The following is a 121,896-nucleotide window of genomic DNA, read 5'->3' on the forward strand; positions in this document are numbered from 1 at the left end:
GGAACTACACAGTCCGTAGACCCCATACTACTAATAACAGCACTCCTTACTGGGACTACACAGTCCATAGACCCCATACTACTAATAACAGGACTCCATACTGGAACTACACAGTCTGTAGACCCCATACTACTAATAACAGCACTCCATACTGGGACTACACAGTCCGTAGACCCCATACTACTAATAACAGGACTCCATACTGGGACTACACAGTCCGCAGACCCCATACTACTCAGAACAGCACTCCATACTGGGACTACACAGTCCATAGACCCCATACTACTAATAACAGCACTCCATACTGGGACTACACAGTCCGTAGACCCCATACTACTAATAACAGGACTCCATACTGGGACTACACAGTCCATAGACCCCATACTACTAATAACAGCACTCCATACTGGGACTACACAGTCCGTAGACCCCATACTACTAATAACAGGACTCCATACTGGGACTACACCGTCCGTAGACCCCATACTACTAATAACAGGACTCCATACTGGGACTACACAGTCCGTAGACCCCATACTACTAATAACAGCACTCCATACTGGAACTACACAGTCCGTAGGCCCCATACTACTAATAACAGGACTCCATACTGGGACTACACAGTCCGCAGACCCCATACTACTAATAACAGGACTCCATACTGGGACTACACAGTCCGTAGACCCCATACTACTAATAACAGGACTCCATACTGGGACTACACAGTCCGTAGACCCCATACTACTAATAACAGCACTCCATACTGGAACTACACAGTCCGTAGGCCCCATACTACTAATAACAGGACTCCATACTGGGACTACACAGTCCGCAGACCCCATACTACTAATAACAGGACTCCATACTGGGACTACACAGTCCGTAGACCCCATACTGCTCAGAACAGCACTCCATACTGGAACTACACAGTCTGTAGACCCCATACTACGAATAACAGGAGTCCATACTGGGACTACACAGTCCGTAGACCCCATACTACTAATAACAGCACTCCATACTGGGACTACACCGTCCGTAGACCCCATACTACTAATAACAGGACTCCATACTGGGACTACATTGTCCGTAGACCCCATACTACTAATAACAGGACTCCATACTGGAACTACACAGTCCGTAGACCCCATACTACTAATAACAGGACTCCATACTGGAACTACACAGTCCGTAGACCCCATACTACTAATAACAGCACTCCATACTGGGACTACACCGTCCGTAGACCCCATACTACTAATAACAGGACTCCATACTGGGACTACATTGTCCGTAGACCCCATACTACTAATAACAGGACTCCATACTGGGACTACACAGTACGTAGACCCCATACTACTAATAACAGCACTCCATACTGGAACTACACAGTCCATAGACCCCATACTACTAATAACAGGACTCCATACTGGAACTACACAGTCCGTAGACCCCATACTACTAATAACAGGACTCCATACTGGAACTACACAGTCCGTAGACCCCCATACTACTCAGAACAGGACTCCATACTGGGACTACACAGTCCGTAGACCCCCATACTACTAATAACAGCACTCCATACTGGAACTACACAGTCCGTAGACCCCATACTACTAATAACTGGACTCCATACTGGGACTACACAGTCCGTAGACCCCATACTACTCAGAACAGGACTCCATACTGGGACTACACAGTCCGTAGACCCCATACTACTCAGAACAGGACTCCATTCTGGGACTACGCAGCCCATAGACCCCATACTACTAATAACAGGACTCCATACTGGGACTACACAGTCCGCAGACCCCATACTACTAATAACAGGACTCCATACTGGGACTACACAGTCCGCAGACCCCATACTACTAATAACAGGACTCCATACTGGAACTACACAGTACGTAGACCCCATACTACTCAGAACAGGACTCCATACTGGGACTACACAGTCCATATACCCCATACTACTAATAACAGGACTCCATACTGGGACTACACAGTCCATAGACCCCATACTACTCAGAACAGGACTCCATTCTGGGACTACGCAGCCCATAGACCCCATACTACTAATAACAGGACTCCATCCTGGGACTACACAGTCCGTAGACCCCATACTACTAATAACAGGACTCCATACTGGGACTACACCGTCCGTAGACCCCATACTACTCAGAACAGGTCTCCATACTGGGACTACACAGTCCGTAGATCCCATACTACTCAGAACAGGACTCCATTCTGGGACTACACAGCCCATAGACCCCATACTACTAATAACAGGACTCCATACTGGAACTACACAGTCCGTAGACCCCATACTACTAATAACAGGACTCCATACTGGGACTACACAGTCCGTAGACCCCCATACTACTAATAACAGGACTCCATACTGGAACTACACAGTCCGTAGACCCCATACTACTAATAACAGGACTCCATACTGGGACTACACAGTCCGTAGACCCCATACTACTAATAACAGGACTCCATACTGGAACTACACAGTACGTAGACCCCATACTACTCAGAACAGGACTCCATACTGGGACTACACAGTCCATAGACCCCATACTACTAATAACAGGACTCCATACTGGGACTACACAGTCCGTAGACCCCATACTACTAATAACAGGACTCCATACTGGGACTACACAGTCCATAGACCCCCATACTACTAATAACAGGACTCCATACTGGGACTACACCGTCCGTAGACCCCATACTACTCAGAACAGGACTCCATACTGGGACTACACAGTCCGTAGACCCCATACTACTAATAACAGGACTCCATACTGGGACTATACAGTCCGTAGACCCCATACTGCTAATAACAGGACTCCATACTGGGACTACACAGTCCGTAGACCCCATACTACTAATAACAGGACTCCATACTGGAACTACACAGTCCGTAGACCCCATACTACTCAGAACAGGACTCCATACTGGGACTACACAGTCCGTAGACCCCATACTATTAATAACAGGACTCCATACTGGGACTACACAGTCCGTAGACCCCATAGTACTAATAACAGGACTCCATTCTGGGACTACACAGTCCGTAGACCCCATACTGCTAATAGCAGGACTCCATACTGGGACTACACAGTCCGTAGACCCCATACTATTAATAACAGGACTCCATACTGGGACTACACAGTCCGTAGACCCCATAGTACTAATAACAGGACTCCATTCTGGGACTACACAGTCCGTAGACCCCATACTACTCAGAACAGGACTCCATACTGGGACTACACAGTCCGTAGACCCCATACTATTAATAACAGGACTCCATACTGGGACTACACAGTCCGAAGACCCCATAGTACTAATAACAGGACTCCATACTGGGACTACACAGTCCGTAGACCCCATACTACTAATAACAGGACTCCATACTGGGACTCAAAGTCCATAGACCCCATACTACTAATAACAGGACTCCATACTGGGACTACACAGTACGTAGACCCCATACTACTAATAACAGCACTCCATACTGGGACTACACAGTCCATAGACCCCATACTACTTAGAACAGGACTCCATACTGGAACTACACAGTCCGTAGACCCCATACTACTAATAACAGGACTCCATTCTGGGACTACACAGCCAATAGACCCCATACTACTAATAACAGGACTCCATACTGGGACTACACAGTCCGTAGGCCCCATACTACTAATAACAGGACTCCATACTGGGACTACACAGTCCATAGACCCCATACTACTAATAACAGGACTCCATACTGGAACTACACAGTCCGTAGACCCCATACTACTAATAACAGGACTCCATACTGGGACTACACAGTCCGTAGACCCCATACTACTAATAACAGCACTCCATACTGGGACTACACAGCCAATAGACCCCATACTACTAATAACAGGACTCCATTCTGGAACTACACAGTCCGTAGACCCCATACTACTAATAACAGGACTCCATACTGGGACTACACAGTCCGTAGGCCCCATACTACTAATAACAGGACTCCATTCTGGGACTACACAGTCCGTAGACCCCATACTACTCAGAACAGGACTCCATACTGGGACTACACAGTCCGTAGACCCCATACTATTAATAACAGGACTCTGTACTGGGACTACACAGTCCGTAGACCCCATAGTACTAATAACAGGACTCCATACTGGGACTACACAGTCCATAGACCCCATACTACTAATAACAGGACTCCATACTGGGACTACACAGTACGTAGACCCCATACTACTAATAACAGGACTCCATACTGGAACTACACAGTCCGTAGACCCCATACTACTAATAACAGCACTCCATACTGGGACTACACAGTCCGTAGACCCCATACTACTAATAACAGCACTCCATACTGGAACTACACAGTCCGTAGACCCCATACTACTCAGAACAGGACTCCATACTGGGACTACACAGTCCGTAGACCCAATACTACTAATAACAGCACTCCATACTGGGACTACACAGTCCGTAGACCCCATACTACTAATAACAGCACTCCACACTGGAACTACACAGTCCGTAGACCCCATACTACTAATAACAGGACTCCAAACTGGAACTACACAGTCCGTAGACCCCATACTACTCAGAACAGGACTCCATACTGGGACTACACAGTCCGTAGACCCCATACTACTCAGAACAGGACTCCATACTGGGACTACACAGTCCGTAGACCCCATACTACTAATAACAGGACTCCATACTGGGACTACACAGTACGTAGACCCCATACTACTAATAACAGGACTCCATACTGGGACTACACAGTCCGTAGACCCCATACTACTAATAACAGGACTCCATTCTGGGACTACACAGTCCGTAGACCCCATACTACTCAGAACAGGACTCCATACTGGGACTACACAGTCCGTAGACCCCATACTATTAATAACAGGACTCCGTACTGGGACTACACAGTCCGTAGACCCCATAGTACTAATAACAGGACTCCATACTGGGACTACACAGTCCATAGACCCCATACTACTAATAACAGCACTCCATACTGGGACTACACAGTCCGTAGACCCCATACTACTAATAACAGGACTCCGTACTGGGACTACACAGTCCGTAGACCCCATAGTACTAATAACAGGACTCCATACTGGGACTACACAGTCCGTAGACCCCATACTACTAATAACAGCACTCCATACTGGAACTACACAGTCCGTAGACCCCATACTACTCAGAACAGGACTCCATACTGGGACTACACAGTCCGTAGACCCCATACTACTAATAACAGCACTCCATACCGGGACTACACAGTCCATAGACCCCATACTACTCAGAACAGGACTCCATACTGGAACTACACAGTCCGTAGACCCCATACTACTAATAACAGGACTCCATACTGGAACTACACAGTCCGTAGACCCCATACTATTAATAACAGGACTCCGTACTGGGACTACACAGTCCGTAGACCCCATAGTACTAATAACAGGACTCCATACTGGGACTACACAGTCCATAGACCCCATACTACTAATAACAGGACTCCATACTGGGACTACACAGTACGTAGACCCCATACTACTCAGAACAGGACTCCATACTGGAACTACACAGTCCGTAGACCCCATACTACTAATAACAGGACTCCATACTGGAACTACACAGTCCGTAGACCCCATACTACTAATAACAGGACTCCATACTGGGACTACACAGTCCGTAGACCCCATACTACTAATAACAGCACTCCATACTGGAACTACACAGTCCGTAGACCCCATACTACTCAGAACAGGACTCCATACTGGGACTACACAGTCCGCAGACCCAATACTACTAATAACAGCACTCCATACTGGGACTACACAGTCCGTAGACCCCATACTACTAATAACAGCACTCCATACTGGAACTACACAGTCCGTAGACCCCATACTACTAATAACAGGACTCCAAACTGGAACTACACAGTCCGTAGACCCCATACTACTCAGAACAGGACTCCATACTGGGACTACACAGTCCGTAGACCCCATACTACTCAGAACAGGACTCCATACTGGGACTACACAGTCCGTAGACCCCATACTACTAATAACAGGACTCCATACTGGGACTACACAGTACGTAGACCCCATACTACTAATAACAGGACTCCATACTGGGACTACACAGTCCATAGACCCCATACTACTAATAACAGGACTCCATACTGGGACTAAACAGTACGTAGACCCCATACTACTCAGAACAGGACTCCATACTGGAACTACACAGTCCGTAGACCCCATACTACTAATAACAGGACTCCATACTGGGACTACACAGTCCGTAGACCCCATACTATTAATAACAGGACTCCATACTGGGACTACACAGTCCGTAGACCCCATACTACTAATAACAGGACTCCATACTGGGACTACACCGTCCGTACACCCCATACTACTAATAACAGCACTCCATACTGGGACTACACAGTCCGTAGACCCCCATACTACTAATAACAGCACTCCATACTGGGACTACACAGTCCGTAGACCCCCATACTACTAATAACAGCACTCCATACTGGGACTACACAGTCCGTAGACCCCATACTACTAATAACAGGACTCCATACTGGGACTACACAGTCCGTAGACCCCATACTACTAATAACAGGACTCCATACTGGGACTACACCGTCCGTACACCCCATACTACTAATAACAGCACTCCATACTGGGACTACACAGTCCGTAGACCCCCATACTACTAATAACAGCACTCCATACTGGGACTACACAGTCTGTAGACCCCATACTACTCAGAACAGGACTCCATACTGGAACTACACAGTCCGTAGACCCCATACTACTAATAACAGCACTCCATACTGGGACTACACAGTCCGTAGACCCCATACTACTAATAACAGGACTCCATACTGGGACTACAGAGTCCATAGACCCCATACTACTCAGAACAGCACTCCATACTGGGACTACACAGCCAATAGACCCCCATACTACTAATAACAGGACTCCATACTGGAACTACACAGTCCGTAGACCCCATACTACTAATAACAGGACTCCATACTGGAACTACACAGTCCGCAGACCCCATACTACTCAGAACAGGACTCCATACTGGAACTACACAGTCCGTAGACCCCATACTACTAATAACAGGACTCCATACTGGAACTACACAGTCCGTAGACCCCCATACTACTAATAACAGGACTCCATACTGGAACTACACAGTCCGTAGACCCCATACTACTAATAACAGGACTCCATACTGGAACTACACAGTCCGCAGACCCCATACTACTCAGAACAGGACTCCATACTGGAACTACACAGTCCGTAGACCCCATACTACTAATAACAGGACTCCATACTGGAACTACACAGTCCGTAGACCCCCATACTACTAATAACAGGACTCCATACTGGGACTACACAGTCCGTAGACCCCATACTACTAATAACAGGACTCCATACTGGGACTACACAGTCTGTAAACCCCATACTACTAATAACAGGACTCCATACTGGGACTACACAGTCCATAGACCCCCATACTATTAATAACAGGACTCCATACTGGGACTACACAGTCCGTAGACCCCCATACTACTAATAACAGGACTCCATACTGGGACTACACAGTCCGTAGGCCCCATACTACTAATAACAGCACTCCATACTGGGACTACACAGTCCATAGACCCCATACTACTAATAACAGGACTCCATACTGGGACTACACAGTCCATAGACCCCCATACTACTAATAACAGGACTCCATACTGGGACTACACAGTCCATAGACCCCATACTACTAATAACAGGACTCCTTTCTGGGACTATACAGTCCGTAGACCCCATACTACTAATAACAGGACTCCATACTGGGACTACACAGTCCGTAGACCCCCATACTACTAATAACAGGACTCCATACTGGGACTACACAGTCCGTAGGCCCCATACTACTAATAACAGCACTCCATACTGGGACTACACAGTCCGTAGACCCCATACTACTAATAACAGGACTACATACTGGGACTACACAGTCCGTAGACCCCCATACTACTAATAACAGGACTCCATACTGGGACTACACAGTCCATAGACCCCCATACTATTAATAACAGGACTCCATACTGGGACTACACAGTCCGTAGACCCCATACTACTAATAACAGGACTCCATACTGGGACTACACAGTCCGTAGGCCCCATACTACTAATAACAGGACTCCATACTGGGACTACACAGTCCATAGACCCCCATACTATTAATAACAGGACTCCATACTGGGACTACACAGTCCGTAGACCCCCATACTACTAATAACAGGACTCCATACTGGGACTACACAGTCCGTAGGCCCCATACTACTAATAACAGCACTCCATACTGGAACTACACAGTCCGTAGACCCCATACTACTAATAACAGGACTCCATACTGGAACTACACAGTCCGTAGACCCCCATACTACTAATAACAGGACTCCATACTGGGACTACACAGTCCATAGACCCCATACTACTAATAACAGGACTCCATACTGGGACTATACAGTCCGTAGACCCCATACTATTAATAACAGGACTCCATACTGGGACTACACAGTCCGTAGACCCCATAGTACTAATAACAGGACTCCATACTGGGACTACACAGTCCATAGACCCCATACTACTAATAACAGGACTCCATACTGGGACTACACAGTACGTAGACCCCATACTACTCAGAACAGGACTCCATACTGGAACTACACAGTCCGTAGACCCCATACTACTAATAACAGGACTCCATACTGGGACTACACAGTCCGTAGACCCCATACTACTAATAACAGCACTCCATACTGGGACTACACAGTACGTAGACCCCATACTACTAATAACAGGACTCCATACTGGAACTACACAGTCCGTAGACCCCATACTACTAATAACAGCACTCCATACTGGGACTACACAGTCCGTAGACCCCATACTACTAATAACAGGACTCCATACTGGGACTACAGAGTCCATAGACCCCATACTACTCAGAACAGCACTCCATACTGGGACTACACAGTCTGTAAACCCTATACTACTAATAACAGGACTCCATACTGGAACTACACAGTCCGTAGACCCCCATACTAATAACAGGACTCCATACTGGAACTACACAGTCCGTAGACCCCATACTACTAATAACAGGACTCCATACTGGAACTACACAGTCCGTAGACCCCATACTACTAATAACAGGACTCCATACTGGAACTACACAGTCCGCAGACCCCATACTACTCAGAACAGGACTCCATACTGGAACTACACAGTCCGTAGACCCCATACTACTAATAACAGGACTCCATACTGGAACTACACAGTCCGTAGACCCCCATACTACTAATAACAGGACTCCATACTGGGACTACACAGTCCGTAGACCCCATACTACTCAGAACAGGACTCCATACTGGGACTACACAGTCTGTAAACCCCATACTATTAATAACAGGACTCCATACTGGGACTACACAGTCCGTAGACCCCCATACTACTAATAACAGGACTCCATACTGGGACTACACAGTCCGTAGGCCCCATACTACTAATAACAGGACTCCATACTGGGACTATACAGTCCGTAGACCCCATACTACTAATAACAGGACTACATACTGGGACTACACAGTCCGTAGACCCCATACTACTAATAACAGGACTCCATACTGGAACTACACAGTCCGTAGACCCCATACTACTCAGAACAGGACTCCATACTGGGACTACACAGTCCGTAGACCCCATACTATTAATAACAGGACTCCATACTGGGATTACACAGTCCGTAGACCCCATAGTACTAATAACAGGACTCCATACTGGGACTACACAGTCCATAGACCCCATACTACTAATAACAGGACTCCATACTGGGACTACACAGTACGTAGACCCCATACTACTCAGAACAGGACTCCATACTGGGACTACACAGCCAATAGACCCCATACTACTAATAACAGGACTCCATTCTGGAACTACACAGTCCGTAGACCCCATACTACTAATAACAGGACTCCATACTGGGACTACACAGCCAATAGACCCCATACTACTAATAACAGGACTCCATTCTGGAACTACACAGTCCGTAGACCCCATACTACTAATAACAGGACTCCATACTGGGACTACACAGTCCGTAGGCCCCATACTACTAATAACAGGACTCCATTCTGGGACTACACAGTCCGTAGACCCCATACTACTAATAACAGGACTCCATACTGGGACTACACAGTCCGTAGACCCCATACTATTAATAACAGGACTCCATACTGGGACTACACAGTCCGTAGACCCCATAGTACTAATAACAGGACTCCATACTGGGACTACACAGTCCATAGACCCCATACTACTAATAACAGGACTCCATACTGGGACTACACAGTACGTAGACCCCATACTACTCAGAACAGGACTCCATACTGGAACTACACAGTCCGTAGACCCCATACTACTAATAACAGGACTCCATACTGGGACTACACAGTCCGTAGGCCCCATACTACTCAGAACAGGACTCCATACTGGGACTACACAGTCCGTAGACCCAATACTACTCAGAACAGGACTCCATACTGGGACTACACAGTCCGTAGACCCCATACTACTCAGGACAGGACTCCATACTGGGACTACACAGTCCGTAGACCCCATACTACTAATAACAGGACTCCATACTGGGACTACACAGTACGTAGACCCCATACTACTCAGAACAGGACTCCATACTGGGACTACACAGTCCGTAGACCCCATACTACTCAGAACAGCACTCCATACTGGGACTACACAGTCCGTAGACCCCATACTATTAATAACAGGACTCCATACTGGGACTACACAGTACGTAGACCCCATACTACTAATAATAGGACTCCATTCTGGAACTACACAGTCCGTAGACCCCATACTACTAATAACAGGACTCCATACTGGAACTACACAGTCCGTAGACCCCATACTACTAATAACAGCACTCCATACTGGGACTACACAGTCCGTAGACCCCATAGTACTAATAACAGGACTCCATACTGGGACTACACAGTCCATAGACCCCATACTACTAATAACAGGACTCCATACTGGGACTACACAGTACGTAGACCCCATACTACTAATAATAGGACTCCATTCTGGAACTACACAGTCCGTAGACCCCATACTACTAATAACAGGACTCCATTCTGGGACTACACAGTCCGTAGGCCCCATACTACTAATAACAGGACTCCATACTGGGACTACACAGTACGTAGACCCCATACTACTCAGAACAGGACTCCATTCTGGGACTACACAGTCCGTAGGCCCCATACTACTAATAACAGGACTCCATTCTGGGACTACACAGTCCGTAGACCCCATACTACTAATAACAGGACTCCATACTGGGACTACACAGTCCGTAGACCCCATACTACTAATAACAGCACTCCATACTGGGACTACACAGTACGTAGACCCCATACTACTCAGAACAGCACTCCATACTGGGACTACACAGTCCGTAGACCCCATACTACTCAGAACAGGACTCCATACTGGAACTACACAGTCCGTAGACCCCATACTACTAATAACAGGACTCCATACTGGAACTACTACTACAATTGGTGCAGAATCCAACCAGAGGAGCAGCACTTTTAGACCTAATACTATCTAATAGACCTGACAGAATAACAAATCTGCAGGTGGTTGGGCATTTAGGAAATAGCGACCACAATATTGTGCAGTTTCACCTGTCTTTCACTAGGGGGACTTGTCAGGGAGTCACAAAAACATTGAACTTTAGGAAGGCAAAGTTTGACCAGCTTAGAGATGCCCTTAATCTGGTAGACTGGGACAATATCCTAAGAAATGAGAATACAGATAATAAATGGGAAATGTTTAAGAACATCCTAAATAGGCAGTGTAAGCGGTTTATACCTTGTGGGAATAAAAGGACTAGAAATAGGAAAAACCCAATGTGGCTAAACAAAGAAGTAAGACAGGCAATTAACAGTAAAAAGAAAGCATTTGCACTACTAAAGCAGGATGGCACCATTGAAGCTCTAAAAAACTATAGGGAGAAAAATACTTTATCTAAAAAACTAATTAAAGCTGCCAAAAAGGAAACAGAGAAGCACATTGCTAAGGAGAGTAAAACTAATCCCAAACTGTTCTTCAACTATATCAATAGTAAAAGAATAAAAACTGAAAATGTAGGCCCCTTAAAAAATAGTGAGGAAAGAATGGTTGTAGATGACGAGGAAAAAGCTAACATATTAAACACCTTCTTCTCCACGGTATTCACGGTGGAAAATGAAATGCTAGGTGAAATCCCAAGAAACAATGAAAACCCTATATTAAGGGTCACCAATCTAACCCAAGAAGAGGTGCAAAACCGGCTAAATAAGATTAAAATAGATAAATCTCCGGGTCCGGATGGCATACACCCACGAGTACTAAGAGAACTAAGTAATGTAATAGATAAACCATTATTTCTTATTTTTAGGGACTCTATAGCGACAGGGTCTGTTCCGCAGGACTGGCGCATAGCAAATGTGGTGCCAATATTCAAAAAGGGCTCTAAAAGTGAACCTGGAAATTATAGGCCAGTAAGTCTAACCTCTATTGTTGGTAAAATATTTGAAGGGTTTCTGAGGGATGTTATTCTGGATTATCTCAATGAGAATAACTGTTTAACTCCATATCAGCATGGGTTTATGAGAAATCGCTCCTGTCAAACCAATCTAATCAGTTTTTATGAAGAGGTAAGCTATAGGCTGGACCACGGTGAGTCATTGGACGTGGTATATCTCGATTTTTCCAAAGCGTTTGATACCGTGCCGCACAAGAGGTTGGTACACAAAATGAGAATGCTTGGTCTGGGGGAAAATGTGTGTAAATGGGTTAGTAACTGGCTTAGTGATAGAAAGCAGAGGGTGGTTATAAATGGTATAGTCTCTAACTGGGTCGCTGTGACCAGTGGGGACCGCAGGGGTCAGTATTGGGACCTGTTCTCTTCAACATATTCATTAATGATCTGGTAAAAGGTTTACACAGTAAAATATCGATATTTGCAGATGATACAAAACTATGTAAAGCAGTTAATACAAGAGAAGATAGTATTCTGCTACAGATGGATCTGGATAAGTTGGAAACTTGGGCTGAAAGGTGGCAGATGAGGTTTAACAATGATAAATGTAAGGTTATACACATGGGAAGAAGGAATCAATATCACCATTACACACTGAATGGGAAACCACTGGGTAAATCTGACAGGGAGAAGGACTTGGGGATCCTAGTTAATGATAAACTTACCTGGAGCAGCCAGTGCCAGGCAGCAGCTGCCAAGGCAAACAGGATCATGGGGTGCATTAAAAGAGGTCTGGATACACATGATGAGAGCATTATACTGCCTCTGTACAAATCCCTAGTTAGACCGCACATGGAGTACTGTGTCCAGTTTTGGGCACCGGTGCTCAGGAAGGATATAATGGAACTAGAGAGAGTACAAAGGAGGGCAACAAAATTAATAAAGGGGATCGGAGAACTACAATACCCAGATAGATTAGCGAAATTAGGATTATTTAGTCTAGAAAAAAGACGACTGAGGGGCGATCTAATAACCATGTATAAGTATATAAGGGGACAATACAAATATCTCGCTGAGGATCTGTTTATACCAAGGAAGGTGACGGGCACAAGGGGGCATTCTTTGCGTCTGGAGGAGAGAAGGTTTTTCCACCAACATAGAAGAGGATTCTTTACTGTTAGGGCAGTGAGAATCTGGAATTGCTTGCCTGAGGAGGTGGTGATGGCGAACTCAGTCGAGGGGTTCAAGAGAGGCCTGGATGTCTTCCTGGAGCAGAACAATATTGTATCATACAATTATTAGGTTCTGTAGAAGTACGTAGATCTGGGGATTTATTATGATGGAATATAGGCTGAACTGGATGGACAAATGTCTTTTTTCGGCCTTACTAACTATGTTACTATGTTACTATGTTACACAGTCCGTAGACCCCCATACTACTAATAACAGGACTCCATACTGGGACTACACAGTCCGTAGACCCCATACTACTCAGAACAGGACTCCATACTGGGACTACACAGTCCGTAGACCCCCATACTACTAATAACAGGACTCCATACTGGGACTACACAGTCCGTAGACCCCATACTACTAATAACAGGACTCCATACTGGGACTACACAGTCCGTAGACCCCATACTACTCAGAACAGGACTCCATACTGGGACTACACAGTCCGTAGACCCCCATACTACTAATAACAGGACTCCATACTGGAACTACACAGTCCGTAGACCCCATACTACTAATAACAGGACTCCATACTGGGACTACACAGTCCATAGACCCCATACTACTAATAACAGGACTCCATACTGGGACTATACAGTCCGTAGGCCCCATACTACTAATAACAGGACTCCATACTGGGACTACACAGTCCGTAGACCCCATACTACTAATAACAGGACTCCATACTGGGACTACACAGTCCGTAGACCCCATACTACTAATAACAGGACTCCATACTGGAACTACATTGTCCGTAGACCCCATACTACTAATAACAGGACTCCATACTGGGACTACACAGTCCGTAGACCCCATACTACTAATAACAGCACTCCATACTGGGACTACACAGTCCGTAGACCCCATACTACTACTAACAGGACTCCATACTGGGACTACACAGTCCATAGACCCCATACTACTAATAACAGGACTCCATACTGGGACTACACCGTCCGTAGACCCCATACTACTCAGAACAGGACTCCATACTGGGACTACACAGTCCGTAGACCCCATACTACTAATAACAGCAATCCATACTGGGACTATACAGTCCGTAGACCCCATACTACTAATAACAGGACTCCATACTGGGACTACACAGTCCGTAGACCCCATACTACTCAGAACAGGACTCCATACTGGGACTACACAGTCCGTAGACCCCATACTATTAATAACAGGACTCCATACTGGGACTACACAGTCCGTAGACCCCATAGTACTAATAACAGGACTCCATACTGGGACTACACAGTCCATAGACCCCATACTACTAATAACAGGACTCCATACTGGGACTACACAGTACGTAGACCCCATACTACTAATAACAGGACTCCATACTGGAACTACACAGTCCGTAGACCCCATACTACTAATAACAGGACTCCATTCTGGGACTACACAGTCCGTAGACCCCATACTACTAATAACAGGACTCCATACTGGGACTACACAGCCAATAGACCCCATACTACTAATAACAGGACTCCATTCTGGAACTGCACAGTCCGTAGTCCCCATACTACTAATAACAGGACTCCATACTGGGACTACACAGTCCGTAGTCCCCATACTACTAATAACAGGACTCCATACTGGAACTACACAGTCCGTAGACCCCATACTACTAATAACAGGACTCCATTCTGGGACTACCCAGTCCGTAGGCCCCATACTACTAATAACAGGACTCCATACTGGGACTACACAGCCAATAGACCCCATACTACTAATAACAGGACTCCATTCTGGAACTGCACAGTCCGTAGTCCCCATACTACTAATAACAGGACTCCATACTGGGACTACACAGTCCGTAGTCCCCATACTACTAATAACAGGACTCCATACTGGGACTACACAGTCCGTAGGCCCCATACTACTAATAACAGGACTCCATTCTGGGACTACACAGTCCGTAGACCCCATACTACTCAGAACAGGACTCCATACTGGGACTACACAGTCTGTAGACCCCATACTACTAATAACAGGACTCCATACTGGGACTACACAGTCCGTACACCTCATAGTACTAATAACAGCACTCCATACTGGGACTACACAGTCCATAGACCCCATACTACTAATAACAGGACTCCATACTGGGACTACACAGTACGTAGACCCCATACTACTCAGAACAGGACTCCATACTGGAACTACACAGTCCGTAGACCCCATACTACTAATAACAGGACTCCATACTGGAACTACACAGTCCGTAGACCCCATACTACTAATAACAGGACTCCATACTGGGACTACACAGTCCGTAGACCCCATACTACTCAGAACAGGACTCCATACTGGGACTACACAGTCCGTAGACCCCATACTACTAATAACAGGACTCCATACTGGGACTACACAGTCCGTAGACCCCATACTACTAATAACAGGACTCCATACTGGGACTACACAGTACGTAGACCCCATACTACTAATAACAGCACTCCATACTGGGACTACACAGTCCGTAGACCCCATAGTACTAATAACAGGACTCCATACTGGGACTACACAGTACGTAGACCCCATACTATTAATAACAGGACTCCATACTGGGACTACACAGTCCGTAGACCCCATAGTACTAATAACAGGACTCCATACTGGGACTACACAGTCCATAGACCCCATACTACTAATAACAGGACTCCATACTGGGACTACACAGTACGTAGACCCCATACTACTCAGAACAGGACTCCATACTGGAACTACACAGTCCGTAGACCCCATACTACTAATAACAGGACTCCATTCTGGGACTACACAGTCCGTAGACCCCATACTACTAATAACAGGACTCCATACTGGGACTACACAGTCCGTAGGCCCCATACTACTAATAACAGGACTCCATACTGGGACTACACAGTCCGTAGACCCCCATACTACTAATAACAGGACTCCATACTGGGACTACACAGTCCGTAGACCCCATACTACTAATAATAAAAACTCCATACTGGAACTACACAGTGCGTAGACCCCATACTACTAATAACAGGACTCCATACTGGAACTACACAGTCCGTAGACCCCATACTAATAATAACGACTCCATACTGGAACTACACAGTCTATAGACCTCATACTACTAATAACAGGACTCCATACTGGAACTACACAGTGCGTAGACCCCATACTACTAATAACAGGACTCCATACTGGAACTACACAGTCCGTAGACCCCATACTAATAATAACGACTCCATACTGGAACTACACAGTCCGTAGACCCCATACTACTAATAACAGGACTCCATTCTGGGACTACACAGTCCGTAGACCCCATACTACTAATAACAGCACTCCATACTGGGACTACACAGTCCGTAGACCCCATACTACTAATAACAGGACTCCATACTGGGACTACACAGTCCGTAGACCCCATACTACTAATAACAGCACTCCATACTGGAACTACACAGTCCGTAGACCCCATACTACTAATAACAGGACTCCATTCTGGGACTACACAGTCCGTAGACCCCATACTAATAATAACGACTCCATACTGGAACTACACAGTCCGTAGACCCCATACTACTAATAACAGGACTCCATACTGGGACTACACAGTCCGTAGACCCCATACTACTAATAACAGGACTCCATTCTGGGACTACACAGTCCGTAGACCCCATACTACTAATAACAGGACTCCATTCTGGGACTACACAGTCCGTAGACCCCATACTACTAATAACAGGACTCCATACTGGAACTACACAGTCCGTAGACCCCATACTACTAATAACAGGACTCCATTCTGGGACTACACAGTCCGTAGACCCCATACTACTAATAACAGGACTCCATACTGGAACTACACAGTCCGTAGACCCCATACTACTAATAACAGGACTCCATTCTGGGACTACACAGTCCGTAGACCCCATACTACTAATAACAGGACTCCATACTGGAACTACACAGTCCGTAGACCCCATACTACTAATAACAGGACTCCATACTGGAACTACACAGTCCGTAGACCCCATACTACTAATAACAGGACTCCATTCTGGGACTACACAGTCCGTAGACCCCATACTACTAATAACAGGACTCCATACTGGAACTACACAGTCCGTAGACCCCATACTACTAATAACAGGACTCCATTCTGGGACTACACAGTCCGTAGACCCCATACTACTAATAACAGGACTCCATACTGGAACTACACAGTCCGTAGACCCCATACTACTAATAACAGGACTCCATTCTGGGACTACACAGTCCGTAGACCCCATACTAATAATAACGACTCCATACTGGAACTACACAGTCCGTAGACCCCATACTACTAATAACAGGACTCCATTCTGGAACTACACAGTCCGTAGACCCCATACTACTAATAACAGGACTCCATTCTGGGACTACACAGTCCGTAGACCCCATACTACTCAGAATAGGACCCCATATTTAGTTATCACCATTCAATGAAGTGTCATTTGCAGGGTGGTCGCGGCACTAGTCATATCAGAGGGAGGGTAGCACGTATCCAGTGTGTAGGGGAGGCAGATCCAGTGGAGGGGGATCATTACTAACAGCTGTGCACTTCAGATTATAATCTGACCACATTTGTGTTAACTTCTCTCATCATATCTGTTTCTTCCGGGTCCTGAAGAAATCATTAAGTAAGAAATCATTAGGAAATCAAAAGAAGGGGAACGAAGTGCAACTGACAAAGCTCCCTAATATGTGTCCTCTATTATGTATCATCTATCTATTAGCTATCGATTATCTTTATAGCTATCTATATATTTATCATCTATCTATATATTAGCTATTGATTATATATTTATTATCTATCTATTATTTATCTTCTATCGTCTGTCTATTATCTATCATCTATATATATTATCTATCTATTATCTATTATCCATCTGTCTATTATCTGTTTATTTTCTCTCTATCCTCTGTCTCCTGCCCCAATATATCTACAAGCACGGACTATGAAATATTATCTGCATTCCTGCCATATAGACTATACTCATATAATGAAAATTCTGAGCAGTGGCTGAACTACAGTCCAGTGGACCCCAGTGCAAGAGCTGGATCTGGGCCCCCACCTGCATGTTGGTGAGATGTATGGGCCCTTGTGTCCTAGATTTTATAAAGACACACATATTTGACCCCCCCATGAAATAATTCCTTGACCATGGGCCTCTTCCTGTAACAATGACCCTGAACATGGGCCTCTTTGTAGTAAAGTCCCCAGTTCTGGGCCCCATCCAGTAATAATGTCCCCTATCCTTGGCCCCATACAGTAATAATGTCCTCCATCCTGGCCCCATCCAGTAATAATGTCCTCCATCCTGGCCCCATTCAGTAATAATGTCCTCCGTCCTGGCCCCATCCAGTAATAATGTCCTCTAACCTGGGCCCATACAGTAATAACGTCCTCATCCTAGGCCCCATACAGTAATAACGTCCTCATCCTAGGCCCCATACAGTAATAACGTCCTCATCCTAGTCCCCATACAGTAATAACGTCCTCATCCTAGGCCCCACACAGTAATAATGTCCTCCATCCTGGCCCCATCCAGTAATAATGTCCTCCATCCTGGCCCCATCTAGTAATAATGTCCTCCGTCCTGGCCCCATCCAGTAATAATGTGCTCCATCCTGGCCCCATCCAGTAATAATGTCCTCCATCCTGGCCCATCCAGTAATAATGTCCTCCGTCCTGGCCCCATCCAGTAATAATGTGCTCCATCCTGGCCCCATCCAGTAATAATGTCCTCCATCCTGGCCCCATCCAGTAATAATGTCCTCCGTCCTGGCCCCATCCAGTAATCATGTCCTCCGTCCTGGGCCCCATCCAGTAATAATGTCCTCCATCCTGGCCCATCCAGTAATAATGTCCTCCGTCCTGGCCCATCCAGTAATAATGTCCTCCATCCTGGGCCCATCCAGTAATAATGTCCTCCGTCCTGGCCCCATCCAGTAATAATGTCCTCCATCCTGGCGCCATCTAGTAATAATGTCCTCCATCCTGGCCCCATCTAGTAATAATGTCCTCCATCCTGGCCCCATCCAGTAATAATGTCCTCCATCCTGGGCCCCATACTGTAATAATGTCCTCCATCCTGGCCCCATACAGTAATAATGTCCTCCATCCTGGCGCCATCTAGTAATAATGTCCTCCATCCTGGCCCCATCCAGTAATAATGTCCTCCATCCTGGGCCCCATACTGTAATAATGTCCTCCATCCTGGCCCCATCCAGTAATAATGTCCTCCATCCTGGCGCCATCTAGTAATAATGTCCTCCATCCTGGCCCCATCCAGTAATAATGTCCTCCATCCTGGGCCCCATCCAGTAATAATGTCCTCCATCCTGGGCCCCATACAGTAATAATGTCCTCCATCCTGGGCCCCATCTAGTAATAATGTCCTCCATCCTGGCCCCATCCAGTAATAATGTGCTCCATCCTGGCCCCATCCAGTAATAATGTCCTCCATCCTGGGCCCCATACAGTAATAATGTCCTCCATCCTGGGCCCCATCTAGTAATAATGTCCTCCGTCCTGGCCCCATCCAGTAATAATGTGCTCCATCCTGGCCCCATCCAGTAATAATGTCCTCCATCCTGGCACCATCCAGTAATAATGTCCTCCATCCTGGGCCCCATCCAGTAATAATTTCCTCCATCCTGGCCCCATCTAGTAATAATGTCCTCCATCCTGGCCCCATCTAGTAATAATGTCCTCCATCCTGGCCCCATCCAGTAATAATTTCCTCCGTCCTGGGCCCATCCAGTAATAATGTCCTCCGTCCTGGCCCCATCCAGTAATAATGTCCTCCGTTCTGGCGCCATCCAGTAATAATGTCCTCCATCCTGGCCCCATCCAGTAATAATGTCCTCCATCCTGGCCCCATCCAGTAATAATGTGCTCCACCCTGGCCCCATCCAGTAATAATGTCCTCCGTCCTGGCCCCATCCAGTAATAATGTCCTCCATCCTGGCGCCATCTAGTAATAATGTCCTCCATCCTGGCCCCATCTAGTAATAATATCCTCCATCCTGGCCCCATCCAGTAATAATGTCCTCCATCCTGGGCCCCATACTGTAATAATGTCCTCCATCCTGGGCCCCATCCAGTAATAATGTCCTCCATCCTGGCGCCATATAGTAATAATGTCCTCCATCCTGGCCCCATCCAGTAATAATGTCCTCCATCCTGGGCCCCATACAGTAATAATGTCCTCCATCCTGGGCCCCATCTAGTAATAATGTCCTCCATCCTGGCCCCATCTAGTAATAATGTCCTCCATCCTGGCCCCATCCAGTAATAATGTCCTCCATCCTGGCCCCATCCAGTAATAATGTCCTCCATCCTGGGCCCCATACTGTAATAATGTCCTCCATCCTGGGCCCCATACTGTAATAATGTCCTCCATCCTGGCCCCATCCAGTAATAATGTCCTCCATCCTGGCCCCATCTAGTAATAATGTCCTCCATCCTGGCCCCATCTAGTAATAATGTCCTCCATCCTGGCCCCATCCAGTAATAATGTCCTCCATCCTGGGCCCCATACTGTAATAATGTCCTCCATCCTGGGCCCCATACTGTAATAATGTCCTCCATCCTGGCCCCATCCAGTAATAATGTCCTCCATCCTGGCCCCATCTAGTAATAATGTCCTCCATCCTGGCACCATCCAGTAATAATGTCCCCCATCCTGGCCCCATCCAGTAATAATGTCCTCCATCCTGGGCCCCATACTATAATAATGTCCTCCATCCTGGCCCCATCCAGTAATAATGTCCTCCATCCTGGGCCCCATCCAGTAATAATGTCCTCCATCCTGGCCCCATCCAGTAATAATTTCCTCCATCCTGGCCCCATCCAGTAATAATGTCCTCCATCCTGGCCCCATCCAGTAATAATGTCCTCCATCCTGGGCCCCATACTGTAATAATGTCCTCCATCCTGGGCCATCCAGTAATAATGTCCTCCATCCTGGCCCCATCCAGTAATAATGTCCTCCATCCTGGCCCCATCCAGTAATAATGTCCTCCATCCTGGCCCCATCCAGTAATAATGTCCTCCGTCCTGGCCCCATCCAGTAATAATGTCCTCCATCCTGGCCCCATCCAGTAATAATGTCCTCCATCCTGGCCCCATCCAGTAATAATTTCCTCCATCCTGGCCCATCCAGTAATAATTTTCCTCCATCCTGGCCCCATCCAGTAATAATGTCCTCCATCCTGGGCCCCATACAGTAATAACGTCCTCCATCCTGGCCCCATCCAGTAATAATGTCCTCATCCTAGGCCCCACACAGTAATAATGTCCTCCGTCCTGGCCCCATCCAGTAATAATGTCCTCCATCCTGGCCCCATCCAGTAATAATGTCCTCCGTCCTGGCGCCATCTAGTACTAATGTCCTCCGTCCTGGCGCCGTCTAGTAATATTGTCCTCCAACCTGGGCCCATACAGTAATAACGTCCTCATCCTAGGCCCCATACAGTAATAACGTCCTCATCCTAGGCCCCATACAGTAATAACGTCCTCATCCTAGTCCCCATACAGTAATAACGTCCTCATCCTAGGCCCCACACAGTAATAATGTCCTCCATCCTGGCCCCATCCAGTAATAATGTCCTCCATCCTGGCCCATCCAGTAATAATGTCCTCCATCCTGGCCCCATCCAGTAATAATGTGCTCCACCCTGGCCCCATCCAGTAATAATGTCCTCCGTCCTGGCCCCATCCAGTAATAATGTCCTCCATCCTGGCGCCATCTAGTAATAATGTCCTCCATCCTGGCCCCATCTAGTAATAATATCCTCCATCCTGGCCCCATCCAGTAATAATGTCCTCCATCCTGGGCCCCATACTGTAATAATGTCCTCCATCCTGGGCCCCATCCAGTAATAATGTCCTCCATCCTGGCGCCATCTAGTAATAATGTCCTCCATCCTGGCCCCATCCAGTAATAATGTCCTCCATCCTGGGCCCCATACAGTAATAATGTCCTCCATCCTGGGCCCCATCTAGTAATAATGTCCTCCATCCTGGCCCCATCTAGTAATAATGTCCTCCATCCTGGCCCCATCCAGTAATAATGTCCTCCATCCTGGCCCCATCCAGTAATAATGTCCTCCATCCTGGGCCCCATACTGTAATAATGTCCTCCATCCTGGGCCCCATACTGTAATAATGTCCTCCATCCTGGCCCCATCCAGTAATAATGTCCTCCATCCTGGCCCCATCTAGTAATAATGTCCTCCATCCTGGCCCCATCTAGTAATAATGTCCTCCATCCTGGCCCCATCCAGTAATAATGTCCTCCATCCTGGGCCCCATACTGTAATAATGTCCTCCATCCTGGGCCCCATACTGTAATAATGTCCTCCATCCTGGCCCCATCCAGTAATAATGTCCTCCATCCTGGCCCCATCTAGTAATAATGTCCTCCATCCTGGCACCATCCAGTAATAATGTCCCCCATCCTGGCCCCATCCAGTAATAATGTCCTCCATCCTGGGCCCCATACTATAATAATGTCCTCCATCCTGGCCCCATCCAGTAATAATGTCCTCCATCCTGGGCCCCATCCAGTAATAATGTCCTCCATCCTGGCCCCATCCAGTAATAATTTCCTCCATCCTGGCCCCATCCAGTAATAATGTCCTCCATCCTGGCCCCATCCAGTAATAATGTCCTCCATCCTGGCCCCATCCAGTAATAATGTCCTCCATCCTGGCCCCATCCAGTAATAATGTCCTCCGTCCTGGCCCCATCCAGTAATAATGTCCTCCATCCTGGCCCCATCCAGTAATAATGTCCTCCATCCTGGCCCCATCCAGTAATAATTTCCTCCATCCTGGCCCATCCAGTAATAATTTTCCTCCATCCTGGCCCCATCCAGTAATAATGTCCTCCATCCTGGGCCCCATATAGTAATAACGTCCTCCATCCTGGCCCCATCCAGTAATAATGTCCTCATCCTAGGCCCCACACAGTAATAATGTCCTCCGTCCTGGCCCCATCCAGTAATAATGTCCTCCATCCTGGCCCCATCCAGTAATAATGTCCTCCGTCCTGGCGCCATCTAGTACTAATGTCCTCCGTCCTGGCGCCGTCTAGTAATATTGTCCTCCAACCTGGGCCCATACAGTAATAACGTCCTCATCCTAGGCCCCATACAGTAATAACGTCCTCATCCTAGGCCCCATACAGTAATAACGTCCTCATCCTAGTCCCCATACAGTAATAACGTCCTCATCCTAGGCCCCACACAGTAATAATGTCCTCCATCCTGGCCCCATCCAGTAATAATGTCCTCCATCCTGGCCCATCCAGTAATAATGTCCTCCATCCTGGCCCCATCCAGTAATAATGTCCTCCATCCTGGCCCCATCCAGTAATAATGTCCTCCATCCTGGCCCATCTAGTAATAATGTCCTCCATCCTGGCCCCATCCAGTAATAATGTCCTCCATCCTGGCCCCATCCAGTAATAATGTCCTCCATCCTGGCCCCATCTAGTAATAATGTCCTCCATCCTGGCCCCATCTAGTAATAATGTCCTCCATCCTGGCCCCATCCAGTAATAATGTCCTCCATCCTGGCCCCATCCAGTAATAATGTCCTCCATCCTGGCCTCATCCAGTAATAACGTCCTCATCCTGGGCCCCATCCAGTAATAATGTCCTCCATCCTGGCCCCATCCAGTAATAATGTCCTCCATCCTGGCCTCATCCAGTAATAACGTCCTCATCCTGGGTCCCATCCAGTAATAATGTCCTCCATCCTGGCCCCATCCAGTAATAATGTCCTCCATCCTGGCCTCATCCAGTAATAACGTCCTCATCCTGGGCCCCATCCAGTAATAATGTCCTCCATCCTGGCCTCATCCAGTAATAACGTCCTCATCCTGGCCCCATCCAGTAATAATGTCCTCCATCCTGGCCTCATCCAGTAATAACGTCCTCATCCTGGGTCCCATCCAGTAATAATGTCCTCCATCCTGGCCCCATCCAGTAATAATGTCCTCCATTCCTGGCCCCATCCAGTAATAATGTCCTCCATCCTGGCCTCATCCAGTAATAACGTCCTCATCCTGGGTCCCATCCAGTAATAATGTCCTCCATCCTGGCCCCATCTAGTAATAATGTCCTCCATCCTGGCGCCATCTAGTAATAATGTCCCCCCTTCTGCTGCTTTTTTCCGAGCCATTCAGCACTCCACTCTCGTGACGCACATCGTCCTCTTCTGCAAGCGTTGGTCGGTGCGTGTTGCAGTGCAGGGACCTGGCAGATCTCCGTGCCACGATCCAGCTGAACGTGCGTCCTCGGATTGTAGTATATACATCCAGTCTTTATGGCAGGATTGTAATTCATACAGGCAGTAGGGATGAGCGGACTCCTGGATGTTCTGGCCAAACTGTACTTCAAAGTTCAGTGTCCAAACTTGACCCGAACTCAATAGAAGTCAATGGGGATCTGAAGTTCAGTGCTGTAAAATGGTCCGAGTAAGGGGTAGGGGGGCTGCAAAGGGAAACTAAATTTGAGTAGGCCCCAAAATTAAACGACCGGCATACAGCGTTGGATACTGGCTGAGTGAGGCTGGTATAGATAGCTGTGTAGTCAGCCGAAGGTACGGGCAAATGTCCCTCACTCACGTGCTGACGAGCTGCTCGCCCGAGTTCTCACAATGTCCAGAGAAAAGCCGAGCGAAGCAGAAGAGAAGCTCATGTCACATGAGCCGAAGCATGAAACTCGCATATGAGTGAGGTGGCCATGCGATGACTGAGGAATCCTGACAGTGAGGATATTACACGCTGCTTGGATTGACTATAGAGTTTAATTTTCAATTAAGGGGCTTGTCCAGATTTGAGATGAAAGTCTGCAGTCCCTCTATGTGTTTCTCACAGGGCTAGCACTGCACACTGTTAGGATTCTCAGTTGCCGGGGGCCAGAGTGGACGGTCATGTCAGCACAAGCATGTGATTTGTATACTTATGACCATGTTCCAACTAAACGTGCCCGGCCTCGCTCAGGTCATTGTCATTGAGTGAGGCCACACATGTCAAAAATCGCCGGCACCAGAGAATCCTGACAGCGTGCAGTGAGCGCTGTGAGAATACAGAAGTCTGCAGTCACAAAGAATGACTGCAGACTCTCCACAAACCTGGACATCCCCTTAATGCTCCTGACATAAATAACAATATAAGAATTAGTATCACAAATAACATTTACATCCAGGTACCCGATGGATGACGACGTCTCTGGGGTCGTTCTCTTTCATCTTGTCCGGACGCCATGATGACTCTTCTCGTCAACAGGCAGAGCTCATTTCGGCAGACTCCATCTTTTCTGGTTTTCTACAGCAAATCCCCACATGATATCCTCAAAGATAGCAGAGTCATTATACTACTCCAGAATGAAAGTATCTGCCCTACACTGAACCCCTGAATAGGTAATTGCCCCTCTCTCCCACTCTCTCCCTGTGTTCATGTAAAGCTGCTTGTATACACTTGATATGCGTTGTGTATAAGATTAGGGATAGCACAGAATAGGTATAGTTAGCATAAGGGGTTTTCCTGGCTGGGATGAATTACAGATGGGAGTGCTGTAGGGCATTAGTATAGTGAAGGGACTTCCTGGTTAGTGAGCAGAGCTCGGGCAGCCGTGCCCCGGGCAAGGTGAACTAGAGGAGGATAGTCTGATAGCCATGGGGGTAAAGTTGCTAAGGCAAGAAGGGGCCCAAGGCTGAGTGGCGTGCAGGTGGTCACAAGTTTAAACGGTAATTAGGAAAAAACTGCACTTCTGGAATTCTGTTGGTGCACAAGTAGGATAACCAAATCCATCAACTGTGATGTAGAAATACTTGATACTCGTATAGGAGTGTTCAAGAACTTATTTATTGAATGAAGAAATTCCAGAAAAAAGAGCGCTTCCTGTCTTAGCAGTGGACACTGCAGGCTCTCACACAGCGCGCTTCCACACAGATCTCCTCCATCCAGATGACTTATAAAGGTCAGGTATTGACTGAAACATCTCATTTTTTTGGAATTTCTTCATTCAATAAACAAGCTCTTGAACACACCTATATGAGTGCCAAGTATTTCTTCACCAAATTAAATGGTAACCATTCCGAAGAGGATCCGGAGCCTATGGCCAGGACTAGGCGAATCTGAGACTGCGAGCCTTTTACCTCTTCCTTTTTTTAAACTGGACAAGGGGAATGGGAAGAAGCTGGTGGGCCTGAAGACATAGATGGGATAAAGGATGTCCAGGAAGAACCGTGATTGCCAGGAGGACGGGAATTGTCCAGAAAGAGCAGTGATTGTCAGGACAGGATAGGGACTGTCCAGGTAGAGCAGTGACTGTCAGGAGGACAGGGATTGTCCAGAAAGAGCAGTGATTGCCAGGACGGGATAGGGATTGTCCAGGAAGAACAGTGATTGTCAGGACAGGACAGGGTTTGTCCAGGAAGAGCAGTGATTGTCAGGACGGGACAGGAATTGTCCAGGAAGAGCAATGATTGTCAGGACGGGACAGGGATTGTCCAGGAAGAGCAATGATTGTCAGGACGGGACAGGGATTGTCCAGAAAGAGCAGTGCTTGTCAGGACGGCACAGAGATTGTCCAGGAAGAACAGTGATTGTCAGGATGGGACATGGATTGTCCAGGAAGAACAGTGATTGTCAGGACAAGATAGGGATTGTCCAGGAAGAACAATGATTGTCGGGACGGGACAGGGATTGTATTGGAAGAACAGTGATTGTCAGGACGGGACAGGGATTGTATTGGAAGAACAGTGATTGTCAGGACGGGACAGGGATTGTCCAGGAAGAACAGCGATTGTCAGGATGGGACAGGGATTGTCAAGGAAGAGCAGTGATTGTCAGGACTGGACAGGGATTGTATTGGAAGAACAGTGATTGTCAGGACGGGACAGGGATTGTCCAGGAAGAACAGTGATTGTCAGGACGGGACAGGGATTGTATTGGAAGAACAGTGATTGTCAGGACGGGACAGGGATTGTATTGGAAGAACAGTGATTGTCAGGACTGGACAGGGATTGTCCAGGAAGAGCAGTGATTGTCAGGAAGGGACAGGGATTGTCCAGGAAGAGCAGTGATTGTCAGGATGGGACAGGGATTGTCCAGGAAGAACAATGATTGTCAGGATGGGACATGGATTGTCCAGGAAGAGCAGTGGTTGTCAGGACAGGACAGGGATTGTCCAGGAAGAGCAGTGATTGTCAGGAAGGGACAGGGATTGTCCAGGAAGAGCAGTGATTGTCAGGATGGGACAGGGATTGTCCAGGAAGAACAATGATTGTCAGGACAGGACAGGGATTGTCCAGGAAGAACAGTGATTGTCAGGACGGGACAGGGATTGTCCAGGAAGAACAGTGATTGTCAGGACAGGACAGGAATTGTCCAGGAAGAACAGTGATTTTCAGGACTGGACAGGGATTGTCCAGGAAGAGCAGTGATTGTCAGGACAGGACAGGAATTGTCCAGGAAGAACGCGATTGTCAGGACAGGACAGGAATTGTCCAGGAAGAACAATGATTGTCAGGACGGGACAGGGATTGTCCAGGAAGAACAGCGATTGTCAGGACATGACAGGAATTGTCCAGGAAGAACAGTGATTGTCAGGACTGGACAGGGATTGTCCAGGAAGAACAATGATTGTCAGGACGGGACAGGGATTGTCCAGGAAGAACAATGATTGTCAGGACGGGAGAGGGATTGTCCAGGAAGAACAATGATTGTCAGGACAGGACAGGGATTGTCCAGGAAGAACAGCGATTGTCAGGACAGGACAGGAATTATCCAGGAAGAACAGCGATTGTCAGGACTGGACAGGGATTGTCCAGGAAGAGCAGTGATTGTCAGGACAGGACAGGGATTGTCCAGGAAGAACAGTGATTGTCAGGACTGGACAGGGATTGTCCAGGAAGAGCAGTGATTGTCAGGACGGGACAGAGATTGTCCAGGAAGAACAGTGATTGTCAGGATGGCACAGAGATTGTCCAGGAAGAACAGTGATTGTCAGGACGGGACAGGGATTGTCCAGGAAGAGCAGTGATTGTCAGGACGGGACAGAGATTGTCCAGGAAGAACAGTGATTGTCAGGACGGCACAGAGATTGTCCAGGAAGAACAGTGATTGTCAGGACGGCACAGAGATTGTCCAGGAAGAACAGTGATTGTCAGGACTGGACAGGGATTGTCCAGGAAGAGCAGTGATTGTCAGGACGGGACAGAGATTGTCCAGGAAGAACAGTGATTGTCAGGACGGCACAGAGATTGTCCAGGAAGAACAGTGATTGTCAGGACGGCACAGAGATTGTCCAGGAAGAGCAGTGATTGTCAGCATGGGACAGAGATTGTCCAGGAAGAGCAGTGATTGTCAGGACAGGACAGGGATTGTCCAGGAAGAACAATGATTGTCAGGAGTGGACAGGAATTGTCCAGGAAGAACAGTGATTGTCAGGACAGGACATGGATTGTCCAGGAAGAACAGTGATTGTCAGGACTGGACAGGGATTGTCCAGGAAGAACAATGATTGTCAGGACAGGAATTGTCCAGGAAGAACAGTGATTGTCAGGACGGGACAGGAATTGTCCAGGAAGAACAGCGATTGTCAGGACAGGACAGGAATTGTCCAGGAAGAACAGCGATTGTCAGGACTGGACAGGGATTGTCCAGGAAGAGCAGTGATTGTCAGGACTGGACAGGGATTGTCCAGGAAGAACAATGATTGTCAGGATAAGAATTGTCCAGGAAGAACAGCGATTGTCAGGACTGGACAGGGATTGTCCAGGAAGAACAATGATTGTCAGGACAGGAATTGTCCAGGAAGAACAGTGATTGTCAGGACTGGACAGGGATTGTCCAGGAAGAACAATGATTGTCAGGACAGGAATTGTCCAGGAAGAACAGTGATTGTCAGGACAGGACATGGATTGTCCAGGAAGAACAGTGATTGTCAGGACTGGACAGGGATTGTCCAGGAAGAACAATGATTGTCAGGACAGGAATTGTCCAGGATGAACAGTGATTGTCAGGACGGGACAGAAATTGTCCAGGAAGAACAGCGATTGTCAGGACAGGACAGGAATTGTCCAGGAAGAACAGCGATTGTCAGGACAGGACAGGGATTGTCCAGGAAGAACAATGATTGTCAGGACAAGAATTGTCCAGGAAGAACAGCGATTGTCAGGACTGGACAGGGATTGTCCAGGAAGAACAATGATTGTCAGGACAGGAATTGTCCAGGAAGAACAGTGATTGTCAGGACTGGACAGGGATTGTCCAGGAAGAACAATGATTGTCAGGACAGGAATTGTCCAGGAAGAACAGTGATTGTCAGGACTGGACAGGGATTGTCCAGGAAGAGCAGTGATTGTCAGGACAGGACAGGAATTGTCCAGGAAGAACAGCGATTGTCAGGACTGGACAGGGATTGTCCAGGAAGAGCAGTGATTGTCAGGACACGACAGGGATTGTCCAGGAAGAACAGTGATTGTCAGGACAGGACAGGGATTGTCCAGGAAGAACAGTGATTGTCAGGACAGGACAGGAATTGTCCAGGAAGAGCAATGATTGTCAGGACTGGACAGGGATTGTCCAGGAAGAACAGTGATTGTCAGGACGGGACAGGGATTGTCCAGGAAGAACAGTGATTGTCAGGACAGGACAGGAATTGTCCAGGAAGAACAGTGATTGTCAGGACTGGACAGGGATTGTCCAGGAAGAGCAGTGATTGTCAGGACAGGACAGGAATTGTCCAGGAAGAACAGCGATTGTCAGGACAGGACAGGAATTGTCCAGGAAGAACAATGATTGTCAGAACGGGACAGGGATTGTCCAGGAAGAACAGCGATTGTCAGGACATGACAGGAAATGTCAAGGAAAAACAGTGATTGTCAGGACTGGACAGGGATTGTCCAGGAAGAACAATGATTGTCAGGACGGGACAGGGATTGTCCAGGAAGAACAATGATTGTCAGGACGGGACAGGGATTGTCCAGGAAGAACAATGATTGTCAGGACGGGACAGGGATTGTCCAGGAAGAATAATGATTGTCAGGACAGGACAGGGATTGTCCAGGAAGAACAGCGATTGTCAGGACAGGACAGGAATTGTCCAGGAAGAACAGCGATTGTCAGGACTGGACAGGGATTGTCCAGGAAGAGCAGTGATTGTCAGGACAGGACAGGGATTGTCCAGGAAGAACAATGATTGTCAGGAGTGGACAGGAATTGTCCAGGAAGAACAGTGATTGTCAGGACAGGACAGGGATTGTCCAGGAAGAACAGTGATTGTCAGAACTGGACAGGGATTGTCCAGGAAGAGCAGTGATTGTCAGGACGGGACAGAGATTGTCCAGGAAGAACAGTGATTGTCAGGACGGCACAGAGATTGTCCAGGAAGAACAGTGATTGTCAGTATGGGACAGAGATTGTCCAGGAAGAGCAGTGATTGTCAGGACAGGACAGGGATTGTCCAGGAAGAACAATGATTGTCAGGAGTGGACAGGAATTGACCAGGAAGAACAGTGATTGTCAGGACAGGACATGGATTGTCCAGGAAGAACAGTGATTGTCAGGACTGGACAGGGATTGTCCAGGAAGAACAATGATTGTCAGGACAGGAATTGTCCAGGAAGAACAGTGATTGTCAGGACGGGACAGGAATTGTCCAGGAAGAACAGCGATTGTCAGGACAGGACAGGAATTGTCCAGGAAGAACAGCGATTGTCAGGACTGGACAGGGATTGTCCAGGAAGAGCAGTGATTGTCAGGACAGGACAGGGATTGTCCAGGAAGAACAATGATTGTCAGGACAGGAATTGTCCAGGAAGAACAGTGATTGTCGGGACTGGACAGGGATTGTCCAGGAAGAACAATGATTGTCAGGACTGGACAGGGATTGTCCAGGAAGAGCAGTGATTGTCAGGACAGGACAGGAATTGTCCAGGAAGAACAGCGATTGTCAGGACTGGACAGGGATTGTCCAGGAAGAGCAGTGATTGTCAGGACAGGACAGGGATTGTCCAGGAAGAACAGTGATTGTCAGGACAGGACAGGGATTGTCCAGGAAGAACAGTGATTGTCAGGACAGGACAGGAATTGTCCAGGAAGAACAGCGATTGTCAGGACTGGACAGGGATTGTCCAGGAAGAGCAGTGATTGTCAGGACAAGATAGGGATTGTCCAGGAAGAACAATGATTGTCAGGACGGGACAGGAATTGTCCAGGAAGAGCAGTGATTGTCAGGACAGTGAAAGCCCTAGGAATGACACTACGTACTCAGTGCGGCACCTGTAAACCATGAAAACCCTGCTGATGAGTAAAGTTAAGGCCATTGATTCCGAAGTTGTCTGTGAGACCTGTGGATCTGGAGCCGGAGGAGACTGCGGCAACTAATGTAAGTGTTCTGCTGCGCACATTGCACATACAACAGAAGGGACATTACACTTCATTTGTGGGGTGCCGAGGTGTGGGAACACTACAGCTCGATGCCTTGACAACCACCCTGGCCGCCTTACATCGGCAGACATCTTGGTGCACCAGTGTGCCGCTGTGCATATACTGCAGTCGCACAGCTTGCACCTGTTCACACTGGCTTCTTTCGGTTTGGAGGTGCAGATCAGATTTTCTTTCTTTTCATTTGTTCAGGTGTCAGGACTTCATTGACATTTGTGACTCAGTCCTGACTTGGCCTCAGTTTTGGGAAGTTGTCGCCCTCCATGTTGTACCGTGTGTGGTCATGTTGGAGAGGAAGGGCCCATATTTCGTGAATAAATGGCGATGAATGATATGCACATGGCCTCCTGAGAAGCAGACACGCACCCAAGGCCTCCCTATGTGCCAGCCTACAACTGCCATAGACGGGCACTGGACGGGCGACTGCCGATCGGCCCCTGCACAATACAGGAAGGGCTAGAAGAGGAGGATGGGCCGATGGCATATATACACATCCCGGCTGATGCTCGCTGTGCCCACGTATGATTACACAGCTTATGAGATGAGGAAGAAACAAATCACCACATCTGTAGCCAGACGTCACTGCATATAAGGCTCACAAATCCAAGGCTTATCTGCGGCTCCATCCTCTTCAGACTGCAGTGTGATGTCACAACAAAGTCATAGAATACCGCCACCCAAACTCATCGACACGTACAAGTGTACGTGCATCACCGCCACACAGTGTCCACATATCTCTACAGTGCACAAATAACACTCACCCAGATCGCCATGGAGTGCAGATATCACTGCCATACAGTGTCCCCAAGATCTGTCCAGATAAATAACACCGCTATACAGCGACCAGGTATCTCCATACAGTACATAAATAACACCGCCATACAGGGACAAGGTATCTCCATACACTACATAAATAACACCGCCATACAGCGACCAGGTATCTCCATACAGTGCATAAATAACACTGCCATACAGTGACCAGGTATCTCCATACAATGCATAAAAAACACCGCCATACAGCGACCAGTTATCTTCATACAGTGAATAAAAAACACCACTATACAGTGACCAGGTATCTCCATACAGTGCATAAATAACACCGCCATACAGCGATCGGGTGTCTGCATACAGTGCATAAATAACACCACCATACAGTGACCAGGTATCCAGCGTGCTGTGCAAAAGAGGGAAATAAGGTAAAGGGTGCCTTGCCGATAAGGAAGAAGGGACACCCCTAAACACTCATCTGAGGCTGCACCCTGCGCTCCATATTGTCCTTAGATGGGTCCTTCTCCCCGTCCTAAGCCCTGGCCCTGAGTTAGCCCTAAATACTGAGAAGGACAGCAAGACTCTAGCCTCACTACTAAGGTAAGGAAGCACGGGGAGAAATCAAACAACTGGAAGAACTTTTCCAGGGAGGTCAGGAGAGAAAACCTATAACCAGCACAGGAGAGAGCAAGGAGTTGTAGTGCTGAGATATTAATGACCATCGGGAGCCCATATTGGTAGCCCGTCTTTAAAGACCCCTTTAAGATATTAAACAGCAACAATTTAGCTCATATTAACCTTGTATTTCTGTAATTTTCCTAAACACCGGGAGAGTGTGCATGTTTATTGCATTCAAACGGGATCTGTTAGAGTTTGTGTAACACTTGGAAGATTTCAGCGAAGACAGAAGCCTGTGAACCTGTGGACTGGAGGGGACGCCGTGTGGGTGCACAGTGTGGATTTCTCTGTCTTCGCCGTTCACTTCTCCTGCGGAAGTCTCCTATGTTGTGCGCCTCCACACCTAATTCCCCGAGGAAGCCACGCCGTGTGGGTGCACAGTGTGGATTTCTCTGTCTTCGCTGTTCACTTCTCCTGTGGAAGTCTCCTATGTTGTGCGCCTCCACACTTAATTTCCCGAGGAAGCCACGCCGTGTGGGTGCACAGTGTGGATTTCTCTGTCTTCGCCGTTCACTTCTCCTGTGGAAGTCTCCTATGTTGTGCGCCTCCACACTAAATTCCCCGAGGAAGCCACGCTGTGTGGGTGCACAGTGCGGATTTCTCTGTCTTCGCCGTTCACTTCTCCTGTGGAAGTCTCCTATGTTGTGCGCCTCCACACTTAATTCCCCGAGGAAGCCACGCTGTGTGGGTGCACAGTGCAGATTTCTCTGTCTTCGCCGTTCACTTCTGTGGAAGTCTCCTACGTTGTGCGCCTCCACACCTAATTCCCCGAGGAAGCCACGCTGTGTGGCGATACGCCTGGGGTTTCTCCGCCTCCTCTATGATGTGGCCGGTTACGCTCCTTCTCCGGGATCCAGCAGGTCTTATGCAGCCTTACTCTTTCTTTTCCCTCCTTTAACCCTCTGTTTATTTCCCCGAGGGTCATTGATCTTTTCTGACCATCTCTCAGGATTCCTGAACTGCTCTTAGGGCGGTTATAAGCCTTATTTACTGGATCATTATTATTATTTTTCTCACTTTTTGTGAGTCTGCGGGCCTTATCCTGTTGAGTTCTTTTTGTCTTTGGTACCACGATTGGATTTTGTCATCACATTTGCTGCTGTTAATTTGCCGGATTTATCCTGGTGACCCTCATCAGCTCTGGTTACCTTCCTGAGTAGCCTATTGTGTTAATCATGCACATAGTGGAGGAAGGTCTCTGTGTGTGGGGGGCACTTACAACGCCCTCCACACCGTTGTTCATTTGTTAACCTTGTGGGTTTTTTAAATTGTTTTTAACTTGTTTGTGGCTTGTCTAACTGTAATAAAATTAATATTGTTATTTGTTATATTGCTTGTGGTGCTCCTTACCTTTACACGCTACTTTCTTCTCTTTGGTTCCACACCTGTGGAGTGCAAGTTATGGCGCACAACATAGGATACTTCCACAGGAGAAGCTCCTCCATTCCTACTCCTCCAGGAACCATTAGCTCATTTTATCAAGCTCAGCACTATAAAGAGCGACTAGAATCGTACAATCATACAATCATAGAATAGTAGAGTTGGAAGGGGCCTCCTGGGTCATCTGGTCCAACCCCCTGCTCAAAGCAAGATTCACTAAACCATCTCAGACAGATGTCTGTCCAGCCTCCTGTTTGAAGACTTCCATTGAAGGAGAACTCACCACCTCGCGTGGCCGCCTGTTCCACTCATTGATCAACCTCACTGTCAAAAAGGTTTTTTTCTAATATCTAATCCGTATCTTCTCCCATTCAGTTTCATCCCATTCCTTCTAGTCTTTCCTTGTGCAAATTAGAATACTCTGTGAGCAAGACCCGGGACCAGGTCAAAACGTTTTAGTTCGCACTCACAACCCTTCCTCTATGCCTACAATGAACTTGGCAGCAGCTGCCAAGGCAAACAGGATCATGGGGTGCATTAAAAGAGGTCTGGATACACATGATGAGAGCATTATACTGCCTCTGTACAAATCCCTAGTTAGACCGCACATGGAGTACTGTGTCCAGTTTTGGGCACCGGTGCTCAGGAAGGATATAATGGAACTAGAGAGAGTACAAAGGAGGGCAACAAAATTAATAAAGGGGATGGGAGAACTACAATACCCAGATAGATTAGCGAAATTAGGATTATTTAGTCTAGAAAAAAGACGACTGAGGGGCGATCTAATAACCATGTATAAGTATATAAGGGGACAATACAAATATCTCGCTGAGGATCTGTTTATACCAAGGAAGGTGACGGGCACAAGGGGGCATTCTTTGCGTCTGGAGGAGAGAAGGTTTTTCCACCAACATAGAAGAGGATTCTTTACTGTTAGGGCAGTGAGAATCTGGAATTGCTTGCCTGAGGAGGTGGTGATGGCGAACTCAGTCGAGGGGTTCAAGAGAGGCCTGGATGTCTTCCTGGAGCAGAACAATATTGTATCATACAATTATTAGGTTCTGTAGAAGGACGTAGATCTGGGTATTTATTATGATGGAATATAGGCTGAACTGGATGGACAAATGTCTTTTTTCGGCCTTACTAACTATGTTACTATGTTACTATGTTACTATGTATTTTGAAACAAAACCAGCAAAAGCTTGAATTCAACTTGAGTGTGCAGTGAATTTACTTTACTCGATTTCTCTGGAGATGATGTGACCTCCCTGGAGATGGCGTGTTCTCTCTGGAGATGGCATGTTCTCTCTGGGGATGACGTGTCCTCTCTGGGGATGACGTGTCCTCTCTGGAGATGATGTGACCTCCCTGGGGATGACATGTCCTCTCTGGGGATGACGCGTTCTCTCTGGGGATGACGTGTTCTCTCTGGGGATGACGTGTCCTCTCTGGGGATGACGTGTCCTCTCTGGAGATGATGTGACCTCCCTGGGGATGGCGTGTCCTCTCTTGGGATGATGTGTCCTCTCTGGAGATGGCGTGACCTCTCTGGGGATTACGTGGTCTTTTTAGTGATGACGTGACCTCTCTGGGGATGACGTGATCTCTCTGATGATTACGTGGTCTCTTTAGGGATGATGTGACCTCTCTGGGGATAACGTGGTCTCTTTAGGGATGACGTGACCTCTCTGGGGATGACGTGGTCTCTTTAGGGATGACGTGACCTCTCTGGAGATGGTGTGACCTCTCTGGGGATTACGTGGTCTTTTTAGTGATGACGTGACCTCTCTGGGGATGACGTGATCTCTCTGAAGATGGTGTGACCTCTCTGGGCATGATGTGACCTCTCTGATGATTACGTTATCTCTTTAGGGATGATGTGACCTCTCTGGGGATAACGTGGTCTCTTTAGGGATGATGTGACCTCTCTGGAGATAACGTGGTCTCTTTAGGGATGATGTGACCTCTCTGGGGATTACATGGTATCTTTAGAGATGACGTGATCTCTCTGGGGATTACGTGGTCTTTTTAGGGATGACGTGACCTCTCTGGGGATGACGTGGTCTCTTTAGGGATGACGTGATCTCTCTGGGGATTACGTGGTCTCTTTAGAGATGACGTGACCTCTCTGGGGATGACGTGGTCTCTTTAGAGATGATGTGACCTCTCTGGGGATAACACGGGCTCTTTAGGGATGATGTGACCTCTCTGGGGATGACGTGATCTCTCTGTAGAGGGGGTGACCTCTCTGGGGATGACGTGTTCTCTTTAGGGATGACGTGACCTCTCTGGGGATGACGTGGTCTCTTTAGGGATGACGTGACCTCTCTGGAGATGGTGTGACCTCTCTGGGGATAACATGGTCTCTTTAGGGATGATGTGACCTCTCTGGGGATGATGTGATCTCTCTGGAGATGGGGTGACCTCTCTGGGCATGATGTGACCTCTCTGATGATTACGTGGTCTCTTTAGGGATGATGTGACCTCTCTGGGGATAACGTGGTCTCTTTAGGGATGACGTGACCTCTCTGGGGATGACGTGGTCTCTTTAGGGATGACGTGACCTCTCTGGAGATGATGTGACCTCTCTGGGGATGACGTGATCTCTCTGGGGATGACGTGGTCTCTTTAGGGATGACGTGACCTCTCTGGGGATGACGTGACCTCTCTGAGGATGAAGTGGTCTCTTTAGGGATGACGTGATCTCTCTGGGGATGACGTGGTCTCTTTAGGGATGACGTGATCTCTCTGGGGATGACGTGGTCTCTTTAGGGATGACGTGATCTCTCTGGGGATGACGTGGTCTCTTTAGGGATGACGTGATCTCTCTGGGGATGACGTGGTCTCTTTAGGGATGACGTGATCTCTCTGGGGATTACGTGGTCTTTTTAGTGATGACGTGACCTCTCTGGGGATGACGTGATCTCTCTGATGATTACGTGGTCTCTTTAGGGATGATGTGACCTCTCTGGGGATAACGTGGTCTCTTTAGGGATGACGTGACCTCTCTGGGGATGACGTGGTCTCTTTAGGGATGACGTGACCTCTCTGGAGATGGTGTGACCTCTCTGGGGATTACGTGGTCTTTTTAGTGATGACGTGACCTCTCTGGGGATGACGTGATCTCTCTGGAGATGGGGTGACCTCTCTGGGCATGATGTGACCTCTCTGATGATTACGTGGTCTCTTTAGGGATGATGTGACCTCTCTGGGGATAACGTGGTCTCTTTAGGGATGATGTGACCTCTCTGGAGATAACGTGGTCTCTTTAGGGATGATGTGACCTCTCTGGGGATAACACGGTCTCTTTAGGGATGATGTGACCTCTCTGGGGATGACGTGATCTCTCTGTAGAGGGGGTGACCTCTCTGGGGATGACGTGATCTCTCTGATGATTACGTGGTCTCTTTAGGGATGATGTGACCTCTCTGGGGATAACGTGGTCTCTTTAGGGATGACGTGACCTCTCTGGGGATGACGTGGTCTCTTTAGGGATGACGTGACCTCTCTGGAGATGGTGTGACCTCTCTGGGGATAACACGGTCTCTTTAGGGATGACGTGACCTCTCTGGGGATGACGTGATCTCTCTGGAGATGGGGTGACCTCTCTGGGCATGATGTGACCTCTCTGATGATTACGTGGTCTCTTTAGGGATGATGTGACCTCTCTGGGGATAACGTGGTCTCTTTAGGGATGACGTGATCTCTCTGGGGATGACGTGGTTTCTTTAGGGATGACGTGACCTCTCTGGAGATGATGTGACCTCTCTGGGGATGACGTGATCTCTCTGGGGATGACGTGGTCTCTTTAGGGATGACGTGACCTCTCTGGGGATGACGTGACCTCTCTGAGGATGAAGTGGTCTCTTTAGGGATGACGTGATCTCTCTGGGGATGACGTGGTCTCTTTAGGGATGACGTGATCTCTCTGGGGATGACGTGGTCTCTTTAAGGATGACGTGATCTCTCTGGGGATTACGTGGTCTCTTTAGGGATGACGTGACCTTTCTGGGGATAACTTGGTCTCTTTAGAGATGACGTGACCTCTCTGGGGATGACGTGGTTTCTTTAGGGATAACGTGATCTCTCTGGGGATTATGTGGTCTCTTTAGGGATGACGTGACCTCTCTGGGGATGACGTGGTCTCTTTAGAGATGACGTGACCTCTCTGGGGATGATGTGGTCTCTTTAGGGATGACGTGACCTCTCTGGGGATGACGTGGTTTCTTTAGGGATGACGTGACCTCTCTGGGGATGACGTAGTCTCTTTAGGGATGACGTGATCTCTCTAGAGAAGGTGTGACCTCTCTGGGGATTACATGGTATCTTTAGAGATGACGTGATCTCTCTGGGGATTACGTGGTCTTTTTAGGGATGACGTGACCTCTCTGGGGATGACGTGGTCTCTTTAGGGATGACGTGATCTCTCTGGGGATTACGTGGTCTCTTTAGAGATGACGTGACCTCTCTGGGGATGACGTGGTCTCTTTAGAGATGATGTGACCTCTCTGGGGATAACACGGTCTCTTTAGGGATGATGTGACCTCTCTAGGGATGACGTGATCTCTCTGTAGAGGGGGTGACCTCTCTGGGGATGACGTGATCTCTCTGATGATTACTTGGTCTCTTTAGGGATGATGTGACCTCTCTGGGGATAATGTGTTCTCTTTAGGGATGACGTGACCTCTCTGGGGATGACGTGGTCTCTTTAGGGATGACGTGACCTCTCTGGAGATGGTGTGACCTCTCTGGGGATAACACGGTCTCTTTAGGGATGACGTGACCTCTCTGGGGATGACGTGATCTCTCTGGAGATGGGGTGACCTCTCTGGGCATGATGTGACCTCTCTGATGATTACGTGGTCTCTTTAGGGAAGATGTGACCTCTCTGGGGATAACGTGGTCTCTTTAGGGATGACGTGACCTCTCTGGGGATGACGTGGCCTCTTTAGGGATGACGTGACCTCTCTGGAGATGATGTGACCTCTCTGGGGATGACGTGATCTCTCTGGGGATGACGTGGTCTCTTTAGGGATGACGTGACCTCTCTGGGGATGACGTGACCTCTCTGAGGATGAAGTGGTCTCTTTAGGGATGACGTGATCTCTCTGGGGATGACGTGGTCTCTTTAGGGATGACGTGATCTCTCTGGGGATGACGTGGTCTCTTTAGGGATGACGTGATCTCTCTTGGGATTACGTGGTCTCTTTAGGGATGACGTGACCTCTCTGGGGATAACTTGGTCTCTTTAGAGATGTCGTGACCTCTCTGGGGATGACGTGGTTTCTTTAGGGATAACGTGATCTCTCTGGGGATTATGTGGTCTATTTAGGGATGACGTGACCTCTCTGGGGATGACGTGGTCTCTTTAGAGATGACGTGACCTCTCTGGGGATGATGTGGTCTCTTTAGGGATGACGTGACCTCTCTGGGGATGACGTGGTTTCTTTAGGGATGACGTGACCTCTCTGGGGATGACGTAGTCTCTTTAGGGATGACGTGATCTCTCTGGAGAAGATGTGACCTCTCTGGGGATTACATGGTATCTTTAGAGATGACGTGGCCTCTCTGGGGATGACGTGGTCTCTTTAGGGATGACGTGATCTCTCTGGGGATTACGTGGTCTCTTTAGGGATGACGTGACCTCTCTGGGGATGACGTGGTCTCTTTAGAGATGATGTGACCTCTCTGGGGATGACGTTGTCTCTTTAGGGATGACGTGACCTCTCTGGGGATGACGTGGTTTCTTTAGGGATGACGTGACCGCTCTGGGGATGACGTGACCTCTCTGGGGATGACGTGGTCTCTTTATGGATGACGTGACCTCTCTGGGGATGACGTGGTTTCTTTAGGGATGACGTGACCTCTCTGGGGATGACATGACCTCTCTGGGGATGACGTGGTCTCTTTATGGATGACGTGACCTCTCTGGGGATGATGTGGTTTCTTTAGGGATGACGTGACCTCTCTGGGGATGACGTAGTCTCTTTAGGGATGACGTGATCTCTCTGGAGAAGATGTGACCTCTCTGGGGATTACATGGTATCTTTAGAGATAACGTGATCTTTCTGGGGATTACGTGGTCTCTTTAGGGATGACGTGACCTCTCTGGGGATGATGTGGTCTCTTTAGGGATGACGTGATCTCTCTGGGGATGACGTGGTCTCTTTAGGGATTACGTGACCTCTCTGGGGATGACGTGGTCTCTTTAGAGATGATGTGACCTCTCTGGGGATTACGTTGTGTCTTTAGGGATGACGTGACCTCTCTGGGGATGACGTGGTTTCTTTAGGGATGACGTGACCTCTCTGGGGATGACGTGACCTCTCTGGGGATGACGTGGTCTCTTTATGGATGACGTGACCTCTCTGGGGATGACGTGGTTTCTTTAGGGATGACGTGACCTCTCTGGGGATGACGTGACCTCTCTGGGGATGATGTGGTCTCTTTATGGATGACGTGACCTCTCTGGGGATGACGTGGTTTCTTTAGGGATGACGTGACCTCTCTGGGGATGACGTGACCTCTCTGGGGATGACGTGGTCTCTTTAGGGATGACGTGTTCTCTCTGGAGAAGATGTGACCTCTCTGGGGATTACATGGTATCTTTAGAGATGACGTGATCTCTCTAGGGATTACGTGGTCTCTTTAGGGATGACGTAACCTCTCTGGGGATGACGTGGTCTCTTTACTGATGATGTGATCTCTCTGGGGATTACGTGGTCTCTTTAGGGATGACGTGACCTCTCTGGGGATGACGTGTTCTCTTTAGAGATGACGTGACCTCTCTGGGGATGACGTTGTCTCTTTAGGGATGATGTGACCTCTCTGGGGATGACGTGGTTTCTTTGGGGATGACGTGACCTCTCTGGGGATGACGTGGTCTCTTTACTGATGATGTGATCTCTCTGGGGATTACGTGGTCTCTTTAGGGATGACGTGACCTCTCTGGGGATGACGTGTTCTCTTTAGAGATGACGTGACCTCTCTGGGGATGACGTTGTCTCTTTAGGGATGATGTGACCTCTCTGGGGATGACGTGGTTTCTTTGGGGATGACGTGACCTCTCTGGGGATGACGTGGTCTCTTTATGGATGACGTGACCTCTCTGGGGATGACGTGATCTCTCTGGGGACTGTCTAACACTACATGTACAAGTGATCTTTGGAATCATGTGGTGAGAATGCTGAGCTTCACGATCATAATTCTCCTCCTAATACCAGTTCCGTGTGTTCTGATGAGATGTGGTATACCTTGTGATGTGGACACTACTTATGGTCCTGAGGAGGTAAAGCATCGCCCTCTCGGGGCTTTGTATACACATGTCCGAGTCTCTAGGACAGAGAAAAGCTCTACATGATGTTCCTCTTTCTCCACAGAGTACTTGAGGACAATGTGACAATGAGACGACAATAAAGCCACAACAAGGCCAATAACTGACAAATTATAGTAAATAAAACTGCAGACAAGTGCCGTCTCCAGCCTCACTCAACTGAAGAGAGGACACCCAAAACTCAGCAGAGCAGCACAGAGGATTTATAAGGCGGTGATAGAAATGATGAAGGACGTCTCAGCAGTGGCTTTCACACTTCTGTAAAAAAAAAAAAACACCTCCCTGACCCCAGGACCCGCAATTCTTGAGTATTTCTTATATTTTTCACTTCTGCTTCTTATCTTGACTGTTGACTCTATGTGAGGAAGTTTCCGTCCTGGCCGTAGCTTTCAGTCTAGGAGGGTGTGGAGATCTGTATGAGATCATGCAGAATTATTGGGACACTGTCAGCACTGGACGGAACACAGCAAACACTGACATGGCGGCTCCGTTACGGTGGATTCTTCTGGGTCTGGGTGAGTGATGGGGAATTATATTACAGTCATCAATGTGGCTGCAGGTTGGTGAATTTGGGACTGGACAGAGACTGCAAAGACTGCACAGATTGTCCTATGGTCTGTGCAAAACAGATGAAAACCAAGCAAAATGGAAAATATACCATAATGTTGTGCGGAAGCTGATCAAATGTTGGACTGAACATATTCACTCATTCTTCATTACAGTGGTGTGAATGAGGAGTTAGTGTCAGTGATGAATGATGTATGAGGAGTTACTGTCAGTGGTATGTGTAAGCAGTTAGTGTCAGGGTGTGTGTACAAGGAGTTAGTGTCAGTGGTGAGTGTATGAGTAGTTTGTGTCAGTGGTGAGTGTATGAGAAGTTAGTGTCAGTGGTGAGTGTATGAGAAGTTAGTGTCAGTGGTGAGTGTATGAGGAGATAGTGTCATTGGTGAGTGTATGAGGAGCTAGTGTCAGTGGTGAGTGTATGAGGAGTTAGTGTCAGTGATGAATGATGTATGAGGAGTTACTGTCAGTGGTATGTGTAAGCAGTTAGTGTCAGGGTGTGTGTATAAGGAGTTAGTGTCAGTGATGAGTGTATGAGTAGTTTGTGTCAGTGGTGAGTGTATGAGAAGTTAGTGTCAGTGGTGAGTGTATGAGGAGCTAGTGTCAGTGGTGAGTGTATGAGAAGTTAGTGTCAGTGGTGAGTGTATGAGGAGCTAGTGTCAGTGGTGAGTGTATGAGAAGTTAGTGTCAGTGGTGAGTGTATGAGAAGTTAGTGTCAGTGGTGAGTGTATGAGGAGCTAGTGTCAGTGGTGAGTGTATGAGGAGCTAGTGTCAGTGGTGAGTGTATGAGAAGTTAGTGTCAGTGGTGAGTGTATGAGGAGCTAGTGTCAGGGTGTGTGTACAAGGAGTTAGTGTCAGTGGTGAGTGTATGAGGAGCTAGTGTCAGTGGTGAGTGTATGAGAAGTTAGTGTCAGTGGTGAGTGTATGAGAAGTTAGTGTCAGTGGTGAGTGTATGAGGAGATAGTGTCATTGGTGAGTGTATGAGGAGCTAGTGTCAGTGGTGAGTGTATGAGGAGTTAGTGTCAGTGATGAATGATGTATGAGGAGTTACTGTCAGTGGTATGTGTAAGCAGTTAGTGTCAGGGTGTGTGTACAAGGAGTTAGTGTCAGTGATGAGTGTATGAGTAGTTTGTGTCAGTGGTGAGTGTATGAGAAGTTAGTGTCAGTGGTGAGTGTATGAGGAGCTAGTGTCAGTGGTGAGTGTATGAGAAGTTAGTGTCAGTGGTGAGTGTATGAGGAGCTAGTGTCAGTGGTGAGTGTATGAGAAGTTAGTGTCAGTGGTGAGTGTATGAGAAGTTAGTGTCAGTGGTGAGTGTATGAGGAGCTAGTGTCAGTGGTGAGTGTATGAGGAGCTAGTGTCAGTGGTGAGTGTATGAGAAGTTAGTGTCAGTGGTGAGTGTATGAGGAGCTAGTGTCAGGGTGTGTGTACAAGGAGTTAGTGTCAGTGGTGAGTGTATGAGGAGCTAGTGTCAGTGGTGAGTGTATGAGAAGTTAGTGTCAGTGGTGAGTGTATAAGGAGTTAGTGTCATTGGTGAGTGTATGAGGAGCTAGTGTCAGTGGTGAGTGTATGAGGAGTTAGTGTCAGTGGTGAGTGTATGAGAAGTTAGTGTCAGTGGTGAGTGTATGAGGAGATAGTGTCATTGGTGAGTGTATGAGGAGCTAGTGTCAGTGGTGAGTGTATGAGGAGTTAGTGTCAGAGGTGAGTGTATGAGAAGTTAGTGTCAGTGGTGAGTGTATAAGGAGTTAGTGTCAGTGGTGAGTGTATGAGAAGTTAGTGTCAGTGGTGAGTGTATAAGGAGTTAGTGTCAGTGGTGAGTGTATGAGAGGTTAGTGTCAGTGGTGAGTGTATGAGGAGCTAGTGTCAGTGGTGAGTGTATGAGAAGTTAGTGTCAATGGTGAGTGCATAAGGAGTTAGTGTCAGTGGTGAGTGTATGAGAAGTTAGTGTCAGTGGTGAGTGTATAAGGAGTTAGTGTCAGTGGTGAGTGTATGAGAAGTTAGTGTCAGTGGTGATTGTATAAGGAGTTAGTGTCAGTGGTAAGTGTATAAGGAGTTAGTGTCAGTGGTGAGTGTATGAGGAGTTAGTGTCAGGGTGAGTGTATAGGGACCTAGTGTTAGTGGTGTGTGTACAACGAGTTAGTGTCAGTGGTGAGTGTATGAGGAGCTAGTGTCAGTGGTGAGTGTATGAGAAGTTAGTGTCAGTGGTGATTGTATAAGGAGTTAGTGTCAGTGGTGAGTGTATGAGGAGTTAGTGTCAGGGTGAGTGTATAGGGACCTAGTGTTAGTGGTGTGTACGAAGAGTTAGTGTCAGTGGTGAGTGTATGAGGAGTTAGTGTCAGTGGTGAGTGTACGAAGAGTTAGTGTCAGTGGTGAGTGTATGAGGAGTTAGTGTCACTGGTGAGTGTATGAGGAGCTAGTGTAAGTGGTGAGTGTATGAGGAGCTAGTGTTAGTGGTGAGTGTATGAGGAGCTAGTGTCAGTGGTGAGTGTATGAGAATTTAGTATCAGTGGTGAGTGTATGACGAGCTAGTGTCAGTGGTGAGTGTATGAGTAGTTAGTGCCAGTGATGTGTGTATGATGAGCTAGTGTCAGTGGTGAGTGTATGAGGAGCTAGTGTCAGTGGTGAGTGTATGAGGAGTTAGTGTCAGTGGTGAGTGTATGAGGAGCTAGTGTCAGTGGTGAGTGTATGAGGAGTTAGTGTCAGTGGTGAGTGTATGAGGAGCTAGTGTCAGTGGTGAGTGTATGAGGAGCTAGTGTCAGTGGTGAGTGTATGAGGAGCTAGTGTCAGTGGTGAGTGTATGAGGAGTTAGTGTCAGTGGTGAGTGTATGAGGAGTTAGTGTCAGTGGTGAGTGTATGAGGAGCTAGTGTTAGTGGTGAGTGTATGAGAATTTAGTGTCAGTGGTGAGTGTATGAGGAGCTAGTGTCAGTGGTGAGTGTATGAGAATTTAGTATCAGTGGTGAGTGTATGACGAGCTAGTGTCAGTGGTGAGTGTATGAGTAGTTAGTGCCAGTGATGTGTGTATGATGAGCTAGTGTCAGTGGTGAGTGTATGAGGAGCTAGTGTCAGTGGTGAGTGTATGAGGAGTTAGTGTCAGTGGTGAGTGTATGAGAAACTAGTGTTAGTGGTGAGTGTATGAGGAGTTAGTGTCAGTGGTGAGTGTATGAGGAGTTAGTGTCAGTGGTGAGTGTATGAGGAACTAGTGTTAGTGGTGAGTGTATGAGGAGTTAGTGTCAGTGGTATGTGTATGAGAAGATGGGGTCAGAGATGTGCGTATAGGGACCTAGTGTTAGTGGTATGTACGAGGAGATAGTGTCAGTGATGAATGTATGAGGAGCTAGGGTCAGTGGTATGTGTAAGGAGTTAGTGATAAGGTGTGTGTATGAGAAGATGGGATCAGAGGTGTGTGTCTAAGGACCTAGTGTTATTGGTGTGTATGAGGAGTTAGTGTCAGTGGTGAGTGTATGAGTAGTTACTGTCAGTGGTATGTGTAAGGATTTAGTGTCAGGGTGTGTGTATGAGGAGTTAGTGTCAGTGGTGAGTGTATGAGGAGTTAATGTTAGTGATATATGTAAGGAGTTAGTATCAGTGGTGAGTGTATGAGGAGTTAGTATCAGTGGTGAGTGTATGAGGAGTTAGTATCAGTGGTGAGTGTATGAGGAGCTAGTGTCAGTGGTGAGTGTATGAGGAGTTAGTGTCAGTGGTGAGTGTATGAGGAGCTAGTGTCAGTGGTGAGTGTATGAGGAGCTAGTGTCAGTGGTGAGTGTATGAGGAGCTAGTGTCAGTGGTGAGTGTATGAGGAGTTAGTGTCAGTGGTGAGTGTATGAGGAGTTAGTGTCAGTGGTGAGTGTATGAGGAGCTAGTGTTAGTGTTGAGTGTATGAGGAGCTAGTGTCAGTGGTGAGTGTATGAGAATTTAGTATCAGTGGTGAGTGTATGACGAGCTAGTGTCAGTGGTGAGTGTATGAGTAGTTAGTGCCAGTGATGTGTGTATGATGAGCTAGTGTCAGTGGTGAGTGTATGAGGAGCTAGTGTCAGTGGTGAGTGTATGAGGAGCTAGTGTCAGTGGTGAGTGTATGAGGAGTTAGTGTCAGTGGTGAGTGTATGAGGAGTTAGTGTCAGTGGTGAGTATATGAAGAGCTAGTGTCAGTGGTGAGTGTATGAGGAGCTAGTGTCAGTGGTGAGTGTATGAGGAGTTAGTGTCAGTGGTGAGTGTATGAGGAGTTAGTGTCAGTGGTGAGTGTATGAGGAGCTAGTGTCAGTGGTGAGTGTATGAGGAGCTAGTGTCAGTGGTGAGTGTATGAGGAGCTAGTGTCAGTGGTGAGTGTATGAGGAGTTAGTGTCAGTGGTGAGTGTATGAGGAGTTAGTGTCAGTGGTGAGTGTATGAGGAACTAGTGTTAGTGGTGAGTGTATGAGGAGTTAGTGTCAGTGGCATGTGTATAAGAAGATGGGGTAGGAGATGTGCGTATAGGGACCTAGTGTCAGTGGTATGTACGAGGAGATAGTGTTAGTGATGAATGTAATAGGATCTAGGGTCAGTGGTATGTGTAAGGAGTTAGTGATAAGGTGTGTGTATGAGAAGATGGGTCAGAGGTCTGTGTCTAAGGACCTAGTGTTAATGGTGTGTATGAGGAGTTAGTGTCAATGGTGAGTGTATGAGTAGTTACTGTCAGTGGTATGTGTAAGGATTTAGTGTCAGGGTGTGTGTATGAGGAGTTAGTGTCAGCGGTGAGTGTATGAGGAGTTAATGTTAGTGGTATGTGTAAGGAGTTAGTATCAGTGGTGAGTGTATGAGGAGTTAGTATCAGTGGTGAGTGTATGAGGAGTTAGTATCAGTGGTGAGTGTATGAGGAGTTAGTATCAGTGGTGAGTGTATGAAGAGCTAGTGTCAGTGGTGAGTGTATGAGGAGTTAGTATCAGTGGTGAGTGTATGAGAAGGTAGTGTCAGTGGTGAGTGTGAGGAGCTAGTATCAGTGGTGAGTGTGTGAAGAGTTAGTATTAGTGGTGAGTGTATGAGGAGTTAGTATCAGTGGTGAGTGTATGAGGAGTTAGTGTCAGTGGTGTGTGTATGAGGAGTTAGTATCAGTGGTGAGTGTATGAGAAGGTAGTGTCAGTGGTGAGTGTGAGGAGCTAGTATCAGTGGTGAGTGTGTGAGGAGTTAGTATTAGTGGTGAGTGTATGAGGAGTTAGTGTCAGTGGTGAGTGTGAGGAGCTAGTATCAGTGGTGAGTGTATGAGGAGTTAGTGTCAGTGGTGAGTGTATGAGGAGTTAGTGTCAGTGGTGAGTGTATGAGGAGTTAGTGTCAGTGGTGAGTGTATGAGGAGTTAGTGTCAGTGGTGAGTGTATGAGGAGCTAGTGTCAGTGGTGAGTGTATGAGGAGCTAGTGTCAGTGGTGAGTGTATGAGGAGTTAGTGTCAATGGTGAGTGTATGAGGAGCTAGTGTCAGTGGTGAGTGTATGAGGAGTTAGTGTCAGTGGTGAGTATATGAGTAGTTAGTGTCAGTGGTGAGTGTATGAGGAGTTAGTGTCAGTGGTGAGTGTATGAGTAGTTAGTGTCAGTGGTGTGTGTATGAGGAGTTAGTATCAGTGGTGAGTGTATGAGAAGGTAGTGTCAGTGGTGAGTGTATGAGTAGTTAGTGTCAGTGGTGAGTGTATGAGGAGTTAGTATCAGTGGTGAGTGTATGAGGTTAGGGTCAGTGGTGAGTGTATGAAGAGTTAGTGTCAGTGGTGAGTGTATGATGAGTTAGAATAAGTGGTGTGTGTATGATGAGTTAGTGTCAGTGGTGAGTGTATGAGGAGTTAGTGTTAGTGGTGTGTGTATGATGAGTTAGGGTCAGTGGTGAGTGTATGAGGAGTTAATATTAGTGGTGAGTGTATGAGGTTAGTGTCAGTGGTGAGTGTATGAGGAGTTAGTGTCAGTGGTGAGTGTATGAGGAGCTAGTGTCAGTGGTGAGTGTACGAGGAGTTAATATTAGTGGTGAGTGTATGAGGTTAGTGTCAGTGGTGAGTGTATGAGGAGTTAGTATCAGTGGTGAGTGTATGAGGAGTTAGGGTCAGTGTTGAGTGTATGAGGAGCTAGAGTCAGTGGTGAGTGTATGAGGAGCTAGTGTCAGTGGTGAGTGTATGAGGTTAGTGTCAGTGGTGAGTGTATGAGGTTAGTGTCAGTGGTGAGTGTATGATGAGTTAGTGTCAGTGGTGAGTGTATGAGGAGCTAGTGTCAGTGGTGAGTGTATGAGGAGCTAGTGTCAGTGGTGAGTGTATGAGTAGTTAGTGTCAGTGTATGAGTGTATGAGTAGTTAGTATCAGTGGTGAGTGTATGAGGAGTTAGTGTCAGTGGTGAGTGTATGGGGAGTTAGTGTTAGTGGTGTGTGTATGATGAGTTAGGGTCAGTGGTGAGTGTATGAGGAGTTAATATTAGTGGTGTGTGTATGAGGAGCTAGTGTCAGTGGTGAGTGTATGAGGAGTTAGTGTCAGTGGTGAGTGTATGAGGAGTTTGTGTCAGTGGTGAGTGTATGACGAGCTAGTGTCAGTGGTGAGTGTATGAGGAGTTAGTGTCAGTGGTGAGTGTATGAATAGTTAGTATCAGTGGTGAGTGTATGACGAGCTAGTGTCAGTGGTGAGTGTATGAGGAGTTAGTGTCAGTGGTGAGTGTATGAGGAGTTAGTGTCAGTGGTGAGTGTATGAGGAGTTTGTGTCAGTGGTGAGTGTATGAGGAGTTAGTGTCAGTGGTGAGTGTATGAGTAGTTAGTATCAGTGGTGAGTGTATGACGAGCTAGTGTCAGTGGTGAGTGTATGATGAGTTAGAGTAAGTGGTGAGTGTATGAGGAATTAGTATCAGTGGTGAGTGTATGAGGAGTTAGTGTCAGTGGTGAGTGTATGATGAGTTAGTGTCAGTGGTGAGTGTATGAGGAGCTAATATCAGTGGTGAGTGTATGAGTAGTTGGTGTCAGTGGTGAGTGTATGAGGAGTTAGTGTCAGTGGTGAGTGTATGATGAGTTAGAGTTAGTGGTGAGTGTATGAGGAGCTAGTGTCAGTGGTGAGTGTATGAGGAGTTAGTGTCAGTGGTGAGTGTATGAGGAGCTAATATCAATGGTGAGTGTATGAGTAGTTAGTATCAGTGGTGAGTGTATGTCGAGCTAGTGTCAGTGGTGAGTGTATGAGGAGTTAGTGTCAGTGGTGAGTGTATGAGGAGTTAGTGTCAGTGGTGAGTGTATGAGGAGCTAATATCAGTGGTGAGTGTATGAGTAGTTAGTATCAGTGGTGAGTGTATGACGAGCTAGTGTCAGTGGTGAGTGTATGAGGAGTTAGTGTCAGTGGTGACTGTATGATGAGTTAGTGTCAGTGGTGAGTGTATGAGGAGCTAGTGTCAGTGGTGAGTGTATGAGGAGCTAATATCAGTGGTGAGTGTATGAGTAGTTAGTGTCAGTGGTGAGTGTATGAGGAGTTAGTATCAGTGGTGAGTGTATGAGGAGTTAGAGTAAGTGGTGAGTGTATGAGGAGTTAATATCAGTGGTGAGTGTATGAGGAGTTAGTATCAGTGGTGTGTGTATTATTATTATTATTTATTTATATAGCACCATTGATTCCATGGTGCTGTACATAAGAAGGGGTTACATACAAGTTACAAATATCACATACAGTAAACAAACTAACAATGACGGACTGATACAGAGGGGCGAGGACCCTGCCCTTGCGGGCTTACATTCTACAGGATTATGGGGAAGGAGACAGTAGGTTGAGGGTTGCAGGAGCTCCGGTGTTGGTGAGGCGGTAGCTCCGGTGTTGGTGAGGCGGTAGCTCCGGTGTTGGTGAGGCGGTAGCTCCGGTGTTGGTGAGGCGGTAGCTCCGGTGTTGGTGAGGCGGTAGCTCCGGTGCTGGTGAGGCGGTAGCTCCGGTGTTGGTGAGGCGGTAGCTCCGGTGTTGGTGAGGCGGTAGCTCCGGTGTTGGTGAGGCGGTAGCTCCGGTGTTGGTGAGGCGGTAGCTTCGATAGTGATGAGGCAGCAGTGGTGTCAGTGCAGGCTGTAGGCTTTCCTGAAGAGATGAGTTTTCAGGTTCCGTCTGAAGGATCCGACTGTGGTTGATAGTCGGACGTGTTGGGGCAGAGAGTTCCAGAGGATGGGGGATATTCGGGAGAAGTCTTGGAGGTGATTGGATGAGGAGCGAATAAGTGTGGAGGAGAGAAGGAGGTCTTGGGAGGACCGGAGATCACGTGAGGGAAGATATCGAGAGATTAGTTCGGAGATATATGGAGGAGACAGGTTGTGGATGGCTTTGTAGGTCAGTATTAGTAATTTGAACTGGATACGCTGAGGGAATGGGAGCCAGTGAAGAGATTTGCAGAGGGGGGAAGTGGAGGAGTAGCGAGGAGAGAGATGGATTAGTTGGGCAGCAGAGTTAAGGATGGACTGGAGAGGTGCGAGGGTGTTAGCAGGGAGGCCACAGAAAAGGATGTTGCAGTAGTCAAGGCGGGAAATGATGAGGGCGTGCACAAGCATTTTAGTAGATTGAGAGTTGAGGAAAGGACGGATCCTGGAGATATTTTTGAGCTGGAGGCGACAGGAGGTGGAAAGAGCTTGGATGTGTGGTTTGAAGGACAGGGCAGAGTCGAAGGTTACTCCGAGGCAGCGGACTTCGGGTACAGAGGAAAGCATGATGTCATTGACTGCGATAGATAGGTCAGGTAAGGAAGATATGTGGGATGGAGGAAAGATGATGAGTTCAGATTTGTCCACATTGAGTTTGAGGAAGCGAGAGGAGAAGAAGGAGAATATGGCTGATAGGCACTCTGGGATTCTGGACAGCAGAGCGGTGACGTCTGGGCCAGAGAGGTAGATCTGAGTGTCATCAGCATAGAGGTGGTACTGTATGAGGAGTTAGTGTCAGTGGTGAGTGTATGAAGAGTTAGAGTAAGTGGTGAGTGTATGAGGATTTAGTGTTAGTGGTGAGTGTATGAGGAGTTAGTATCAGTGGTGAGTGTATGAGGAGTTAGTGTCAGTGGTGAGTGTATGATGAGTTAGAGTAAGTGGTGAGTGTATGAGGATTTAGTGTCAGTGGTGAGTGTATGAGGAGTTAGTGTCAGTGGTGAGTGTATGAGGAGTTAATATCAGTGGTGAGTGTATGAGGAGTTAGTGTCAGTGGTGAGTGTATGATGAGTTAGAGTAAGTGGTGAGTGTATGAGGAGCTAGTGTCAGTGGTGAGTGTATGAGGAGTTAATATCAGTGGTGAGTGTATGAGGAGTTAGTGTCAGTGGTGAGTGTATGATGAGTTACTGTCAGTGGTGAGTGTATGATGAGTTAGAGTAAGTGGTGAGTGTATGAGGAGCTAGTGTCAGTGGTGAGTGTATGAGGAGTTAATATCAGTGATGAGTGTATGAGGAGCTAGTGTCAGTGGTGAGTGTATGATGAGTTAGTATCAGTGGTGAGTGTATGAGGAGTTAGTATCAGTGGTGTGTGTATGAGGAGTTAGTGTCAGTGGTGAGTGTATGAGGAGCTAGTGTCAGTGGTGAGTGTATGATGAGTTAGAGTAAGTGGTGAGTGTATGAGGAGCTAATATCAGTGGTGAGTTTATGAGTAGTTAGTATCAGTGGTGTGTGTATTATTATTATTATTATTTATTTATATAGCACCATTGATTCCATGGTCTGTACATGAGAAGGGGTTACATACAAGTTACAAATATCACATACAGTAAACAAACTAACAATGACGGACTGATACAGAGGGGCGAGGACCCTGCCCTTGCGGGCTTACATTCTACAGGATTATGGGGAAGGAGACAGTAGGTTGAGGGTTGCAGGAGCTCCGGTGTTGGTGAGGCGGTAGCTCCGGTGTTTGTGAGGCGGTAGCTCCGGTGTTGGTGAGGCGGTAGCTCCGGTGTTGGTGAGGCGGTAGCTCCGGTGGTGGTGAGAAGGCAGCGGGGTCAGTGCAGACTGTAGGCTTTCCTGAAGAGATGAGTTTTCAGGTTCCGTCTGAAGGATCCGACTGTGTTTGATAGTCGGACGTGTTGGGGCAGAGAGTTCCAGAGGATGGGGGATATTCGGGAGAAGTCTTGGAGGCGATTGGATGAGGAGCGACTAAGTGTGGAGGAGAGAAGGAGGTCTTGGGAGGACCGGAGGTCACGTGAGGGAAGATATCGAGAGATTAGTTCAGAGATATATGGAGGAGACAGGTTGTGGATGGCTTTGTAGGTCAGTATTAGCAATTTGAACTGGATACGCTGAGGGAATGGGAGCCAGTGAAGAGATTTGCAGAGGGGGTAAGTGGAGGAGTAGCGAGGAGAGAGATCGATTAGTCGGGCAGCAGAGTTAAGGATGGACTGGAGAGGTGCAAGGGTGTTAGCAGGGAGGCCACAGAAAAGGATGTTGCAGTAGTCAAGGCGGGAGATGATGAGGGCGTGCACAAGCATTTTAGTAGATTGGGGGTTGAGGAAAGGACGGATCCTGGAGATATTTTTGAGCTGGAGGCGACAGGAGGTGGAAAGAGCTTGGATGTGTGGTTTGAAGGACAGGGCAGAGTCGAAGGTTACTCCAAGGCAGCGGACTTCGGGTACGGGGGAAAGCATGATGTCATTGACTGCGATAGATAGGTCAGGTAAGGAAGATATGTGGGATGGAGGAAAGATGATGAGTTCAGATTTGTCCACATTGAGTTTGAGGAAGCGAGAGGAGAAGAAGGAGGATATGGCTGATAGGCACTCTGGGATTCTGGACAGCAGAGCGGTGACGTCTGGGCCAGAGAGGTAGATCTGAGTGTCATCAGCATAGAGGTGGTACTGTATGAGGAGTTAGTGTCAGTGGTGAGTGTATGATGAGTTAGAGTAAGTGGTGAGTGTATGAGGAGCTAGTGTCAGTGGTGAGTGTATGAGGAGTTAGTGTCAGTGGTGAGTGTATGATGAGTTAATATCAGTGGTGAGTGTATGAGGAGTTAGTGTCAGTGGTGAGTGTATGATGAGTTAGAGTAAGTGGTGAGTGTATGAGGAGTTAGTGTCAGTGGTGAGTGTATGATGAGTTAATATCAGTGGTGAGTGTATGAGGAGTTAGCGTCAGTGGTGAGTGTATGATGAGTTAGAGTAAGTGGTGAGTGTATGAGGAGCTAGTGTCAGTGGTGAGTGTATGAGGAGCTAGTGTCAGTGGTGAGTGTATGATGAGTTAATATCAGTGGTGAGTGTATGAGGAGTTAGTGTCAGTGGTGAGTGTATGATGAGTTAGAGTAAGTGGTGAGTGTATGAGGAGTTAGTGTCAGTGGTGAGTGTATGAGGAGCTAGTGTCAGTGGTGAGTGTATGAGGAGTTAATATCAGTGGTGAGTGTATGAAGAGTTAGTGTTAGTGATGTGTGTATGATGAGTTAGGGTCAGTGGTGAGTGTATGAGGAGTTAGTATCAGTGGTGTATGTATGAGGAGTTAGTGTCAGTGGTGAGTGTATGATGAGTTAGAGTAAGTGGTGAGTGTATGATGAGTTAGAGTAAGTGGTGAGTGTATTAGGAGTTAATGTTAGTGGTGAGTGTATGAGGAGTTAATATCAGTGGTGAGTGTATGAGGAGTTAGTGTCAGTGGTGAGTGTATGATGAGTTAGAGTAAGTGGTGAGTGTATGAGGAGTTAGTGTCAGTGGTGAGTGTATGAGGAGTTAATATCAGTGGTGAGTGTATGAGGAGCTAGTGTCAGTGGTGAGTGTATGATGAGTTAGTGTCAGTGGTGAGTGTATGAGTAGTTAGTATCAGTGGTGTGTGTATGAGGAGTTAATATCAGTGGTGAGTGTATGAGGAGTTGATATCAGTGGTGAGTGTATGAGGAGTTAGTGTCAGTGGTGAGTGTATGATGAGTTAGTATCAGTGGTGAGTGTATGAGTAGTTAGTATCAGTGGTGTGTGTATGAGGAGTTAATATCAGTGGTGAGTGTATGAGGAGTTAATATCAGTGGTGAGTGTATGAGGAGCTAGTGTCAGTGGTGAGTGTATGATGAGTTAGTGTCAGTGGTGAGTGTATGAGTAGTTAGTATCAGTGGTGTGTGTATGAGGAGTTAATATCAGTGGTGAGTGTATGAGGAGTTAATATCAGTGGTGAGTGTATGAGGAGTTAGTGTCAGTGGTGAGTGTATGATGAGTTAGTATCAGTGGTGTGTGTATGAGGAGTTAGTGTCAGTGGTGACTGTATGATGAGTTAGAGTAAGTGGTGAGTGTATGAGGAGTTAGTGTCAGTCGTGAGTGTATGAGGAGCTAGTGTCAGTGGTGAGTGTATGATGAGTTAGTGTCAGTGGTGAGTGTATGAGTAGTTAGTATCAGTGGTGTGTGTATGAGGAGTTAATATCAGTGGTGAGTGTATGAGGAGTTAATATCAGTGGTGAGTGTATGAGGAGTTAGTGTCAGTGGTGAGTGTATGATGAGTTAGTATCAGTGGTGAGTGTATGATGAGTTAGTATCAGTGGTGACTGTATGATGAGTTAGAGTAAGTGGTGAGTGTATGAGGAGTTAGGGCAAGTTGTATGAGTATGAAGTTTTAGGGTCCATGGTTTGCACATGAGGAGTTGGGGTCAGTGGGGTGTGTAAGGTCCTTCTCCCTTGCCCAGTCCATCCTACTTTAATCCTTCTTCCCTGCCTAGTCCAGCCTATTTCCATTTCTTCTCTGATTCCCAGTCCATCCCACTTTGAGTCCTTCTCTCCTGCAGAGTACGTTTTATTTCCAACATTTATCCCATGTCCAGTCAATCTTACTTCAATTACTGCTCACAGTCCCATTCCAGTCCTTTCTACCTGCACTGTCCAGCCCCATTTCCAGTATGGCTTCCCTAACAAGTGTACTCTTCTTCAGTCCTGCCCCGTGACCTATCACCTCTGCTTCCATTCTTGTTCCCATTCCCAGTCCAGCCCACTCCCAGCACTTCTTACTGTCATGGCCTGGTTTCGAGATTTGATCCGTTGACCTTTTGTTGCGTGGTTGGTTTCCCTTTCTTCCATCTCTGTCCAAAGCATGATGATATCTTTTGTCTTGGTTTTCCTTCCTTGGTTGTCTTCTCTCCAGGTGTTTTCCATTTTCCCTTTTGGCTGTGTCCTATCACATTTTGGAATGGGCTTTATATATTCAGCCTTCACTAACCTCACTTGTTGACTGCAAATCTGAGTTTTCCTCCCCAACACCTTTCCCTTCTTCTCCACACTTGGGGTTCTAGGAGTTTTCATTTATTCTTTTTGTCTTGTGGTTCTCCTTATTTATCCCTGTCTATGCTTTGTGAACATGGTTTGGTTTCTCACCCTGGTTTCTCATATCTCCCTGCACTTTCCTCTTTCTTATTTGGATTTGTGTTGCGGCCTCCCCTCTGGTTCTTCAGGAGGTACGAGAAACCCCTCAAAAGCTTTTTAGAGAGCCAGGTTCAAGGATGTGTATTTAGCTGTGTGACTAGGACCTTTTCCAGTCTGTACAGGTGTAAACATGTTGCGGGATGCAGTAACGCAAGGGAGGCAGAGCAAGGGTTAACAGTATAACAGTTTAATTTAAGCAATAGGGGAACTCCTCGCAGGAAGATAAACAGCTAAGTTGAAAAGAGAAATTGCAAAGTCACAACAGTCCAATTATCAAACTTATTGTGTCCTTAGGTTCCTCAGCCGCAGATGATCTGTTGGGGGTTGTAGTATTGACAATGGCTGGAGTAGTGTCCGCAGATGGGGTCCCACAAAAAACAGTCCAACTTCTGGCGGCAGTGGGCTGTCACCGGTTTTACCCACTGAGCCCCTAGTCCATAAGCCTGTGCAGCTGAAGCAAAGAGAGCTGCCGAAATCCCAGTGTCAATTGTGGACTGCTGCGCTCTGGCCGACAAAAGGGACCGCAACTCAATGTCCAGCAGCCGTCCCATGTTTCCCTGCGCGAGAGCGGTCTTGCTTTTTGCCGGGCACGCTGCGCTTTCAACTCTCACCGCCCCACTCGAGTGTCCAGAGGATGTCGGCTGCAGTACATTGCGGCGCTGATGCTCAGAGGGCGGAGCACTCTGATTATCCTCCTGCACTCTCACTGACGGTGGGAAACTGACTGCTGCTTCGCGCGCTTTTGGCTCTGTTACCGGTTTAAATAAGTCCCCTCTTCCCGGGTCATGGGGCCTGTCTGGTCCCCTATTCCTCCCCTGGGCAAGATGGGATGCAGCCTCAACAGTTCTGGACCCGGCTCAATACAGATACCCGCAGCCGAGTCCTCCTCCTAACACAGGGACCAATTAGGTACAGTTACGGCTTCTCTCTTTGGTGGTTCTTTACCTCCTCTGTCACCCGTGTAAGTGTTTGAGCACGATCATAACAATTCTCTTCACAATACAGCTCTATTTCCAGTCCTTTTCCCTTGCCCAGTCTAATATATTTCCAATTTCATTCCTGTTCTTGTCCCCAGTCCAGCTCAGTCCATCCTACCTCCAATCCTTCTCCTCTGCCCAATCCCTCCTACTTCCAGTCCTTCTCTCCTGCCCAGTCCAACATATTTTCATTCCTGTTCCCAGTACAGCCTATCAATTCTCCTGCAAAGCCCAGTCCATCATACTTCCAGTGTTCCTGACTTGACATGTCCATCCTTTTTCCATCATACTTCTAGTCCACCTCTCCTGCCCAGTCCATCCTACTTCCAGTCTTCTCCTACAAAGTCCAACCTACTTCCAGCCTTCTCCTCCTGCCCAGTACATCCTGCTTCCAGTCCTTCTCTCCTGCCCAGTCCAACATATTTTCATCCTGTTCCTGTTTCCAGTCCAGCCTAACTACCAATTCACCTGCAAAACCCAGTCTATCCTACTTCCAGTCTTCCTGACTTCACACATACATTCTACTTCCACCCTACTTCCAGTCCTCCTCACTTGACACATCCATTCTACTTCCATCCTACTTCCAGTCCATGTCTTCTGCCCAGTCCATCCTACTTTCAGTCCTCCTACCATCCCACTTCCATTCCTCCTCCATCCTACTTCCAATCCTCTCCTACAAAGTCCATCTTACTTCCAGTCCTTCTCCCCTGTCCAGTCCATCCTACTCCCAGCCCTATCCTCCTGCTATGTCCATCTTACTTTCAGTTCTTCTGCCCTGCCCAGTCCAACATATTTTCATTACTGTTTTTGTTCCCAGTCCAGCCTACCAATTGTCCTGAAAAGTACAATACATCCTACTTCCAGTCCTCCCTTACTGCCCAGTCCATCCTATTTCCAGTCCTCTTCTCCTGTCCAGTTCATCCTACTTCCAGTCCTTCTCCCCTACTTAGTCCAACATATTTTAATTCCTGTTCTTGTTCCCAGTTCAGCCTAACTATCAATTTTCCTGCAAAGACCAGCCCGTGTTAGAACAGCACTTGCGCCCCTGCACAAATTTCCTTCTCCCTCCCTGCAGGAATGCCGATGTGTTCACTTATGCATTCGCGCTCCCTAGGCATCTGTTTCCTCACAAGACCTGTGCATGGCACGCAGGTCTCCTTGTAATGTGCTTATGGGGCGCACTCCCTTCCTCATAAAGGGCCAGTGTGTGCTTCTGAAAAGGTCCCAAGCCAATAGCTGGGAGACGTCTCACATATAAGCAACTTCAGTATTCAGTTTGTCTTCTGCTACCAAGTTTTAAGGTACCTGTACCTGTTATCCTTGAACCTGATCCTGTCCATCATGCCTGCCCTATCTGAACATGAGCCTGTCCGTCCTACCTGCACCCGATCCTGCCTGCCTAGTCTCAACTGGTTTCTGTCTATCCTGCTGTATCCTGTTCCCGGGCCCATCCTACCTCTCCCTAGTCCTGAGCCGGACCCATCTTGTCCACACCTATACCTCTACCCTCACCAGCACAATCTGAACCTGCACTTGTGATCCAGTATCTGAGGTTGTCCTATATTTCTGAACTAACCCTGTGCGTTCCTGATCCTGTACTAGTTTTGTCTACAAGCCGCTCGTCCTCCTGTGTTCAAGTTCTTGGCTAGTCCTGCGTACCTGCCCTTTTGATGGTCCGCTGCTGTGGCCCTGGTATCTATCCTGGAGTAGCACCTGGCATCTACCTGGGCTAAAGTCAAACCACACCCTCACGGGTTCTAGTGAAGAACCAGTTATTTGCTTAGTTACACCCCTCCTGGCTCTCCTTGGACCGTGGTACAGTGTTTCCACAACCACGTGCATAACAGTCCATCCTACTTCCAGTCCTTGTATCTTAACAAGTCCATCCTACATCCAGTCCTTTTCTCCTGCCCAGTCCATCCTACATCCAGTCCTTTTCTCCTGCCCAGTCCATCCTACTTCCAGTCCTTCTCTCCTGCCCAGTCCATCCTACATCCAGTCCTTCTCTCCTGCCCAGTCCATCCTACATCCAGTCCTTCTCTCCTGCCCAATCCATCCTACATCCAGTCCTTCTCTCCTGCCCAATCCATCCTACATCCAGTCCTTCTCTCCTGCCTAATCCATCCTACATTCAGTCCTTCTCTCCTGCCTAATCCATCCTACTTCCAGTCCTTCTCTCCTGCCCAATCCATCCTACATCCAGTCCTTCTCTCCTGACCAGTCCATCCTACATCCAGTCCTTTTCTCCTGCCCAGTCCATCCTACATCCAGTCCTTCTCTCCTGACTAATCCATACTACTTCCAGTCCTTCTCTCCTGCCCAGTCCATCCTACTTCCAGTCCTTTTCTCCTGCCCAGTCCATCCTACATCCAGGCCTTCTCTCCTGCCCAGTCCATCCTACATCCGGTCCTTCTCTCCTGCCCAGTTCATCCTACTTCCTGTCCTCCTCCCATGCAAAGTCTTCTCCTGCCCTGCCCAGTCTATCCTACTTTCAGTCCTCTCCTGCCCAGTCCATGTTACATCATATAACCAGAATCAGTTATGTACATAGAGCGACTCCTCTCTACAGTGAAGAGCAAAAGGGTATTAGTGTTCTGAACTTTTTGACTATCAGGCTCCATATCTCTTTATTCACTTCTCCTTTGAACTTGAGACCACCATCATTTTATAGACAATCATCTTTTCTTTCTCATACAGAAATGTGACTTGCAACTATTTACCATATGATTAGTTATGCAGATTCTCGTCATGTCACTGCATTGTTACTGTTTTGCTCCTGGTGGTGGTAAAATATTTTTCCTCCGGAATACTACAAATCACAACCTGTCCTCACATTCCCTAATAGCTTCGTGTGTTATTACGTTGATTCGTAAGTGAAAAGTCATTGGTTCGAATCGAGGAGCCACCATGAGGAAGATTTCCCAAGAAAAGAGAAACAGCATCATCCAGCTCATCAATAGCAGACTCTTGGCCAGGAATTTTGCCAAACTGCATCATGTGAGCGCCATGACAGTTGGAAGAATACGAAATAAACTCTGTCCATTCAGAAGCCAAGAGGTGGTCCTCCAGGCAAAATATCAGAGTCAACAAGCCGGCTCATCCCAAGGTCTATGAGTTGTGGCGTGACAAACACGGCAGTGGAGGTGACTCGTATGCTTCATAATGGCGAGATGACAGACCTCCGTGCCAGCACCATGTGAAGAAGCCTCAACTTCAATATTTTCATAAGAAGTGTCAGTTCAAGTTTGCAAACAAGTATGAAAAGTGGACACTAAAAGATTGGAAATGGGGGATTTGGAGCAATGAGATGAAAGTCAATAGTTTGCTCTGATAAGTGCAAATGGGTCTGAAAGAAACAAAGGAAATAGGGGCTAACCGATTGACAAATTGAAGGAGCTGCAAGGTTTGGTGGAGGAAGCCTGATGATCTGGGATTGTTTCACAGCCAAAGGTGTTGGAGACTTGACCAGAATCGATGGTGGTCTCAGTACTGAGCTATATGTGAGTATCCTACAAGATGAGTTACTCCGTACATTCGAGTACTATGGATATGAAAAGGACGATGTAGTGTTCCAGCAAGACAATGACCAGAAACATACAACGAGATTGGAGAAGAAATGGGTCAATGACAATGAAGTAGAGGTGCCGGCTTGTCTCCACAGTCCACAGACCTCAACCCAATCCAACACTTGTGGGGAGAGGTGAAGAAAAAGCTGTATACCGACCCCAGCGAATCGACCAGTGTGCAACAACTTTGGGAATATGTAGGAGAGACCCTGAGATAACATTTTGGTCAACACATGCTTGAATCTGACCGAGAGCAGAAGGATTCCGGCAGTGGTGAAAGTTAAAGGTGGATTTACATAATACTGACAAAATAATAAAAGTTACAATTTCGATCTTTAGGATTAAAACACAATGCAGTGACATGACGAGAATCTGCAGAACCAATCATATGCTAAATAGCTGTAAGTCACATTTATGTGTGAGATAGCCAAGACGATTGTCTATAAATGATGGTCATCTCACGATCACAGCAGAAGTGGATGGAGAGATATGGAGCCCGAGTCAGACGGTCACAACATCGTTACCCTTCTGCTCTTCACTATATATTTCTCTGCAAGGTCTTAAAGTTCTTTTGGTTTCCCGCATGGGTTTTTGGGGGTTGGTTCTGACCACTGATGGCCACCATTACTCTTCCTATAGTTTGTCTCACAGCTTTTCATTTATGCGCTGTAGGATATAAATCTAAGGTGGTATGTGATGATCCTGAGAACCTCAATGGACAGAGGTATGAGAATATGAAGCCTTCACAAAAGCTACCCCCCCCCCCGGGGTGGAGATCTCCTGGAAGAATTCTGATTGATGGCAGGGCATGTGTGACATTAACCTCCTATTCCTTACAGCCCTGACCTCGACGAGCGCCTCTATCCTGGACACACAGCGGCCAATCATCTTCCAGGACCGTGACCGCAGCTTCGGACATCAGGTTGTACAACTGGAAAAAAGGTGAGAGGATTACTGCTGCATCCAGAAATGATCCATGAGAAGGAATGATCTGAAATGTCCAAGGGGTAATGTGATCTCCTCCTTTTGATTCCTCCTCCCCAATGAAGAATGCTTTCTGACTCCTTAGCTTCACCATGTATGGTCCTGCAGTCACGTCCAGAGCAAACCCTGCTTGTTTAGTGTCAATGCCGGGTGCACGTTCTGACAAGTGTCATCTTTAGGGAACGCTCACATCTGCGTAGAAAAAGGAGCTCAGATTCTCAGCCAGAAAAATTGGAGCATGTCCTGCATTTTCTCACCTAGTCTCACCTTGCACCCATATGCCATATGAGTGCTATACGAGAGTGCTTTTTCCTTTCTATAACCTTTTCGGCATATATCAATAGAGGAAGTGGTCGCAGTCCTACCTGGCCGACAGGCGCTGTTTCACTGGTGTTAGTGAAGGGGTGACTCAGCCTAACAGGGCTGTGGGCGAGAGTGGTGCCACGTCAGTGTGTGCGTGGGCCACATCCTCTGTGGGCCCGTGTGGATCGGAGGGTGTCTGTGTAAAAATGTACCAATCTGACCCTACATGTCCCCAGGGGTTGTGAAACGTCACTTTGGCACAAATGGGGAAACTACCACGTGATATTGACATCAGGCAGGGAGGGTGGCGAGGTGCAGAAACTTCACAGCATGCAACACATTTTTAACCTCAGCTTTTACCTACAGGAACTCTGTCATTTCAAGCTAATCTTTTAACTAATAAAACAATCTTATGTACAGACAGATAAATATAGTGCCGTGCAAAAGTATTCGGCTCCCTGGAACTTTTCAACCTTTTCCCACATATCAGGCTTCAAACATGAAGATACCAAATGTAAATTTTTGGTGAAGAATCAACAACAAGTGGAACACAATTGTGAAGTTGAATGAAATTTATTGGTTATTTTAAATTTTTGTGGAAATTCAAAAACTGAACAGTGGGGCGTGCAATATTATTCGGCCCCTTTACTTTCAGTGCAGAAGTTCATTGTGGATCTCTGAATGATCCAGTGTTGTCCTAAATGCCTAATGATGATAAATATAATCCACCTGTGTGTAATCAAGTCTCCGTATAAATGCACCTGCTCTGTGATAGTCTCAGGGGTCTGTATGAAGCACAGAGAGCATCCTGAAGACCAAGGAACACAACAGGCAGGTCCGTGATACTGTTGTGGAGAAGGTTAAAGCCGGATTTAGATACAAAATGATTTCCAAAACTTTAAACATCCCAAGGAGCACTGTGCAATGATCATATTGAAATGGAAGGAGCATCATACCACTGCAAATCTACCAAGACCCGGCCGTCCCTCTAAACTTTCATCTCAGACAAGGAGAAGACTGATCAGAGATGCAGCCAAGAGGCCCATGATCACTCTGGATGAACTGCAGAGATCTACAGCTGAGGTGGGACAGTCTGTCCATAGAACAACAATCAGTCGTACACTGCACAAATCTGGCCTTTATGGAAGAGCGGCAAGAAGAAAGCCATTTCTCAAAGGTATCCATAAACAATAAGCCACCTGGGAGACACCAAACACGTGGAAGAAGGTGCTCTGGTCAGATGAAACCAAAATCAAACTTTTTGGCAACAATGCCACATGATATGTTTGGTGTAAAGGCAACACAGCTCATCACCCTGAACACACCATCCCCACTGTCAAACATGGTGGTGGCAGCATCATGGTTTGGGTCTGCTTTTCTTCAGCAGGGACAGGAAAGATGGTTAAAATTGATGGGAAGATGGATGGAGCCAAATACAGGACCATTCTTGAAGAAAACCTGTTGGAGTCTGCAAAAGACCTGAGACTGGGACGGAGATTTGTCTTCCAACAAGACAATGATCCCAAACATAAAGCAAAATCTACAATGGAATGGTTCACAAATAAACGTATCCGGGTGTTAGAATGGCCAAGTCACAGTCCAGACCTCAATCCAATCGAGAATCTGTGGAAAGAGCTGAAAACTGCTGTTCACAAACGATCATCAAACCTCACTGAGCTCGAGCTGTGTGCCAGGAAGAAAGGGCGAGAATTTCAGTCTCTCCATGTACAAAACTGATAGAGACAAACCCCAAGAGACTTGTAATCGCAGGAAAAGGTGCAACAAAGTATTAAGTTACAGGGGCCGAATAATATTGCACGCCCCACTTTTCAATTTTTGAATTTCCACAAAAATGTAAAATAACCAATAAATTTTGTTCAACCTCACAATTGTGTTCCACTTGTTGTTGATTCTTCGCCAAAAATTTACATTTGGTATCTTTATGTTTGAAGCCTGATATGTGTGAAACGGCTGAGAAGTTCCAGGGGGCCGAATACTTTCACAGGGCACTGTAGAGCTAGATAAAAAGATGTCATTGAGATATATAGTCTGTGCAGGGTGTGTGTAGCTTACTGCACATGTACTTAGCTAATAATTTAATACATTAAAGAAAAAATGGCATAGGGGCCGCCTTAGTTTTCTTAATCAGCTGAGGGAAAGTCAACAGCTAGGTGCTGATGTTTATAGTCTAGAAAGTGAGTAATAAATATGGAGCTTCCTAATATATTAATATCAGCTCACATCTATCTACTTAGCCTTTACTGGTTATAAACAAGAGGTGACACCCCACAAAAATGACATAGGGTCCTTATATTTTTAATAATTAGCAAAGGTTAGACAGACATCTGCGGGCTGATATTAATAGCCTAGGAAAGGGCCATGGATATTGGCCCCCTCCTAGACTAAGAACATCAGCCTTCAGCCTCCCCAGAAATGGTGCATCCATTAAATGCACCAAATCTGGCTCTTAGCTTCAGCTCTTCCCACTTGCCCTGGTGTGGTGTCAAGTGGGGTAATAGTATTGAGATTGATGTCACCTTTGTATTGTCAGCTGACATCAAGCCCAGAGGTTAGTAATTAAGAGGCGTCTATAAGACACCCCCATTACTATGTCACAAGTGTGTCATGCCAGCCTGGGCAATCTGGGGGTAGAAGATCACAGCATATTGTGAATCTCAGATCTTCTATTTAGCTTGTGTGTTTGGATCCCATATTAAATGAATCTGGTTTCCTTTGGTGCTGAAGAGGTTTACAACCCTTTCTATGTTTGGTCAGAAACATACATTTCAGCTGCTTCTGATCTGGTTAGTACTCTTCGTATAAAACCTGGCTAGACCCTCTCTGTCCGGCCAGTGTAAGCTCTGCTTCCTTGGTCTTAGGAGATGCTTTACTGAATAGGAGTTCATTGAGGCTGTTGGAGATTCGTCTCCTGTGCATTGTGCTTAAGGTAAGTGTTTTGGAGAGGTTATTGTAGAGGTGTTCTGTTGTACATGTGTGTTTATCTCCTGTTCTCTGTTCCCCATTTAGTTTATTCCTCCCTGTCCCTATCCTCCTCCCTATTGCTGGATGGTTCTTTTGTATGATAGAGGGTTTGTTTCTGTTATCCCTGTGTTGTCTTTGTGTATCTCGTTCACATTACATTTCTGTCCCAGGCCCCAAGTGGTGGGGGAGCGGACAGACCAGGGATTAACAGAAGCCCTGCCGGGCTGAACTGCCGTGACCTCGGTAAGATCCCCACTAGCACCGTGAGAAAAACTCATGGTGCTAGCAGGGATCTCTCTGAGGTCACGGCAGTTCAGCCTGGCAGGGAGCGCAGCCTCAGTGACCAGATGTAACCTCGATGACGTCACTGACGCTGCGCTCGCAAGCAGCTCTTTCACCAGTGGTTCTCAGCCCGGACGGTCGCATTTTGGCACCGTCCAGGTTGAAAACTAATTATCCCCAGACACGGATTATGGTGTGGGATACAATGACAGACAGGTATGGGATATTGTTGTTTTTTTATTTTATTTTTACTACAGGAAGTGAGGGCTTAGGTGGACGAAGGCGTTAAGTGAGTATAACTGTGTTTGTTATTTTTAAATAGAAAAGTAAAACTGTGTTTAGTCTTATTTCTAATAAACGACTTTATTCTGGCCGTGTCTTTATTTACCATGTAACTATAGGATTAATAATGGAGAGGTGTCTCATAGAAAACTCTCCATTACTAAGACTGACAAAACAAAGGTGACATCAACCCCACAAATATTAACCCCACTTGCCACCGCTACAGGGCAAGTGGGAAGAGCCGGGCAAAGAGCCAAGAAAAGGCGCATCTAATAGATGCGCCTTTTCTTGGCAGCTGCTGACTGTTTTTAGGCTGGGGAGGGCTATATCAATGGCCCCTTACCGGCCTAATAATACCAGCCTGCAGCTGTGAGCTTTAGCAAGGCTGGTTGTTAAAAGTGGGGGGGACCCCATGCCGTTTTTTTAAATTATTTTATTTAAATAATTTAAAAGCGTAGGGACCCCTCTATTCTTGATAACCAACCTTGCTGAAGCTGACAGCTGAGGGTTCCAGCACTCAGCTGTGAGTTTTGCCTGGTTGCTTCAAGAAAATAAAGGGAACCCACACCGGGTTTTTCATTCATTGATTTCATTAGATTGCAGGCTGCGGCTGAAGAATACCCCGATCATCTGCTCCTGCTGTCACTGTTATTAGCGGCAGCAGCAGGTGTCGCATGATGGGGGTAAGAATCCCAAAATTCCCCACCTACAGTCATCGTTCGGACTTTAATATAACTCTCATCATTCTCCTCTGCTCGCGCCGATCGTCGGCAGAGCAGGGGAGAATGATGAGAGCGTCTTCAGCACCCGCCGCTGGGGAATAGTGCTTACTGTAGCACTTCTTCCCCTGAAGCTGTCCGTGTGGTACTGATGCGGCACACGGGCAGCACACGGTTGCCACACGTGTGCCTCACGTATTACACACATGGACACGGATGTCTCCGGTACCGTTTTATCCAGTACTGGAAATAAACAGATGTGGGAAAGAGGCATAAGGTGTAGTATGAGCAGGGTGTACATTTATGCATTTAACCATTTGTTGTCTGATAATGGCAGTGAATGTTGACCACTTTCTATAAATGTTTCCTTTCAACATCAGAAAGTCATAAAAGCTGTTTGAAGTCTGTATTCTCACCATGCGGTATGACATGTGCCAAGGCGACAATGTTTCCAGTAGACATTCACCATTTGTGAGGAGACGGTTTGTATCTGTAACATGTGATATGTCATTCCAGGGTGATCGTCAGCGCCCCCCGCTATCCAGTGGCGACTAATAAAACCGGTAGGCTATATGACTGCAATCCAGTGACCAGCCGCTGTTCACCGATCCCCATCACTGGTAAGATTAACACCGGGCAGTTCGCAGTCTGGCACTGGTGTAACCACAAGGGGCACCATGGTGACCACACAGTCTGGTCAAATCTGCCACAACGCTGCATGCGTGTCCTGACTACTCCTCCCATGTCTTCTCTGCTCTGGTTCCAACATGCTGGAGGTAAGAAGACAGGGAAGAGGGAGTCAGAAAGTGCTCCACCTTGGTCAATTTCCCGCACCACACCCTACTAACGCCTCCAGCTTATTGCAGGGAGCTTCCAGTTTACTAGCCCTGGTTCATACCTTCAGTCCAGCTGTCATCTGCCTGCGATATTCCCATTTTGACTTTCACCCATTCCCCAACTAACCTTCTACCTTCTCATTTTGTTCCCTGTCTCCTCTCCTGGTTTTGGCCTCAGCCTGTCTACGAAAGATTCTCATATTTTACGTTTTTGTACCATCATTGCCCTCCTGGTTCTGACCGGGCTCCTGATCACTCCTGCCAGATTGCACCAACAAGAAGCAGCCATCTCCATGGCCCCAAGCCAAGGGTCCATGAGGAAATTAAGATCCCTGTGCAGGGGTTAAAGGGTGAAGGCAAAGGCAACCACTATGATCTAGTGAACAGAGTAGCTTGTACAGGTGATCACTGACAGAGGCCAATTATAGGTTCATTCAGTGTCCTTAATCTTTGGTGATGACTCTATGGATCAGATATTGACATATTTTGTAGATTCTTCTCTTTTTTTCACTGTGGTGTCAGGTAGGGTTGTCTAATGCATGGACACTTCGGCTCGTGTCCTCCATGTTTGGTGTTAACCCGTCGACATATTATGTAGATTCTTTTCTTCTTTTCACTGTGGTGTCAGGTAGCGTGGTTTCATGCGTGGTCTCTTCAGCTTGAGTCCTCCATGTTTGGTGGTGACTGTATAGAATCGATGACTACATATTATGAAGATTCTTTTCTTCTTTTCACTGTGGTATCGGGTAAGGTGGTCTCATACATCTTCACTCCGGCCCATATCCTCTGTTCTGTCCTCACTAGCTGAGGCAGGCTCATACGTAGCTATACAGTCAGCTAAACCGCTATACCGGGGTCCAATAAGGAGACTGTGGTTGAGTCTGTGCTTTATTAAACGTAGTGGTATATTGATGCGGTGAAACTGTGAACAATGATATACATAGTATCAGTGCATGGTATAGAACAGATACATACTACACATGATATACATTATGCATAACATTTAGAAAGCTAGTAACTGAACTGGGAGTACAACTGTTAAACTAAGCTAATATAGAGCAGGAATATCTATAGGAAGCATAAAGACATACCGGCAATGCAATCGCAAGGGGGATGAAGTGAAGCGTCTTTCCTTGAAGGCAAACTGAAGAAAGTGAAAGGAAAAATGGAGGGAAATGGAGGCTGAGCTACCATAATGCATTGCAAAGGAGGAGGAGAATCAGACATGGATAATACAAAAACAAGATTGAACTGCCAACATAACTCTGACCGCTAGAGGGAGCCAAAGCATCACAGATGAATAAAGGCATGAATATATCAATACTGTATACTGAGGAAACTGCAATTATGCAAGAAAATAATCAGGGTAACAATATTAGATGGCGGAGACAGAACACTCCCCGTCTGGCATCAACGGATGTCACTACTCCTTTCTTCCGAAGGCAACAATAGGACCAGTTCAGATACCGGTCTGGAAAATGTCTTAGGTTCATTCCCTTTGGTCATCCTTAGCTCAACTTTGCGGACGTTGCCGTCCTTGCTCGGGAACGTTGCGGTAACTAGACCAAGTGGCCACTGGTTCCGGTGAATCTGACAGTCTTTCACAAGAACAATGTCACCTATGTTCAGATTAGGTTTAGTAGATTGCCACTTCGTCCGTGGCTGCAGGGTAGACAAATATTGTTTGCGCCACCTGTCCCAGAAAGTATTTGCAAGACTTTGTACCTGTCTCCATTGGCGCTTGTAGAGGTCCTTCGCGTCGAATCCTCCTGGAGGGGCACTGGACAGTCCTGTTTTCTGGGTAAGTAAAGTAGCTGGAGTCAATAACAAAGGCTCCTCAGGGTCGTTAGGAACTGGAACCAGGGGTCTTGCATTGATTATAGCTGCAGCTTCAGCCATGAAGGTGGTTAGGCTTTCGTGGGTAAGCCTCGCTGCTCCTTTAGATTTTTCCATGTCACGAGTTCTGGTGGTCCCGAATGAGCGAGCTATATGAGTCAGGCAGGTAATGGCTCGAGTAAGTGACTTCCAACTTGAGAATCTGTCGAACCTGCAAGATCCAAGCTGGATAACAGAGGTCATTGTATGTAGTGTAGACACCTGAGGGCGGATTTCAGCATCTGAGTCCTCTCCTACAAGTTCGAAGGTGTCTGGAAAACATTCCTCAATGTACAATAGTTTTGGTCCAGAGAGCCACGTTGTGCTTCCTAGTCGACTTGCGTCAACTGCTCTAGTTGCATGATCTGCGGGATTCTGGTCTGTGGGTATGTAATGCCACTGCTGTGGGTGAACTGATCTCCTGATTCGTAGCACTCTGTTATTGACATAAACGTAGAATCGCCTGGTTTCGTTGTGGATATATCCCAGGACTACTTTGCTGTCTGAGTAGAACTTGGCCTGTGTCAGGTCGATATCCATTTCGGATGCGATGAACTCCGCTAACTCAACGGCTAAGACTGCGGCACAAAGCTCTAACCTGGGTATAGTGTGCTCTGGTTGTGGTGTGAGTTTGGCCTTTCCCATGACGAAACCAATGTGGCACTGACATTTGGAGTCTACAGTTTTGAGGTAGGCAACAGCGGCAATTGCTTTGACAGAAGCATCTGCAAATACATACAGTCTTTGGCTCTGTATCTCAGTAGATGGCACAGGGGTGTATGGTCTCGGCATATGCAAGTTGGAGAGTGCCGCTAGCGAGTTCTTCCACTCTTCCCACTGGATCCTCTTATCAGGTGGCAGAGGTGCATCCCAGTCAGATGTTTCCCTAGTTAAGTCTCTTAGTAGGGCCTTGCCTTGTATAGTAACAGGAGCTGCGAAACCCAAGGGGTCGTACAGACTGTTGATGGTAGACAGGACGCCTCTACGTGTGAAAGGCCTTTCTTCCTGGCTGACCTGAAAGGTGAAAGTGTCTGATTGTAGATTCCAGAGAAGCCCGAGGCTGCGTTGCATTGGTGCGGGGTCTGACCCCAGGTCCAGGTCTCTGAGACCATTACATAAGTCTTGAGAAGGGAACGCTTCCATGAGTTCTTGGCTGTTTGAGGCTATTTTATGAAGCCTAAGGTTCGAGTAGGCAAGCATGTCCTGAGCTCTCCTGAGAAGACTGATGGCAGTCTCATTTGAAGGCATGGCTTTTAGACAGTCGTCGACATAAAAGTCCTTTTCTATGAATTGTCTGACATCTGCTCCGTATTCTGGTTCTCCTTCCTGAGCTGAACTTTTGAGTCCGTAAATGGCGACTGCAGGTGAAGGACTGTTGCCAAAGATGTGCACTCTCATGCGATACTCTGTGACTTCTTTAGTAGGATCATTGTCTCTGTACCAGAAGAATCTTAGGAAGTTCCTGTCTCTCTCTCTCACAAGGAAACAATGGAACATTTGCTGGATGTCAGCGATGAAGGCAATGGAATCCTTACGGAAGCGCATAAGTACACCCAGTAGTTTGTTATTGAGGTCTGGTCCTGTCAGTAGAACGTCATTCAGGGAGACATCATTAAATTTAGCACTGGAATCAAACACGACTCTGATCTGGCCTGGTTTTTTAGGGTGGTATACTCCGAATATGGGTAGGAACCAGCATTCTTCAGAGTCTTTGAGAGTGGAAGCTAGTTCTGCGTGACGGTTTTCAAAAATCTTTGACATGAAGGAGAAAAAGTGATCTTTCATCTCTGGTTTCTTTTGCAGATTACGAATGAGAGAGGAGAAACGTTGTAATGCCTGATTTCTGTTGTTCGGTAGACGTGGTCTGTGGGTTTTGAAGGGAAGAGGTGCGACCCAGCTGTTGGTCTCATCTTTAACGAGTCCCTTGTCCATTACCGCTAAGAACAACTTGTCCTCTACCGACATTGCCACTTGGTTGTCCTGCATAGTTCTCTGGAAGACTGTGCACCCTAACTGATCCTCATAGCTTCCCGACACTATACTGCTGTCGTGAGTAAAGTCTATTAGATGGTTGGGCAGTTGGATGCTGTGTGGCAGTTCCCTGACATGGAACTCATTGTTACAAGGTTGAAACAGAGATGGATGTCCTTTCTCCAATGTATTTGTCAGCATGCTTGTCACAGAAGATGGGGCGTGCATGCGTCCCAAGCATACGTTGCCAATTATGACCCATCCTAGGTCTAGCTTTTGGGCATAGGGAGCATTGTGGAGTCCATTGATATGACGTCTCACTTTATGAACCTGCAGGATATCTCTCCCCAACAGCAGAATTATCTTGGCCTGATGGTCGAGTTCCGGTATAAGGTGTGCTATTCGTTTTAAGTGAGCGTGATGGATTGCTACATCTGGTGTAGGGATTTCAGATCTGTTGTCTGGGATCTGGTTACATTCGATGATCGTAGGTAGTGGTAGGCAGAATTGTCCGTCTAAAGACTCAATCTGGTAGTCAGTAGCTTTCCTGCCTGCTGTTGTCACAGTACCTGCACACGTCTTTAAGGAGTAGGGAGTGCTTGGCCCTTTGATGTTGAATAGGTCAAAGAACGTTGATCTAGCCAAGGATCGATTACTTTGATCATCCAAGATAGCATACAGTCTTACAGCTTGGTCTCTATGGCCTTTTAGGTACACTCTGACGAGGCATATTTTTGAACAGGACCTACTGTCTATTGTCCCTTTGCAGACCTTGGTACATTGTAAAGTGATCTCTGGTGTAGCTGTATCAGTGTTGCTTTCCTCCCCGCCATGCTCACTGTCAGCTGGCGTGTTTTGTGTACTCCATGGAGCTGGGCCAGGGTGTAGAGCGGTGTTATGGTCTGTGGTGCCACATTCTGTGCATTTTACACTGACCTTGCAATCCTTGGCAAGATGAGCTGTGGACGAGCAGCACTTGTAGCAGATACCGTTTTCTTTCAGGAAGCTTCTGCGATCTGGCATAGATTTTCCTCTGAAGGCTTTGCATTTCAGGAGAGGATGAGGCTTCTGATGAAGTGGGCACTGCTTGTCAGGGTCCTGCACCTTTGTCTCTGATTGGGAGCAGCCAGCAGACCTGTAATTAGAACCTGAAGAAGAAACAAAAGTCTTGTGTACTGCCACAGATGTTCTGCGTGGATTTGCAGGTGGTGATGGTGTGGCATATGGTATTGCAAAGTCAAAGCTGGGATCGTTTCTAATTCTCGCTTGTTGGTGTATGAAGTCTACAAAAACGGAGAAGGGAGGGAATGGAACGCTGCGTTTGTATTTGTACGTGGAACCATGTGTGAGCCACCTCTCCTGTAGATTGTAGGGCAACTTCTGGACTATAGGATTAACACCTCTGGCTGTGTCGAGAAATGCAAGTCCCTGTAGGTCGTCCTCGTATTTGGCAACTTGGACTTCCTTTAGCAAGTCGCTTAGCTCTCTAAGTTTCTGGAGACCTTTGTTAGATATTTTAGGAAAGTCATCGATTCTTTTGAACAAGGCTCTTTCTATTACTTCTGCTGAGCCATAACACTCATCCAGCCTTTTCCAGATCTCTTTGAGGCCAGTCTCAGGGCGGTTTATATTAATGTCTCTGATCCTCACTGCGTGTTTGACCGACTCTTCTCCCAGGTATTTGACTAACAGGTCTATCTCTTCCCTGTGTTGTAGCCCCAAGTCTCTAATGACATTTTGGAAGGAAGCTTTCCAAGCTCTGTAACCTTCAGCTCGGTCAGTGAATTTCATGAGTCCCTTGGCAACCAGTTCACGTCGTGTGAAGAACTTGGCAAATTCTGTCGTGAACCGGTTGTCATCAGAGTATACTGGTGATGGGTCGCCCTGATAGTGATGTGAGGTGCGTTCGTACCTGTTAGTGTCCTCATGGTGGCGCTAGCTGGTGTCGTATTGCTTCGGCCTGATGCACGGTGCGTCAGCAGGGTGATTCACGTTGGTTACCTGATGAGGGGCAGGGTAGTCATTAGCAGAGTTGTTTTGCCTCACATTTTCGAGTTTGTTTCTGTCCTGAGCCTCGTGACGACTCTCGCTCACTTCGCTGGAGGTGTCGTATTCTGGTTTTGGTACTGGTTCAGGGTTATAGTTTGGATCAGGAAGGTCATTAACATACTGAGATGTGCATTGTGGTGAGTCTTGCAGTGGAAACTCCAGACTCGACGTACTGCTTTGGCTATGCAGCTTGGGATTTTGCGCGGCTTCTAGCGATTCTGCTTCGGTGAGGGCTGCGGCAGCTTCCCTTTTTGCTGCTAGGCTTTCTAAGGCGGCATCCACACGTGCCTTCTCTAACTGCGTTCTTCTCTCTTGGTCGGCTCTCTCTAAGCGCAACCTTCTCTCTTGCTCGTCTCTCTCTAAGAGTGACCTTCTCTCTTCGTCATCTAGGCGTGCTTTTTCTAATTTAAGTTGCATCTCTTGGTCAGCAAAGCTCGCTCGTATTTTGGCAGCTTCAGCATTTGCGCGGGCAATGGCGACCGCGCAGCTGATGGATGTTGTCTTTGAGGAGACGGAAGTAACAGATCTTATCCTATGTGATTTGTGAGACATGGTGTCTTGGGAGAGTGCTTGGCTGTGCAGAGATTGCTGCAGCTGTATTCAGTCTCTGTGTAGCCGGTGACTTGAATCCCACTAGTTGGATGGCTGCCGTTTCACTGATGAATCCCACTAGTTGGATGGCTGCCGTTTCACTGATGAATCCCACTAGTTGGATGATTGCCGTTTCACTGTTCTGTCCTCACTAGCTGAGGCAGGCTCATACGTAGCTATACAGTCAGCTAAACCGCTATACCGGGGTCCAATAAGGAGACTGTGGTTGAGTCTGTGCTTTATTAAACGTAGTGGTATATTGATGCGGTGAAACTGTGAACAATGATATACATAGTATCAGTGCATGGTATAGAACAGATACATACTACACATGATATACATTATGCATAACATTTAGAAGGCTAGTAACTGAACTAGGAGTACAACTGGTTAAACTAAGCTAATATAGAGCAGGAATATCTATAGGAAGCATAAAGACATACCGGCAATGCAATCGCAAGGGGGATGAAGTGAAGCGTCTTTCCTTGAAGGCAAACTGAAGAAAGTGAAAGGAAAAATGGAGGGAAATGGAGGCTGAGCTACCATAATGCATTGCAAAGGAGGAGGAGAATCAGACATGGATAATACAAAAACAAGATTGAACTGCCAACATAACTCTGACCGCTAGAGGGAGCCAAAGCATCACAGATGAATAAAGGCATGAATATATCAATACTGTATACTGAGGAAACTGCAATTATGCAAGCAAATAATCAGGGCAACAATATTAGATGGCGGAGACAGAACATCCTCCATATTTGGTGGTGACTCTATAGATCAGATGATGACAATTTTTTTTTTCACTGTGTTGTTGGGTAGGGTGGTCTAACACGTGGCCTCTTCGATCATGGTCCTTTATGTGTCTGGTTTGCAGGGTCTGATGATGACATTGATATTTCGCTTGGACTTTCATTGGCAACGCGGGAGAATCCTGGTCAGTTACTGGTACGTCTAATGTGTCCCTTGTGTCATCTACTTCTAGGATCTTCACCTACACCACAGTCCACTCAGCTAACCAAGACAATGGCCCTTGTACATGATCCCCCTCCAGCACAATATGACCCTGGTTGGGAGGATGGTGGCCGTTCTACTATTAAAAAATTATGAAATGTGTTGTCAAATTTCGAAAACCTGCAGACCCCTAATATTAATATTACTCCTATGTCTGACAGGCGTGCGGCCCGACCCTACAAAGATCCTGCGGACAGAACATCTATGTCAATGGGCGCTGCTACCAGCTTGATCAAAGTCTAAGAGTACAGGGCAACCTGTCAGCACCTCCACCAGGTATCTCCTACACCGTCCAGCACGGGGCCCGATTGATGCAGAGTGGTGGACATTAGACCACCTATCCCAGGATCAGCCTCATTCACACCTTATTGTTTCCTCAGAGTGCGGTCTGGACCTGGTTTTCGTCATTGATGGTTCCGGTAGTGTGTCAATACGCAACTTCAGAACTATGTTGACTTTTGTGAGGGGAATTATCTCATCACTGAGCGCGACAGATACACAGGTAATAAACTACGCCCACAAGGCAAGCATGTGTCCCCCACATCCACCTCCGGGGGCTTCTCTGTCCTCATCTACATCCATAGACATTAATATGGAGTTGTTCACTACAGAGAACATTTCTCCTCCAGAATCGAGTGATGGCAGCTTTACACCACTCCATCCAATGCTCGGCATTGTGCTTGGTGGTGTACGGCTGCATGCAGCTGCTCGGCCATGAAGCTCCCGGCAGAGGCTCAGTGTTTGTGCTGATACTAGAGGAGGTCTGGACACTGCAGTTATGGGGTCAGAAGAGCAGTGGGGACTTTTTTGCCCTCTGCTTTTCAGCACTCGGCCTCGTGCTCTGTAACATTAGGGGGTCTCCACTTCGTTACTGAGTTGCTGTGGTTCCTTTTTACTTCTCAATAATATCACTCTCAGGTGATGGGAAAGATTCAGGAGGAAGAAATTTCATGGACGGACTTGTTACCCCGGTGGCTCGTATTACAGGACCGCACTGGTTTCGGGGAACTCTGCACCACCGGCCGTTCTGTCACATAGTAGTAAAGGCAGACAGGATGTGGGGGCCGTAGGATATACACCAGGGGTGATGGGACAGAGCTTATATTTCAGGACTGAAGGACCATGATGGATTATGGGTGATGATGTAATGGATTGGTGATGATGTGTTAGAATATGGTTGATGTTTTGGGTTATCAGTGATGATATGTTGGATAAATTATTATGTGGTTGATTATGGGTTATTAGATGCTGGATTATGGGTAATGATGTGGCGGATAGTGATGGGCGATCCCGTGGCTGTTCAGGTACCAGAACAGTACCCAAACCTAAACTCAGATGCCATTTAGCTGAATGGGGGGCCTGAACATTTGTTGTGTGTCACTCAGTCATCTGCGTGACAGAGCAGGAAGCCTGGGCTCTGATCAATAGTAAGATCATCACCACCGGCCAGAGCGCTGTAGTTACCATGCTGTCAGATTACAGCGTGAGCCCACATCTGTGACCAGCGGTAAAAAGTTTGCCTCTGGTCACAGGTGTCGGCTGATGAGAGAGTACTACTCCCATCAGCCTATGCCTGCTGCCACTAATAACAGCAAGAGCAGGTGCCACTGATGGGAGTAGTTATCAGCTGGCGCCTGTGCTATAAATATATATTTTTTAAAATGACGTGGGGTTTCTTCTATTTTCGATAAACAGGCAAAACTGACAACTGTGGGCTGCAACCCTCAGCTGTCAGCTTTGTCGTGGCTGGTTATCAAGAATAGAGTGGTCCCCCCACCGTATTTTTTAATTATGTAAATAATAAATAAAAAAAATGTGTTGTGTCCCTCCATTTTTGACAACCAGCCAAGCTAAAGCAGACAGCTGGGGGCTGGTATTTCCAGGCTGGAAAGGAGTCATGGGTATTGGCTTCCCCAACCTAAAAGTAGCAGCCCCCAGACACCCAGAAAAGGCGCATCTATTAGATGAACCCAATCTGGTGCTTTGCCCAGTTCTTCCCACTTGCCCTGGTTTGGTGACAAGTGGTGACAAGTGGGATAATGGCTGTGGGGTTGATGTCAGCTATTTTATGACCGCTGACATCAAACCTACAGGTTAGTAATGGAGAGACATCTGTAAGATGCTCCCATTACTAACCCCATAGTTAGATTGTAAAAAAGACACAGCCAAAATAAAATCCTTTATCTGAAATAAAAATAAATGCACAGTTGTGCTCACCTTACGCCGATTCCATTGAAGCCCTTGTCACCTGTAAAAATGCAAAAATAATAAACAACCATGATACTCACTTTACGCCTAATCCACTGATGCCCATGTCCTCTGTAAAAAACAAAAAACAAAAAACTAAACAACCATATCTCTCACCTGTCCGACATGAAGATAATCCATACTGTCCCATGACGATATGGATGATTTGGATATCAGTCACATCAGTGATGTGACAGCTATCCCCGCCAGCTGGAACACACTGACAGGAGCGTAATCGCTCCTGTTGTGTCTAGCTCTGAGCTGCGGTCAGAATGTTCACTGGAGTTCAAACCTGTTGAACCCCAACAGGTACCGTTCTCTGCGTCACTTCGAACAGGTGACTGATATGGTTATTTATTTTTATTTTTTTTTACAGGGGACAAGGGCTTCAATGTATTAGGTTTAAGATAAGTATAATGGTTGTTTAAAATTTTCTGGTTTTTTTCAGGAGACAAGGGCTTCAATGGAATGGGCGTAAGGTGAGTATAACTGTGCTTTTTTAAATTTCAAATAAGGTGTCAGTGTCTTTCTTTCAATTAAAGGATTTTAATCCAGCTTTATCCTTTTTACAATTTAACTATGGGGTTAGTGATGGGGGCATCTTATAGGTGCCTCTCCACTAACCTGTGGGCTGGATGTCAGCGGCCATAAAACAGCTGATATAAACCCCAGAATCTACTATCTCATTTGCCACTGCACCAGAGCAAGTGGGAAGAGCCAGACAAAGCACCAGAATTAGCGCATCTAATAGGTGCGCCTTTTCTGAGGTGACTGAAGGCTGCTTATTTTAGGTTGGGGGTGGCCAATATCCATGACCCCTTACCGGCCTGAGAATACCAGCCCGCAGTTGTCTGTTTTAGTTTGGCTGGTTGTAAAAAAAAGGGGGGACCCTACATCTTTTAAAAAAAATGTATTTAAATAATTTAAAAAAAAAAATGGCATGGGGACCCCTTTATTCTTGATAACCAGCCATTATAAAGCCAACAGTTGTGGGTTGCAGTCTTCAGCTGTCAGTCTTGCCTGAGCTGTTTATCAAAAATAGAAGAAACCCGACAACATTTTTTATATTTTTAGCACAGGCACCGGCTGATGAATGCTAACCTTTATACCGCCGTTCCCACCAGAATGCTAACCTTTATACCGCCGATCCCACCAGAATGCTAACCTTTTTTACCGCCGGTCCCACCATCATCTGACAGCATGGGAACCGCAGCTCTCTGCTTCATGGTAATGATCTTACCGCCTATCAGAGCTGACGGTGTTTATCGAACTGTCATGCAGATGACTTTGTGGGAAAAACCTCATGTTCGGACTGCCGAACCTGAACAATAACATGGACTTTCTGGAGAAGTCCATATTCAGGGTCCGTCCCTGGACACTACGTGTTCAGTGCGGACCCCGAACTTTACTGCTTGGATTCGCCCATCACTAGTAGTGAATTATGGGTGATGATGTGTTGGATTAGGAGTTATTATAGGTGAGTGATTGGCTGTCCTGTGACTGTTTCTTCTCTTCTTTCCGCAGTTTGCATTGATACAATATTCTGAAGATGTTACGGTGGAGTTTACATTCAGAAGATTTTCCAATGACAAGGACCTGACCGATGGACTAAACATTAGATATCAGAATGGAGGTTACACAAGGACTCGCACTGCCATCCTGAAGGCCATGTATGTAGTACGTGGAGGGTCTGTGCTCGTCACCGACTGGTGCTTGCTTTATACCACATTTCTGGGGAAGGAAATGACAGGATGTCATGTTGATGGTTGGCTTGGTCGTGACTTCCTTGTCCCCTTACCTGTGCCATGTATCCTGCACGAGTCGCCATCATACTGGCAGGATCTGCCATATGAGGATGCAGGTGCTGGATCAGGGGTTCGTGGAGGTTTTGGTTCTCAGGCCTCTGTTGATTATCTTACACCTTTCTTCTTCCTACAGTAACGATCTTTTCATCCCTCTTTCACGGAAAGTCTCCCGGAAACTTCTCATTGTTATCACAGATGGGCAATCAAATGGTGAAACTGTTAGTTTTAGAGAAACAGTGAGAAAAGCCGAGGAGCTTGGGATCCAGCGCATTTCTATCGGGGTAAATTTTCCAGAATAGTCTGCATTTTTTTCGTGACATAGAAAACTTGATAAGGAAGGAGAAGTGTCGGCCAGAGAGATAACATGTTGTCTACATCATTTTACTAAAGTAGGGTAAGGTCACGTGTCCCGCCCCTCGTGTCAGAGTCAGGCTAATGGTCCCACCGCTCGGGTCGGAGTCAAGCCACCGGTCCCGCCCCTCGGGTTGGAGTCAGGCCAACGGTCCCGTCCCTTGGGTCGGAGTCAGGCCACCGGTCCCGCCCCTCGGGTCAGAGTCAGGCCACCGGTCCCGCCCTCAGATTAGAGTCAGGCCACCGGTCCCGCCCCTCGAGTTGGAGTCAGGCCAACGGTCCCGTCCCTTGGGTCGGAGTCAGGCCACCGGTCCCACCCCTCGTGTCGGAGTCAGGCCACCGGTCCCGCCGTCAGATTAGAGTCAGGCCACCAGTCCCGCCCCTCGGGTCAGAGTCAGCCCCCCGGTCCCGCCCCTCGGGCCATGGCAAGGCAGCCACTATTGGGACTTATTTCATAGTGATTATGTTGAGCATAATATTACATATATCATCGTCACTAGCCACCAATTGTGCCTCCTCCTAGGTGGGTGCCTCCTTCACCAGTCCCAATGCTTATAAAGAGTTACAATACATCGCCTCGTCCAGTGATAGCATCTATCAAGTCAATGACTTCTCTGCTCTAAATGACATCCAGAAGAAGCTGCAGCAGAAGATCTTCGCCATTGAAGGTTGGTGTTACAACCGCACATACTTACCTGCCTTCTTCTATCCCTCGGCACGCTCCCGACTCTGTCCCGCGCCGCTCTGCTTCGCCCTTCTCTGGGTCTCAGCGTCTAGTTCTTCCGCACATGCGCAGTCGCGTTTCCTGCACCACACAGCCTCCTGGAAGGTCGCGACCCGATGGCTCCGCCCCAACATGGCGGCGCCCATCGGGTATTTCTTCCCGGCGTCTTCCCAGGTAAGACGCCTTTGCTTTGTAGGTTTCTCTGTACTTCTCGTCAGCGTACCTATGTCCTAGGCTCCCCTGTCTCAGTACCTTTCTCTCCACCGTGCCTGTCCTGCGTTCCTGCCTTGTCTGCCCTGTGTCTCTGCCGTACCTGCCCTGCGTTCCTGCCTTGTCTGCCCTGTGTCTCCTCCATGCCTGTCCTGCGTTCCTGCCCTGTCTGCCCTGTGTCTCCGCCGTGCCTGCCCTGCGTACTTGCCTCGTCTGCCCTGTGTATCCACCGTGTCTGCCCTGTGTCTCTGCCGTGCCTGCCCTGCGTACTTGCCTCGTCTGCCCTGCGTTCCTGCCTTGTCTGCCCTGTGTCTCCTCCATGCCTGTCCTGCGTTCCTGCCCTGTCTGCCCTGTGTCTCCGCCGTGCCTGCCCTGCGTACTTGCCTCGTCTGCCCTGTGTCTCCACCGTGCCTGCCCTGTGTTCCTGCCCTGTCAGCCCAGTGTCTCCGCCGTGCCTTCTCCGTGTTCCAGTCTTGCCCACTCTGTGTCTCTGCTGTGTCTGCCCCCTTTTCCAGCCTTGTCTTACCCGTGACCCTATCATACCTGTCCTTTCCCAGTCCTACGCTAGTTTTCCATTTCTCAGCTGCTCCTGTTTGTATCCAGTTCCCTAGTCCTTTTTTTTGTTTCTTTTGCAGCTTCGTGGTTACGTGTCCCTCTCCTGAGTCTCCAGATACATATATTCTTCCATTCCTGTTCCAGTTCCCTCCAGCCTGTCTACTTTCCTCTTCTTTTGTTTTAGTAGTCGTCCCTTTGGCTCCAGCTGTTGTGTCTCCATCCCCCTTGGGCCTGCTCCTAACGCTCCCTGAATAGGGAGTGGTTCCATCTGGTCCGCTCGTCCTCGGGGGGCTCTAGAGTCATGACCCAGAGGGTCCACTCTCGGGTTCTTCTCCGAATCCTTACAGTTGGTTTGAAGTGTCATCATTGCTCTCCCCCACTTACCGCCGACATCTCAACTATTAACTCTATAACCTGTGGAAGGAAATCCAATAATCTCCTCAGTCATGGAATCATAGAATGTTAGAGTTGGAAGGGGCCTCAAGGGTCATCACGTCTAACCCCCTGCTCAATGCAGGATTCACCCATTTCAAACAGATGTCTGTCTAGCCTTTGTTTCCAGACTTCCATTGTCTTGTGGCAGCCTGTTCCACTCGTTGATCACCCTCACTGTCAACATTTTTTTTCTAATATCTAATCTGTATCATCTCCATTTCAGTTTCATTTCATTGCTTCTTGTGTTTCCATCTGCGAATGAGAATAATGATGATCCCTCTACACTGTGACAGCTCTTCAAATATTTGTAGACAGTTATTAAGTCTTCTCTTAGTCTTCTTTTTTGCAAGTTAAACATTCCCAGATCCTTTAACCATTCCTCGTAGGACTTTGCAGTCCACTCACCATCTTGGTAGGTCTTCTCTGAACTTGCTCCAGGTTTTCAATGTCTATTTTAAATGTGCCCAGAACTGGACACAGTATTCCAGATGTGGCCTTTCCAAGGATGAGTACAGGGGATAATGACTTCACGTCATCTAGACTCTATGCTTCTCTTAATACATCCTAGAACTGTATTTGCCTTTTTTGCTGCTGCATCACACTGTTGACTCATGTGCAGTCTGTGATCTATATATACCAAAGACTTTTTCACATATGCTATTACTTAGTTCTATTCCTCACATTCTATAGATGTAATTTTCTTACCCAGATGTAGAATCCTGCATTTCTCCCTGTTAAATCCCATTCTATTAGTCCGTGTCCATTGTTCAAGCTTATCTAGATTCTTCTGAATCCTTTCTCTGTCTTATCTCTCCTAGCTTTGCAGCGACTGAAAATTTGATCAGTTTATCTTCAGTTCTCTTATCTAGATCATTTATAAAATGTTGACCAACACTGGGGCCAGGACAGAGTCTGGTGCTACCCCACTTGGAACCCTGGGGCCAGGACAGGGCATTGTGGTACCCCTCTTGAAACACTCTTGCAATTGGATGTTCAACCATTTACCACTCTTTGAGCATGATCACTGAGCCAGTTATGAATCCACCTAACCGTAACCTTGTCTATCCCATACTTGGTCATTTTTTCTAAAGACACTACTGACCTGCGCTCTTTGTGGTCTAAAGATGCCGCTGACCTGCGCCCCCTGTGGGCTAAAGACACCGCTGACCTGCGCCCCCTGTGGTCTTAAAATGCCACTGACCTGCGCCCCCTGTGGTCTAAAGACACCACTAACCTGCGCTCCCTGTGGTCTAAAGAAGCCACTGACCTGCGCCCCCTGTGGTCTAAAGATGCTACTGACCTGTGCTGCTTGTGGTCTAAAGACGGCACTGACTGTGGTCTAAAGACTCCACTGACCTGCGCCTCCTGTGGTCTAAAGATGGTGCTGACCTGTGCCCCCTGTGGGCTAAACATGCAATTGTCCTGGATACAGCACGTAGCCCCAAATACAGTGCATAGCCCCGGATATAGCAGACAGCCCCAGATACAGCGGGAAGTCCCGGATACAGTGAGCAGTCCCTTATACATCAGAGAGTCCTGGATACAGTGCGTAGCCCTGGATACAGCGCGTAGCTCCGCATACAGCGGGCAGTCCCGTATACAGCAGACAGTCCCGGATAGAGCGCGTAGCCCCGGGGACAGCAGGCAGTCCCGGATACAGCGGCAGTCTTTGATTTGAGTTTTCACCCTGCAGCCTGGGGCTTCTGCTGAATGTTCCTCACTGCCACCGATCCTCTGACAACTCCACCTGTAATGATGAGAGAAATAGAGAAATGGTAAATAAGTTTGGCAAAAGTTTGCCACATAGTTTGTTCTTCTTTCTCTTAAAGTTGTGTGGTCTGCCGATAATAATGTCTGCAGTCTCTGGGATGTGGGGTGACAACCAATATATGGCCCCATTACATTTCTCTCAGTGGTGGTCACTCTGCAGAAGAGAAGCATCATTAGATCTTATATCAAACCATTACAAATCCCCATCCCCAGATACTGGTCGAGCTCCTTCGGGACACCATACTGCATCCCAGTAACAGCACTGCCAGGAGGACTCTGAGAAAGACTCATGTAATGACTCTCAGAAACACTCATGGAAGGACTCTCAGGAAGACTCTCAGGAGGACTCACAGGAAGACTTATAGAAGGTCTCTCAGGAGGACTCTTACGAGGACTCTTAGGAGAACTTTCAGAACTCACAGGAGGACTCTCAGAAAGACTCATAGAAGGTCTCTCAGGAGGACTCTCCAGAGGACTCTTAGACTCATAATGTCTGCAGTCTCTGGGATGTGGGGTGACAACCAATATATGGCCCCATTACATTTCTCTCAGTGGTGGTCACTCTGCAGAAGAGAAGCATCATCAGATCTTATATCAAAATGTATCTGCTGTAGAAAGACCAATAACCATTACAAATCCCAATCCACCGGTACTGGTCGAGCTCCTTCGGTACACCATACTGCAACCCAGTAACAGCACTGCCAGGAGGTCTCTAAGAAAGGCTCATGTAAGGACTCTCAGAAAGATTCATGGACGGACTCTCAGGAAGACTCTCAGGAGGACTCACAGAAGGTCTCTCATGAGGACTCTTAGGAGGACTCTAAGGAGAACTTTCAGGAGGACTCACAGGAGGACTCTCAGGAACACTCATAGAAGGTCTCTCAGGAGGACTCTAAGGGCTCCTTCTCACTTGCGAGAAACACGTCCGAGTCTTGCAGGTTAAAACCCTGCTCTGGTGCCGGCACTCCAGAGCGGAGCGTGCAGCTCCATGTATTGCTGTGCGGCAGAACGCTCCGCTCTGGAGTGCCGGAGCCAGAGCAGGGTTTTAACCTGCAAGACTCGGACGTATTTCTCGCAAGTGAGAAGGAGACCTAAGGAGAACTCTCAGAAGAACTCTCATGAGGACTCTTAGGCGGACTCTTAGGAGGACTCTCAGGAGGACTCACAGAAGGACTCACAGATTAACTTATAGGAGGACTCTCAGGTAGACTTATATAAAGACTCATAGAAGAACTCATAGAAGGACCCTTAGGAGGACTCTCAGAAGGACTCTCAAGCTCTAATGACAATCAATGACCCCGATCACATGTGAGCCATCACCTCTCATGTTCCCGCAGGTACAGAGTCACTCACCGGACAATCATTTGAGATGGAGTATTCACAGGAAGGATTCAGTGCAGTCATCACCCCGGTAAGAGACCCATATCTGGATCATCCTCATATATTTGTCCTTCCCTATATTTCTCATATATACAGCCTTTATTTACCATACAACTATAGGATTAGCAATGGATGGGTGTCTTATAGACTCTTCTCCATTACTAAGCCACGGGGTTGATGTCACCTGACAATACAAAGCATCAGAAAAGGCGCATCTAATAGATATGACTTTTCTGGGCTGCTATTTTTAGGCTGGTGGGGGACTATATCCATGGCCCCTTACCAGCCTGAGAATACCAGCCCCCAGCTGTCAGCTTTAGCAAAGCTTGTTGTTAAAAATGGGGGAATACTAGGACGTTTTTTAAATTATTTAAATAGTTTTAAAAAAACAGCATGGGGACCCCTCTATTCTTGATAACCAGCCTTGCTGAAGCTGACAGCTGAGGGTTGCAGCCCCCAGCTGTGAATTTTGCCTGACTGGTTATCAAAAATACAGGGGAAGCCACACCGTTTCTTTGTATTTATTTACAGCGCAGGAGCGGCTGATAAATACTCCCATCAGCTGCTCCTGCTCTCACTGTTATTAACAGCAGCAGGCATAGGCTGATGGGAGCAGTAGTCCCATCAGCTGACCTCAGTGATCGGAGGTGAACTTTATACCTGTGATCACAGCTGCATGCTCACGAACTGGGCTGTCTGACTGGCGGTAATGATTTAACCTCCAATCAGAAGTAGTGTTTGCCGCGCTGTCATGCACATACATGACAGCGTGGCAAATACTGGATGTTCGGGCCTCTCATTCAAGTGAATGGGGTTCTGGTTTAGGTCTGGATACTGTTCTGGTACCCGAACCTGAACTTTTTTTAACTGTTCGGTCAAACCTGCCAGACCTGAAAATCAGGGGTCCGCACATCTCTAATAATGTCTAATAAGGAGGAGGAGGCAGCAGATGTTGTACCTGCCGTTTCAGCCTGCGCTCAATGAGTAAAGTAGGTCGTTCCCGATGTTGTAGTGAAGGAGAAAGAACTTTGATCAAGAAGTTGATTGGAGGAGGGAAAACATATAAAGAAGTGTGGACAGTAATTAGCTGCTCAGCTGAAAAGATTTCCAATGGTTTATAATGGCAAAGAAAACCTGAAACACGTGGAAGGGATGTTGTCCGGTCAGCGCAGGCCGGGATGTTGTCCGGTCAGCGCAGGCCGGGATGTTGTCCGGTCAGCACAGGCTGGGATGTTGTCCGGTCAGCGCAGGCTGGGATGTTGTCCGGTCAGCGCAGGCTGGGATGTTGTCCGGTCAGCGCAGGCTGGGATGTTGTCTGGTCAGCGCAGGCTGGGATGTTGTCCGGTCAGCGCAGGCTGGGATGTTGTCCGGTCAGCGCGGGCTGGGATGTTGTCCGGTCAGCGCGGGCTGGGATGTTGTCCGGTCAGCGCAGGCTGGGATGTTGTCTGGTCAGCGCAGGCTGGGATGATGTCCGGTCAGCGCAGGCTGGGATGTTGTCTGGTCAGCCTGGGCTGGGATGTTGTTTGGTCAGCGTGGGTTGGGATGTTGTAGGGTCAGCCTGGGCTGGGATGTTGTCCGGTCAGCGTGGGCTGGGATGTTGTCCGGTCAGCGTGGGCTGGGATGTTGTCCGGTCAGCGTGGGCTGGGATGTTGTCCGGTCAGCGCAGGCTGGGATGTTGTCCGGTCAGCACGGGATGGGATGTATGGAGAGAACTGGGATTATGAGGATTCAGCTTCTTCTCAGTTGTTTTAACACACTGCTGTTATTTTGCACATAACTGTATACAGGTCCTGTTCCACTATATGATATATACATACAAATCCTCCTTCCCTATATATTCAATATACAGGACAGGTTCTCCTCCCCTATATATACAATATACAGTACATGTCCTCCTCCCCTATATATAGGATATACAGTACATGTCCTCCTCCCCTATATATACAATATACAGTACAAGTTATCCTCCCCTATATATACAATATACAGTACAGGTCCTCCTCCCCTATATATACAATATACAGTACATGTCCTCCTCCCCTATATATATGATATACAGTACAGGTCCTCCTTCCCTACACAGTTGTGCTCAAAAGTTTACATACCGCAGCAGAATTTTTGCTTTCTTGGCCTTTTTTCAGAGAATATGAATGATAACACCAAAACGTTTTCTCCACTCATGGTCAGTGGTTGGGTGATGCCATTTATTGTCACTACTGTGTTTTCTCTTTTAAGATCATAATGACAATCCAAATCATCCAAATGACCCTGATCATAAGTTCACATATCCTGGTGATTTTGGCCGATAACATGCACAGAAGTTGACACAAATGGGTGTGAATGGCTACTAAAGGTAACATCCTCACCTGTGACCTGTTTGCTTGTAATCAGTGTGTGCATGAAAGCTGAGTGAGTTTCTGGGATCCAGACAGACTCTTGCATCTTTCATCCAGCCACTGACATTTCTGGATTGTGAGTCATGGGGAAAGCAAAAGAATTGTCAACGGATCCACGGGAAAAGGTAGTAGAACTGTATAAAGCAGGAAAGGGATACAAAAAGATATCCAAGGAATTGATAATGCCGGTCAGCAGCGTTCACACTGTGATTAACAAATGGAAAATCAGGGGTTCTGTAAAAGCAAAACCACGGTCAGGTAGACCAACAAAAATGTCGTCCACAACTGCCAGGAAAATTGTTTGGGATGGAAAGAAAAACCTACAAATAACATCAGCTGAAATACAGGACTCTCTGAAAACTAGCGGTGTGGCTGTTTCAAGATGCACAATAAGGAGGCACTTGAAGAAAAATGGGCTGCATGGTCGAGTCACCAGAAGAAAGCCATTACTGCACAAATGCCACAAAGTATCTCACCTACAATACACAAAACAGCACAGAGACAAGCCTCAAAACTTCAGGAACAAGGTAATTTGGAGTGAGGAGACCAAAATTGAACTTTCTGGCCACAACCATAAGCGTTACATTTGGAGAGAGGTCAACAAGGCTTATGATGAAAGGAACACCATTCCTACTGTAAAGCACGGAGGTGGATCAATGATGTTTTGAAGATGAGTGAGCTACAAAGGCACAGGAAACTTGGTCAAGGTTGAAGGAAGGATGAATGCAGCACGTTATCAGCAAATACTGGAGGCAAATTTGCAATCATCAGCCCGGAAGCTGCACATGGGACGTACGTGGACACTCCAACATGACACGATCCAAAACACAAGGCCAAGTCGACCTGTCATTGCCTACAGCAGAACAAAGTGAAGGTTCTGGAGTGGCCATCTCAGTCTCCTGACCTCAATATCATTTGGATGTTTTGGGTTGTCATTATGATTTATAAAAAGAAAACACAGTAGTTTGACAGTAAATGGCTTCACCCAACCATTAACCATGAGTGGAGACAATTTTATCATTCATATTCTCTGAATAAAGGCCAAGAAAGCAAAAATTCTGCTGGGGTATGTAAACTTTTGAGCACAGCTATATATACAATATGTAGGTCCATATATATCTCATATTTGCATGTTTTATCAGGTTTTTCTTGTGTTTAGGATGGCGCTCTCCTCGGAGCAGTCGGTGCCTATGGTTGGACAGGTGGGGTGTATAATTACCAGATCGGTCAGGACAAGGCGACTTTTATAAATGTGACGGAGGATAACACTGACATGAAGGACTCGTATCTGGGTGAGGATGACCGTATTCCTCTTGGGGAATGGTCGATGTATCGTCATCCACGCACGAGAAGCTGGTTTGGATTCTCGAACCTGGATTTGCTGACATTTTGGATTCAATTTAAGGTTATTCTGTGCTGCAATTACAATCTGACATCATCGCAATGGGCGCCCCTCGATACCAACATACTGGGAAGGTCCTGGTCTTCAGGTGGGATGCACAGGGTGCACGCTGGAATCCAGCAGCCAATGTCCTCGGTGACCAGGTGATGACCCCCCACTATGACATTTCTGTGACCTCAAATATCCACCTACGACCTTCTCTCTATGCTGTGCCCTCCAGGTGTATACAGTTACCTATCACTTGTCCTGGAAGTCTCCTGCTCCCTATATTGGTCCTTCTGCTCTGTACTATTGGTTGATGCTCTGCTCCTTCGGCTCGCCAGTTCTGTACAATCACCCATGACTTGTCACCTGGATGTCTCCTGCTACCTATATTGGCCCTTCAGTTTTGTACATTTACCCATGACATGTCCCTAGATGTCTCCTGGTCCCTACGTTGCACCCTCCACTTCTGTACAATCACCCATGACTTGTCCCTGGCTGTCTCCTGCTCCCTACGTTGCACCCTCCACTTCTGTACAATCACCCATAACTTGTTCCTGGATGTCTCTTGCTCACTAAGTTGCACCTTCCAGTTGTGTAGAATCACCTATGACTTGTTCTGGAGGTCTCTCCTGCTCCCTATATTGACCCCCAGTTCTACACAATAACCCATGACTTGTCCCTGGATGTCTCCTGCTCCCTACGTTGCAACCTCCAGTTCTACACAATCAGCCATGACTTGTCCTGGAAGTCACCCACTACCTATGATGCAGCCCCCAGTTCCATACAACCACCTATGACTTGTTCTGGAGGCCTCCCATTCCCTACATTGGCCATCCAGTTCTATGCAATCACTAATGGCGTGTCCTGGAGGTCTCCCTCTACCTATGATGAAGCCTTCAGGTCTATGACATCACCTATGACTTGTTCCTGGATTTCTCCTGATCCCTTCATTGCAGCCTCCAGTTATGTACAATCACCCCTGACTTGTCCTGGAGGTCATCCACTCCCTACATTGGCCCTCCAGTTCTATACAATCACCTAATACTTGTCCAGGAGGTCTCCGGCTCCCTACGTTGCAGCCTCCAGTTCTGCACAATCACCTATGACTTGTCCTGGAAGTCACCCACTACCTATGATGCAGCCCCCAGTTCCATACAACCACCTATGACTTGTTCTGGAGGCCTCCCATTCCCTACATTGGCCATCCAGTTCTATGCAATCACTAATGGCGTGTCCTGGAGGTCTCCCTCTACCTATGATGAAGCCTTCAGGTCTATGACATCACCTATGACTTGTTCCTGGATTTCTCCTGATCCCTTCATTGCAGCCTCCAGTTATGTACAATCACCCCTGACTTGTCCTGGAGGTCATCCACTCCCTACATTGGCCCTCCAGTTCTATACAATCACCTAATACTTGTCCAGGAGGTCTCCGGCTCCCTACGTTGCAGCCTCCAGTTCTGCACAATCACCTATGACTTGTCCTGGAGGTCTCCCACTACCTACGATGAAGTTTTCAGTTCTATGACATCACCTATGACTTGTTCCTGGATTTCTCCTGCTCCCTACGGTGCAGCCTCCAGTTCTGCACAATCACCTATGACTTGTCACTGGAGGACTTTCCCCTGAACTGGTAGTTGAATGGACAGATCAGAATGAGACACTCGGGGACTCACAGCTTTTGGTTGTTATTTCCATTTTCCTTACAGATCGGATCATACTTTGGATCAGCCTTGAGCATGGTTAAAATGTCTCCATCAGACTTTGTCTTGGTGGTCGGAGCCCCATCGTATTATTCTCCAGTAGCTCCAGGAGGACGAGTCTATCTGTGCCCGGTCTCTGCCCAGGTTTGACTTCTAAATATCTCACAGCCAGGAGCCTATGAATGATACCTATCTCCTGCAGAATGTTTGTGTTTTGGAGATCATGAGCAGCTCCTCTCCATGTTTGTAGACTGTGGAGGTCACTTCTCCATGTTTTACCCCATTGTTGGTCCCAACAGGCGATGAACTCTCAAAGAAGCCCTAACACCATCACCTGCCGTGAGACTCTTCAGGGTGAGAGCAGCGAATCTATGGGTTACTTTGGTGCAGCCATCACCGTTCTTCCAGACCTGACTGCAGATGGGTTTCTAGATCTTGCTGTTGGGGCCCCTTTTGAAAATGACGGTCAAGGAGCTTTGTATATCTTCCCAGGGAAGATTGGAGGCTTCAGAACGTCTCGTATACAGGTAAACATGTGGGTTATGATACAACAGCAGGCAAAATATGCAAAAGATAAGCAGCTTAACACCTAATTGAGCATCTGCCTCATCATGATGCGTAGACGCCATTTTTAGCTGTTGCTGAATGATTTACATTTCCTTTTGTTCTCCAGCGCATTGAGGGAAGTAAGATGGGAAGTGGAGTGCAGTTCTTTGGAAGATCACTGGCGGGTAACTTGGACATGACAAACGATGGGCTGCCGGATGTGACGGTGGGGGGAGAAGGTGTTGCCGTTATTTTGAGGTAAAAATGAGGCATCCGCCCCATGCAAGCTGTTCTATAAGCTGCTATATCATGCCATGCTTCATATGACTCGTAAAGGTCGTTTCCCCCCAAAACTAGGTAATCAGAAAAGTGGAGGATGTGTCACTACATAAATTGCCACACCTACCATGCAGACCTCTGTATAACCCCCTGGACCACCAAATTATTTGTCCCACAAATTTACAAAAATCACATAATGGTTTAACGGGACATTTAATCATTAGTCTGGGCAGACCATTCCAGGTTTTTTGTAGGATTTCATGACTTGCTGGGGTAATGGCCACTGACTCTTCCCGTGTTCTGTGCTCCTGGTCATGTTGTTGTTTTCCTCGTTCAGATCTCGGCCCGTCCTCCAGGTCAATGTGTCCATTACCTTCAAGCCCCTCGAGTTTCCTCTTTCTTCCTATGAATGCACAGATACCAGAAAACAACAGGTGACAGAAATTAATGTCTGCTTCAACCAAAGGCTGAAGAGCATCAAAGCGACAGGTAAGGTGGGTGGTATGGGAGTATGGCATATACCGATTTACGACCACATATGGACCCACACTGCAGTTACTGCTCAGCATGCGGTCCAGAAGAGGGTCCTCCACTATGATAGAGGGACTGTAATGAGGTCTGGGGTCTGACAGGTCCAGCATAGGATCCTTCATTTTGGCAGATGGAATATAATGAGGTCTGGGGTCTGACAGGTCCAGCATAGGATCCTTCATTTTGGCAGATGGAATGTAATGAGGTCTGGGGATCTGACAGGTCCACTATAGGATCCTTCATTTTGGCAGATGGAATGTTATGAGGTCTGGGGTCTCATAGGTCCACTATAGGATCCTTCATTTTGGCAGATGGAATATAATGAGGTCTGGGGATCTGACAGGTCCAGCATAGGATCCTTCATTTTGGCAGATGGAATGTAATGAGGTCTGGGGGTCTCACAGGTCTACTATAGGATCCTTCATTTTGGCAGATGGAATGTTATGAGGTCTGGGGGTCTCACAGGTCCACTATAGGATCCTTCATTTTGGCAGATGGAATGTAATGAGGTCTTGGGGTCTCACAGGTCCAGCATAGGATCCTTCATTTTGGCAGATGGATTGCAATGAGGTCTGGGGGTCTCACAGGTCCAGCATAGGATCCTTCATTTTGGCAGATGGATTGCAATGAGGTCTGGGGGTCTCACAGGTCCAGCATAGGATCCTTCATTTTGGCAGATGGAATGTTATGAGGTCTTGGGGTCTCACAGGTCCACTATAGGATTCTTCATTTTGGCAGATGGAATATAATGAGGTCTGGGATCTGACAGGTCCACTATAGGATCCTTCATTTTGGCAGATGGAATGTACTGAGGTCTGGGGATCTGACAGGTCCACTATAGGATCCTTCATTTTGGCAGATGGATTGTAATGAGGTCTGGGGGTCTGACAGGTCCAGCATAGGATCCTTCATTTTGGCAGATGGAATATAATGAGGTCTGGGATCTGACAGGTCCACTATAGGATCCTTCATTTTGGCAGATGGAATGTACTGAGGTCTGGGGATCTGACAGGTCCACTATAGGATCCTTCATTTTGGCAGATGGATTGTAATGAGGTCTGGGGGTCTGACAGGTCCAGCATAGGATCCTTCATTTTGGCAGATGGATTGTAATGAGGTCTGGGGATCTGACAGGTCCAGCATAGGATCCTTCATTTTGGCAGATGGATTGTAATGAGGTCTGGGGGTCTGACAGGTTCAGTAAAGGGTTCTCTTCTATACTATATACAGGGCTGAGATCCATGTCTGGACTTTGTGCAGTTCTCACCGATTCTCCTTTCTTCCAGGTGACACCATGGCATCAGTGGAGTACAACCTCCTGTTGGATGCAAGGCGCACCCAAAATCGTGCTGTCTTCTCTGGCCCCCCTGTACCTAAAGTTCGCGAGTTATCTTTATCTCGGGAGCTCAGAGGACCTCGGACCTGTGACAGATATGAAATCATTCTTCCTGTTAGTATCTACTATCCCCTCACAATATCCGATAACGCACTGACCATCAGAGGCCGTTTCTCTCCACTGGTGCACACTGATCTGCCACGTAACGTACCCGCTACTCTCACACGAGCCTTTTCTAGGAGTCCTAATATCTCTTAGAAGCTGATGTTCTTGTTGGATCTCATTTTAGTGAAAGATGAGGAGCAGGAGAGGAAGGATTGATTAGTACCATACTTTCGCCCCTCTAGGAGGGCAAGGGTGGCAGATATTATGGAATGGAAATAAAAGGCTCTTTATTTAGTTCTGTATCACAAGGTGGAGGTGATTACTAATATCTGTCCTGCAAAAGAAAACATACAAAATTTGACATACTGTACCTATGTACACAGGAGAAGAACCCCGAAACAACACTACTAATGTATATCTCATTTCACCTCATTAATGAGTCCTCTGCTCAGCAACTCTACTTCTATCTACCATTGTCTGGACATTTATATGGAGCTTGTTCTCTGCACAACACCTCCACTTCTCAGTACCATTGTCTGGACATTTATACAGAGCTTATTCTCTGCTCATCACCTCCACTTCTCTGTACCATTGTCTGGACATTTATATGGAGCTTGTCCTCTTCTTATCACCTCCACTTTTCTGTGCCATTGTCTGGACATTTATATAGAGCTTGTTCTCTACTCATCACCTCCACTTCTCTGTTCCATTGTCTGGACATTTATATGGAGCTTGTTCTCTGCTGATCACCTCCACTTTTCTGTACCATTGTCTGGACATTTATATGGAGCTTGTTCTCTTCTTATCACCTCCACTTTTCTGTGCCACTGTCTGGACATTTATATGGAGCTTGTTCTCTTCTTATCACCTCCACTTTTCTGTGCCATTGTCTGGACATTTATATGGAGCTTGTTCTCTACTTATCACCTCCACTTCTCTGTGCCATTGTCTGGACATTTATATGGAGCTTGTTCTCTGCTCATCACCTCCACTTTTCTGTGCCATTGTCTGGACATTTATATGGAGCTTGTTCTCTACTTATCACCTCCACTTCTCTGTTCCATTGTCTGGACATTTATATGGAGCTTGTTCTCTGCTGATCACCTCCACTTTTCTGTACCATTGTCTGGACATTTATATGGAGCTTGTTCTCTTCTTATCACCTCCACTTTTCTGTGCCATTGTCTGGACATTTATATGGAGCTTGTTCTCTTCTTATCACCTCCACTTTTCTGTGCCATTGTCTGGACATTTATATGGAGCTTATTTTTTGCTTATCACCTCCACTTCTCTGTGCCATTGTCTGGACATTTATATGGAGCTTGTTCTCTGCTCATCGCCTCCAATTTTCTGTGCCATTGTCTGGACATTTATATGGAGCTTGTTCTCTACTCATCACCTCCACTTCTCTGTGCCATTGTCTGGACATTTATATGGAGCTTGTTCTCTTCTTATCACCTCCATTTCTCTGTACCATTGTCTGGACATTTATATGGAGCTTGTTATCTTCTAATCACCTCCACTTCTCTGTGCCATTGTCTGGACATTTATATGCAGCTTGTTCTCTACTCATCACCTCCACTTCTCTGTACCATTGTCTGGACATTTATATGGAGCTTGTTCTCTGCTCATCACCTCCAATTTTCTGTGCCATTGTCTGGACATTTATATGGAGCTTGTTCTCTGCTCATCACCTCCACTTCTCTGTGCCATTGTCTGGACATTTATATGGAGCTTGTTCTCTTCTTATCACCTCCACTTTTCTGTGCCATTGTCTGGACATTTATATGGAGCTTGTTCTCTACTTATCACCTCCACTTCTCTGTGCCATTGTCTGGACATTTATATGGAGCTTGTTCTCTGCTCATCACCTCCACTTTTCTGTGCCATTGTCTGGACATTTATATGGAGCTTGTTCTCTACTTATCACCTCCACTTCTCTGTTCCATTGTCTGGACATTTATATGGAGCTTGTTCTCTGCTGATCACCTCCACTTTTCTGTACCATTGTCTGGACATTTATATGGAGCTTGTTCTCTTCTTATCACCTCCACTTTTCTGTGCCATTGTCTGGACATTTATATGGAGCTTGTTCTCTTCTTATCACCTCCACTTTTCTGTGCCATTGTCTGGACATTTATATGGAGCTTGTTCTTTGCTTATCACCTCCACTTCTCTGTGCCATTGTCTGGACATTTATATGGAGCTTGTTCTCTGCTCATCGCCTCCAATTTTCTGTGCCATTGTCTGGACATTTATATGGAGCTTGTTCTCTACTCATCACCTCCACTTCTCTGTACCATTGTCTGGGCATTTATATGGAGCTTGTTCTCTTCTTATCACCTCCACTTCTCTGTACCATTGTCTGGACATTTATATGGAGCTTGTTCTCTTCTAATCACCTCCACTTCTCTGTGCCATTGTCTGGACATTTATATGCAGCTTGTTCTCTACTCATCACCTCCACTTCTCTGTACCATTGTCTGGACATTTATATGGAGCTTGTTCTCTGCTCATCACCTCCAATTTTCTGTGCCATTGTCTGGACATTTATATGGAGCTTGTTCTCTGCTCATCACCTCCACTTCTCTGTGCCATTGTCTGGACATTTATATGGAGCTTGTTCTCTGCTCATCACCTCCAATTTTCTGTGCCATTGTCTGGAAATTTATATGGAGCTTGTTCTCTACTCATCACCTCCACTTCTCTGTACCATTGTCTGGACATTTATATGGAGCTTGTTCTCTTCTTATCACCTTCACTTTTCTGTACCATTGTCTGGACATTTATATGGAGCTTGTTCTATTCTTATCACCTCCACTTCTCTGTGCCATTGTCTGGACATTTATATGGAGATTGTTCTCTACTTATCACCTCCACTTCTCTGTTCCATTGTCTGGACATTTATATGGAGCTTGTTCTCTACTTATCACCTCCACTTCTCTGTTCCATTGTCTGGACATTTATATGGAGCTTGTTCTCTGCTGATCACCTCCACTTTTCTGTACCATTGTCTGGACATTTATATGGAGCTTGTTCTCTTCTTATCACCTCCACTTTTCTGTGCCATTGTCTGGACATTTATATGGAGCTTGTTCTCTTCTTATCACCTCCACTTTTCTGTGCCATTGTCTGGACATTTATATGGAGCTTGTTCTCTACTCATCACCTCCACTTCTCTGTTCCATTGTCTGGACATTTATATGGAGCTTGTTCTCTGCTGATCACCTCCACTTTTCTGTACCATTGTCTGGACATTTATATGGAGCTTGTTCTTTGCTTATCACCTCCACTTCTCTGTGCCATTGTCTGGACATTTATATGGAGCTTGTTCTCTGCTCATCACCTCCAATTTTCTGTGCCATTGTCTGGACATTTATATGGAGCTTGTTCTCTACTCATCACCTCCACTTCTCTGTGCCATTGTCTGGACATTTATATGGAGCTTGTTCTCTGCTCATCACCTCCAATTTTCTGTGCCATTGTCTGGAAATTTATATGGAGCTTGTTCTCTACTCATCACCTCCACTTCTCTGTACCATTGTCTGGACATTTATATGGAGCTTGTTCTCTTCTTATCACCTTCACTTTTCTGTACCATTGTCTGGACATTTATATGGAGCTTGTTCTATTCTTATCACCTCCACTTCTCTGTGCCATTGTCTGGACATTTATATGGAGATTGTTCTCTACTTATCACCTCCACTTCTCTGTTCCATTGTCTGGACATTTATATGGAGCTTGTTCTCTACTTATCACCTCCACTTCTCTGTTCCATTGTCTGGACATTTATATGGAGCTTGTTCTCTGCTGATCACCTCCACTTTTCTGTACCATTGTCTGGACATTTATATGGAGCTTGTTCTCTTCTTATCACCTCCACTTTTCTGTGCCATTGTCTGGACATTTATATGGAGCTTGTTCTCTTCTTATCACCTCCACTTTTCTGTGCCATTGTCTGGACATTTATATGGAGCTTGTTCTCTACTCATCACCTCCACTTCTCTGTTCCATTGTCTGGACATTTATATGGAGCTTGTTCTCTGCTGGTCACCTCCACTTTTCTGTACCATTGTCTGGACATTTATATGGAGCTTGTTCTTTGCTTATCACCTCCACTTCTCTGTGCCATTGTCTGGACATTTATATGGAGCTTGTTCTCTGCTCATCACCTCCAATTTTCTGTGCCATTGTCTGGACATTTATATGGAGCTTGTTCTCTACTCATCACCTCCACTTCTCTGTACCATTGTCTGGACATTTATATGGAGCTTATTCTCTTCTTATAACCTCCACTTCTCTGTGCCATTGTCTGGACATTTATATGGAGCTTGTTCTCTGCTCATCACCTCCACTTCTCTGTGCCATTGTCTGGACATTTATATGGAGCTTGTTCTCTTCTTATCACCTCCACTTCTCTGTACCATTGTCTGGACATTTATATGGAGCTTGTTCTCTTCTAATCACCTCCACTTCTCTGTGCCATTGTCTGGACATTTATATGCAGCTTGTTCTCTACTCATCACCTCCACTTCTCTGTGCCATTGTCTGGACATTTATATGGAGCTTGTTCTCTGCTCATCACCTCCAATTTTCTGTGCCATTGTCTGGAAATTTATATGGAGCTTGTTCTCTACTCATCACCTCCACTTCTCTGTACCATTGTCTGGACATTTATATGGAGCTTGTTCTCTTCTTATCACCTTCACTTTTCTGTACCATTGTCTGGACATTTATATGGAGCTTGTTCTATTCTTATCACCTCCACTTCTCTGTGCCATTGTCTGGACATTTATATGGAGCTTTTTCTCATCTTATCACCTCCACTTCTCAGTACCATTGTCTGGACATTTATATGGAGCTTGTTCTCTTCTTATCACCTTCACTTCTCTGTGCCATTGTCTGGACATTAATATGGAGCTTTTTCTCTACTCATCACCTCCACTTCTCTGTACCATTGTCTGGACATTTATATGGAGCTTGTTCTCTTCTTATCTCTTCTAATACCCTATATTAAGGGTCACCAATCTAACCCAAGAAGAGGTGCGAAACCGGCTAAATAAGATTAAAATAGATAAATCTCCGGGTCCGGATGGCATACACCCACGAGTACTAAGAGAACTAAGTAATGTAATAGATAAACCATTATTTCTTATTTTTAGTGACTCTATAGCGACAGGGTCTGTTCCGCAGGACTGGCGCATAGCAAATGTGGTGCCAATATTCAAAAAGGGCTCTAAAAGTGAACCTGGAAATTATAGGCCAGTAAGTCTAACCTCTATTGTTGGTAAAATATTTGAAGGGTTTCTGAGGGATGTTATTCTGGATTATCTCAATGAGAATAACTGTTTACCTCCATATCAGCATGGGTTTATGAGAAATCGCTCCTGTCAAACCAATCTAATCAGTTTTTATGAAGAGGTAAGCTATAGGCTGGACCACGGTGAGTCATTGGACGTGGTATATCTCGATTTTTCCAAAGCGTTTGATACCGTGCCGCACAAGAGGTTGGTACACAAAATGAGAATGCTTGGTCTGGGGGAAAATGTGTGTAAATGGGTTAGTAACTGGCTTAGTGATAGAAAGCAGAGGGTGGTTATAAATAGTATAGTCTCTAACTGGGTCGCTGTGACCAGTGGGGTATCGCAGGGGTCAGTATTGGGACCTGTTCTCTTCAACATATTCATTAATGATCTGGTAGAAGGTTTACACAGTAAAATATCGATATTTGCAGATGATACAAAACTCTGTAAAGCAGTTAATACAAGAGAAGATAGTATTCTGCTACAGATGGATCTGGATAAGTTGGAAACTTGGGCTGAAAGGTGGCAGATGAGGTTTAACAATGATAAATGTAAGGTTATACACATGGGAAGAAGGAATCAATGTCACCATTACACACTGAACGGGAAACCACTGGGTAAATCTGACAGGGAGAAGGACTTGGGGATCCTAGTTAATGATAAACTTACCTGGAGCAGCCAGTGCCAGGCAGCAGCTGCCAAGGCAAACAGGATCATGGGGTGCATTAAAAGAGGTCTGGATACACATGATGAGAGCATTATACTGCCTCTGTACAAATCCCTAGTTAGACCGCACATGGAGTACTGTGTCCAGTTTTGGGCACCGGTGCTCAGGAAGGATATAATGGAACTAGAGAGAGTACAAAGGAGGGCAACAAAATTAATAAAGGGGATGGGAGAACTACAATACCCAGATAGATTAGCGAAATTAGGATTATTTAGTCTAGAAAAAAGACGACTGAGGGGCGATCTAATAACCATGTATAAGTATATAAGGGGACAATACAAATATCTCGCTGAAGATCTGTTTATACCAAGGAAGGTGACGGGCACAAGGGGGCATTCTTTGCGTCTGGAGGAGAGAAGGTTTTTCCACCAACATAGAAGAGGATTCTTTACTGTTAGGGCAGTGAGAATCTGGAATTGCTTGCCTGAGGAGGTGGTGATGGCGAACTCAGTCGAGGGGTTCAAGAGAGGCCTGGATGTCTTCCTGGAGCAGAACAATATTGTATCATACAATTATTAGGTTCTGTAGAAGGACGTAGATCTGGGTATTTATTATGATGGAATATAGGCTGAACTGGATGGACAAATGTCTTTTTTCGGCCTTACTAACTATGTTACTATGTTACTATGTTATCACCTTCACTTCTCTGTGCCATTGTCTGGACATTTATATGGAGCTTTTTCTCATCTTATCACCTCCACTTCTCAGTACCATTGTCTGGACATTTATATGGAGCTTGTTCTCTTCTTATCACCTTCACTTCTCTGTGCCATTGTCTGGACATTAATATGGAGCTTTTTCTCTACTCATCACCTCCACTTCTCTGTACCATTGTCTGGACATTTATATGGAGCTTGTTCTCTTCTTATCACCTTCACTTCTCTGTGCCATTGTCTGGACATTTATATGGAGCTTGTTCTCTACTCATCACCTCCACTTCTCTGTACGATTTTCTGGTATTAATATGGGGCTTGTTCTCTTCTCATCACCTGCACTTCTCTGTGCCATTGTGTGGACATTTTTATGGAGCTTGTTCTCTATTCATCACCTCAACCTCTCTGTGCCATTGTCTGGATATTTATATGGAGCTTGTTCTCTGCTCATCACCTCCACGTCTCTGTATCATTGTCTGGACATTATTATGGAGCTTGTTCTTTATCATCACCTGCACTTCTCTACATGATTTTCTGAATATTAATATGGAGTTTGTTCTCTAATCATCACCTCCCCTTCTCTGTACCATTAATAAATGGCTACTTCTTGGCTTGAATTGAGCTGATTAGCAGACCATTCACAGCTAGAGTTGGCCAGTGTAAATGCACCTTAACATTTGAGGCCAAATGTACGAGGCAACATATGATATAAAAAGGAGCCCTGGATTAGTTTCAAACTTCGATAGTTTTTAAAGCTTAAGGTAGACTTAAGTCCTTTGAGTTCAGCCTTTACTCTAATGTTTACCCAGTGGAAGCAAAACCCCCATGATGCAGATGCCAATTGCTCCATATTGGGGGGAAAATTCCTTTCCTACTTCACATACGGCAATCAGATGAGTTCCCTGGACCAACATCCACCGCAGAATCTTGTAGCCAAACAATAACAATATTCTGTTCATATGTGTGAATCTGTTTTCCTTTTTTTTCTCGCTCTTTGATCCTCAGGAGTGTGTGGAGGACTCTCTAACTCCTCTTCGCGTCAGTCTCAACTTCTCATTGATTGGGAATCCCGTTCTTAGTGAGGACTCACAACGCAGCCACTCAGGAGAGGTGAGAAGGCAACTCCCAGGAGAAGTCATTATTGTCTTGTAATGTATGGTGGATGGTTGGCGCTGAGGCTGGTGGTCACAGTGTGGGATCATCACTGGGCACACTGGGCATCACTTAGGGCACATGTGGAGAATGCTGGACCATTCTGCATCTACAGACTGTGGGGAATTCCTCCCTGTCCCACTCATTGCTATAAATTGTCTTTTTTGTAGATCTCCTTTGAGAAGAATTGTGGTGTTGACAGCGTGTGTAGAGATAACCTGAGCATGAATCTCACCTTCAGTGGGTAAGCACTGCCTTTGTCTTGTCCATAGCCAGCTCTCATGAAGCTATACCACATCTGTGACAGTCTCAATCTCATCTCTCTCGCAGTCTCCAGCACCTGGTAGTCGGTTTGTTTCTTGATGTAAACCTAACAGTGTCAGTGACAAATAAAGGGGATGACTCATACAATGCTCGAGTCTTAATTCCCTTCCCGCAAAACCTGTCTTATCGTAGAGTGTCTCTTCTACAGGTATGTCTCTTTCTTTTGGTTGATGTCTCTTCTTGCACTGGACAAGTTTAGATAGTGCTTATTTTTTGTTCTTTCTGTTCTATAGAGTAACAAGCGGGTTACAATCACATGCTCGACTCTCGACAGCCTGAGAACTGTGAGCTGTGGAGTCAACCAGCCTCTGTTGAGACCCAACACCACGGTAAGAGTCCTCCAGAGACAGCGGAACCACATCGTGTCACACCTTACTGGGGGAGATGATGAGTATTTGCTGTTTAGCTGTCACCCTCTTGCTGCCAGTAGCCTTTGAGGCTTACTTGTAGACTCATGCTTGACCTGTTGTCCAGATAAGTGGTCATTGAGCAGAATCCCACATGATGTCTGACTGTTATCAGATCGTGAAGCCAGGAGAAGCTTCTAGGTGAGAAGGCAACCAAGGCATGTGCCCAAGTAGTGTACTAACAAGTCATTATCCCTTGATCAAGGCATTTAGATGGATGAAAGAAAGCCTCTTTACGATCCTTGATACTTCCATACAAGAATCCCATAAAGAGTATTAATGAGACCAATAAAAGAAACAAGTTCTGACCCAGCGGTGAATATGGGCGACTGTAAGATCTATTTCTTGGCCAATATCCATTAATTGCACTTTATATCATGGTCACAGCTTGCATATTCACCAATCTCCATGGCCAGCTGCAGTCAAGGTTTGTGCCCCGAATCTTCAGTCTCATGTTGATTTACTTTCCTGGGTTTCTTTCAGGCTATCTTCTTGGTCAGTTTTTATGTTGCACCCTCATCGGATTTGGGAGATTCATTAACTATGACGGCCAATGTGACTAGGTAACAACCCAACCTGTCCAGAGGGCAGTGTCCAGACGCTGACTGTACAATTCATGGCTGTAATTCATTCTCCATGTGTCTTTACAGTGATAATAACGCAACGGCTCCAAATGACCAGATGAAGTCCTCAGCCACCATAAAAGTGCTTTACTCAATCTTTGTGACCATCACCAGGTGAGCGAAGAGAGACATCTGTGTGGTATCTAAAATCCATGCAGTTTAGGCTAAGCTGCGAGAAGAGCACACGTTCAATGAGGCCATCATGTGGGGATGACATGGCAGGATTTGTATGTATTTCAGCCTTGAAGAATCCAGTAAATATGAGAACTTTACATCCCCAGAGCCGAGTATTAGCCACATATACAGGGTGAGGATATTCATGTGTTGTGTGAGGTCTCCTTCTCTGGATATCAGAGCATGCTCTTAGGTATGTCTATTTCTGAGGCATTGTCTACTCTTCTGGTCTGCAGGTGACAAATCAGAGAGAACGTTTGTTTCCACTGTCCGTAATATTCCTGATTCCCGTTCGTTTGGGAGAAAGTGTCATCTGGGAGACACCAAACATTACCAACTCAAAGGTAGATCAATACATTTCTACAGGATGGAAACCATGTCTAGGATATCCTGATACCATGTAATCTCCACCCGTTACTTCTACAAGGCAAGATCTAATCCTGAGTTCTAGGTGTCTTCCTCAGCATTAGGTCTCAAGCCCAACACTAGGTGTCACCCCAAGAATAAGTCTCTTATCCAACACTAGGTATATTCCCCAACACTAGGTCTCCTCCTCATTACTACTCGGTCTATTCCCCAACACTAGGTCTCCTCCTCATTACTACTCGGTCTATTCCACAGCACTAGGTCTCACCACAACAATATGTCTCTTATTCAGAATTAGGTGTCATCCCCAACATTAGATCCCATCCCCAATGCTAGGTCTCTTCCTCAAAATTGCGACGTCTTATCCCCAACACTAGATCTATTTGCCTCATTTTGAAGACTTCTGCTATTTTCTGCACTTTTTCAGTGTTTCTTATTTTCGAGTATTTTTTATCTATGACTCTTTTGTGTTGTAGCCTTGGCTCACTAAATGTATGACGATCGGTTTAATTGAAGGAGCAAAGAACTACCAGGAGCTCCTGAAAGCGAGTCCAGTTCTGGTAAGAACCTCTATGTCCCACTATCTTTTATCATTCACCTGCTGCATAGGACACACAGGAGCACCTCTACTGGGGTGAGCTACTTCCATATTGTATAACATGGCACATACAAGTCCTCACCACCTCAGTCAGTAACCCAGACCTAGATTGAACTGGCCACCCCAGCTGAACAACCTCTGGGTCACTAGAAGATAAGTGGCATCTAAACTCAGACACTGACTCAAAAATGCCATCGGCATGAGCATCACAAAAGTGTGAAGCAACCACATGGCAAACCTAAGAGGCAGGTAACCATAAGAATTCCTATCACGGAAGGAAACTGTAACCATCAGAACCTGGGCTGGTTGTTCAATAATACACCAGATTTAGAAAAGCAGGGTTCTCTGTGACTAGGCCACATAACATACCAGCATTGAGCACCGGTCCATGCAATGCAGCACTATAGACGATCAGGACTAGTTGTGGACTCACAATCAGCTCCTCCCCAAGGCACATGTATAGGAACCAAGTCCTCTGAATATGTGACTAAGCTTCTATTAAGTTGTAAGAGGAGCAATTGAGTTATATTTTCTATCGGTCCTGCATATAAATAATAGCAATGATGACTCCATTACTCTTCATCTTCTTCCTTGTCTCCTTCCACAGAACTGCTCTGTTGGTACTTGTCTCAGAACTGACTGTAACATCAGCAATCTGGAGAAGGATGAATCAGTGACCTTCACCATCAGCGGGCTGGTGACCAAAGACTGGGAAATGCAGGTCCTGACACAGTTACTGTGTAGAGAAGATCTATATGGTTCAGACGTAAACAGGATATAGATGGGTGGTCCATTGCGCCCCACATCCCCTTTATTACTATCAGTCTTCAGACAGTATGGAAACTATATTGATTTGGGTCCTCAGTGCTAGAGATGGCAGATTGGTGAGGCCTAGGCAGGAAGTCTTCCTTGTGAGAGGTATTCACTATGAGCTTACCATGCGTGACGCCAACTCTAGGAAGTCCAGAATATGAGAGGTGTCCACCAGGAGGAGACCATGGGTGAGACCTAATCAGGAATTGCTCTATGTGAGAGATGTCCACCATGAGCAAGGCCTAGCCAGGACATTTTCAACATAGGAGCTATCCACTATTAGAACATCACAAGAGAGGCATAGTCAGGGAATTCTCAACATGGTAGGTATCCACCATGAAGGCAACATGGGTCTGAAAATTCTAAACATAGGATCTGTCCATCATGAGGTCATCATGGGTAAGGCCTAGTCAGGAAATTCTCAATTTAGGAGCTATCCACCGTCAGGGCATTGTGGATGGGGTCTAGTTATGAAGACCTACAAATGGGAGCTATCGACCACCGGTGAGGTGAAGTCAGGAAGACCTCCACAGGGAAAATATCCACCATGAGGACACCACTACTGAGGCCTCGTCAGTTAGTCTGATATGTGGAATCATACAGCTAAACCTAATTTTGTCCCAGGGTGGCAGCTAGATAATTTTCCTGTGCAGTGTGCCACCCCCAATCCGCCGGGACCTGTGTAGTCTGTGGTAAGATGTGATATATTGGTAGTGGACAGAAATATTTGATATCATATTTTTTTGTTTCAGACTGAACAGAAAAAAATATTGCTCCAGAGCTCAGCAGAAATTCGTTATGACCTCGGGATGTATTTCATGGAGCAGAACTTCACCAAAGCTCAGGTACCAACCACCGCCATGTTCAGTAGTGTACTCCATGTTATATGTCAAGGGAGATGATGGAGTCAGGTCTTCTTTCTATAATGTTTTGTACATATGGTGGGGCGTCTATTAAGGATGGTGACATCCTGGGGGTTCGGGACTTATAAATTGTAAAGTGCTATGGAATATGTTGGTGCTATAGAACTAAAATTATTACTATCTCTGCACAGAATATCAGATGTTCATATCTGCGATGCGCTCTTCATTATCTGGGCTACACTTTCCATTATCTGGGCCTCTAACTTCATTTTTTGGGCTTTGTTATTCATTATTTTGTACTACTCTGTATGTTACCAGGATATTTGGGCTGCGCTTTCCATTATCCAGGCTATGCTCTTCATTATCTGGGTTGCCCAATCAGTTATCTCAGCTACACTATCTATTATCTGTGCTACATTCTCTGTTATCTGGGCTACTCTCCTCATTATCTGGGCTGCCCTGTCTGTTATCTCAGATACACTATCTATTATCTGGGCTACATTCTCTATTATTATCATTATTATTATTATACATTTTTATAGCGTCATTTATTCCATGGCGCTTTACATGTGAACGGGGCAAATATAGACAAGTACAATAAACATGATGAAAACAAGGCACACACAAGTACAGGAGGAGAGAAGACCCTGCCCGCGAGGGCTCACAATCTACAAGGGATGGGTGAGGATACAGGAGGAGAGAGGACCCTGCCCGTGAGGGCTCACAATCTACAAGGGATGGGTGAGGATACAGGAGGAGAGAGGACCCTGCCCGCGAGGGCTCACAATCTACAAGGGATGGGTGAGGATACAGGAGGAGAGAGGACCCTGCCCGCGAGGGCTCACAATCTACAAGGGATGGGTGAGGATACAGGAGGAGAGAGGACCCTGCCCGCGAGGGCTCACAATCTACAAGGGATGGGTGAGGATACAGGAGGAGAGAGGACCCTGCCCGCGAGGGCTCACAATCTACAAGGGATGGGTGAGGATACAGGAGGAGAGAGGACCCTGCCCGCGAGGGCTCAGTCTACAGGGGATGGGTGAGAATACAGGAGGAGAGAGGACCCTGCCCGCGAGGGCTCACAATCTACAAGGGATGGCTGAGGATACAGGAGGAGAGAGGACCCTGCCCGCGAGGGCTCACAATCTACAAGGGATGGGTGAGGATACAGGAGGAGAGAGGACCCTGCCCGCGAGGGCTCAGTCTACAGGGGATGGGTGAGAATACAGGAGGAGAGAGGACCCTGCCCGCGAGGGCTCACAATCTACAAGGGATGGCTGAGGATACAGGAGGAGAGAGGACCCTGCCCGCGAGGGCTCACAATCTACAAGGAATGGGTGAGGATACAGGAGGAGAGAGGACCCTGCCCGCGAGGGCTCACAATCTACAAGGGATGGGTGAGGATACAGGAGGAGAGAGGACCCTGCCCGCGAGGGCTCACAATCTACAAGGGATGGGTGAGGATACAGTAGGAGAGAGGACCCTGCCCGCGATGGCTCACAATCTACAAGGGATGGGTGAGGATACAGGAGGAGAGAGGACCCTGCCCGCGAGGGCTCACAATCTACAAGGGATGGGTGAGGATACAGGAGGAGAGAGGACCCTGCCCGCGAGGGCTCAGTCTACAGGGGATGGGTGAGAATACAGGAGGAGAGAGGACCCTGCCCGCGAGGGCTCACAATCTACAAGGGATGGCTGAGGATACAGGAGGAGAGAGGACCCTGCCCGCGAGGGCTCACAATCTACAAGGGATGGGTGAGGATACAGGAGGAGAGAGGACCCTGCCCGCGAGGGCTCACAATCTACAAGGGATGGGTGAGGATACAGGAGGAGAGAGGACCCTGCCCGCGAGGGCTCACAATCTACAAGGGATGGGTGAGGATACAGTAGGAGAGAGGACCCTGCCCGCGATGGCTCACAATCTACAAGGGATGGGTGAGGATACAGGAGGAGAGAGGACCCTGCCCGCGAGGGCTCACAATCTACAAGGGATGGGTGAGGATATAGGAGGAGAGAGGACCCTGCCCGCGAGGGCTCACAATCTACAAGGGATGGGTGAGGATACAGGAGGAGAGAGGACCCTGCCCGCGAGGGCTCACAATCTACAAGGGATGGGTGAGGATACAGTAGGAGAGAGGACCCTGCCCGCGATGGCTCACAATCTACAAGGGATGGGTGAGGATACAGGAGGAGAGAGGACCCTGCCCGCGAGGGCTCACAATCTACAAGGGATGGGTGAGGATACAGGAGGAGAGAGGACCCTGCCCGCGAGGGCTCACAATCTACAAGGGATGGGTGAGGATACAGGAGGAGAGAGGACCCTGCCCACGAGGGCTCACAATCTACAAGGGATGGGTGAGGATACAGGAGGAGAGAGGACCCTGCCCGCGAGGGCTCACAATCTACAAGGGATGGGTGAGGATACAGGAGGAGAGAGGACCCTGCCCGCGAGGGCTCACAATCTACAAGGGATGGGTGAGGATACAGGAGGAGAGAGGACCCTGCCCACGAGGGCTCAGTCTACACAGGATGGGTGAGGATACACTAGGTGAGGGTAGAGCTGGTCATGTGGCGGTTCAGTAAACTGGGGATCACTGCAGGTTGTAGGATTGTCGGAAGAGGTAGGTCTTCAGGTTCTTTTTGAAGGTTTCCGTGGTAGGCGAGAGTCTGATGTGTTGTGGTAGAGGGTTCCAGAGTATGGGGGAAGCACGGGAGAAGTCTTGGATGCGGTTGTGGGAGGAAGAGATAAGAGGGGAGTAGAGAAGGAGATCATGAGATGATCGAAGGTTGCGTGTAGGTAGGTACCGGGAGACCATGTCACAGATGTATGGAGGAGACAGGTTGTGGGTGGCTTTGTGTGTCATTGTTAGTGTTTTGAACTGTAGCCTCTGGGCAATGGGGAGCCAGAGAAGGGCCTGGCAGAGAGGAGAGGCTGGGGAATAATGAGGAGACAGGTGGATTAGTCGGGCAGCAGAGTTTAGGATGGATTGGAGGGGTGCGAGAGTGGTAGAGGGGAGTCCACAGAGCAGGAGGTTGCAGTAGTTGAGGCAGGAGATGAGGGCATGGACTAGTGTTTTTGTGGTGTTGGGGTCAAGGAAAGCACGGATCCGGGAAATGTTTTTGAGTTGGAATCGGCAAGAGGAGGCAAGGGCTTGGATATGTAGCTTGAAAGAGAGGGTAGAGTCAAGGATCACCCCGAGGCACCGAGCGTGCGGGACTGAGGAAAGTGAACAGCCATTTACATTGATGGATAGGTCGGGTGGAGGGGCAGAGTGAGATGGGAGAAAGATGAAGAATTCTGTTTTGTCCATGTTCAGTTTTAGAAAACGAGCAGAAAAGAAGGATGAAATAGCAGACAGACAGTGAGGGATTTTGGTCAGTAAGGAGGTGAGGTCGGGTCCAGATAGGTAGATCTGCGTGTCATCAGCGTAGAGATGATATTGTAAACCGTGGGATTCTATGAGCTGTCACAGGCCGAAGGTGTAGATGGAGAAGAGTAGGGGTCCTAGAACTGAGCCTTGGGGAACACCGACAAGGGGCGAGATGAGGAGGTGGTGTGGGGGAGGGAGACACTGAATGTCCGGTCTGTTAGGTATGATGAGATCCAGGATAGGGCCAAGTCTGTGATGCCAAGAGATGAGAGAATCTGTAGCAGGAGGGAATGGTCCACAGTGTCAAAGGCAGAAGACAGGTCCAGAAGAAGGAGGACAGAGTAGTGTCGCTTGCTCTTGGCGGTTAGTAGGTCGTTGGTCACTTTAGTTATGGCAGTTTCAGTTGAGTGATCTGGGCTGCCCTGTCTGTTATCTCAGCTACACTATCTATTATCTGGGCTACATTCTCTGTTATCTGGGCTACTCTGCCCAGAGGGCTGCGCTCTGTGTTATCTGGTCCTCTCTCCTCATTATCTGGGCTGCCCTGTGTGTTATTTAAGATACACTCTCTGTTATCTGGGCTACTCTGCCTACAGAGCTGCGCTCTCTGTTCTCTGATCCTCTCTCTTCATTATCTGGGCTACGCTACCCATTATCTGGGCTACTGTTTCACCAATCACGACACTAATGCATGGTTTCCCTTCCTCCTCCATGCAGGGAGGCTTGCATACTCACCACCCCGTATGCGCAGCAATCTCCCCGTTTCCTAGCACATCTCCTATCTCCTGCTTCCTGTGCATTCTGGATAGGCTTCCCAGTGGCGCACGCTCCGCTGTTCTTAAAGGGTCAGCGTACACGCCTTGAAGATGCCCCCACACAATAGCTGGAAGGCATCTTGTATAAAAGGCACCCTCCCCATTAAAGAGGTGCCTGAGCAACCCCTGTAGGTTCCCTTCAACTTTTTGTGCAGCTGTATGTTGCCAGGTTCCTCATCCTAATCCATTGAAGTTAGTTTGTTATCCCGATTCTGTTCCTGTATTCCTGCATAGTATGTACATTACTGTGAATTTGTTTCGGTGGTACCTGAATCCTGAAGCCGATCAGGCGGTACCTGAACTCTGTAGCCGCATTGGCGAACCCTGGACCAGAAGCTGCTCTTACAGTATCTGAACCCTGAAGCTGCACCTGTTTTAACAGGTTTCGAATGCAGCCTTGGTGACTGTCGAGGAGTGGAACCTGCCAGATACCTACAGCTCAAGCCTGACTCTACCATCAGGAGCTGCAGTGAAAACCAGATAGCCGCTTAGCTACACCCCTCCTATTCAGGCCTGGCCCAGTAGCACAATGAGTTCATGATCCACGTCTGACACCTGCATGCATGACAGTTTGCTCAGGCCATGGAACCCGCTGATCCCAAGACTCCTCAGGTATCGGAGCTGTACCAAGAGTTGATCCAACAGCGAGATCAGCAATAAAAATGTTGTCCTATCTGTGGACTGTGAATACCCGGTGGGATGTCCTGACCACGGCTGCTTGATTGGCTCCAGCCCAAGTCGCAGCAGCTGCAGTTGAGTCCACTCAGCCTACAACCTATGCTCCTGGAGTTAATCTTCATTTATCAGCTCCACCACGATTCAGCGGAGACCCTAAGTAGTGCCATGGATTCCTGAACCAGTAGACCATCAGTTACCTTCTGATTGGGCTAGAATGAGATTCCTAATGTCCCACCTAGCAGGAGAGTCCCTTGAGGGTGAGAGGGGACCCTGTGACATCGGATCTACAGGCCCTCCTGGTGGCCTTCCAAAAGGTCCTCAAAAAGCCTTGTAGTGTATCTTTTACTGCAATGTTACCCCTACTACAGTCTCCAAAAGCCATCAACAGGTCATATTTTCAGGAATAATTTCTTAGTATTGCCCACGGAATGGAATTATTGCTTTTGCAAGTACAGCAATTATCACCTGAGCCATACTAAGGAAATCCTGAAAACATGACCTGTTGGTGGCTCCTAAAGACTGGAGTTGGGGAAAACTGTTCTACTCCATCTTCCCTTCTCAGACTGTGACTAACTTGTTGCAAGTTAGTATGCCATCCGGAATGGCACCCTGTCTTTTGAACTAGGCTGGAATGACGAAGCGTTTGTAGCCACTTTCTGGGATGAAATGTGTGCTGCTCACTTTATTATGATACAGGAAAGAAATATATCTTGGTACCGTGTTAGCCAGTGGATAGAAAAATATTTAGAATTGAGAGTCCTCAGTGGTTGATACCTTTTAATGGCTAACTGAAAAGATGGTAACAAATTGCAAGACCTGTGTAGTCTCGAAAGCTTGCAATTTGTTACCATCTTTTCAGTTAGCCATTAAAAGGTATCAACCACTGAGGACTCTCAATTCTAAATATTTTATTATGATAGACTTTCAGCCATACATGGACATTATGAAGTGCTAATAAGCCTGGTTCTATCATTTGTTATACTTTGCTGCCATCTACTGGCCGTTTGCTATATCACTGTAATATTTGTTATGGAATTTTCCCACAACACCTTTCTGTCTTTAGCGCCTCCTATCTTTTTCCTTCTCTTCCTGTTTTTGTACTCCGTGCCATCTTGGATCCCACATGTGCTGCAGAGCTGGAGAAAGGATTCTCTTGTTACCTCTAACCTGAAGCTTCTATTCTCTCTATCTGGTGATTCTGTAACAGCTCTAACCTACAGTCCTCACTCTCACCAAGGTACTGTAAATAAACCTGTTGAATGTATCACTGCATCATCCTTCCGGATCACCACGCACAGCTGATAAGGACTAGGAGCACAGTTAGTGAGTAACGCTACCTGCCATTGTTTATATAGCGATTTGTGATCACATCCCTCAGACACATCTCATCCACATATATCGGTGGCAGAATAGTAACAAGAGACCTAAGTCTACAGTGTCTGTGTGCATATGCATTGTCTGCTAGCAAGTCTTAACCGTCCGCCATCTTATCTAAAACATGTCCACAAAGGGCACCATGGACCCATCTGCAAGTGAAGCACATCAGGTTCCCGACACCATAGATGCTGCAGGAGCAGAGTCCACACTTACTGCAGAGCAGGACGTACGACCCAAACGTGTAACCAAGCCGACACAAAAGGCCAGAGAGAACTTTGAGACTACTAGAGACGAGTTCCATGATAACCTAGAACATTTATGGGGCAGAGTTGATCACTATTTAGCAGCTCTTCCACGCTATCACAGTGACGCTGCAGGTTTAACAGCCACATTGAAGAGTTTATCTGCCGCCTATGATCGCTACCAGAGACTGTCTGCAAAGTACATCACATTCCTGAGTAACTGTGACATAGAAGATGCCCATGCAGAAGTAACTGAAAGGGAAACTCTTCTCCAAGAAAAGACCTCATTAGTGCGAGATGCCCAGGATAAAGCAGAACTCCGCATCGCTCACCTCCAAGAGGTTAGGTCACATCGCACAACATCGACCAAAATCACAGCTCGGTCTTCCAGATCATCTCACTCCAGGAAGTCAACATTGTCTGACAAGCTACTGGAGATCCGTGCAGCTGCAGAGGAAGCTAGAGTAAAAAGCTCCTTTGCTAAAAGGGAGGCTGAAGTGGAAGCTCAAAGAAATGAGATGGAAGCTCAAAGGAAATTAAAAATACTCCAAGCAGAAAGGGAAGAAGCAACAGCCCTTGCTAAACTGAAGGTCCTTGAACAAGCACTGGGACAAGATGATAATCCGGACTGTCTTATTCCAGAAGAAATGGAAGACACAGCTGATCGAACTTCAGACTACGTGCTAAGACATGTAACATCTGCACCAGCACCACCTCCAGTTTCTAACACGGATGCGCCCGCAAGTCAAGAAATGTCGCCACCTACTGCCGACAAGGTAACTTCCAGCACTAACTCACAATTTAGGTCACAGCCAGCAGAACCTATAGAGACTAAACCACAGTTTAACCCTTATGCCGCATCATTTCGTCCTGATTTGTCGCAGTCATATAAGCCAGAGAACTTACATTCCCTACGGATACCACAAGTTCATCCTGCAACAATGACCGGGAGATCGGACATGTCTGACTTCACCAGATACATGATTCGCCGGGAGTTAATAAACATTAGTCTCTCAAAGTTTGATGATCGTGCTGAGAATTATAGAGCCTGGAAATCCACCTTTCAAGCAGTGATCCAGGACCTTAATCTCACCGGCAAGGAACAACTGGATTTGCTTGTTAACTGGTTAGGCCCTGAATCAGCAGAGCGCATAAAGACAATAAGGGCAGTTCATGTGGACTATTCAGATGCAGGTCTTATTGCAGCCTGGGAGAGACTGGAACAAACCTACGGCAGCTCAGAAGCTATAGAATGTGCCTTATTTAAAAGACTGCAAACCTTCCCAAAGATAACTAACAAGGACAATAGAAAACTTCAAGATCTGAGCGACCTGCTAAAGGAAATAGAATTGGCAAAATTAGACCCACGTCTCTCAGGACTGAGCTACCTAGATACTGCTCATGGCGTTAATCCAATAGTGTCCAAGTTGCCACACGGCATGCAGGATAAATGGGCAGACCACGGCTCACGGTATAAAAGGCAGTATAATGTGTCCTTTCCCCCTTTTCATATTTTTCCAGGTTCATCAGTGACCAAGCTCGGAAGAAGAATGATCCCAGCTTCGACTTCACTGAGCCTACTCCACCAGCATCATCATCATCTACAAGGTATGATAACATTGCCAAACGTAGAGATTCAAGGAACACAGTATCTGTGAGAAAGACTGACGTTCCACTTACTACACCTGCCTTCACTAAGACAAATAATGTTGCTCCTAAAGTCATGGACAGTAACCGTATGTGCCCTATCCACAAAAGGCCTCACCCACTTAAAGAATGCCGTGGATTCAGAGCAAGGACTTTGCAGGAGCGTATAGATACCCTCAAGGAGCTTGGGATATGTTATAAGTGTTGCACCTCCTCAGACCACCTCGCTAAGGAGTGTAAGGCCGCCATTAAGTGCACTGAATGCAGCAGTGATAAACACGTCACAGCCATGCATCCCACGCCAGCTCCATACAACTCACAACCTTCTGCAGCATCTAACCCTGCTCAAAAGCATGGCGGGGAGCCACAGGTCCCTGACCCAACTGCAACCGCTGTTTCCTCCTCATGTACTGAGGTATGTGGAGAAGGGACTGATCCTAAATGCTGTGCCAAGGTATGTCTGATTAAGGTCTATCCAGAAGGACAACCCGACAAGGCCTCCAAAATGTATGCCATAATAGATGAGCAAAGTAACCGATCTCTAGCAAGGCCCAAATTCTTTGAGATCTTCAACATAAAGGGACAAACGACTCCATACATCCTCAACACCTGCTCTGGTCGTGTTGAGACTTCTGGCAGGAGAGCCTCTGGGTACATAGTCTCTTCAATCAAGGGAAACGTGCATATACCCTTGCCAACCCTAATTGAATGTGACCAGATACCTGATAACAGGGAGGAGATTCCCACTCCGGAAGCCGCACTTCATCATCGCCACTTGAGGCACCTGACTAATGAAATTCCTCCTCTGGACATGAATGCTGATATTCTAATCCTACTGGGAAGGGACATTCTGAAGGTCCACAAGGTACGCCAACAATGCAACGGCCCAGATGATGCTCCATACGCCCAAAGACTCGACCTAGGCTGGGTAATCGTGGGCGATGTATGTCTGGATAGGAGTCACAAGGCTTCCGAAGTCAACGCCTGTAAAACGTATGTGCTCCAAAATGGTCGAGCAACTCACTTTAAGCCATGCCTTCATCACTACGAAGTGAAAGAGAGGTTCTTTGATTCCATCCAGGAGCCTGACATCATTCCCACTCCCTACGGTGATGACTTAGGGAGAACAGTGTTTCACACAACAAAAGATGACAACAAAGTCGCCTTATCCATAGAAGACAAGGAGTTTCTTAAAATCATGGACAGTGGATTCTTCAAAAATGAATCTGACCGCTGGGCTGCTCCCTTACCCTTCAAGGCTTCAAGGACCAGGCTTCCTAACAACAGAGAACAGGCCTTATCTAGATCCATCTCACTGCAGAGAACATTAAGGAACAAGCCTGAAATGAAGGAACATTTCATAGCTTTTATGGACAAGATATTTCGCAATGATCACGCAGAGCCAGCTCCACCATTGCAAGCTGATGAAGAATGCTGGTATCTACCTTCCTTTGGAGTGTATCATCCAAGAAAGCCGAAACAAATCAGGGTGGTGTTCGATTCAAGCGCCAAACATGATGGCGTATCTCTGAATGACGTTCTCCTCACTGGTCCGAACCTGACTAATAACCTGGTGGGAGTGCTCATGAGATTCATAAAGGAACCAGTCGCCATTACCGCCGACATCGAACAAATGTTCCATTGTTTCATCGTGCAACAAGATCACAGAAATTATCTCCGTTTTCTATGGCACCGAGACAACGACACCAACAAGGAAATGATCGAATACCGCATGAAGGTGCACGTTTTCGGAAACAGTCCTTCTCCTGCAGTCGCCACCTACGGCCTACGTAGGACCGCCTCCGATGGTGCAGCAGAGTTCGGGAAGGATGCTCAACAGTTCGTTGAAAAGGACTTCTACGTGGACGACGGTCTTAAATCCCTGCCCACGGCGGAAGAAGCCACAGATCTGCTCAAACGGACACAAGGTATGCTTTCTAAAGCTCATTTAACATTGCATAAAATTGCCTCCAATAGTGCTGTTGTCATGAAGGCCTTTCACCCTAATGATCATGCCGCAGAATTTAGGGACTTGAACCTAGGCTCAGACAATCCACCAGTACAGAGAAGTCTAGGCCTGAGGTGGAACTTGCTAAATGACTCCTTCAGCTTTCAGGTTAGTGGTGCAGAAAAACCATTTACTAAGCGTGGGGTTCTGTCAGTGGTGAACAGTCTATATGATCCACTTGGGTTTGTCGCACCCCTGACTATACAAGGCAAGCTCCTGCTGAGACAACTCTCAGAGTACATTAAGGACTGGGATATACCACTCCCTGCAGACAAACAACTAAAGGGGAAGTCATGGAGAGAATCTCTTTGCGCCTTGGATAAGATCCACATACCACGTTGTTACACTCCAGCATCCCTAACTACAAGTCAAAGGAAGGAGATTCATGTATTCGCTGATGCCTCCACTGAAGCTATTGCCGCTGTCGCTTACTTGAAGGTTGTAGACTCTAACAATGAAGCCCATGTTGGATTTCTGTTTGGAAAGGCTAAACTGGCTCCTAAACCCGAGCACACCATACCCAGACTCGAGCTCTGTGGGGCTGTACTAGCCATAGAGATTGCAGACTTCATACAGAGCGAACTAGCTATTCACGTGGATGACACAAAATTCTACACAGACAGTAAGGTAGTTCTGGGCTACATATACAACCAGACGAAACGCTTCTACGTCTATGTCAGTAACCGAGTGGAAAGGATCAGGAAATCCTCCAAACCCCAGCAATGACAGCACGTCCCATCCCATCTTAACCCTGCGGACCTTGCTACTAGACCAGTGTCTATTGGTGCCTTCGCAAGCTCTTCTTGGTTGACAGGACCGGAGTTCCTTCACGAACAGTGCAAAGAGACTGCCGTTGAAGACAGCTTCAGCCTTGAGGATCCAGATGTCGACCCAGAGATCCGTCCTGATGTCAGCACCTTCATCACCAAACTCAAGGAGGAGGTTGGCTTGGACTGTCGGCGTTTTGATCGCTTCTCAAGATGGACGAGGCTGGTTCGTGCCATTGCAAGGTTAGTACACATTGTACAATGCTATCGCAATAAGGACAGTAACACTGATTGTCACGGTTGGCATATCTGCCATAAGCCTCTCTCTGCAGAAGACATTGCTCTGAGTGAACTCATTGTGATACGCAATGTGCAGCAGAATGTTTTTCACAAGGAACTGGAATCTATGCTGATGGACTCAAATCTTTCGAGACTCACTCACGAGACCTTGACCACTTTCTTAGCAGAAGTCTCTGCTATAGTAAACTCAAGACCTCTTGTACCCATATCTACGGATCCAGAATCTCCTACAATTCTCACTCCGGCAACTCTCCTCACCCAGAAACTTGGAACTGTTCCTAACCCGCCTGAAGACTCTGTGTCCGGTAACAAATATCAGAGACGGTGGAAATATGTGCAACATCTGGCTAATTGTTTCTGGAATAGATGGAAGAGGGAGTACCTGACACTTCTCCAAAAACGAAGAAAATGGCAACAAGTAAAGGCAAATTTACAAGTAGGAGATATTATCCTCATGAAAGACCAGAAGGAGGAAAGAAACAAATGGCCTATGGGACTTATATCTAAAACCTTTCCAAGTGACGATGGCAAGGTACGCAAGGTAGAAGTGACAGTTACTAAGCAAGGTGACCCCAAAACTTTCATTAGGCCTATATCAGAGATTATTTTACTCATACCGGTTGAGGATTGATTATCCATCCAATCAGTAGGAACTCTTTCAAGGAACTTCAACCTTTGGATTACAAATGGGTTGGAGACAGTTTGGCCTAGCGCGGCTTCTCCAATCCGAAGATGGGTTATCCTTTGGATTACTTCAAGAAATCGTTCTAGACTTGTTATTCAATATGTTATTGTTGCATTGCATGCGTTGTTTTTATCTTACAGGTTGAGGTATCCCTCCATGCACTTCTGGTGAACACTCCCAATTCGAGACTTATGGTATAGTGAAATCCAAGGATTTCAGACGGGGAGTGTGCTGCTCAGTTTATTATGATAGACTTTCAGCCATACATGGACATTATGTAGTGCTAATAAGCCTGGTTCTATCATTTGTTATACTTTGCTGCCATCTACTGGCCGTTTGCTATATCACTGTAATATTTGTTATGGAATTTTCCCACAACACCTTTCTGTCTTTAGCTCCTCCTATCTTTTTCCTTCTCTTCCTGTTTTTGTACTCCGTGCCATCTTGGATCCCACATGTGCTGCAGAGCTGGAGAAAGGATTCTCTTGTTACCTCTAACCTGAAGCTTCTATTATCTCTATCTGGTGATTCTGTAACAGCTCTAACCTACAGTCCTCACTCTCACCAAGGTACTGTAAATAAACCTGTTGAATGTATCACTGCATCATCCTTCCGGATCACCACGCACAGCTGATAAGGACTAGGAGCACAGTTAGTGAGTAACGCTACCTGCCATTGTTTATATAGCGATTTGTGATCACATCCCTCAGACACATCTCATCCACGTATATCGGTGGCAGAATAAAATGTCTGGAAGGATCAAAGACGAATTGGCTGGTCGTAATGTCACTGCTACTCTAGATGAAATGATTTCCCTGGCAATCCGAATCGACTGCAGGTTCCATGCGTGGTCCAGAGCGATGATTCATGAGATGAAAACGTAGCATTTGGCACCATCCTTTCAGAGACCGCTTGTTCCCCAGCCTCCTGAGACAGCTATCTACACTGAATCAATGCTGGTCGATAGTGTTAAGCTTGCAGAGCAGCAACAGGAACTTTGTTGTGCCAGGGGAGTGTGCTACGGCTGCGATAGCACTGAACATTTCATTTGCTGCTGTCCTGAGAGGTCTGAAAAACTTCAAAAATGAGGGCAAGAAGGTGAAGCTTCCCTAGGTGAGAGTAAAATTTCTTCACTGTTGACTATGAACATATCATGTTGAGGTACCCTGTTTGACGAAACAGGTTACCTTGACTCTGGTTCAACAGGAAATTTCTTGCAGCAAGCCGTGGTGGATCGGTATCAGATTTTCATCCGTTTACGCCAGTATCCACTGAGGGATTCATCAGCCGAAGGAAAAGCCCTATCCTATGTCCATCAAGTCATGACTAAGCAAGTAGAGCTCCAAATAGGGGCATTGCATAAGGAGAATATTGTCTTCCATGTGCTGTCTTGTTTATTTCATTCACCCCTTCTAGATTGGAGATCCGGTGAAGTGCTTCTTTGGGAACAGATGTGTCACAAGAGGTGTCTGGCCCCGGAATGTCCAGTTTGGCTACCTCTTTCGTCATCTTCTCCACTAGGTCAGCTAGTCACCAACTCATTGTGTGCTGACGTCTTCGAAAGAAAGGAAGCGGAGACTATATTGCCACACAATATTGGCGATTGTTCCGGTTACCTGCTCCCAGGAACCTCCCTGTCTCCAGGACATATCTTCTTGGGCACCAGTTTGAAGATGGATCTTTAGTTCTCAAGTGGCCGGATGACGAGAATGTCAAGGCGGAGGCATCTACCATGTCTTTATTATCTACCGACCAAGAGGAAGAACTCCAGTTTGTCGTTGATTCTTCCAAGGTGATAGCTGGTCTCGCCGGGTATAGCGAGACTCAACAATTCAAGGATCCTATATCCATGCCTGCTGCGGTCTGCTCCAAGAATGTCTTTAGGGTGAGAAGCATCCTAGCCAAGAAGAAGGTGGGAGATGTAACCTTTCTTCTATTGGACTGGAGAGAACATGGCCCCAAAGTGAAGTCGAAGAAATCCAAGGAAATTAATCAGGTTTCACTTGTTCTGCAGAGAGTCCTCACAGGCTTAACGAAGAGGGGGCGTAAGGTGGGAGGTACTGTGCCACCAATGCCAGCATTCCTGCATGTTTCCCCTTCCTCCTCCATGCAGGGTCACCAGCATACTACCCCGGCCATGAAGTGACCTCCACGTCTCCTGTTTCTGGCTTCTACTGTTTCATTCTTCATCATCAGGGCTACACTCTTCGTTATCTTGCCTACACTCCCTGTTATCTGGACTATTCTCTCTGTTATCGTTATCTGGGCTACACTCTTCATCATCAGTGCTACACTCTTCATTATCTGGGCTACGCTCCCTGTTATCTGGACTATTCTCGCTGTTATCTAGGCTACGCTCTTCATTATCTGGGCTATGCTCCCTGTTATCTGGACTATTCTCGCTGTTATCTTGGCTACGCTCTTCATTATCTGTGCTATGCTCCCTGTTATCTGGACTATTCTCACTGTTATCTGGGCTACACTCTTCATCATCTGCACAACACTCTTTATTATCTGGGCTACACTCCTTGTTATCTGGGCTACTCTCCCTGTTATCTGGGCTACGCTCCTCATTATCTGGGCTATGCTGCCTGTTTTCTGGGCTACACTATTCATTTTCTGGGCTACTCTCCTTGTTATGTGGGCTATGCTTTCTGTTACCTGGATATCTGGTTTAAGTTTCCTGCTATCTTGGCTACACTCCCCGCTATTTTGCCTATGCGCTCTGTTATCAGGGCTACACTATTCATTATCAGGGCTATGCTCCCTGTTATCTGGGCTACTCTCCCTGTCATCAGGGCTTCGCTCTTCCTCATCAGGGCTTCACTCCTTGTCATCAGGGCTTCGCGCGTTATCATCAGGGCTATGCTCGTCATCAGGGCTACATTCCTCATTATCAGGACTACACTCCTTGTCATCTGGGCTATGCTACTCATTATCTGGGCTATGCTACTCATCATCTGGGCTACGCTACTCGTAATCTTGCTTACGCTCCTCGTCATCTTGCCTACTCTCCTCGTCATCTTGCCTACGCTCCTCATCATCTTGCCTACGCTCCTCATCATCTTGCCTACTCTCCTCGTCATCTTGCCTACGCTCCTCGTAATCTTGCTTATGCCCCTCGTCATCTTGCCTACGCTCCTCGTCATCTTGCCTACTCTCCTCGTCATCTTGCCTACGCTCCTCGTCATCTTGCCTACGCTCCTCGTCATCTTGCCTACTCTCCTCGTCATCTTGCCTACGCTCCTCGTCATCTTGCCTACGCTCGTCATCTTGCCTACGCTCCTCGTCATCTTGCTTACACTCCTCGTCATCTTGCCTACTCTCCTCGTCATCTTGCCTACGCTCCCTGTTATCTATGCTATGCTCCCATTTTTTGGATATTCTCCCCATCATCTTTAGTACGAATCCTGTTGTCTCAAAGTCACTTTGGCAGTAGTATGTAATGTTCAGGAAGCTTCTTCCTCTGCTCTGTCTTCATTGTCCGCTTGGTTTTCTCCTGCAGGCCCAGTCAGTGCTGGAGGTGATCGTTCAGTACAATTACCTCCCTATAATAATTGGCAGCAGCATCGGGGGATTAGTCCTCCTGGCCCTGATTACTGCTGGTCTCTACAAGGTATGTCTTGGTGATGATTCTTCTCCGTGGATTTTGTTATAATGAGGAAGACTCCAGCTGATCATAGTCTCAGATGTTACATATCTTCCATTGTCCATGTATTTGGCCAGTGGTGCATTATGTGTTATTTATTGCTTTTGGTGCTGTCCTATTACATTATATCACTGTTATTTCCCTTTGTAGCTCGGCTTCTTTAAGCGTCAATACAAGCAGATGCTGGAGGACACGGACGGTGAAACCGCAGGAGAGGCGGCAACCACGGATCCCCCAACCAACGATGGTCCAGAATGAGGAGGATGTATTCTAGAATATGAGGCCGACTGTTCTGTATAAGGACCCTCTCCAGATTCCCCCATCACATTATCTACTCAGTGTATACGAATTGCTCCCTCATTCTCACGGCATGGCGGCCATAGGTGCCTCCATCAATCACTTGCTCATGAAACCCTACCCATAACAAAAAATACATAAAAACATGGCTGCGACCAGAGTAAAACTGGGCGAGGAAGCACACAATGTAATGTGCCACCGGAACAGCAGAGAACCCCATGATCAATCTGCTCCAATCATTGTGAACTTGTGTGAAGTTTGTGAAATGGAAAATCACCGGTAATTTAAGCAAACCCCCAACCAGAGTGTCGGGATATTGTCCCCCCCCACATGGTGTATCATGTATGTGACCCCCTACAGTAATATATGAAGACCTCTATTCAGAATGTCTGTATAATGTCCTCTGCTCCGCTCGCAAGGTGTATAATGAATGTGTCAATGCCTACAGTTATATATTAAGACCTGTACATAAAGTGTAATGAATGTGCCCCCTCTGGGGTCCAGCTTCAGCCTCTATAGGTCATCACATGATGAGATGACTGTATATTATATACAGGATATATCCTGTGCTATGCCCCACCACATCTACAGATACAGCCAGACTATATAGAATGATACCCGGATGTCTCCAAGATATATAGGGCACCTTGCATACTAGATTGGAGTCAATTGACCGTTCTGATTGCCCCCTGATTTTCCCACTACAGATGATGTCAGTAGAGGTAAGGATCGGCAGATGGGAATCTAGGTTTTCCTACAGCGGGAAAAAAATTCAGCCTGGCGCCCCCTCCAATACACAGCTTTAGCATGTTGAGTAGTCATCATGTGAACGCTCACTTATGGTTTGTATTCTTACAGTCACTTATACGCCAGGGCCGTGGAGTACTCGGTACCGGGTCCTGCGGTTCACAGGGGGATGTCACGGTGGCGACCTGGTCCGTGGCCCTGGGTGCCCATGTAAAAGGGGGAAAGGTCTTTAAAAAGATAAATTTTATGTTCGTGACGCCACCTGTGGTATTCGGTCAAGGTGACCGACGCTGATTTAAGGAGTCCACTGGGGTGATGTTATGGCAGCTGGATGGTATACCTTCCCACAGGTGAAGTGTATCCCCAGGGTTTCCCGGTGTGTAGATGGTGTGAGGTGCAGAGAAGAACGAGGACACAGGTTTGCAGTCTCTTCACCTTGCTTACTGTTGGTTTCAGCAGCCACAGTCCAGGGCACCAGATCACAGGGCAGGCAGAGTCCGGCCGGTTCGGAGGCAAGTCCAGAGTCCCCTTATCCAGGTGGAGAATAGAAGCCTTCCTTTGCGCTGTGGTGGTGTGGTCCCTTACTGCCTATGGCTTCACATAAGGGTCTCACAGATGTGGTGTCTCTCTCTTTGTCCCCCGGATAGGATAGGACAAAACCTGTATGACTGGTGACTTGAGCCTGTTTATAGGATCTCTTAG

General features: G+C 46.9%; 1 protein-coding gene across 1 annotated transcript; it reads left to right on the top strand.

The window, feature by feature from the left end:
- The first annotated feature begins 42,914 nt into the window (after window positions 1–42,914).
- LOC138645706 (integrin alpha-X-like) lies at window positions 42,915–120,935 on the top strand. Its single transcript, XM_069735184.1, has 30 exons — window positions 42,915–43,090; window positions 61,804–61,906; window positions 67,033–67,136; window positions 74,713–74,783; window positions 75,011–75,125; window positions 75,230–75,351; window positions 78,621–78,766; window positions 79,035–79,182; window positions 79,776–79,920; window positions 84,284–84,357; window positions 87,882–88,014; window positions 88,128–88,267; window positions 89,818–89,955; window positions 90,111–90,338; window positions 90,485–90,615; window positions 90,974–91,125; window positions 92,454–92,617; window positions 100,297–100,401; window positions 100,614–100,687; window positions 100,774–100,915; window positions 101,001–101,096; window positions 101,658–101,737; window positions 101,825–101,911; window positions 102,038–102,104; window positions 102,208–102,315; window positions 102,814–102,897; window positions 103,543–103,656; window positions 104,501–104,593; window positions 120,007–120,117; window positions 120,301–120,935. The coding sequence occupies exons 1-30, from the start codon at window positions 43,000–43,002 to the stop codon at window positions 120,406–120,408; spliced, it is 3,474 nt and encodes a 1,157-aa protein (XP_069591285.1). The 5' UTR covers window positions 42,915–42,999; the 3' UTR covers window positions 120,409–120,935.
- Window positions 120,936–121,896: the final 961 nt, after the last annotated feature.

This window comes from Ranitomeya imitator, chromosome 7 (assembly GCF_032444005.1).
Source record: "Ranitomeya imitator isolate aRanImi1 chromosome 7, aRanImi1.pri, whole genome shotgun sequence".
NCBI classification, from domain to species: Eukaryota; Metazoa; Chordata; class Amphibia; order Anura; family Dendrobatidae; genus Ranitomeya; species Ranitomeya imitator.

Bases quoted from the DNA above. Each gene is read 5' to 3' on its own strand.
- LOC138645706 (XM_069735184.1), top strand. From the start codon at position 43,000: ATGCAGAATTATTGGGACACTGTCAGCACTGGACGGAACACAGCAAAC. The intron at 90,339-90,484 runs GTAAACATGTGG...TTTGTTCTCCAG, and splicing joins TCAGAACGTCTCGTATACAG to CGCATTGAGGGAAGTAAGAT. The intron at 102,105-102,207 runs GTGAGGATATTC...TCTGGTCTGCAG, and splicing joins GTATTAGCCACATATACAGG to GTGACAAATCAGAGAGAACG.